The sequence below is a fragment of the Akebia trifoliata genome, chromosome 9 (genome assembly GCF_017979445.1).
Source record: "Akebia trifoliata isolate Shusen 1 chromosome 9, ASM1797944v1, whole genome shotgun sequence".
In the NCBI taxonomy this organism is placed as follows: Eukaryota; Viridiplantae; Streptophyta; class Magnoliopsida; order Ranunculales; family Lardizabalaceae; genus Akebia; species Akebia trifoliata.
The window spans coordinates 26,816,689-26,934,430 of NC_141383.1; the positions used below are offsets into that span (position 1 = coordinate 26,816,689).

Genomic DNA, 117,742 nt, shown 5'->3' on the forward strand with positions numbered 1-117,742 from the left:
ACCCATATTTAAATGTCTCCGAGATGTGTTTAGTTGAAATTAATATGCATAAATCTCCGCTGCACGAGTCATTGGAGCTCGACCCATATTTAAAAAGTGCGCCCTTACATCAAACCAATGGCAGGTTTACCCAATCACTATATGCATGGTTGAATATGTACCATCAATAGATGTTCACCTTATAAATGGGTAGCAGCCCAAAGAATGGATTTAGACAATCTCAATTGTCCAGAGCCCATACTAAAATTTTAAAATAAATTATGTTCTATCATTCAAGTATGTATGAAGTTATATCTTACATTAATATAAAGAGATATTTTGACAAATTTATGATTCTGGCTCACTGTTCATTTTAATGACCAAAATATGAACGATAATGAATTTGGAGATTTTTAAAGTAACTATTTTGCAGGTTTAAAGTGACGATTTCATTTTAAACTTGTGAAATGGTCACTTTGTTCTGAATTATTTATTTATTTATTTAAAGAAAACGTGATTGTTCTCGTTTTGGTAATTAAAATGAACAGTAAACTGGAATCGTAAAAAACACATTTTCAACTCACGAAATGGTAATTCGCCCTAATTTAAATGTGTTTATATCTTCTCTGATCAATACCACAATTCTTGGTCTTATCTTTTTCCTAATCTTTCTCTTGTATCTTCAAAATCTTTAACTTGGTCATTTCTTCAAGCTAAATCTGTTCTTGATAGTAAATCTTACATATCAACAATAATTATATAAGAGAGTTGCTATTGGCACTCAACTTTTACTAATTACTATCAATTTCTTAAATTATTTATTAAACCCCAATTAAATATTAAACCACACTCTTCAAACATTACCAAGGATTGGCTCAAATTATAATCTTCAACATTACAAAACATTATACCACTTATTCAAACAATTCCGCTACCTTGCAATTATGATTATGCTTATATAAAATCTTAAACCACCAAATATAAAAATCTTAAAAAAAATCAAAACAAAACAAGAGAATTTTTATTGGCACCTCAACTTTTACTTATTCTCAACCATTTACTTATTTTCTTTATTTTTAATTGAAGTGTAGTAAGAAAAAGTTGGAGTGCAAATAGCTGCTCTCTTATATAAGCACTCATATCATAACAATGGTCGTGGTCACGTGTAAACCCAAAAATCTGAAAGATTATAGAAGTCCTTGTTACATAGTTATTAAGCAACCAATCCCTTAAGAGAATTAAACTCTCTATATTTTCCAAGAAAGCGTTTAAAGAGTGCTGTTGGGTTTGGAACCTGTCAACACATTCCCTCTCACTTAGGTTTCCTTTCATTTACAGCAAAAGTAGTGCCCATCACATTCAAAGTTCAAACTCATAAAAATGCTTTAAAACTTTGGGCCTTTTTCTTTTTGTGATTCACCTGGTAAGCTCAAGTTACAAAAGTCCAATTAAAGTATAATGGTCTACCAAGACGGCCAGCCCACGTGACTGACATAAAGTCAGCGTTCTCTCTCTATCTGTCTCTGTTTTGATCCTTTTTGTCTCTTTCAAAATGAAATTAATAAAGGGAAAAAATATAGATGACGTGAAGAACTCCAACAACCTTGGATGGTTCTAATCCACTGTTGCAAGAAACTTTGGTCGGCAGTATTTATCTCTCTTGTAACCATTTTTTATTTTCAGCTTTGCTACCAAGCACTTAATTATTAGACATTTACATATAGAATAATGCTTCTGCGACCTCAAGATTGTACCTCACATCCCACGTCCTGAGATTAAAAAAACATCTATGATTCCTACAAACTTTCATGCTGGATGTATTATATGAGGTGCAATCTTAATGTCACTTCTACACGACTCTTTTATATATATATATATATATATATATAGAGAGAGAGAGAGAGGGTAGCGTTCAATGGCAAACTTTTTGGCAAAACATTTTTTAAAACATGAGTTAGAGGTTTTGGAATGAGTTGATTTTTGGTGAGGATGATCTCTACGGTGAGGAGATCATCCTCACCAAAAATCGGCCCATTCCAAAACTTCTAACCCATGTTTACAAGCTGAAAAATCGTGGACTGTCCATTTTTTGTAAACTGTTTTTGATGGGGTTAGAAGTTTTGGAATGGGCTGATTTTTGGTGATGATGATCTCCTCACCATAGAGATCATCCTCACCAAAAATCAGTCCATTCCAAAACCTCTAACTCATGTCTTGAAAAATGTTTTGCCAAAAAGTTGGCCATTGAACGCCCCCCATATATATATATATATATATTCCTACAAACTTTCATGCCGGATGTGTTATATGAGGTGCAATCTTAATGTCACTTCTACACGACTCTTTTATATTTCTAGCGTTCAAGGGCAAACTTTTTAGCAAAACATTTTTCAAAACATGGGTTAGAGGTTTTGGAATGGGCTGATTTTTGGTGAGGATGATCTCTACGGTGAGTAGATCATCCTCACCAAAAATCAGCCCATTCCAAAACTTCTAACCCATGTTTACCAGCTGAAAAATCGTGGACCGTCCATGTTTTGTAAATTGTTTTTGATGGGGTTAGAAGTTTTGGAATGAGCTGATTTTTGGTGATGATGATCTCCTCACTGTAGAGATCATCCTCACCAAAAATCAGCCCATTCCAAAACCTCTAACTCATGTTTTGCCAAAAAGTTTGCTAAAAAGTTGGCCATTGAACGCCCCCCTATATATATATATATATATATATATATATATATATATATATATATATGGGTCACGTTCCTAAGACTCATATTGAGACTCACATTGCGACACACCGTTTTGTCTTATATGGGAAAAAATGTTTGGAATGAGCTGATTTTTTGTGAGGATGATCTCTGTGATGAGGGGATCATTCTGGCAAAAAATCATCCCATTCCAAAACTTCTAACCCCATCAAAATTGATTTACAAAAATTGGACGGTCTATAATTTTTCAACAAAAATTGGACGGTCTAGAAGTTTCATAATGAGCTGATTTTTGGCAAGGATGATCTCCTCACCATAGAGATCATCCTCACAAAAAATCAGCCCATTCCAAATATTTTTGCCCATATAAGACAAAACGGTGTGTCGCAATGTGAGTCCCAATATGAGTCTTAGGAACGCTGTTCTATATAATATATGTATGGGACAGATCATAAGATATATGTAATAATAATAAAAAATTCAAAATATAGGTTAGAGGTTTTGGATTGAGCTGATTTTTTGTGAGGATGATATCTATGATGAGAAAATCATCTTAAAAATAAAATAAAATAAAATCAGTCCAATCTAAAATTTCTAACCCCATCAAAAGTGATTAAGAATGTGGATCGTTGATTTTTTACCAATAATTTGTAAACAATTTTTTATGGACTTACAACTTTCAGTTTGAGCTGATTTTTTGTAAGGAGGAGCTTCTCATCATAGAGAACATCCTTACAAAAAATCAGCTCAATCCAAAACCTCTAACCCATATTTTGAACAATCATTTTTTTTACATATGTCCCATGATCCGCCCCAAAAAATATATATATATATATAGAGGGTCCAGTTCAGCAACAAACATTTTGGCAAAACATTTTTCAAAACATGGGTTAGAGGTTTTGGAATAGGCTGATTTTTCGTGAGGATGATCTCTACGGTGAGGAGATCATCCTCACCAAAAATCAGCCCATTCCAAAACTTCTAACCCCAGTTTACAAGTTGAAAAATCGTGGACCGTCCATTTTTTGTAAACCACCGTAGAGATCATCATCACCAAAAATCAGCCCATTCCAAAACTTCTAACCCCATCAAAAATGGTTTACAAAAAATGGACGGTCCACGATTTTTCAACTTGTAAACTGGGGTTAGAAGTTTTGGAATGGGCTGATTTTTGGTGAGGATGATCTCTACGGTGAGTAGATCATCCTCACCAAAAATCAGCCCATTCCAAAACTTCTAACCCATGTTTACCAGCTGAAAAATCGTGGACCGTCCATGTTTTGTAAATTGTTTTTGATGGGGTTAGAAGTTTTGGAATGAGCTGATTTTTGGTGATGATGATCTCCTCACTGTAGAGATCATCCTCACCAAAAATCAGCCCATTCCAAAACCTCTAACTCATGTTTTGCCAAAAAGTTTGCTAAAAAGTTGGCCATTGAACGCCCCCCTATATATATATATATATATATATATATATATATATATATATATATATGGGTCACGTTCCTAAGACTCATATTGAGACTCACATTGCGACACACCGTTTTGTCTTATATGGGAAAAAATGTTTGGAATGAGCTGATTTTTTGTGAGGATGATCTCTGTGATGAGGGGATCATTCTGGCAAAAAATCATCCCATTCCAAAACTTCTAACCCCATCAAAATTGATTTACAAAAATTGGACGGTCTATAATTTTTCAACAAAAATGGACGGTCTAGAAGTTTCATAATGAGCTGATTTTTGGCAAGGATGATCTCCTCACCATAGAGATCATCCTCACAAAAAATCAGCCCATTCCAAATATTTTTGCCCATATAAGACAAAACGGTGTGTCGCAATGTGAGTCCCAATATGAGTCTTAGGAACGCTGTTCTATATATATATATGTATGGGACAGATCATAAGATATATGTAATAATAATAAAAAATTCAAAATATAGGTTAGAGGTTTTGGATTGAGCTGATTTTTTGTGAGGATGATATCTATGATGAGAAAATCATCTTAAAAATAAAATAAAATAAAATCAGTCCAATCTAAAATTTCTAACCCCATCAAAAGTGATTAAGAATGTGGATCGTTGATTTTTAACCAATAATTTGTAAACAATTTTTTATGGACTTACAACTTTCAGTTTGAGCTGATTTTTTGTAAGGAGGAGCTTCTCATCATAGAGAACATCCTTACAAAAAATCAGCTCAATCCAAAACCTCTAACCCATATTTTGAACAATCATTTTTTTTACATATGTCCCATGATCCGCCCCAAAAAATATATATATATATATATAGAGGGTCCAGTTCAGCAACAAACATTTTGGCAAAACATTTTTCAAAACATGGGTTAGAGGTTTTGGAATAGGCTGATTTTTCGTGAGGATGATCTCTACGGTGAGGAGATCATCCTCACCAAAAATCAGCCCATTCCAAAACTTCTAACCCCAGTTTACAAGTTGAAAAATCGTGGACCGTCCATTTTTTGTAAACCACCGTAGAGATCATCATCACCAAAAATCAGCCCATTCCAAAACTTCTAACCCCATCAAAAATGGTTTACAAAAAATGGACGGTCCACGATTTTTCAACTTGTAAACTGGGGTTAGAAGTTTTGGAATGGGCTGATTTTTGGTGAGGATGATCTCCTCACCGTAGAGATCATCCTCACCAAAAATCAGCCCATTCCAAACCTCTAACCTATGTTTTGAAAAATGTTTTGCCAAAATGTTTGTTGCTGAGCGGGACCCATATATATATATATATTTACAATGTGTTTTGTCTTACGTGGGTTAAAACTTTCGGATTGAACTGATTTTTGGTGAGGATGATCTCTATGACGAGGAGATCTTCCTCACCAAAAATCAATTCAATTCAAAATTTTTAACGTCATCAAACGTGATTTACAAAAAAACATAGATGGTCCACAATTCTTCAATTTATAAATACAGGGTTAAAAGTTTTAGAATTAGCTGATTTTTTGTGAGGATGATCTCCTCATCATGTACATTATTCTCACAAAAAATCAACTTAGGTGCTGTTTGTTAAACTGAAAAAAATAAGTGTTGAATAACATTAAGTACTGAAACTTATAAGCGTTGAATTTGAGTGCTGAAAAAGTTGTTTATTTAGATGCTAAATCATGTTTGTTACATATTGCTGAAGCTGGTAAATTGTCTTTGTTACCCTTACAATCATATTATACATTGTTTGCATGTGTCAAATACCTATTTCTTGTCAAACACAATAAAATATATTATTTCTTATAAACTTAAAATACAATTCATTTTTAAATAATAAATAATACTCAAATCTTAATTATAAATAATAATTTTTATTTATAAAAACCCACAAATTTCAAATTAAAAATAATAATATTATATAAGTCACCAAAATTTGAAATCAACATTAAAATAACTTAATTTTGGATGAATAATTTTGGATGGAAATGAAAGATGTGTAATTATAAAAGCACCCTATGAATTAATAAGGGCAGTTCAAACCATAGTCAAATTTTTTTGTTTTATATGGGTTAAAGTTTTTGGAATGAGCAAATTTTTAGTGAGGGTGGTCTATATGGTCTAGAGATCATCATCACAAAAAATCAGTCTATTTTGAAATTTCTAACTCGTCAAAAATAATTTTCAAAAAAAAAAAGAACGATTTACGGTTCTTAAACTTGTTTTGATAGGATTAGAAGTTTCAGGATGTGCTGATTTTTGGTAAAGATGATCTCTTCACTGTAGAGATCATCCTCATCAAAAACCAACTTATTCTAAAACTTTTAACCCATATAAGACAAAATAATTTAGTCAGGGTGTGGATTTATTAATTTGTGGGGTGTTTATATACTAATGAGGAGATCATCCTCACCAAAAATCAACTCATTACAAAACTTTTAACCCATATAAGACAAAACAATTTAATCATAGTGTGGGTTTATTAATTTGCGAGGTGTTTATATACTTATCCATGGGATATAAGATGTAATATCCTTTTAAGAATAAGGGTATACTTATCCATGCTCAAAAAAACGAAGGACATACTTGTCCGTGTCGAAAAAAGTAAAGTGCTTATCTGTTCAGCACTTTTTTTCAATATCAAAATAGTGTTGAATTTTTTTCACTTATTTTCAGCAATAAGCACTGAAAATATAAAGTAAACAAACGCGCTATTTTGATAAAAAGTACTGAATTTAAATTTTTTCAGCAATAAACACTGAAAAATAGTGCAAACAGACACTGTCTTAATTCAAAAATTTTAATTCACATAAGACAAAACATGTTGTAGATATATGAGTATATATATATATATATATATATATATATATATATATATAGGGGGGCGTTCAATGGCCAACTTTTTGGCAAACTTTTTGGCAAAACATTTTTCAAAACATGAGTTAGAGGTTTTGGAATGGGCTGATTTTTGGTGAGGATGATCTCTACGGTGAGGAGATCATCCTCACCAAAAATCAGCCCATTCCAAAACTTCTAACCCATGTTTACAAGCTGAAAAATCATGGACCGTCCCTTTTTTGTAAACTGTTTTTGATGGGGTTAGAGGTTTGGGAATGGGCTGATTTTTGGTGAGGATGATCTCCTCGCCGTAGAGATCATCCTCACCAAAAATCAGCCCATTCCAAAACCTCTAACCCATGTTTTGAAAAATGTTTTGCCAAAAAGTTTGCTAAAAAGTTTGCCCTTGAACGCTACCCATATATAATATATATATATATATAGGATGATAGATATGTGGGAATAAGTTATCCTCGACATTTTCTCTCTCCAGGGTGAGGGATTATGACCCACTACCGTAGCACCCTTTTTTTTTTTTACCCCTCATATGTTTTTAGAAGAATGGGAGAAATTTGATCGTTATGATCACTTTATTAGGTTGAATTTTTGGCCTAACAGATCTTTTAGGTGGATCTAATTCCTATGTGGATGCAATTTCAAAGACCAACCTTGAAATGAGAGCTTTCTTTATTGATGATGATCTTCAAACCTCGTTGGATGTTCTTGGGTGTACTTGCACCAAACCTAAAGCCTCCAACGCCCACCTCAGACTCACCCTACAATGTCTAAAATTTTTAAGGATGAGGGCTGCATACTTTTTCCTTGAAAATTAATCATATATAAGACAATCTTTCCTAATTAAATCCCCTAGTTGAGATCATGTATGAATCCCAATGTGACACATGTCATCATCTATGGACCCTTTAGTTCTTACCCCCCATGATGACGTCTTCAAATTAGTATTTTACTCATTTAGTAAATATTCCTAGAATTGTAACAAAGACCAATCTTGTAATATAGATGTAGCATAGGCCTTTTATCAAAATGGAAAGTAATTTGCCAAGCTGATGAACCAATGGCATGAAACCACATGTATTAAAAAAAAAGCACTTAAAATCTAAACTCCTAACTTCTTAGAAATTTTCTCTCCAAAAACCAATCACGCTTACTTTTTCGATATACATGACATCATGCCATTGATTCATCAGCTTAGCACATAAATTTCTTAACAATAAGTTTGTAGTCATTTTAAAAATATTTATCAAAAAGGGTATACCCCCATTTTGGTATTTTCCCCTATGAGCATTTGTGTGCATGTCTCCCCTCAGGTCATAATTGCACAAAGTGGTATTCTGTTAATTAGAATTATAATTAACTTTGTTTGCCATACAAATACCTACTTTTCCCATAAGCTATCAAATAGATATCATAAAGCAAGATGTTTCTGATGTAAGTTACTTCGATTGAACCTGATTCAGCCATTTCTTTTCGACATAATGAATCAGAATAAAATGAGAAGAAATGTTTACTTATGGAATCCATTGGCATTGTCATTGTTGTAAGATCAAACATAGAACAATTCTATCCTGAAATGGGCTTAAAAGCCTTTGAGTTCATTTCCTAAAAGGGATCTCTTTTAAAAAGTTTAGATAAATATAGACCTTCTTTTTCTCCCACTCTCCAATTCTTTCTTTGCTTCCCACACACACACTCCTTTTCTTTTTGTTCTATTATTTTTTTTTTTACCTTTGACTGCATCTTCCTTTAAGAGATATTTTCGAAAACGTGATCAGCTTTTGACGAATTTATGATTCCAGTTCACTGTTCATTTTAATTATTAAAATGTGAATGGGCAACGAATTTGGAGCTTTTAAAGTGACTATTTCACAGGTTCACTTTAAACATGTGAACTAATCACTTTAAAAGCTCCAAATTCGTTGCCCATTCACATTTTGATTATTAAAATGAACAGTGAGCCAGAATCATAAATTTTGTCAAAAACACTCATCTGTTTCATGTGATTGGTGGATTCGAGATTTCTACGAGCTCTCTGTGAGTAAATTATTTTTCACAATAATAAGAAATCCAATAGAAAATAAGTGGGAAAAATTAGAATTAATTTGAAATTTTGGATTTTGATTACAAAAAACCCATTTCACACATCCAATAATCTCCCAATTTCTCTAGACGAATTCCTCTTTATTTGGGTAGAAAATATGAGCTACAAGAAGCACAAGAGTACTGAGAGTTAATACTTACATGGTAATTCTCTTATAGGATTTCCAAAATTTAAATATGTTCAAGTAAAAAGGTCTCAAGGCTCTATTCCACAAGAAGATGAAACACTATTACATCCACTATTCTCTTCATGATCAGATCCAGTAGAAGAGACTTCAGTGATCCCACTTGAAGCCGAAGAAGATGAAGAATGACACGGATCGGTCTCGTTTAGTCTCATAAAATCAATAAAACTTGGCCTAGACACCTTGAGATTCTTGACTATTTTATTGTTACATGGTTGTTTCATATTGTCATCATTTCTAGTATTTCTTTTCTTCTGAAAAATACGACAGACGACCCAATCTTCCATTTGCATCATCGAATTCTGCAGAAATTTTTAAAAAAAAAATGACAATAAAATAAGATATAATTAAAAGTACAAAAATATACAAAACCAAATACAATTATTAAAAAACTCACTTGGGTTGAGTTATTTCTCTGTGGGGAAATACAGGAGCCAACAAGGCGGTATTCATGCATGATCCAGTCAGTTTTAGATCCATTTGGAGGCTTCCCTCTATAGAAAACTAGAGTTTTCTTCATTCCAACTACTTGGTTGCTTCTAAAAGCTAGAATTTGTTTATCTCTACCAGTAGTCTTCCAGTAACCAGAATGGGTCGCTCTGTTTGTTCTGTTTCCGTTTCGGTACTTTACCTCTCTAGTGCTAAAAAAGTATCGGTCTTCCTCCGAATCACCTAAATATAAAATGCCCACATTTATGACGATCGTTTTGAAAATTAGCATAAAAAAAAATGCAAATTACAAGAAATTATATTACACGAATGACAATCAACTTCAATATGCTTGTACATAATCAATAAAAATTATTCGAAATTTCAACTAACCTGGCAAGTCCCAAGGATTGTACTTGCAAACATTAACCTCAGAAATAATTGAAGAGGGTAATGGGTAAGATAAAACTTTGGGTTTCAAGTAATAAATCAAAAGCTCTTCGTCCGTGGGACGAAATCGATACCCAGGAGGCAATCTTATAATTCGATTTGTAGCTAAATTGGTCTTCTCCATATTGAAACAACAACTATCGAAAATTCGCCTCTCTCAAGTCAACAAATGTTCAATTCTTATAAACCATGTGAAGAGAGAGACATACATGAACTAGAAGAACAAGAGAGAAATGAAATGAAGATGATATGGAGAGGAGAGGGAAAGGTCGTGGTTCTTTATAGTAAGGGTGTTGGGCTAATGGGACAATTTATGTGGCGTGAACGAAACTCAATCCTGCTTTGACACATTTCCATTTAACAATTAGTTTAATTAAGATATCAAAATGGGCGTCTGCAATGGAAAAAAAAAAAAAAACAATGATAATCTTTGGCAATAAAGTATTGGATAGAGTATGGGCATTTTGGTCTTTTCAACAAATACGGCTAGTACAACTTGTATGACAGTAAAAGTATTCCAACCTTCAAGTGACCTCTCCACTCCAAAATTTTGGAAAAGGTCGTCCCTATGTTTTTAGTGTTGATTTATCTCCTTTGATTTCAGTCTTCTGTTATAGACTAATAAAAAATTATTGCAATGCCCTCATCATCAACATCAATAACTTTTATCCTCACATCATCATCATCTTTATACAAGAGAGCTTTTAAGTCATTTTCCATTAATCTATACAACAGAAGGTCAAGGGCTTGTCATCAGTCCCATTGGTTTTTCGAAAGAGAAATATTTTGGGTACAATAAGATCAATTTTGAATTTCACATAATCCAATTTGAACGATCGTAATATACCTAATACGTTGAGGGCATCCCCAATTTACAAAAATACACACATTTCGAATTCCCTCAATACACGTTACACCATACAATTGGTCAACCCATGATTTTGGAAATTCCCAAATTAATTTTTGGGTCGGCTAAAAAATATCTTTTTGAAGGGGTTGCATGTTAGATTTGGAGCTCACCTTCATTTTCAATGATTTGCCCAAACTACATAATTATCCTTGACATTTACCATACCCTTCCATGTTTTCTAATAGATGATAGGTCCCTTGTCCTCAGGTTTTTTTTTTTTTTTTTTTGAGAGATTATGAAAATGACTTAAATATACACCTTCATCCACAATCTCTTGTCAAAATACTAAACCTGGGCCTTTTCTTCCCAATAAATCATGTTCAACCTCATGGAATTTTTTTACCTCGGTTTTCGGACCTCAAATTCTTTCTTTTAACCTTCAAATTTCAAGAATAAGATAAGATTTTTTTGGAGATGTAAAAGACAATGGAATTTCAAGTAGAAAAATAAACGACTTTTTATGAGAGACCAAAATGAGGTTGAAAAATGATTGCTCGAATAACTTACTGTGAAGGGAGAAGAGCTTGATTATGATAGACTTTGGGGAGTAGAAAGGCTTTTAAGTTACTTTTTGAAAGTCTCCTACAATAGAGGGAGGCTGAGGCGTATTTCATCGGTTTGAAAGTACAAGGATATCTCAAATCACTAAAAATGGAGGGATTTGTATTTGGGGGAGCTGTTTCTTGGGCTTAAAGAAAATGAAAAGATACATCAAAGTATTTCAATTAGAAGTGGTCGTGTTGTGTTGAGGTAAGGATATTATGAAAAGAGTGATGATAAACTGACTCCACCATATGTCATACTCAAAATACTCACTTGATGTGGGGTGTGTTAAAACCATATATTTTTCTTTCATTGGGATACACAATTGCACATATTTATGGGGATGTAGGGTCATGTATCTTGTGGCATAAAGTCTATGGTTCTGGCACACCCCACGTCAGGTGAGTATTTTGAATAAGTCACTTGAGGAGTCAGATTAGCACAACTCTTATGAAAATTTACCAAACTCAAACCCAACCCATTTATAAATAAATATACCTGAGCCGACCTATATATAATTTGTTTAATAAAATTTTAATCACTATTACTAAAAATAAAGTCACGCAACTATAAACTAATATCTACCAAACATAAACTAAGTTCTAGCATCAAGAATGAGTAATTTAAATAATTATTGGAGTTGGTCCTTGGTCAGCCCATTCCAGATGAGGTTGATGTTGATTTAGATTTGACTCTGGCGCCATTGAATGTGGATGATCGGTCGGTCCCACCATTACACATTAATGACAAATGATTAAATTTGTCAAAATGGGTTAAGTGGGTTGACATCCCTGACCCAGATCCAATCCATTTAATAATCGTATTAGACGAATTGACACTATTATGACCGAGATCCAATTAGGCTTGACCTACACCCACTAATTAGGTATCATTTTCGAGTCATGTTAAGATTGCCTTAATTTCAATTGATTATTGGTAATATCAATAGTAGGGTGTAGACCCATAGCTTAGTTTGGTTGACGCATTACAAAGCAACTCTGAGGTCATGATTCAAGTCGAGCTTACCCGTAAAAATAAAAATAAAAAACAAATGAATAGTAACCAAATAAAATGAGCCAATTCTTTTGATAAGTTGCTAATGACTAGTAGCCAATGTGAAAAAAAAAATAATAATAATAATAATACCATGTTGGACCCACAACTGAGTTGGTTTACGTATTGTAACGAAATTTTGAGGTGGTGATTTCAAGTCCAAGTTTTCAAAAATTGAAAAATGAAAAGAAATAGAACACTTTAAAAATTGCAATAGATGGGTCTTATGTAGTTTGTCTAATTAGGAAATAATGAAAGTGTTTGGGTTGTTGAGAATAATAAGCTTATTTTTTTCCTATTGGGTATTATAGATTATTTGAATGTAGAATACATGCAGGGGTCCTTGAAACCGACAATGCGCTGGAGATTCCTTTAGAAGCATCTCCTCATTAATTAACTAATCTTTTTGGTGAAGAATAATAGTTGTGTCATTTATCACTGCTTTGGGTCGGTTAAGGAGAATCATCATTATTGATTTTATTATCTCAATAGAGCATTCTTTTATTTTTGAAACGAGATATCCAAACTTCTTAAAGCACTTGATTAATTCTTAGGGTACGTGTATTCCCTCACTCCCCCCTCACATTAAGTAATTTTTAAAATAAATCCTTTAAGGTTAGACCTGAAAGGAGTATTCGAACTCAAGACCTTCACTTCCTGAGACGTGGAGTCTTTATCTTGATTTGTTTCTCAAAAACATAATATTCCATCAATGGTATATACATGATAATATTTTAGTGGAAAAAAAAAAAAATCCACATACGATCAACTCGAGATTTATCTTATGAATTGTAAAAAAGACCTTGCAATTTCTCATTGCATCTTGGATTGTTGTAGAATTTGCTAATTGCACTCTAATGTTTAAGTCAATACTAACATAATAAAAAAAGAGGATGAAGAAGAAGATCTATCAAAAGTACTCTAATAGGTGAATCAAATATTGTAAATTCCTTATTTTTTTAATGATAGGGGCGAGGCAACTGGTTTCTTGTAATTACACTTGTTAGCTATGGGTTTTTTTTTTTTTTTTTAACTTTCTGGGAGGGGTCCATCAATCCCAGCTTATCAATAATAAAAAAATATTGTAAATTCTTGAAATTTATTCTTTGGTATCATAAGATCACCCCTTTGTTTATTTTATTTTATTTTATTTTTTATATAAAAAAAATCACTGCCGTTGATGTTTAGTAATAATTGTTGGCTCCCTATGTTATGAATTTCAACATATTTCTATAATATAAAATATTTTAAATCTGATTGGGGGTATTACAGTCAAAATAGAAAAGAGCCTCAAACATTGACAATTGGAAGGGAATTCTTTTTCGACAATAAAATAAATAAAATGTTGATAAAATAAAAAGTAAAAAGTATTAAAAAAAGAAATAAAAAAATAAAAAATAAAAAAGTTGATGAGATTTTTGAGCAAATGGTCTAACCACTTGCAGTATGAAAAGAAAAAGTGGATTCCGTAAGCCAAATTGCGGCTGAGATCCTCTCCCACTTCACTTTTTCTTTTAAGGTCAAATAAGTTTGCGTGTTGGTGTTGAAGATAGCGTTCTAAGGAACAAAAGAGAGACGTTAAAGCCTATAATTATTTTGATTTGAGTAAAAGATGGTTCTCAGTTGAAAAGCCCTTATCTTTCCACTACAATCTAAAGGTTTATGTGATGTGTTTCTTCAGTTTTTGTCTTTCTTTGCCTCATTTTCTACAAATGGGTTAGTGGTTGTCACTCTCACTCCTCTCAAAGTCTAATCTATTGGGATTGCCCTTCTAAGAAGCATTTGAATACCATGAATCATAAACATGTGTCAACGTCTCACTTTAAATGTATGAGGGTATAAGAAATCCATGTGACCCTCTTAAGGGACATGGGTCTTCAATATCAATTCTAGTAACAATGAGCCGTACACATTAAAATAGACTCTTGAGATGGTCCACATTAAATTTAATAAGGAAGAAATATTGATTTAGTGGATGTAATTTTAAGATTCCAACCGTATATGCACGATCCTTGACTGTGGTAGGAAAGAAATGACAATCGTCGACCATGTCATTTTCCATTCAAATGTTAATAAAAAAATAATTGATTAAGATTAAGGTATGCAATTCTCTTCGTCTTAAACTTATACTCTACAGAAATAAAAGATCAAGAGGACCCGTATCTCATTCAAAGTATCTTGATGTGCTAAAATGATATTTTGAATGAGATACGCACAGCAGAGTGTCTTTAATTCTTGTAAGTGATTTTCAATAATGGAATCAATTTTTTAAGGTTGACGGGAGAGTTGAGGAAACTCATAAAATTATTGTTCGGAGGACAATAAAACCTTAACGTTTAAGGGAGGATGGTGAGAATTTTTCTAGTCCTGGTTAGGGCCGAGTCTCAAGATCACTCTCAATTTGGTTCTATGCATATCCATAACCGAAACCTAAATAAAAAATTAGTTCTAGTTCTAGTGAAAGTTACCTTGGACCTGGAATCAACTCTAAAAATGCCCAATACCCATCCCATATAATGCATACAATTATTTCTTGTTGACAAAAAGATGGGGTACTGATAAGATGGGCAATTATTGTTCAATGAAAAAAAAAAAAAATCCAACTCTTAATCTCTCACTTGATAATTGGAATCGATAATGAATTATTCAAGCAAATCAAACTTTTAAGAAGAAAATTTTAGAAATTTAATATGGAGTATATATTTTGTAGTTGAAATTGAGACGGAATGGAGAAACATAAATGGACATACATGTAAAGGGGAAAAAAATAAAAAAAAAAGACTTCACGTTCTCTTTACATTCTGATTTTAGTTAAAGTACATTTACAGCAAGATACCTCTCCATTAATATTTAATTAGACCACTAATATTCTTATAAGTAAGTTACAAAGAAAACGACTAGTTCAATGAGCCCCATTTCTTATAGGTCCCTAAGATGGCTACCCAAAACCAAACTAAAAAAAATGATCAGGTCCTTGATGGTAGATCAAAAACCAATTAGTCACTTTGGGTGCATATGTCGGGTAGGTGCCCATTGAAACACATTTAGTTCCATATTAGATCAAGTGCTTTCTTTCACTAGAAATTGTTACGTTTAGTTTCATATTAGATTGAGTGCTTTCTTTCACTAGAAGTTGTCATCAATGCTCTTCGAACTTTTAGTAACCAAAGCTAATACTTGTAAGACATGTTTAATTAAGTTAAGCATTAGATAATTAAATTTAATTATCTTGGTAAGTTTAATTAAGTAAGAAATGTTTCTCTAAATAAAGAGGGCTTGATATCTGATGAGGGAAATGGATGGATGATCTTATGTTAATCATTTATTTGAACAAATGTCCTTTTTTTTTTTTTTTTATCATAGAGTTTCCCCACTTTTTGGGATGGGACTAGCCCCTAAGAAGGCACACCCGGACGCCACGGAAGTTCTCACAACGTGCAACAGGACAAGTCAAGAGGGCCAACCCCTGGGGATTTAATGTTTATTAATCTTTACTGGCAATAAAAATGCCTTTGTTTATGCTGGATTTAGTGATGCTTGGGTCAGCAAAATTTTTGTGCACAAAGCCTTTGTTATATTACTAGTAACTAATGATATTATATTACTTTACTAGGTTTGGTTGGGTTGGGTTGTGTTCTAAATGAAGAATGCCTCACGAGAAAACACATGATCCCAACTGTTTAGATACAAAATCCAACAATTGAGATTTATATGTATCTTGAAAATACTTATCCCGATAAAAAATCTCAATCATTGGGTTTTGTGCTAAACAATTGGGTCATGTGCTTTTTCCATGAGTCAAGGAAACCCGGCCTTATATTATTTAGGGAAAATTTATAAATTTAATTAGAAGTTAATTTGGTGATTATTGAATCTTTATTAAGGATGTGAATTGATCATTGGCTATCCAAATCCAAAAAAAATTGAAATCATCATACAATGAGCAATTATTTGTACAATTAAATTGTAAAATAGAAAGGTAAATGTATAGTATGACAAAACAAGCAAACCACAATAAATAATGACATAAATAACAATAGGGAGAATTTCCAAGACTGGAAGAGAAGTCACAATGGATTTCAAAGTTGATACAACGGTTCTTCAGGAGCCAAACTTCTCTTGGGGATTATTGCTTGTTTTGTAGGTTATAAGAGAGGTGGTAGTTTTCTTCATGTTAAAGGTAATGTTGTTGTGCGGCCCCTGAAGCCTATACATGAGATAGCGAGGACAAAATATGTATGTATCCATCAATATAAAAAGAATACAATAGGTAACCTTTCCTATCACTGACAAGCCAGGTTTTTAAAAGACATTATCCTAAAAATAGACAAGCTTGCTTAGAGGGTGATTAGGACCTATTGTCACCAAGCTAACTCCTCATCAAAATTACGTGGCACTCGTGGTGTAACGTTACAAGTAAGCACATCGTAACTTCATTTATTTATTTTCTTTTTTCATTTCTTCTTTTTCGGGGGTGGGGGGCTTCTTTGCGGCTTCAGAAGATAGAGTCACTATCTTTTATGCTAGAATAGTGCTGGTGTGACCTCAATTCACACTTCGCGGACATAGAGGTGTGTATGGAATCATAGATGCTTTTAAGGAGATAAGAGTGAAAAGTGCGCACCTCCACATAGCAAAGTGTGTATTGAGGTCAATCTTGATGTCACACCAGCACGACTCTTTATGCTATATTGCTCATCGAGAATTGGGCTCTTGTATCTCAAGTGGTTGAAAATGCACCCAAGTAAGTTTTGGGACATCAGGCACAAAGTTATGCCTTGGACTGACAACTTATCAATAAGTTCTTTATTTATTATTTACAGATTCATTTCATACTAGTCTTGCTATACTTAAAGGTTCATTGGTAGAGGATTTGAGATGGCTATGAATCCATTTCCTTCTCTTCCTGTAATGGTTTTCTGATAAGGAACTGCCATCCTTAAATTCGGACGAATTTATCATCTCAAATATAACTTCTTGTGCCCTTCTTTTTTATTTTCCTTTGGCCGCTAATTACGATGTTTCAGTTCGTCATGTTGTCTGTCACTCTTGTTTTCTGATGGATTCACCAGTCATGGAAGCAACATAACTCTTCATAAGCATAGATTTGCAATGAATTAACCTTGCAGTGGCATTTGTGATGCACCATCTTTTTCAATTGAGTAGAATCATTGCTTGTCTTTATGTTTGTTATTTCTGAGCTAATTATTTTATACTACCTAGAACCCGTTAAAAATCAACCGGATCTGAAGACATTGGCGTTGATGTCAACCCAAACTAGAACGATAGTATGTAAAGCACAAGAAGCCTAGTTCAAAAGTTTAATGGGGATCATTTTAATGATGAAAAGGTTGCCCCATCCACTGTAGTTTATGGATTCAATGTCTATCAACAAAAGGAATATCAATGAGATGATGACTATATACTGGACAAAGCTACCTTACAAACTGAAAATTTTGAGAAAAATTATGAAACCGTGTCGTGTCAAATGAATTGTGTGTTTTGGAGTCTATCTTCTGGGCCTTATGGCATTAATGCTGCATCAATTCAGTTACGAACTTCAGTAAAAATGACAGCTCACGTCGCGAGAAGTTGGGCCAGTTCGTCACCTCCTTTACACCCATGGTTTCTTCTTCACAATCCTTCATTGGCTTAGTGAAGTCAGAAACTGCCTCTGTGATTTCTCGAACAAGATCGACAATCACCCCATCAACACCCATGAGACGTTGAATGTAAACTACTTCTCGCACATTACTGAAACACAATGAACAATCATCATCAGTACTCCTTAAATGCAATCTGATATATAACAAATGAATTCGAGACTTCAGTAGAGAAAGGAAGCTTTAATTAATTACTTCAATTGACCATAGGTCAAGAAGGAAAGATTTGACTCTTTGATCTTGGTTATTGCTCCTGGATTTGTGAAGATGGCTTTGACTTCTGATACAATTCCTTGCAAGGAGTGTGCCAAGCACAATTTTATGGCCTCGTCGAAGGAATTCCTTCTCATGTCCGGGTAAATTTCAATTCCTCCATCTGTGAGGAAGAATACCTGGTTTTAATCAACAACAGAACAATTGTCAAACAACCACATTAAACGAAAATCAAAGTAAATATTTTAAAATTACAATGTAATAAAGTAGAAGAATATGTCAACAAATTACAAAATGCAAAAAAGAGATCTTACTTACAGGGTAGGTGTTCTGTGATTTCCTGACTAGCCGTGCTGCATCGGGTTGAAATGTTGAGAAGATGATGGGTCTGTCTTTGGCATAATCAAACACCACCTGTCACCAAAATTGAACAAAATTAAGAATGACGCAGAACTAATTACAGATGAATTTCTAGGGTGCCTGGATTTGAAAAAATAAGGTCGACAGAGAAAATAACAGATACGAATGCACCCTAGTTTTGTACAAGAATACATATGCAAACAATTATCAAAATCACTGTTATAATATATCGTTGGAAAGCCATCAATGGGTTCTATTACGAACGCACCTCAAGAAGAGGTCATTTGTGAAGCCAAATCCAAATTTGAACATTACCATTTTTAGAATTTTTATCATACTATTTTAGTTGTTTTGAGATTTTAACAGTTGAATTAAACCTAGTCTATTAGTTTTCAGTTGGCCAAGTGTTTGTTGTGATGGGTACTTTGTACTCTGAAGATAAACATGGGAACTATTTTGGCCATGCCTCCTAATGGGGGGTGGGTTAGCCAACTGTTTATTGTGATAGGTATCTCGTATTATGTTGATTAATGTGGGAAACCCCAAGGGGTTGGCCTAGTGGCAAACCAAGCCTTGATAAGCTCCCCAGGAAGAGTAGGTCAAGTATTTGAAACCCCACGAAGTAATGAATTCCTAGGGGCCACCCTCTAGGGTCCATTTGACCCTTGACTCAACCAGTTGCACGTAGGACTTTCTGAGGAGGTGGTGTGTGTGACCGTGGGATTAGTCTCACCCGAAGGGTGGGGATACCCACGATAAGCCAAAAATATATATATTAATGTGGGAACTACTACTTTAGTCGTGCCTCCTATTGGGGGTGTAAACCCCCCTTCCCCCAACTAGTGCCCTCAATCCGAACTATATGCAATCCAATCTATGACCTAGTCCGATCGAATAAGCATATTTTAGATATTTCTTTTAAATTGTATACTGATCTAACAACTTAACAGATCTGAAAGTGAAAAACATTGACTTATAAACAAAAAAAGACTAGATAGAAAAAAAAAACAAACATACTCTCAAGATATTTCCAAGAACATGGGTGATTTCTTCTTCTTTATAGACAATGTAGTCGTCAAACTTCAATTCAATGTTGAAACCCAAGGACGAGTCGACCTTCTTGAATGCATCTTCCAATGTGCATAGAGATTCATCATCTTCAACCTTCCAGTTATATATCTTCCCATCCTCACCTTTTCTCAACAAAGATTTTCCCACCTAAATTCAATTTACATCCAAGATGGAAACATCTATTTTAATTCATCTGAACTATATCAAGTATACCAATAAAAAAGGTTAGAAGAATTACATTGCTGGGCTCCCTTTGGGGTCCATAGCAGAGGAAATCAGCTAACTTGAGCTCCGTAATTTTTTTCTCACTTATGGTTCCCTGTAAAATATTTACCAACAAAAAGGGTGCTTAATTATTAGAAAAAAAAGATTGGGTTTTTAATTATTAAAAAAGAAAAAAAAAAAAAACCCTTACGTTCTCTTCAGTCAGAATGAAATTGTCGTGGAAAATGACTGGATGGTCATCTTTCGTCACCTACAAAAATTACATTTTTCGGAGAAACAAAACAAAACAGACTAAAAAAAAAAAATTTTTTTTTTTTTTATATATAAAAGAATAAAGAAAGAAAGAGAAAAAACAGAGTAAGAACAGAGGAGAACAAATAGAGGGGAGAGTTAGGCGTAAATCTCACCTGAACATCAAACTCAACAAAATCTACGTCAAACTTTCCAGCAGTATTGAAGGAGAGAATCGAATTCTCCTTAATAGCTTTCATTCTTTGATCAGAAGAGTACAATACATTCATACCATTACCTCTGTGTCCAATTACAAGAAATTTGGACGATTTGAACGAACTTGTTCCAACATTAATAACATCCATACCTTCAACAGCATTTGAAACCCCAAATCTCATAAAGAATCTCAAGAACTCTGATGGTCGAGAACCGCCTCTTACCTTTATAGAATCTCCTGGAATAGAGAACCTCATTGAGATTAAGAAAATTGGAGAAATGTACAGCTTTTACAGTCATTGATGTACAAAGAATAGGGACATAACAGGAATTGTCAGATTTGTTGGAGGAAAGAAGGTCTTAACTAACGAAATGGTAACAGAATCTTGACAGAAGAAGTTCTTGTTGTTGGGATAATGCTTTTTAATATTCTTGGGATCCTTGACCTTGAAGAAGAGAGAGAATATTTATTTATTAGTTATTAACTTAACGCTGAGAAACGCCGTCTTCTACCGTTATAGGGGTTTGGTAGGACGTAGGAGACGAAGTTAGTCTCCTCGTGTTCTTCATCTTCTCTTGCAGTTAAGAAGAGTCCCTGATTCTGTACTGCCCCTAGTTTGGTAGTTAGCCAGCTCCTTGTCTTATTGTTGCGCTATTCTGCACCGTATTATGGCCCAATGGTTCCATCTATGCTAGAACTTAGGGGTGCCACTTGGTCCGGTTCAAACCGAGAACCGAACCAAACCGATTACTTTAAGGTGATTTGATTCGATTTGGAACAAGTTACGATTCGGTTCTGGGCTACGAAAAATGGAGATCCGATCAATTTGATTCAATTCTCAAATCAAACTTGTATAGAACCAAACCAAACCGAGAGTTAATCCCATATGCAATAAATATATATATATATATTATATATATATATATATATATTATATATATATATTATATATATATATATATATATATATATATGTATATAATAATTTTTATGAATTATTTTAGTAGTTAGGACATATGTTAGTCATCTTTTATGGATAAATTAATGGTCTTTTATAGATAGATTAGTGATTTATTATATAAAATTTTATGTTTATTATATATTTATTTTTACATTAAAAAATATTACTTATAATTTATTGAATATTGACAAACGTAGAATCAAACTGAACCAAACCGACTTTAATTTGGTTTGGATTGATTTTGTTCCAATGGAATTTGGTTCGGATCTGATTCTTATTACATGGAACCGACCTATGTTGGTTCGATTCCAATTTGATCTCAAACTAAACCAAGTTGCACTCCTACTAGAACTACATTCTAAAGTTAGCTGATTGGTGTTTTTGTGATAGATTCTCTCTCTCTCTCTCTCTCTCTCTCTCTCTCTCTCTCGCTTTCTCTCTCTCTCACTCACTCACATAATTTGATGTTTTTGTAAATGATAAGAAATGATTAATATTCTCTTCATGAAAATGCCTTGTTGTAGACGTAATTGGTCTCACTAACCCCATACCACTAAACATCTCTTGTTCAATTTATGAACCCAAAAAAAAAAAAAAATGAAAATTCTAAACATGCACTAACCTAGTATAACACAAAACATCAACTCAACCCCCATGTGGTTTGATCAATATTAAACTAGCAACAAGGATTTGTACCCTTTAATTGTGTGTTCGAAATTGAATGGTCTCCAAACTTACTCTATTGCACTTGTCGAAGACCACTATAGAATTAGGATGTGTGGCTATATACACTATCTTCATTTGTTAATACCAAATGTCACCATTATTATCAAATTTTATTAATGATGAATAATTTATCATTATTTGTCCAAAGAGCCAGCTCAAATTTTAGTCTACAGAGGTATATAAATATATATTGATTGACCAACTCATGGGGATTGGCAGTTTCCCAGAATTGGGATCTCCTTCAAATTATTTGATTAGTTAGAGAAAATGTATATAGTTGGTGACACTCCAAAACTAGTCCGTCTCCAGCTAGGTTGTGACTAATCATGCACGTGACCACTTCCCGCCATGTATAATAATTATATAGTTTGGCTAATTCTTGTCCCAAAGAAACCAATCAACGATTCCGTGTCCTTACCACGTTAGACCGAGTGAAAATACTCAAGTCAGAAAATCACGACTCACATAATTTACATTATTGTACAATGATAATTTGACTTTATTTTTCAAACCCCCCCTTACGTATCTTAAAACAAAGGAACTACGATTCTGTTATGGGGGCATCTGAAAAAAAGAGCGTCAGATTATCACGACTCTAGATTATTTACTTTTAAGAGTCGTGATAATCTAACGCTCTTTTTGTGTATGCTCCCTTCATAGAATCATCCAAAACCATAAATAATTGTCCTTGTGCATCTCGAAGCAATGGATCTACATTTCTATGAAGAGAGCATACAAAAAGGAGTGTTAGATTATCACGATTCTACTTTTAAACAATAGAATTTTATTCATCAACCAAAATATCATCTCATAATGAGAATCTTTTAAGATCATATATGGAACACTTAGGTATGTTTGGAGTCGCATTCTTTCATGGATTTATCTCATTAAATTCGAGAGTCAAGGTCCCATCGAGTCCTTACTTTTTTTCATATCTACAACCCACTTCATATAAATGTAGGATTAAAGTACAAACACAATCTTGAATATGAACCACAAAACAAAATACAATAGAATCAAGAATCAATTTTATGGGTGGCCATGGAATCTTTGGATCGGTTGGCCAATGTATCCCTATAGAAAGTGAACTGGGCTTTGCCCAGTCTATAGACCATGGGCTCGTCTAAGGACCAGTCCCGGGGAACCCACCAGGTAAGTGAGGGTGCGCCCTTGCGGGTGGCCACCCGAGGAATTTATGCTCATATTGGGTATCGAGCTCACGACCTACACGCATCAACGACTTATCGGTCCGAAATTGCCATTGAGCCAACCCCTTGGGGTTGCTGTTAGTAATTTTGTGAATACCATGCTTTTGAAAAGAGTCGTGCTACACTGACATCCTACAAGACTTTCTACAGTATTGTTTGTGCAGAGAACCATCAACTTTCCTCAAGTGTAAAACAGTGATATCTCGAGAAAAATATATATGTTCCATGTGCACACCAACATATGAGCGCAACGCTAGGGGCAGTGTTGTCCGAAGGCAGTTCAGCATTTTCTTATGAAAACGTTGATTTGTTAGTTTATGGGCTCTTCATCCCAGCTCAAAATTGAGTGGATTAAATCAATTATATAAAAGGTTCATCTTGATCGTGTTAAGCTATTTCTCCGGGTCAATGGACCAAGAGTTGGGCTATGTCATCATATTGGTCTACCAAGTCTGATCCCAACCCAGTAGAAAGCCCTGGTCAGTTGTCCAGGATCGGTCAATAAACCTACACCTAGCCCAATCCAAAGTCCAAAGGCATAAGACCCGAACTGGACCACATCAGTGAATCTAACCTGACATTATTTGACTGGGTCTGTTTGAACTTGTTTGACTGGGTTAAATTGACCCATTTTGACCAGATTAACTTGGCCCATTTTGAATGGGTCAACCTGACCCATTTGACTGACCGGTCTCCATGCTCGGATTCCCAGTTGGTCCAACTCATTCCTACCCATGATGAATTGTTTCGATTTGTTGATAGGTTTGTCTAGACTCGGTGGTAGAAAGAATTGAACCAGGCTTATGGTATCTGTTAGATTCCAACCTAAAACCATTCGTATCAAGTGAAGTGGCCCAACATATATTTAATCAATAAAAACCTTAAGCTCCTAACGGATGTGGGACTTAACACCCACCCACATGTCCAGGCCGAACTAAAACATATAAAGGCCTGACATGTGGACAGACGGACCAACAGACAACAAAGGCCTGATACCATGTTAAATTTCAACTTAAAATCAATTGATATCAAGTAGAGTGGCCCAACAGGTATTTAACCCATAGAACCCTGAGTTCTTAACCGATATGGGACCTAACAATATCACACCCATAAACTTTACCAGCTAAACTAAGCTAACACAAGTATTTAATGAGCCTTAACCATGTTGTTTTACTAAAATTAAGCCTTTGTAATTTTTTCTTGGTAAGACAATGACACTAGACCCTATTGAATTTGGATTAAGTGTTTTTCTAATTATTTTATCATAATCATCATAAAATATCCTAAAACACACAGACAAAAAATGTTTATTTAGATGAAGTAAGGCACTTACAAGCTGCCTTATGGTCTACCAATCAAGTGGTCCAGATTAATTAGGAAATTGAGCACTCGCACCATATATGATATGGCTGATGATAGGATAGTCAAGCGTCATTGCACTTTATATCGGATCCAAAGGATATATTTATTAAATCTTTTATCCAGACATTCTAAAATGGCAGTGTCATGATCATTCAGGCCTATTCACCTATTTAAAATTCCTTAGCCAATCCCAGACCCACACATTAGTGATTTTTTGTTTTTTTGAAGGCATGCCAATTAAATATCTCTGATTCTTTGAGATAAGAGTTGCCACTCCACCAATTTGGGAATTAGGTATTCTTGGAGTTTCAATTCCTGAAGTGCAATAATGAATAAAGTCATGGGTGTTGCAATTCCAATACGATCTTCCAAACAGACCTTAGTTGTTAAGGATTCTTAGTCGGCTTGGGCATCCAGATGCAAATCAAAAGTAAAAAAGGTCCTTTTCCAAGGTAGGCCAAAATTTTTGGATATTTATGTATTTTAATTGCTCTATAATGAGGTTCCTTCTGGCTACTAATCCTTATATATATGTATTGTTGATAACGAATTGATCCCCACTTCTCTATGGATGTAGACAATTTGTCGAATCATGATTGTAAATCCTATGTTCTTTGTGTATTTGTTTTCGCTTTATATATTTTACTTTTATTACGCTTCAGCACGAGGCTTCTTCGACCTTTTCTTTTTTATTTCTTTAAATATAAAATGGAATGACCATTGAAGGGTTGATATAGACTTGATGTTAGCTAGCTGTCTAACAGTATTATTTGGTTGTCAAGGAGATGACCTAATTTAAAAAAGTACATAAACATCTTACTAATTAAAACCATTTTCGATGGAAAATGCTAAAAATTCCCATTTAATATGAAATTTAGGGAGAGGTAAAAGAGGCACCATGGGATCACCACCTTTTGCATGTAGGGTCCAAGGTGGCACACTCCTTGAACTATCAATTATTCCATTATCCTCAATGGATCGAACTCCCTTATGTTTTTAGGTGAACCTTCAACTCAATATCTTCATTACTGTTCAACCTAGTGCATACCAGTGGTACTTCTTGAGTCTATCCAAAATTTATAAAGGGTGGTTGTTAAGAGGAATGAAATTCTATTAATGCTTTGTTGAAGATGCATGAACCCTAATAAGGTTTATCTCAAAAACAATAAAGAGGATCTATGATTGTGTGGGGAAGTAAGTAGGGAAATGGTTTTCTTAGATAAATGCATTTGCAGATTGCACATTTTCATAAGAAAATGTTTTCTCCTCTTGGTAGAAAATTATTTTCTAATCCAACCCCAAGGAATATAATCTATAATCCCTCGTTGTTGTATTTTCTCACAATTACCCCATCTTGAAATTATAAACTAACTTTTTTTCCAAAAAAATAATAATAATAATAATAAGAAAAAGAAAAACCTATGTCAAAGCAAATGCAACGACATATTTTTCCTATATCATTTTCTCAAAAATATATTCTTTCTAATTTAGTTTAATTATTTATCTTAATCTTCTTGAGAATATGTCCAGACATCAATTGTAGGACCTAATAATTTTCAGCACAAGTAATATCTACTCACAAAGAGAAGAAAGAGAAAAAAAGGAAAAAAAAAACAAATAATCTCAGATTTTAATTTATAAAAAAGTTGTCTAACATTATTTTTCTAACAAGACTTCTAAAAAAACAAAACCTTCTATTATAATTAAAATAATAAATAAATTAAAGAAGAACTCTACTTCTAATAAGAAATAAAAAACAGTTATTAATAAAAGACAAATTCCTAGTAAAATAAGTAATCAAATTCCTAATAGAATTTGGACTCTCGGTTTAAGATTTCTAACAATGTACACACCACTAAATCGTTCCTAAATATGATATAGATGCCTACTCACCACCTCTAATACCGCATTAGGTTGTGAACTAAAAGTGTAAAGAAAAAAAAAAAACGAATGAGTACACGAAATGCAGTACTTTTGGCATTGGTTCGTGCTAGAAATTTATACAAAAGCAATCCACATTGCCTGATGTTTAATTGCAACCTAGAACCATAAACATAGAGAAGTTTGTTTTTGAAACCCTATCATGTTTCCCTTTTTGGACATATTAGTGTATAAAGTCCCAAATCAAGCTTAAGCTTAATCAAGGTATGTTGTTTGCCCACCTTCTACTCTTCTTCTTCTTCTTCTTCGCCTTGATGAGAATGTGAAAATAAAAGTTCATTAAGAAGGAATACCTTAACAACGACTCATTCACTTGTCTTTTATTAGACGGTGAGAGAGTTTCCTTCAATTTTCATCAAAAGAAACTTTCAATTCTGGAATGTACATATTTGGGAGGATATGCAATTACTTGATAGGTACCCGAAAGAGAAATTAAAACTACTAGAGAAAAAAGAAAAAAAAGTCAAAGGTCCAGATCGTGCACCCAGGGTGGAGGATTGAAACCCTCGTCCCACACCACAATACATGTCACATAAGCCATAATGCATGGGTTGACTCTATTCACCTTTAGATGGAGAAAATGCTAAGGACTTCAATTATTTCCCCCAAACACGAACATATATTTTTTAAGTAAATTCATTTTCCCAAATTCCTTTTGATCTGAAAATTGATTTTCCCAAGGTAAACTTATTTTTCTACAACTATGCACAACCAATGGTTACAGAAGACAACAAATATGATATCGTATAAGTTAGCATTAAAGTCCTTAAAATTGTTTTTACTTTTCCACCAGTATAATATGTGTAAGAGAAAAAAAAAAAAAAGTAAATATGATATGAACTATTATTCTTGATGTACGAGAGATTCTTTGTTCATAAAAAAGTCAATCCTAAATTTTACAGAATCCTAGATGATCTATCGTGGAAACTTAATAAGAGTAGTTTTGTAAATACATGCAGGATGCCTTCAATACACGAGTTCATGTAATTGGTCGATATGAGATCTTGTGAAACCTGAATTAATTATTTTTCTGTGAAATTTTGTTCACTTTATAAAATTATATACTCATATATATTATTGTTTTCATAGTGGGTAGAAAAGCAAAAAATAAATTAATAAAACAAAAAAAATACTACCCTGAATGGTAAGGTGGGGAATCAAACCCTCTAAACCAAATAATTGAGATGTAACCTTTGCAACGTGTGGTGTGTAATACATCATAAGGCATGGTAATAAGAAGACCCACTAATAGAAACCCTGCCTTTCACACATCGATCAAATTAATGAAAGAGGAAATACCGTTTACAAGAGTTCATCTAAGGAAATTTCATTCCTCTTGTAAGCTATTCCATGTTCTTCACACCCACACCCACACCCACACTCACTCTCTCTCTCTCCAACTTGACCATCCAAGCCAATCCACATCCAATAATACCAACAAATACGATAAGAACATCATTATTTTATTATTTCCAGTCTTTTGTAGCACTAAAGCTTCAAAGGAAAGAATGTCGTCCGTGCAAATGAGATTTTACCTTAACCACTCTACGATAAAGTGCATGAACACTATCAAACGAAAAAACCAATAACAACCCAAAAAAAAAAAACAAAAAGAAGAGAGAAAGAGAGCATACAATAGCAGTTACAGCTCGAACTTGTTGGGTAGATTCGATTTCTTGTGCTGTTCATTTCTTTTTATTAGTAGAGTTTTAACTTACGTAACGGGCATAATCTTTGAGATTAAAAGGGTAAAAGACAGAAAATAATAAAATTAGGAAGATATTATTTAAAAAAAAAGAAGGAATAGGTTCCGAGAGAAGAGTACAGGCAATAAAAATAAAAAACATTTTTGGACTTCATCCAAGTTATTGAAAATGGATGGTCATGGTACGGCTCCCTTGAGATACACCTTTTTATGGGGAAGGGCATTAGTGTATATGAAGACATATACAATTGAGTATGCCATCTGGTGACTCATTTTATCACTGACTGTAGATTTTTTTTTCCTAGGATACACCAGTGCGTGTATTTATGGGGATGTACATTGTGTATCCCGAGAAAAATCTATGTTTCTATCAACATGCCACGTCTGGGGGGGGGGGGTATATCAGAGGGATTATTCTTAAGTTTAAGTTGGGAGGAAGGATATTACCGTACGCCACCTACTAATATCCTGCCACGACAAGAATGAATTAAATAGTATACTCAAACCCACGTCTATTTAATGTCTCTAAACCATCTCTAGTCCACACCACATGAGAGTTTCGAGTATTAGTTTGAAGAAGAGAGAGTAACGTGCTTTAGCTGGTACTTGAAGAGATGACCACCTTCCCATGTTTTATCTTTGGAGTCTTAGGTAGAGAGATTGAAAGAAATATATATAGCTTCATTTATTAACTTTTATCTTCTTCTCTCAATGATCATATTAATGCTTCTTTGGGTTTTTCTTCTTATAAGGATTAGATTTATGCTTTTCTTCCATTAGGGGTCTTCTTCCTGGTTTCTTTGATTTTTTTTTTTTTTTTTCATTTTTTGAGGATTTAAGACTTCCTATTCACCCCCCCCCCCCCCATCAATACAGCTTATTGCACTTACCTCCCTGGTTTAAAACAACTTCAGTTGCCTTCTTGACCTTACCTCACCTCATAGTTTTTCTATTTTACGTCAGGGATGGGTTTGAAACGAATAATTTAATTAAAAAAGTGGACAATTTCATCATGTCATGTAAAAGTGTGAAATAGATATATATATATATCAAAGGTAAATTGGGTAATTGTTCTTTTGGTGACAAGTTGGGAGATGACCCACAACCTCATGCTTTTCTTCTCTAATTTTACTTCATCTTCTCTATTGATTGGTAATTCTCAGAGAAAATTATCATTTTCATTTTTTGTCGTGTATGTGAAATTATATGTTTGGAAAAGTTGTATTTTCCCATTTTATATCAATTTGCCCACATAGTCGTACAAATCCCAGTGAGCACTAAGTTCAGGTCAACCAAGCTTTACCCACTTAACACAGCATGCATTTGTTAACCTTTCTTTTGTACAAAGAAAATGACTTTTTTTTTTTTTTTTATTGCAATAAATATCAGGGAATGTGGTCTCCTTCATGGTGTACCTTGCACCACTGTGAGTTTTTACATTCTTTTTTAATGATCAACGTTGTTAGTTATTTATTAATCGGGAAGTTAGAGGATTAATTACTATTAAATGTTAATTTCATTGCAGGCCGACATTTTATCGGATTTACAATAAGAAATCAACCGAAGGATTCCAATCGGTACCTTACATGGTTTCATTATTTAGTTCCATGCTTTGGATGTACTATGCTCTCATCAAGACTCATACTCCATTGCTCATCTCGATTAACGCGTTCGGATGCTTCATACAAACCATTTACATCGCCATATACCTGAGATATGCACCAAGAAAGGCTAGGGTATTACAAGAGATCACTCTCCCTCACTTTTTAGGATTTTTTCATTCTATTTTTTTACAAGTTCGGTAAGATTTTCTAATGGAGAAGGTTTGAATTTGGAGTTGCAGATCCTTACTGTCAAGATGCTTCTGTTGTTTAATCTGGGGGTATTCAGTTTACTCCTTCTCCTTACTCTTCTGTTATGGAAAGGTTCAAATCGTGTCCATATTCTTGGATGGGTTTGTGTTGCCTTCTCTGTTGCTGTCTTTGCAGCTCCTTTAAGCATTATGGTGAGGAAATGCATTTTTTTTTTTTTTTTTTGTGTGTGTGTGTGTGTGGCTTTTCTCCTAAAAATGAGAAAGAAATGCTGAGGTCTAAATCTAACACGTCGTTAGTAATCTTCAAAACCATGTATATACTTTTAATAATGTTGGATTTTTTTAACTCAGATTTTAAAATTCCAATAATTTAATTGTTCCATTTGGTAGTTATTGTTCATCTAATTAATATTTTTGGATTGTTGTCTATTCTGTTTTGCAGAAGCTGGTCATAACCACAAAGAGTGTGGAGTTCATGCCATTATCTTTATCCTTCTTCCTCACATTAAGCGCGATTATGTGGTTCCTTCACGGTTTACTACAAAATGACAAATACATTGCAGTCAGTAACCTACAAGTCTTCATTTCGTTTATTATTTCAAATCAATTATGTTACTCTAAACCTAATTTCCTCCATGCATGTTTTTTTGTTTATTTGATAGATTCCAAATGTACTAGGTTTCTTTCTCGGGTTACTTCAGATATTACTCTATGGAATCTACCGGGACACCAACCAAGTTAAAGAGACGGAGAAACAGCTACCTGAACCTATAGGTTTCGCTCTCGGGTTAATTCAGATGTTACTCAATGGAATCTACCGGGACACCAAGGAAGTTAAAGAGATGGAGAAGCTACCTGAGAGAATTGTCGACGTGATTAGGGTACGTGCAATGGGGAGCGCTGATGTCCACCTGGTCGATATTCAACCAAATCATGATCAAAAGAAGATCGGTGTAGATCAAAAGGTAGATGAACAAACAAGTAAAAGTGAGAAAAGCATGGGGGCCAAAACCGAGATTCAACAGAATGAACTTGAAGTTTGATTCACGCATGGTTATAATAAAAATATTATCCACTAATTTATTTTCCCTTTCTTTGTTTTTTTTTTTTTTTTCCTTCTTTTTTCGCTTTCTGTTGTGAGCTTCAAAAATGTACTGGAATCGAAGTGTGTAAGAGAGGATGAAAGACATCAATGCCCAACCTCCTTACTCATCAGTGCATCATCTTGTATTGGGTAATTCGATCACTCCAAGATATATATATAAATATATAAATAAAAAGTGGCAGTTACTCTGCTATTTGTGAGTTTTAATGGAGACCCTATTCTCTACTCTAGAGATTCAAGTTACTTCATATCTAACAGATGCAATGCTTTTGCTTGAGCTATCGGTTTGATCATTTCTCGTCACACTGAGCAAGAAATCAACCATTACATATCACCAATCAAGGTATTTTTGGGCATGCAGTAGATCAATCATCAAAGTAACAAATTATATGATAGATCGTACATGGGTGAAAATAAGACCCTCTAAAAAAATTCAAAAAAAAAAATTCAAAATTGGGACTTCTGAGGTTACTAGGAGCATGGTTTTAAAACTCGATTTCGTGTCTCATCTCATCCATGATAGATACCGAGTCGTCTCAAACAAGTTTTCTGATACGTTTGAAACGTCTCATTCAAAAAAATGAAAAATGAATGTGGTTATATCTCGTCCGAAAATTTGATTTGTCCGTCCGTCTCATCTAGGCCTGATACCGAGACGACTCGGGCGATACTTCTCAGTTCGGACAAGTTTTGAAACCATGGCTAGGAGTTAAATTATGATTAAATTAGGCCCAAAACACACAACTAAAGGAAAATGATTCATATAAATGGACGCCCAACAGAGATACACCCTCAGACCAAGCCTAACCCTTTTAATAAATGGGCCTGGGCTGGTTGGTGTCAATGTGGACGGGCTGTATGAGACTAAAATAATGGAACTGCTACTGGCACCCCAACTTTTACTTTTCACACACCTATTTCTTAAATTATTTATCACCCCGTTCAAGATTTAAACATGCTCTACAAACACTACAAAGGTTTGGCTCAAATTATTTCAATTGTTGTAACAACAATTATGATTAGGGTCATTTAAAATCGTACCTAAAAAATAGAAATCTTGCAAAAAGAAATGATATAACTTCTATTGGCACCTCAACTTTTATTGTCAACAATTCATTTACTTTCTTCATTTTTAATTGATATGTAAAAGTAAAAGTTGGGGTGCCAATAGCAGCTCTCTAATTAATATAATAATGTTGAAGAATCCGACTAGCCCTTATTAGGATAGTGAGATAAAAAAAAAAAAAAAAGCTTTACTAAGCCTCATCCACCATCAAAATACCTGGAGAGTCGTATAGCAAGTCTTCAAGATTCATAACAAATCTCGAGGTATTGTTTTACCAATCTCGAGATCTTTACCAGGCCTAGTAAGGCCTTTTTCCTCAGCATCTTTACTAAGGAAAGGGTTTCCTCAGCTTGGTGTGGGAGCTGAGATCTGATTTGCCTTCATTTCCCTAATTTTTCTTGTTTTACTGATTGATATTTGGTCTTTTACATTTAACTTTGCCATTGTTGTATTCATGGCTGAGTTTTAAAACCTGGTAGAACTTGGGCACTCTCATCTCATCTCGAACGAATTAAACTGTTTGAAATTGATTTAAATAAATCTCTTACTACTTTATTTAATGAGAGAAGACCACATAGATGTTTGTTTCCACCAAAATTTGGAGGATAAAAAATGACCCCACTTTTACATTTAACCCAACTATTATCAAATCATTTTTATCAAAAGGAATATAAATTTAAATTGCCAATTATGGGAGAATAAAAGATAAATTACGAAACATATATATATATATATATATATAAATGTGCATCTAAAAAGACAAGAACACAAACTATTATTAATGTTACATAGCAACTTAAGTATTTAAAGCCCACTCGTATATGTTTTAAGTGTAAACTGTAAACCAGACACTAGTGGGTGTGGTGGTGTGTTGCCCTACGGAATTCTTCCAAGTTCTCTGAGAGATGTAGAGATGCTTTCTCGTAATTAACAAAACCCATGAACCAAAACTCGTGATCATCAATGGTGACAATCTGGATATATCTCTCTGATGGATTCTCCTTCATGCTTATAGGGTATACTGCCTTGATCTTGGCCAATGGTATCATGACCTGCACAAATAAACTACTTTATAAGAGTTCCACATATCAATGGATATGGGTTTAACTTGGCTATTATAGGCCCAGTTTGTCTGGCCCATCTTCGACCTTAAACAGCTTGGCCCAAACTTGTAAAGTGTTATGGGCCTATATTTAGTTACTAAAACCCTAAAAGAACTTTTTTTTTTTTTTCAAGGACCGTGCCTAAAAATACAGATTTCGTACAGAATGTTTGGGAATGTCTTAGGAATATCTGGAATCTTGGCCATATTTCTAAGAGAGATTCTATTGCCACACTCACTTTTGGTAAGAGCAACCCCATTCATAAGAACACTGAAGAATTTGCACACATATTTGGGTGCTCTTAGTAAAGTTGGTGTGGCAATAGTATCTCTCTATTTGTTTTTTCTTATTAAATTATAATTTTACCTTGTAGTACGCCCAAGCTTCTTGACCTGAGGGGGCAGTGAAACAAAGGGGACGATCGCTACAGAACGCAACGTGAATATTCGAGAGATAGAGTGTTCCAGCAACTGGTCCAGTGGACGTGGATAAATAACAAGCGAACGTCTTCTTTAGTTTCTCGTTTGGTTCAGTTGGGAAAGTTTGCTTGTAAAGAGATTCGAACCCACCTTCTGTTATTGCCTTCGCTGTCAGGCTCACCTTCCCCCATGCAACCTCTGTTACAGATGACCCCGTTTTCACTACAAAACAAATAAAACTGATTTAGAATTGTGAACCGTCCATTTTTTTTATCTTCTCACCGTATATATCGAGAGAGAAAGAGAAAGAGGGAGACTTACGGTTTTGCCAGATATTACGAGCGAGGGTTTCAGCCTGGTTAGTCCAAGTGTTGAATTTTTGGATAACTGGTTCTATAGGATTGTTGCTTGGCTTATCAACTGGGGTGTACTGAAGGTAAGGGTGCTCCTCGGCGCACCATAAGGCAGCCTTCTTGTTGCTTGGGTGAGAGGAAGGAGAAGCAGGTGGGCCCATGATGTGCGTTCCCCATTTCTCCACATTAGGATTAGACGGTTGAGATGAAGGTGATAGGGAGGGTTGAGGTGCTTCAGTTGTGCTGCTCATGGTTTGGTCGGAGGAATCAACGAACGAGAATACAGGATCGTCGTCTGCTGTGGACTTTGATTTTTCTTCGGGGGACGGTGTGAGGGAACGCTTATTTATGTCAGTAATAAGGTGAAGTTACGAGAATGTCCTTGTTTGAAGGAGTTTATTGCCGTTTATGATCCGGTTATTCAGGCGCTGTTAAAAGGGTATTCATGTCAGGGAATTTTGTGCTTCTATATCCCTCAACCTACAAAAAAAAAAAAAAAAAGGTTCCACGTGTGGGAAGAAGATACAAGAAGAATATGGTATTACGTGTTAAGTTTCTGGAACCTACTGTCCGACATATATCTTGTTCACGGCACACCCACGTGTAAAAAGAATGCCAATGGAGTCCCAAATTAACATTTGCTTACAATGTTAAAAATCAAATTGCCCAACATCATTATTTTATTTTAAGCAACTAGCATACTCAATCGACATGTCTGACGTGATAGGCTTGAAAATCATACATCTGTTTTTCTTGAGATACATGATTATCATTTTTCATTAAAAAATGTAAGTTTGCATCCCGAGAAAATCAGAGCCACAAACCCTAAGCCTATCACGTCAGGGGGGTTGACTGATTATGCCACGTGCCTAAATCCGATAGTCACGACTCTTATTTTAAGAGTCTGCTGGGGTGACATTGGATTTATTGCGATTTTTGGCATTTCTAAGGTGGAGGTTCGCATATAACTATAGATGTCATTTCCTCGTGATACAAGTAAACACATTTACGATTATGTACGTACCTCCACGTTAAAAATGTAAAAAATCACAGTTAACTAACATTATTGTTATTTGAATTTCTTACTTTAATCCTTACCATTGGTGTTTCAGTTGTGACAAAACACACTTCAATCCACAACTAATGCTCTCCATATAGGAAAAATGGTTGAGAAAAAATTGTACTAATTCTTACATGACAGATAATGATCTCTAAGAAATTTGTGCGTGCTTCTCTTATCTAATATATCAGTAGAAAACTCGTGTTTTTTTCACTTATTTTAACCATTCCTTTTAAGGAAAGTCTCAATCGTGGGTTGAAACAAAAAAATTATCCTTAATCATGTGTCGGGATAATTTTTTGTAACTATATGTATCTCAAGATTTACCTAGGTGCACATATTATTTTATTTTATTTTTTTGCTTTGGCAGGCCGTATGTATTAACCACCCTAGCATATGTTATACAATTACATATAATCACTTTTATGTGAAGGAATATATAAAGATTCAAAGGTGTAACCTGGTGAGCAATTCCAGTCGACCTTACCATCTCAACTATATATATATATATATCAGAGATTATATAGGTGCACATATATAGCACCTCTCAACGTTGATCAATCAAATGATACTAATGTTCAAGTTTAACATACCATAAGATAAAAGAGACAAAAGCGATGGTTCCTCGATGTTTGAGAATGAGCAATTGTATCAAGTATCAAACTACCAACTCTTCTATTAAAAATAACCTATAAAGAACCCATTGGCAAGTTCTAGAACCATGAGGTGCTAAGAAAAAAATAAAGCAAGATATTTAATAATTATATTAATAAATTAGTTAGAATGTTTTGTCAATAGAAAACTTATAGATAACAAATTCACAAGAAAAAATTAGGAAAAACACAAACTTTTCTAAGATCATATCCATCATATACAAACCAAATTTCCTCATCCAAGTCACTTGAATATATGAACAACTTTCACTATTATTCTTTTGTTTTGCTTTATGATACAAAAATAGCCTGGCCGTTATAATTATTGTTTCTTGTTTCTCAATATGAGTATTCCTTCTCACTGATCCAAAATCCATGAAACTAGTAGAATCTGTTGCTCTACTGACACTTGTAGAATATTCCACTGAAACACATTGCTTAAACTTGAGAAGAGAAGAGCAAAAAATAGTGGTTTACTTGCCGTAGGAATTATTTTGCTTCATGGGCATATGGATCCGAGAAACAGATTTTTCACGTCAGCGAGGATTCCCCTTCTTGGTTCTGCTAATGGACTACCATAAGGGAAAGCATCATCAGCAACAATGATGCAATCTCCACTTACAATCTCTATCACCTAAGAAGAAAATCCAAACAAAGATGGAGAGGAACATAATGCATATATGTATTTTTAATAGAGAACCATTGCTTGAAAGCTTCACTTAGTTACTTTTCCTATGAAACTTTCAACAATAAATTCCACAAAATTTTACAGTATTAAGTTGTGAAGAAGATTCCATCAGGAATAAACATAAGTACTCATCACTTCCTATAAGAAATTTCAATTCATAGCCAAATATTATCATAGAAATTCATCGTTGAGAACCATATATTGACTTAAAACTCTTAATTTTGAACAGTTTTTTATTTTGTTGTTCGATAGGTGCCTAACTGCAAAAGACATCAGAACATAATTATAGTTTAGAACAATAAATTAAAGGAATTGAGATTAAACTCAAAGAAGACATAAATTAATCCAAGAATACAACAATATTAAGGTGTGAAAACTATCTTCAAAATAATCCTTTTATTTTGAAATCTTAATCAAATTAAGTTAATCATGCTTCACAAGCAAGAATCCAACAACATACATTTGGTAATTCCACAATGAATTAAAGGTTGAATGAAGCCGCGAACAACGTGCAATGGTAAACAAATTGAGTAAACATACACATAAATGCTTAATAATAAATAAGTGATGGGCATTTAGAATGGGGGAAATTAAAATGCCATAACTTGTGCCTCATGGAACCAAAATCCAAAATAGACAAAGTAGAATATGTCAAATATCAAAAAAATAATGGTATTCCTGTACAATGAATACATGTTTGATACCGTAAGAACTCCGAAAGGGAATAAAAAAAATTCAAATGATCCTTCCTACCTCTGCAAAGTGCTAATCAGTTTTTTTTTCTTCTCAAATTAAATAAACATTTTCATCAAAAATAATATTTATCAAGCTTACAATAAATTAAAGCTTTATCAAACTCATAGTTGAAATGAGTTTTGCGGAGTTAGAACATACAAGTATGGAGCAATAAAAGACTATTTCATGTGGGATACCACAACAAAAATGATCTTTCATATCATTTTTATGACGTTTTATAAAACACAACGCTATGAATTCTTCGTGAACTATATAGAGTTTTAATTTGAAAACATTATAGAGTTTTAATATTATTATTCATATTATTTTTTGTTTTACATATGTATTTATCATTTTAACCTTAGAAATAAATTAAAATCCAATTAAATCTTTCTCTTCTTTTTAATCTCCCCAACACTAAATAGAAATATGAAAGAGGAGAGAATTTTTTCGTAATTTTAGTCAAAAAATAAAAAAGAGTATTTTCAGTAAAAAAAATTTACATTTTACTGTTTTTATCATTTTGGTAAAAAATATTAATTCCGAAAACAGTAAATTACCGATTTTGGAATTAATTGCTACAATTTACCATTTTGGTAAATAGTCAAAATGTGTTGGTAAATTTTCCAATAAAGTATAAGGTGAGTTACCAAAACATTCAATTAAGATTAAAAAATTATTAAAATGACATAATGTTCATTTTAATTTGACATTGGCAATTTAACATTTTCGAAATTTAAATATTCAAACACGTATAGGGGTTCGCTATGAATTTTCCAATTTTCCATCCACGGTTTTTGAAATTAAAATATTTTCGATAAAGTGAAAGTTTTATTTACTATTTTGTAAAGCAGAACTTTATTTTAAACTGTTTTACCATGGAATTAAAACGGGGAAAGTTTTCACTTTTTTATGGAATAGGGAAAAAAAATTCCACTTTAACAAAAATTATTTTAATTTCGAAAATAGTACTTTATCATTTTTCGAATAAAAATAAATAGTTATTGTTTGTTGGAATTTTCCAATTTTTGTCTACGTTTTTAGAATTTTATCAAAAAAAAGTTATTATTAGAATATATATATCTCTCTCAGTGTAGCATTTTTTTTTTTTTGAGTAAATAAAAAAAACACGTCACAAAGCCAGTTTTAATTAAAAATCAAATCTTTCATACTATAATTAATGAGAGAACGGTAGAAGAAGAGTTAAAAATTTTGTTAGAACCCTCTTTATAGCATGACACGTGGTTTTTTGTATTATTTCACATCCTTACTTTTTATCAATATTAAGAATACCTCTTTGGATATGTCATGTGTAATTCAAGGAAGAGGGTTCTATCGAATTAGAAGAGATTTGACACAAAATGCCCCAACCTTTACATTTAACCCACTATCAAAGTCATTTTTGGCAAAAATAGTAACATTTGGGAACGACCCTATAGTCATGTTTAAGGTTGTTTATGGATCAGATTGATACTGGATTAAAAATACAATACTTTATTAAATTTTTCAATGAAATAATAATAAAATACTTGTATTCTATTTATAATATTATTACTGGTAACCAATCATCTAAGTTCTACATTAAAATATTTTAAAAAATAATTAAATATTAAAATAATAATATGAGCATTTGAATACAAACATTTTGTTATTATTTAATAATAAAAAACTAACCTACGAAACGTTGGGCACAATGGCCAAGGCATCCCTCTCAAAAGAGAGAGGTCAATAGTTCAAGCCTCATCATTGGCCATCCAGAGTGACTTATCTTTGCTTACCTAGTATGTGTGGTTGTATGTATATGTAATTAGGGGATTTGGGCAAGAGATATGATGCCTCTCCAAGTCGGGCCCACACGTCCAGAACCTCTTCATAATTAAATTTTCAATAATTATTTTATTCATAATAAATTATAAATAGTTATCATTATATTTCTAAATATTATTATTAAAAATTAAACTAATTAAAATCAATATAATTAAAACTAGATGTAGGCTATCACAATATATTAGATATTCTAATTCTTTTCGACTAAATGTTTGCATACATATCCTTTCTTATTTTTTTCACTCTCCCCCACTCCTCACTACTAAAAATTCATTTCAAAGTGATTCACTCTTGGGACAATTATAAAAGTGTACCACAATTTTGTAATTTCATATTTTTAGAAAGAGTCGTGATTTTCCGATTCCCCCTCTAACATACGCCCCTTTCAGCTCATTAACGTGGCATGGGCTAGAATAATCTATTTTTCATCAAGATACACAATTGTACATTCCAATAAATATCTGCAGTTGTGTACCTAAGGAAAAAATCTACGGTTCTAACACATGCCACGCTCGAGAGCTTATGAGAGAGTATGTCAGAGGAGGATTTTAGAAAGTCATCAATTACTTTTTTAGAAAGTTAATTTTTTTAAGATAGAGTTTATCTCTGAAAAGGATTCTGAATCTAGAAAATCCAATTTGGATTGTTATAAGAGATTCAATCAAATCCTTGCTTGATCTAATCTAACCAATTTTCATGAAAAATATGTTTTATGTGTCACAATGCATTTTAATATAATACATCTAGTTATACTCCAATAGGATGTATTATACTTTGATTTTATAGATAAACAATCATACATCCTTATTCAAAAAAGAAAAAAAACCGATTGGGCTGAGAGTATTAGAGTTAATAGGATGCATTATAATAAGGGGAAATGTTCAGCAACAAACATTTTGGCAAAACATTTTTCAAAACATGGGTTAGAGATTTTGGAATGGGCTGATTTTTGGTGAGGATGATCTCTACGATGAGGAAATCATCATCACCAAAAATCAGCCCATTCCAAAACTTCTAACCCATCAAAAATGGTTTACAAATAATGGACGGTCCACGATTTTTCAACTTGTAAACATGGGGCTAGAAGTTTTGGAATGAGCTGATTTTTGGTGAGGATGGTCTCCTCACCGTAGAGATCATCCTCACCAAAAATTAGCCCAATACCTCTAACCCATGTTTTGAAAAATATTTTGTCAAAATGTTTGTTGCTGAATGGGACCCTATGATAAGATACATTGTGATACATAAAAATATCTTCTACAAGATGATCACAATAAGATTGGATTGGATTAAATTAAGGTTAGATCGAATTTATTAAGAAAGATATGATACAGTGTATCATAGAACACCATATCCAATACCCATTCCTCTTGACAAATAGATCTCTAGGAAATTAATAGTCTTTTATCCCATCTCGACCATTCGATTATTCTACAAGAGAGATAAGTAGTTGTATATCATATTAGTAAGAAGTCGCTTAGAAATGTTCGGAAATTGAACTCTGTAAACTTGGACCCTAAGCATTCTCCTCGCCATAAATACATAGAGAAACCAGAGACCACTCATCAAATTTAAAAACTAGTCAAAATGGCCCCTTGTTCACTCCTTGGTCCACCTGAAATTCATCTTCAACCCCCTGAAAGTCCTGCAGATTCTCCTGAAATTCATCTTCAACCACCTGAAAGTCCTGCAGATTCTTCTGGAGATCCTTTCATGGTCAATAATTTTAACACCACGGAAGTGTTGAAGGAACCACCTATGGGGTTCACAGAGAACCGTTCACCAACTTTCTTATCCACAGGTAACCCGTGCCTTGATTTCTTCTTCCACGTGGTACCTGACACACCACCGGAAAATCTGACCCACCGGCTTGAATTGGCGTGGAAACACGACGCTCTTACCACTCTCAAGCTTATCTGTAACTTGAGAGGTGTCAGAGGGACCGGAAAATCTGACAAAGAGGGGTTCTATACGGCGGCTCTCTGGCTCCACAAAAATCACCCTAAAACCCTAGCTTGCAATGTAAGGTGGTTTGCAGACTTTGGTTACTTCAAAGATTTGCCAGAAATTCTTTTTCGATTACTCGAAGGTTTAGATGTTAGGAAGATCTCAAAGGATGAGAGAATGAGATCTTCCAAGGGAGGAAAATCGAAAAGCAGAACAAAATTGTTCCACAATAACAATCGAAGAACATCCGAACAGAGAGTTAAATCTACTATACCTCAAGAAGAGAGAATTGCGACAGAAATGAAGAACGTCAAGATCGAGATGGAAAAGGCGAGAGAATCGAGAAAGAAAAAGATCGCCTCCATGGCGAGACAAGCCGTTGAAAGGTATAGCCAAGATCCAGACTATAGGTTCTTGCATGATCGAATCTCTAAACTCTTCGCAGAGTTCTTGATTTCTGATCTCCAGTTTTTGAATTTGGGAGAGATCGGTAAGATCAGTCTAGCTTCCAAGTGGTGTCCATCTGTGGATTCTTCTTTCGATAGATCTACGCTATTATGTGAGAGCATCGCTAGGAGAGTTTTCCCACGCGAATCGTATCCAGAGTATGAAGGGATCGAAGAAGCTCACTACGCTTACAGAGTTCGCGATCGTCTTAGAAAGGAATTCCTTGTTCCGCTACGTCAAGCCTTAGAACTACCAGAGGTCTACATGACCTCGAATCGGTGGGACTCACTTCCGTACAACCGAGTCGCCTCAGTCGCCATGAAAACATACAAGAAGCTCTTCAAGAAACACGACGAATCACGATTCCAAGAGTTTTTGGAGAACGTGAAGCGTGGAGAGGCAAAGATCGCTGCTGGAGCATTGCTTCCACACGAGATATTAAATTCCTTACATGATGAAGATGGAGGTGAAGTTGCAGAGCTTCAATGGCGGAGAATGGTGGAAGATCTCTCCAAAAAGGGAAAATTAAGAAATTGCCTTGCAATCTGTGATGTTTCGGGGAGCATGGAAGGGACACCAATGGAAGTTTGTGTAGCTCTTGGACTGTTAATTTCAGATCTGAGCGAAGATCCATGGAAGGGAAAGGTAATAACTTTCAGCCACGATCCTCAAGTCCACAATATTGAAGGAGACAATCTTCTCTTAAAGACTGAATTCGTGAGAAAAATGGATTGGGGAATGAACACAGATTTCCAGAAGGTTTTCGATCTGATTCTGCAAGTCGCCATTAATGGAAACTTGGAAAAAGACAAGATGATAAAGAGGGTTTTTGTGTTCAGCGATATGGAGTTTGACGAGGCTTCTCTAAACGATTGGGAGACAGATTACAGAGTGATACAGAGGAAGTTTCAGGAAAGTGGGTACGAATCATCGATTCCAGAGATAGTGTTCTGGAACCTTCGAGATTCGAAGGCAACTCCTGTGCCCAGTCTACAGAAGCGGGTGGCATTGGTTAGTGGGTTTTCTAAGAATTTGCTGACTCTGTTTCTTGATGGTGGTGGGATTGTGAATCCAGAGACTGTGATGGAAATGGCGATATCAGGTCCACAATACAAGAAACTTACTTTGCTGGATTGAGTTCAGTTGTATAACTTTGAAAATTTTCTAAAGAAATAAAATTAAAAAAAGATGGTTTGAAACTTTGAATTATACTAATCTTATATCTCTGTTGCATTGCATTTCTCCATTTAGTCAACAAATCAAAATCTTGGTCTCCATCATGGTTTTTAAACTCGTCCAAGACCGAGATGTATCGACCGAGTTTACTCGGTATCAGAGCTGAACAAGACCAACTCACAAAGTCATTTTTTTTATCGAGTTTTATGTCTTTCGTTATATTTTTTGAGTTATCTCACTAGAGATCTCAAACATATTGGAAAACTCATCCAAGATGACTTGGTATCAGAGTTGAACGAGACGTGATACTAGTTTAAAAACTATGATTTCCATTCAAAGTTTCCATTTTTTGAATCAAAATCTTGAATTGTACTAATCTTGGTCTTCATTAGGATTGCGTCAGTCTAAATGATTGGGTCGCTTTGATTACGTAGTCTCATTTTTTTCTCCCCTTGATTCTTCGGAGTTTGATTGACCTTCACCTCCACATTTTGGTGAATGTTGTCTCCTTACTTCTCTTTTAAAATTTAAAATCACTTAAATATGCTTTTAACTTTTCACCCAAAAATGAGAACGATGACATCTTGAAAGTAACAACTGGTAAATCTTTGAAAAAATTACTTAAAAGGATCCTCACAGAAGGGATTTTTTCCAAATAATACCTAAGTTTTGCAAATTAATTATTATTATTATTATTTTTTAATCAGTTCAAATTAACTTGATAGGACATTTCATAAAAAATTTCTTTTTTAATGGTCTTTCATATTATCGAGCTCATAATTTTTACCAGACTTTTTTATTGAGTTCACATATTTTAACTATTGAATTCACCACTAGTTATTGTTGAGTTCATCATTTTTTACTTACTATTGTCGACACTTTCTTAATTATTGTCGAGTTCACACTTTTCTTAAATAAAAATTGATGAACTCGACACTATTAAAACTCACCCATTTGAAATTTTCAACTTTTTCTAACTAAAATTTTGAGATAACAACTTGTTTAAATGATTTCGACTCAAAATAATCATTATTGATTGATTTTCATATATAAAAAAAAACTAAGAAAATAAAAGTGAAAAAATCCTAATTTTTTCTACATACATCTTCATAATGTTTGAAAAAAAATCTTTGAAAATGACTTCTTCTTTCTTAAATTTTTTCTGGCGGAATGAAGTCTTTGAAACTCGATTAAGATGTCAAAAATCCAATTTTTGAATGAAAACGATGAGTTCGCACGATTAGGACATTCAATCATGAGAAATGTGAGAGATGAGGTCCAAAGACCACTTAGAAAGAAAGGTATACTACATGTCCTACCAAGTAGCCGTTGAAAACTTTGGTACTATTTAGAAAGAAGTCCCTTAACAAAGGTCTGTGAGGGTCTTTTAAGTAATTTTCCCTAAATCTTTATCCAATAGTCAACGTCATTGTCCCTCCACCATTCCCAACATTCCATCTATCTATTCCAAAACTCTACATTTTTTTAGGGATCAACTAGTTGCACACCAATAGTTGTTGGTTGCACTCTAGCATAAAAAAAATATTTTTTTTAACCTCAATTTTAACCTACTAAGTGCACTTCATTATGGCAACCTTACGATTTATTATGGGCTTATTCATCTTCTCATAATTTCTTATATGTTTGTCATCTATTTTCCGTGATATTGATTTTGCTCATGTTCTCTTTGGCACTAATTAAAAGTATTGATTTTCCAATCCGTCGACATGGACTCCAACAAGTTTCTTAAGCCTCACAATGACTTTAAAATTGTCAAATTGATTTGTCAAACCAAATATTTGGGTGGTGTTTGTTACCGCTTCAAAACGCGGAGTTCACTGCGTTCGCGGTGAAAAATTGCGATTTGCAGTGTAATTACCGTTTGGTAAAAACGGCGTTACGAAATTGCGTTTTAAAACGCAAATTTGAGAAGTTCAATAGAGGCGCTTTTTTTTTTTTTGCGTTTGCGGGGAATTCATCACCGAATAAACGGTTCGTGTGTAAAGTCTATTTTACCCCTGCCCCTTCTCTCTATTCTCTTCGACATAACCCTTCTTCGACCGAAGCTCTCGATCTCACCTCTCTCTCTCGCACACCTCTCGGTCTCTTTCTTTCTCTCTCTCTCTCTCTCTCTCTCTCTCTCTCTCTTCTCTCTCTCTCTACTTATTTTCTTCTCTTCTCTGTCGAGGAACATCTCACACAAATTTGCCTGAACCACAGATGTCTCACAGATCTCTCTGTCGCTAAGTTCTCTCTCTCTCTCTCGAGTTTCGCACAGATCTGCATGAACGAAAGAGTTCGACTTCGTCTCTTCTTTCTCATCGATTCCCAATCTTTGAATTTTTTTTTTAAATTTCTTGATTAATCCATGGAAATGGAGTCTCTTTCGAATGGCGATTTAGTCTTTACAGTCGCATCAGTTCCACCATTGAGACTGAACAACCTAGCCTAATCGCTGAAGCTCGAACACCATTTATTGAGGGTTCCATTTGAACAGTTGAAGAAATCGATGTGAACGAATCATCGGATCGTGGAGAAAGAGATTTTCTACTGTGATCTGAAGTGTCTCCGAAGCTGCAAATCGCGAAATCTCCAAAGAAGAAGTTGTTCATCATCTCACTTCACTCGTTTCAAGATTACAAGGCCTCCAAAGAAAGGTAAGTGATCTTAATTATTTTGTTTGATTTAATGAGAATTACTAGAGATTTGATACCTAAATCGATATTTGATGGAATGAAGAACAATCAGTTGGAAGAGATTAATTTGTCTGATTTAGAAAGAATTAGGAGATATTTATACCTAAATTGGTATCTGATTCCATGAACAATCAATTAGAAGAGCTTAATTTGTATGATTTAGTGAGAATTAGGAGAGATTTAATACCGAAATTGATAACTGATGGCATGAACAATCAGTTGGAAGAACTTAATTTGTCTGATTTAGTGAGAATTATGAGATATTTAATACCGAAATTGATATCTTATGGCATGAAGAACAATCAGTTGGAAGTGCTTAATTTCTCTGATTTGTTTGTTAGGTAATTTTTTATATCTTTGTTGGACTGTATCACTAGTGGTATTCTTAGGAAGCATCTAGTGCAGATGCCTTTCAGTTTAAGCGACTCTATATGAGAATTAGGCTTGTTTTACTAGCTCCATGATTAGATAGCCGGTGATTCATTAGGTTGATGTCTGCTGTAAAATAGTATCAAATCCCTTAAGATGGATCTAAAATGTCACCCAAAGGGACCGTAAGACATTTGAACTTTTGTAGGATTTGGATTATACTAATGTCTACTGAAAAAGGTTGGCTATGATTAAGATAAGGTCTTTATGCCCAAATAATATTCCAATAAAAGTTTAGAAGTTTTGTTATCAAAGGTGGAGCTTAGGCCTAGATGGAAAAAATGGGTGCCTAGACATCCGGGTGCCTAGGTGACACCCACTTTATATAGAAAATGAAAAAGCAGGGTTTTTCGTAAATAAAACGATTACTTTTCAAAATTAAGTGATGAAGTTGACACTATTTTAAAAGGCCCTCACTTCATATGAAAATAAGCTTTAAACACTATACTTTGCTTATATGTTTTTTTGATAAGTATAATTTAGATTTAAGAAAGAAAGAATTGAAAAAAAATAGAAAAGAGAAGGCCAAGATAGTCCCTCGGATGTTTATTTGATGGATGTTAATGTCACTTTAATTAAATATTTATAGGGGTATGCTGGTAAATTTTTATGCAATGTGGGTGCATTATGTTAGATTGCGTATTATCCAAGTATTTTGTTTATCAGGAAAATTTCATATGTCTATTTTTAAGAGGAGATGCTGCCGAAATTTTTATAACATTATAAATTTTTCTATAATTTTTTTTTTAATTATAAATATTTTAAAATTAATACAATAAATTTTTTTTTAATTTTTTATATAATTTTATTATATTTAATGTAATTATATATTTATAAGGGTATTCTGATAATTTTTTATGCATTTTAGGCGCACTATCAACCTTAAGGGTATTCTAGTCATTTTACCCTAATACAGCAGATTATAAAAGTTGTATCAAACAATAATTACCAGATTCTGGTAAACAACACAGCACTTTTACAAAATTCTATCAAACAAACTTTCAGTGTTTCAGATTCTGACAGCAGATTCTGGCCGCAGAAGCTGACAGCAGATTCAGGTAGTTGAATCAAACGGGGCCTTGGTGATTACAAGAGATCTATAATGTTTGCAAATAGATTAGATTATACAAACATGATTGAACCAACAATAATTTATACAGACATTATTGGGAAAAAGAAGAAAAGGAGTGCAATATATATTTTTATTTTTGAAGTGTAATCATCCAAATTGAGTGGAGAGGAAATTTTTTTTTTGATAGGGTGCAATCGGTAATGAGTGGTGTGCAATTAGTCAGATTATTTTTTTATTTTTTATATCTTAAATAATTTATAATTTTTTATCTTTAATATTCAAATTTACATCCTGACTTGCAAGTTATGAATTGAGCCGTGAATCTGAATTTTGAATTTAAGACGTCACATAACCAAACCTGGAGGTCATTAAGTCAAAAGTCCTATTTATGGTTTGATTTTGGCATGTGAAAATATTTTGAATTCCATCTGGTCCAATAGAAATTTTAATTAGAATTTAAAGTGTACGACAATTTTGTACTTTGGCATATTGAGATGGATCTTTTATCTCTCTGGATATGATTTGATTTCTAGAAAATCCAATTTATATTGTTATAAGAGATTCTATCTAATCCTGATTTAATCAAATCAACCAATTTTCATGAAAATTATGTTTTATGTGTCACAATACAGCACAATATATATAATACAATACATCTTGTTTATATTATAATAGGATGTATTATACTTTGATTTCAAATGTAAACTATTATATGTCCTTATCCAAAGAAATGTGATTGGGTGATAGAGTACTAGAGTATATAATAAGATGCATTATGATAAGTGTAGAAGTAAAAGTTCAGATGTTGTCGATTTCTCAAGATTTATTCCTAATGATCAATCTTTATTATTTTTTATGCACATGAATGATCAAAACCACACAGAAAAACAATCAAAAAAAAAAAAAAAGGAAAAAAAGAGAAAATGAAAGACAAGATAAAAAAACAATATTTATTCACGGGATTTGTCCCAAATTCGGACCATGTCCCCAAACTACTAATAGTCGTTCAACTACTCTTGAAGTCATTACAATATCTACAAAACCTCTATCAATTGATGCCTCGAGATATGCATTAAAAAATTTCATGTGATTGATCACAAGTATTCACCTTATTTATGGCAGGTGTCTTGTACCACTTTTTACCTACACAATAAGATACGTTGTGATTCGTATAAACATCTTCTCATGAAGATATTGATTACATTAAGTTAGGATTAGAATGAATATCTTAAATCACAAACAAACTATCTGTAGAAGAATATGATACAGTGTATCACACTAGATCATATCCAATACTAATCACTTCAAGGAAAATGTTTCTCTGGTGTAATATATTTTTCTACCATCTCAACTATATGAATATTATACAGAGAGAAAAAAGTCGTTGGAAATGAGAAAAGTCATCTTTGAAATATTTCGCATATTGAACCATACTTGGAGCCCAAGGATTCTCCCTTCTTTAAATACTAATACATAGAGAACCCACTCATCAAATCATTCAAACTCTAAACTCAAAATGGCCCCATCTCTTCTCCTCGGTCCACCTGAAATTCACCTTCAAACACCTAAAAGTCCTGAAAAATCTTCTGGAGATACTTTCATGGATCTCATGATGAACCATTTCAACACCACAAAAGTGTTGAAAGAACCGCCAATGGGGTTCACAGAGAATCGCTCACCCACTTACTTGTCCACGGGTAACCCATGTCTTGATTTCTTCTTCCACGTGGTACCAAACACACCACCGGAAAATCTGATCCATTGGCTTCAAGCAGCGTGGAAACACGATGCTCTTACCACTCTAAAGCTTATTTGTAACTTGAGAGGTGTTAGAGGGACCGGAAAATCTGACAAAGAGGGGTTCTATACGGCGGCTCTTTGGCTCCACAAAAAGCACCCTAAAACTCTAGCTTGCAACATAAGGTGGTTTGCAGACTTCGGTTACTTCAAAGATTTGCCAGAAATTCTTTTTCGATTTACTCGAAGGTTTAGATGTAAGGAAAATTGCAAAGGAAGGGAGATTTTCAAGAAGAGGAAAATTGTTCCTCGTTAAGCATAAGCAGAAGAGGTTCAACCAAAGAAAATCTAAACAGAGAGTTAAATTTACGATACCTCGAGAGGAGAGAATTGCAGCAGAAATGAAGAAAGTCAATATTGAGGTGGAGAAGGCAAGAGAATTGAGAAAGAAAAAAATTGCATCCATGGCGAGAAAAGCTGTTGACAGGTATAGCCAGGATCCGGACTATAGGTTCTTGCATGATCGAATCTCTGAACTCTTCGCAGAGCTCCTGATTTCTGATCTCCAGTTTTTGAATTTAGGAGAGATCAGTAAGATCAGTTTAGCTTCCAAGTGGTGTACCTCTTTGGATTCTTCTTTCGATAGATCTACGCTACTATGTGAGAACATTGCTAGGAGAGTTTTCCCACGCGAATCGTATCCAGAGTACGAAGGGGTCGAAGAAGCTCACTACGCTTACAGAGTTCGTGATCGTCTTAGAAAGGAATTCCTTGTTCCGCTACGTCAAGCCTTAGAACTACCAGAGGTCTACATGTCCTCGAATCGGTGGGACTCGCTTCCGTACAACCAAGTCGCCTCAGTCGCCATGAAAACATACAAGAAGCTCTTCAAGAAACACGACGAATCACGATTCCAAGAGTTTTTGGAGAACGTGAAGCGTGGAGAGGCAAAGATCGCTGCTGGAGCATTGCTTCCACACGAGATATTAAATTCCTTACATGATGAAGATGGATGTGAAGTTGCAGAGCTTCAATGGCGGAGAATGGTGGAAGATCTCTCCAAAAAGGGGAAATTAAGAAATTGCCTTGCAATCTGTGATGTTTCGGGGAGCATGGAAGGGACACCAATGGAAGTTTGTGTAGCTCTTGGACTGTTAATTTCAGATCTGAGCGAAGATCCATGGAAGGGAAAGGTAATAACTTTCAGCCACGATCCTCAACTCCACAAGATTGAAGGAGACAATCTTCTCTTAAAGACTGAATTCGTGAGAAAAATGGATTGGGGAATGAACACAGATTTCCAGAAGGTTTTCGATCTGATTCTGCAAGTTGCCATTAATGGAAACTTGGAAGAAGACAAGATGATAAAGAGGGTTTTTGTGTTCAGCGATATGGAGTTCGATCAGGCTTCTAGCAACAATTGGGAGACCGATTACAGAGTGATACAGAGGAAGTTTCAGGAAAGTGGGTACGGATCATCGATTCCAGAGATAGTGTTCTGGAACCTTCGAGATTCGAAGGCAACTCCTGTGCCCAGTCTACAAAAGGGGGTGGCATTGGTTAGTGGGTTTTCTAAGAATTTGTTGACTCTGTTTCTTGATGGTGGTGGGATTGTGAATCCAGAGGCTGTGATGGAAATGGCAATATCAGGTCCAGAATACAAGAAACTTACTTTACTGGATTGAGTTCAGTTGTATAACTTTGAAAGTTCTCACATATATAAAAATTGAGTTCAGTTGTTGTACCTTAGAAAGGTCTCACAACTTCTACTTATTTCTTCATATAAATAAACACTAAACATAAAATAAAGACATACAAGGGAACAGATTGGGGGGAATATGTACACAATGCAGTTAAACAAGAAAGGAATTCCAAACAAAATGCAGTTAGAGATTTTGGGCTTCTTATACCTTTGGTCCAAACAAAATATAGAATTCGTGGGAACTTCGTTTGATGATTTTGTTTTTAGATGGAACTCTTTATGTAATCATTGATGTTGTTTGCTCTTCTTCTTTGTTACTTTCTATGAGGCTTTCTCGGCCTCTTTGTATGCTGTTTTTTCTTTCTCCTTGAAATATATTATACTTTTCAAAAAAAAAAAATTCCAAGTTTTTTCAAATATAAAATACAGATAAAGCCATTTCACTTAATAACAGAACAGTTGAAGAAAATTAATGACATAAAGCTGGGGAGAGAATGAAATATATTTTGTTGATGATAAGATGGCAAAAATTAGTGAACCAAAAAAAAAAAAATTTTGATGGATCTACCATAATAGCTCGAACTACTAATAGGCAAATATCTCAAAACTAAATAAAAATAACAGATCCTTAAATGGCCATCACAACCTCTAATTTGATCCATATATTTAGGATATATCTACTCCAAGACAAGAAGAGTATAGTGGAAGCATTAAGGACCTACCTCCCCAAGTAAATTCAAATCCAGCATATTTACAAGGTCCAAACAAAATCTGGTGCATCTTTCCTCGGTCCAATTAGAGTTCGGTACAAATACATCTTCTTCACATTCTGACTATCATCAAGATTCTCGTCCATCTGACCCTTTTCGTTTATAATTTCCACATTGAGCATCTCCATCTCCTTTGCAAGGGTCTTGCAACCACCGAGAGTAACATCACAGGATGACAACCAAAGTGATCGCATTGTTTCATACTTGTTTACGTCCCTTAGAAGTGCCACATCCCCAAAAGGGCAATCCATGATCTCCAGCTTTCGGAGGATTTTACAACCATTTAATACATAGAGCATGCCATCGTTACTATCCCCAGCAAATGCAACTGAAAGCATCTCAAGCTGTTCTGCATACATTCCAATGTAAAGGAATACCTGATCGGTTAGAAACCCAGAGAGTGACAACCTCTTGAGACCCTTACATGACTGAACAATTGCCCCAAAGCCTTCATCAAAAGGCTCCAAAGTCAAATGGTCGGGTTTCTTTGCATCAAGTATGCACAATCTGAACCGGGTGAAATTGGGATGGTACTTGGAGACAGTTATGAGGGCAGCATTTGTCATCTGGTGGCAGAAGTATAATAATGAATGAAGCTTTGGGCAACCCATAGAAATAGCTACCAGCCCTTCTTCTGTTACAGCTACATTCCCCCCACCATAGAGGGATGGAAACACCCTTAATTCCTGCAATTCTTTACAAGTGGAAGCTACAACTCCTAGACCTTTGTCTCCAATAGAATCCAATACCTGCATAGGTTAGGGGAACTTTAGCCATTATGCCAAAAAAAAAAGTGGGCAACTATTAGAAGCATAGTGACAAAGTAGGGGTTCGGGAATAATTCAGCAAGAGAAAGATTTGGAAAAGGTCCGCAAAAGTCAATAAAATCTGGAAAACATTGGATAAATTAAAAGATAATTTTTTTAAGTATAAAAAATGTATAAAAAAAAAATTATGTCTTTCATATTAGGGGTGTCAATGGGTCGGTTCCACATGTACCCAGAACCGGAACCTAAATAAAATCTCGGTTCCGGTTCTTATTGATTTCAATTCTGAGTATGAGATACTTGGACCCAGAACCGACCCTACAAATATCTGATACCCATCAGGTATCCACTAAGATATATATTGTTCTTTTTAAGAGAAAAAAAACTTAGTATCAACAAAATAGACAATTATTTATAGATATAACTATGTAACTTGTAATTCCTCAATTAAAAGTTAAGATCAACAATAGATTGTTCAAGTAAATCAAACTTTTGAGATTAGAATCATAGAAAATTATCTTATAAACCTTTTATTTGTCATTGAAATTATATAAAAATATGGGAAAAAAAAATGGAAGTTCACGTAGAAAAAAGTTAAAAACAATTAAAGACATCACATTTTCTTTATATTTTAATTTTATGTCAACTACATTTACTTCAAGATATCTCTTTGTAAGCATTTAATTAAACTTCTAATTTTATTATAATGTTATAAATTTTCTAGTCGGGTACCCGAAGGAGATCCAATTCTTATCAGGTCTATATTGGTAGACCCAAAACTGACTAATTGGTTTCAGGTACATCAGGTAATTGGGTACCCATCGATACCCTTATTTCATATATTAAATAATATTAAAAATGTTAAAATAAAAATAATCTGTGTTTAAAAAAAAAAAACCATTGATTAAATCATGATTATTTAAAAAATCAAAGATTTCTTCAAAACTTCATGATTTTTTGAAAAAATTCGTTATTAGATTTTTGTCACTATTATCTGAAGTGAGGGTTAAAAGACAGACCCATAGGCATTGAAGTTTTCGGCAATGACCAATTAACTTGATGACCTCAGTAACCTTAATCTCCAGTGCATAGCTCAAGTTTAATGAAGTAAGGTTAGAGCAAATGGAGTAAACAGCAGGAAGACAGAGACCAGAAAGTTGCAGAAACCCTGAAAAGCTCCTAACCGATTTACACTTGAGAACGGCTTTGTTTAATTTGATGCAGTGCTCAGAATTAGGCTCATGGACATAGGAACCTACGCCTAAGTCCACCAGTTGAGGTGCTCGCACAAGTAGTCTGTAGAGGGTTTCAAGAGGAACTGCTTGGTTTAACCTCAGACTTGTGAGGTTTGGATTTCTAGCCACGAGTCTCTCCAGAGCCACCGAATTAACTTTTCCTTTGAGGCATGCAAAATTCAGGGAAACAAGTGATGTGCAGGTATTAGGAAAACAGCTAAGCCACTGGCCCCGGCTATCTTCAACTTCATTTTCTTGTAGGTCCAGCTCCCTAAGAACCCTATATATTGAAACAAGAACCAAAAATGAATGAGCCAAAAAGTAGATGAGGCATGGACCTAAAATCACAGTAATGATCCTATTTGTTCAATTAATAAATTTTCCGAGGATCATTTCCGTTAACTTCCATCACTATCAAACATGAAGCTTACAAACTAGATGGTTAGGACCATTAAATGATTTGTCAATTGAAATGTGGAGATCGATGGTGATGTATTGTTTGAAAATTTAGCAGATCCATACATAATTTCCCAAATAATTAACATAAACAACCATCTAATAAAACAGATTTTTTTTTTTTTTTTTTTGATAAGTGTTAAGATATATTGAGGGAAAAGAAAAAGAATTTACAAAACAGTCGGTTGACATAACCCCCAAAGAGAACAAAGAAAAAAAATACAACACCAACAAAAAGAAGAAAAACAAACAAACAAAATGCTAAGAGTTACACAAAAGTCGTCAAAAGAGACCCCCAAAAAGTCCTTACTCAATTTCGATCAAAAGTACAACAAACCCAAAATCTCCAGATAGACAGCATGAGGCAAACTTTCCTTACCTTGAAACACCCTGTTGTTCCTCTCACTCCCTTAATCACGCACATAAAGAGGGGTTGGTATTTAATCTCTTTACAAATCTCGAGAACAACTTTTAACTTTATAATATTTTCCCTTCTATCTCATTTTCTAATAATACCCTCCCAATTTTATTGCATTTCCTCTTCTGCCCCTTAATAATATGGGCAAACTCTATCACAATTTATTTGTTTTTCCTATCGTGGGTGTCCCCACCCTTCAGGTAAGACTAATCCCACAAGCACATGCACCACCTCCTCCATAAGTCCTACATGCAACTGGTTGAGTCGAGGGTAAACTGGAGGAGTTCATTGCTTCGTGGAGTTTCAAACACTTGACCTACCCTTCCTGAGGGCAAACTCTATTATTTATGCAAATTTAAATGAAATGAAAAAAAAGACTGACCAAAGAAATAAAAAAATCATTGGTATCTCAAACAAGAAGAAACTTGAACACATATACTAAAATCTCTAATAAGGAAAATAAATCACAAAGGCATAATCCCTCTTACCTGCAATTCGCAGCTATGGCCGCAATGCCTTCCGTGGTGAACCCTTCACAGCAAATTAGAACAAGAGACTTAAAATTCGAAAACGAGCGAGAAAGCAATTTGAGGCTCTCATCGGAAACCACCATTCTCTTCAACCGAAGCGCTTCCAGCCCTGGATAACTCTTTGCCATAGCCTTGATCCAAGGATAGACAAACCCACCCCAGTCATTAGGAACCAAACTGAAATCGGCAAAATGTGGTTTTCCTTTCAAGGTCAGAGCCCTAACTGTAGGAAACCTTGCAATTAATATCTCTGGACTAATTGCATAACAATTTCCTATAAAAACTGTTTTTCTACTCAATCTCTCAACCCTAAACCATAACTTGCAGACCAGAGAAACAGCATTTCGGTCTCGGTTCGACGAGAGGTAATCAAATATGTGCTCTACAACCTCTTCAGGAAAATAAGGCATCCTTCAATTTTCAATCTATAAAGCGAAAAAAACATAAAATTTCTTAAATTTCCTGCTCAAAGAACTTCAAAGATTACCCTCACAATTCAACAGAAAGAAAATCGAGAAAGCTAACCAGATCTTCGATCAGATCTGTTCTAATTAACCACTCAAAATCCCCACCAATAAAGCCAGATTAACAACTCGCAGAAAAAGGAACAAAATTTCTTAGAAAAGTTACCCAAAAAAAAGATTTTTTTTCAGTCATCGAAGAATAAAACAAGTGATTATATACAGCGATGAAAAACCTACATACAGAGATGAATTTCGTTGATTGAATCATCAAAGCTCCCAGATATAGTTTTTTTAAAAAAAAAAAAACAGCGAAATTGAAATATAATCCAAAATAGATCAAAGGAGTGGAAGTTCCTTGACCAGGAAAGACCCCCAACTCTCTTGTCTTTCCCACCAGAACATAACTACTAGCTTAACCACGGTTATAAATTTAATTACAATCTAACCAAGGTAATAGTTCCTGTAGAATGGACGGCTTGTAAGACGACGATGGACTGTTTAAATGTATCTTGACCGTCGAAAACTGAACATCTACAAATGTATGCGTCCTTATCTCTGGTTTCAAGAGAAGTAGAAGAGAAGACTCAGTCAGAAAACCATAAATCCAGAACAGTTTCCTTTCCTCTATTATGAGGATATAAATTATATTTCAGACAACTCTTCCATAATAAAGAATCATGAGTTTTAATTAATCGAGGACTTTTTATTACCGAAATAAGTAAGAAAATAATGATTTTATTATTGACAAAAATCTAAATATAGATTTTATTGACAAAATCTATAAATAGATTTAAGTAAATAAAATCCAAAATTCCCAGATATAGATCTCTGGTGTGGTGACATGGCATGAGGGTGGTTTTGTAATTTGGGGTGCTCTCAATACACGTGGTTGTGTAATGTAGGAAACTATTAGATCTTTATCTAGTGGTTTATGATGCACTATAATATTGTACATTATTAGATCTGATGCACTGATAATTTGACACCAACGATGCTGATCTCCTTTGGGACCTTTCCGGCTTTTTAATTTCGCATTTTATCAAACCTCCCTTGATTTGATATATATATATATAGGGTCCCGTTCAATGGCTAACTTTTTGGCAAAACATTTTTCAAAACATGAGTTAGAAGTTTTTGAATGGGCTGATTTTTTGTGAGGATGATCTCTACGGTGAGGAGATCATCATCACCAAAAATCGGCCCATTCCAAAGCTTCTAAACCCATCAAAAATAGTTTACAAAAAATGGACGGTCCATGATTTTTCAACTTGTAAACATGGGTTAGATACTTTGGAATGAGCTGATTTTTGGTGAGGATGATCTCCTCACCGTAGAGATCATCCTCACCAAAAATCAGCTCATTCAAAAACTTCTAACTCATGTTTTGAAAAATGTTTTACCAAAAAGTTAGCCATTGAACGCTACCCTATATATATATATATATATATATATATGGACAGCGTTATTACGACCCCTATTACGACTCACCATTTTGTCTTATATGGGCAAAAATGTTTGGAATGGGCTGATTTTTTTGTGAGGATGATCTCTGTGATGAGGGGATCATCCTGGCAAAAAATCATCCCATTCCAAAACTTCTAACCCCATCAAAATTGATTTACAAAAATTGGACGGTCTAAAATTTTTCAACTTGTAAACATGGGGTTAGAGGTTTCATAATGAGCTGATTTTTGGCAAGGATGATCTCCTCACCATAGAGATCATTCTCACAAAACATCAGCCCATTCCAAACATTTTTGCCCATATAAAACAAAACGATGTGTCGCAATGTGAGTCGTAATAGGGGTATACAGAACCCGACCCTATATATATATATAATATATATATATATATATATATATGGGGACGGTTCAGCAGCCCTAAAGTTTGCCAAGTTTGATGCCAAATATTTTTCAAAATATGGGTTAGAAGCTTTGGAATGAGCTGATTTTTTGTGAAGATGATCTCTATGATGAGGAGATCTTCCTCACCAAAAATCAGCCTATTCCAAAACTTCTAACCCCATCAAAAGTGATTTGCAAAAATTGGACAGTCCACAATTCTTCAACTTGTAAACTAGGGTTAGAAGTTTCAAAATGAGCTGATTTTTTGTGAGGATGATCTCTTCACCGTAGAAATCATCCTCACAAAAAATCAGCCTATTCCAAAACTTCTAACCCCATCAAAAGTGATTTACAAAAAATGTTTGACACCAAACTTGGCAAACTTTAGGACTGTCGAACCACTCTATATATATATATATATTGGTTTTTTATATAAGTAAAAGTTAGTGCCTATAATAAAGGAAAATGTTGAAGTAACATTGAAATTAACATCATTTCAAACATTGAAAATATTTTTCATCAAGATACGAGTGATAAGTATCTACGATTCTGTGCACACCAATATCCCAAACGAAGTCAATTTCAATGTTACTCCAACATGACTCTATAATAAAAGTTATCATGATCAAGATATTTTATTGAATAATGGTGACGTGACTTCATACTACAACCTCATATCGCATTTCTTCATGTGAAAGTGTATGGGGAAACTACATGCTTTTCATCGAGAAACAAGTGAAAAATCATATATGGTTCATATCCACTTTTACATCGAGAAACAAGTGAAAAATCATATATGGTTCATATCCAATTTTACATCAAGAAGTACGATATGAGATTCTCGCCTAAGATCACTCCTGCACGACTATAATTTATTTAATGACCAATGAGTTGCAAATCACATTGCATCACTTTTTTATTTCTTCTAATTATTGAATAGAGTCGTGGTAGGGTGACACAAAGGACATAAGGGGTGACACAATGATGTGGTGGTATGCACATTACATTATTGTTGATGTTTTTTTGTGAAATACAAGTAAAAAGCATCTACGGTTATGTGTGCACCACCACATCATATGTGTCTCCGTTTGTGTCATTCCATCATTGGAATGACACAACTAACCCTAGGGGTTGTACAACTACCATGTTGGAAAATTTCCATAGGATTGGGACATGTAGTCATAATGTTCATATCCACGCAGAGATATGTGAATACCAAATCTTATATTATAATAATAATAAGATCATACAATATCACAACACCAATGTTCTAAAAAAAATATAAATTCAACTTTAAAAGTTTCACAACCTACAATTAGGGTAAAAATACACAAGCTCTTGTTTGTAATGGATTTCACGGCTCTCAACAAATAAGGATAAAATAGAAATTTTATATCAAGAACAAAAAAATAAGCGTTTTTTTCAATTGGAGTGCAATCAAAATAGGAGATTATATTTTGTAACATAATAAGGACATCTCTCTTAGATTTGGTTGGAATTACAATAAATAACACTACGAGATTGTCTTTTTTCCACTTCTAGCAAATATAGAAAGGTTGAATAAAAATTGAAATGGGCCTATCATGAGATTTTCTATTTTTTCAAAAATTTCCATGAACATCTATTTTTCTCAAGAGAAAAAAAGAGAGATCCATGGATTTAAAACTCGGTTTCACATCTTGTCTCGTCCATGCTAGATACACTATGTGAAAAAGGCCCATATTTGACGGTCTTAGACCGTCAAATTTTGAGAAATTTGACGGACCCTCCCGTCAAATATGCCTGTCAAATATTCTCTTGTAGAATTTTTTTTTTTGACGGCCCTGGACTATCAAATTATTGGAGAATGGACTTAAAAAAAAACAAAAAAAAATTCCATAGTATGACCGTCAAATTTGGAGGTTTAACAAACAATAGCACGGTCCTCTAATTCACCAATCACAATGAACGAAATAATAATAAAAAAAATCAGAAAAAGAAAAAACAAAAGAAAAATCATAAAACAAGCTCCAAATTAAACTAAATAACCCAAAATTAATATACATGTAAACCTCTTTATTAAGATCGAAAATTCTATCGAAGCTACAAATAACTGACAATAAAGCAGTATATGATACATATATCTATGGTGGCATCGTTTCCTTTGATTTCTGTTACTTTTCCATCTATCCACGCAACCTCCGAATCCTCAGCCCACACATGTGAGCCGACGACGATGTTAACAGGAGTTCCCTGAATCAAACAAAGATCCATTTGGTTCAGTGAAATATGTTAAAAGAAAACACAATGGTGATATTGACATTTAGAGCTGCAAATATTTGAACTGTTTCACATAGACATTCAAACAAAGAAAGATTTGATAAAAAACAAAGAAATCCATACCATATGCAATTCATCTATCACAATAATTCCAACTTCAGAATGATGTCCTTCCAGCAATCTGTTGAGTAAAGAATTTGCCTTCTCTATAGTGCAGACAGCTACAGAAGTATCTTTAGGCAGTGTTCCACCTCCTTGGTCACATCTTCAGTACTAAATATAGAATACGGAACCTGCAAGTAACAAGAGAGACAATAAAAATACCTTTTCTGCACAAATTGACACATATGGCAGTACAAGAATTGCCATTTTTCCAGTTGACACGATTCGTCGCAACATCAAGATTTCAGCAACAAAACTTTTACCAGCACTGTGACGATTCAACAGCAAGATTAAGCATCGGCTAAATACCCAAAAATATATGAAATGCTTCCAAAATCAGGTGTAACTTTTTATTAATAGTAGCCATTCAAGTACCACTCAAACCTCTTTGATAACTCAAAGAATTTCCATCAAAGACTAACACAATGACAATGGTATACATTCATAAGAAATAAGAAAGCTATAGAAGCGAGTTTTCATGCAATGAATCACGAACTAATGTTACAACCTTCATTGATGCAGACAAAAATATACAAATAAAAACCTTACTAACCAACACAAAAATGGTTCCCAAAGTACTTCAATCATGGAAGGAGCTGAGTATTCTTACAGAAAAACAACGGTTTAGCTACATGTGTTTCTTCTAAAGCACCCCAAAATTCTCAGGGGAACTAAAAACCTAAAGGTTAATTTTACTAATACAAATATTTTTGCTTATAGTACTGTCTTTTCTCTTATGTGGGCAAGTGCACACCGTCCATAATATAGAAATCAATATCTCTTTCCTAGGCATCAGTCCACCACAATTTAGTTAGCAATTGAATTTTAACCTCTTGCTTATTTTGGCATGGAATGAAGTAAAGCCCAACCTACGAAGCTTTATAAGATGCCAAACTATAAACAAGTCAACGCATTTCATAAACAAAGCCTTATCTCAAGGATTTGGGGTCGTATAAACAAAGCTTGTTCCTCCATTCCACTCTACCTAAAACCACGTCTACCTAAACAAACACCATCTAACCCACCATCATCATTAAAACCATATCCTAAGAGTGGAAGAAAATATACACTCAACAAATATATAGTCTCACGCATGCACGTACACACACCTTTATTGTACCAACTAGACCATCCATAAATCCAAGAAGAAACCTTGTAATAAGAGCCATCCAAAAGCTTGTACTGAGGCCAAAGAGAGTGTTGAATATGACCCTGATATGTATTATTAAAACAGAGTAAATGACATAAATAGTTTTGAGACAACAATTCAAGTTTAATTATATAGGGAATAATGTCAAGCAATACTAACACTGAAATTGTGCCCAACACTATAACAGGTTTCGACCATATCGATCAGCTATAACGACCAAAGAACAGAAGTTAAAGCTCTTCCAAACATATAGGAAGCTCCTACAACACATTAAACGTTTGAAGTCCTATCCCCAGCCCCTAGGACTAGGCAAGGTTCAAAGACTGAATTTTAATTTTGTTGGAGACAGACAGATCTGTTTAGTGAAACAGTTCTCAAAAAAATAGAACATGCATGTGCTGGCAAAATACTTTCTAATTTAAAAGGGCGATGAGAATATATAAAAAAAATGATTGTAACACTTCAGCAAAAAAAAGATAGAGCCTGGACATATCAAGAATTAGGGTTAATTCAAAGTTAAACACAACATATATGCCTTTAAAGGTTTTAAATGAAACTGAGCCAGGTAGGAAACTTGAAATTTTCAAACTGACCCTAGAAAAAACAGGTCCACTGGGTTGGTCGTGATTGGCTGGTAGTTTAGGTCAGTGTTTTCAAATGTGAAACAGGTGATGAGATGCTTCAATGGTCTATAGCGTGAAGAGTAAGCCTCACAAACACATCTTTTATATTAATACTAAAAATAAAAATAAATAACAAATACATTAAATTCTTGAGGACTTCTTGTCCTCCTATCAATAAAATTTAACTCATCAAAAAAAAAAATTATCTGATTCATGTGGGATGAAAAAATAGGATTTTTTTTGTTATTAACCAAGAATAGCTTATTATTCTTGGTTCACAACGAAAAAGAAAATATTTACATGCACACGCACACACACACACACATAGAGGGAGAGAGAATAGCTTATTATGTTTAACTCTAGGGCAAAAAACAACACATAAGGGAAACAGATTGAAGTGTGAATCTAAAATGCCACAACCAACCTATGAATTTAAGGAAATGCCTTTGACACAGCATTTTAAGACCATAAGCAGTTTTATAGCCTCGGCGGATGTGGCATTATGTCTCACCAGCTTTTCCACCTTTAGTAAGCCTGAGGCGTTTCAGGTAGAAGTGCACCATGGGCAGATAGGGCCTGGTTACAAGTCAGTCCCAGCACAACCTAAGTTTGAAGACATTCAAACTGAGCCAAAAAAAAGGCACCAAGAGATTGGGTTCTGTTAAACGCATTATAACAGAACAGAAGTTAATGCTCTTCCAAACATATATGAAGCTTTTCCTTTTTTTTATGAATACATGAACACACTGGTGTTAACACTGACAAAAAATCAAAATATAACAGAATTATAAGAAAGATGGGTGACTTACCTCGGACCAATAAAAAACAAGGGTGATTAAGAAGTATAAGCAGTCAAGTCTATGATGTTTGGCAGAAAAATGACAGGAAGGAAGCACTTCAATCATCAGCTGAAGTAAGCCATCAAGCTTAGTTGAAAGAAACTCTTCATGGTCCTGGCCATATGAATTCAGCAAAGAGATTTGTGAGAAGAACATTCCAAAGTGCAAAACATAGAAATTTAAAGCCTGGGTATTAGAAACTTCACATATATTTAATAATGCTTAGTTGTAGAAGTGAAAACTACAAGGCCATTTGCCCATTTTTGTGGGTAAAATCCAGTTACTGATCTGATTCCATCAATCTGTCCTGCGCCCACTTGCCAATCTGCAAGGCCATTTGCCCATTTTTACCCATTAATTCAAAAGTGGTAGTATTTATAATGATGTTAAAATATAACATACAAAGTACCATAAATTATAAATGCAGCAGTGGTATAACTAAATCCAGGCACACAATTAGACTCGCACAACCTATGGTTTCATACACTTTATCCCTACATGCATACACCAAATAGTTAATATTTGGTCAACAAATAAAAGCAGGACAAACTCCATCAGAAGATAAACATCGCATGTCCATGACATATATGAAATTATGTAATGTGCCCCCTCCGCAAACTTAAAACATCACCAAATTCTATACTAGAAGATATTCAGGAACGAGGTTCGTTTTTTCGTACCTGTGGCCAGCATGTTGGAAGAGTAAGCCTGGAGTATATGGCATCATCCTTGTTCCAACACATTCTTTCTTTTTACCGACCACGAAGGAACACAAGAAGTAATTTTAATTTTGAAATATAAAGGGGGGACATTGTTTGTTTCATGATTGTGTTGATTTTCAAGATAAACTTGTACACTTGAACACAATCAGAGGATGGGGAAAGGTTGTTACATGTCTATAGATTGCTATACCTTATCATGATCCCAAATATTTAAGAGACCATCCTCTGCAGCACTGCCAAAAACAGACGATCTGTCCGGACACCACTGAATAATAATAAATGTTCAGTTACAAAAGAAAGGAGGTGAAAATCCAAGCATCAATACAGAATAACAATGCAATTGTAAGAAAGAGATAAGCCAAGAAAATTATCCCATACCCAGTTAGAATAAGGTTTACATCATGAGGGTTCCAATCAACACAGTGAAGATCAGCATTATGAGCTTTCTCGACCTGCCCACCCAAGATAAATAATACCCAAAGAACATCATAATCAAAAGGAGGCATTGTCTAATAAAGAATTGTGCATATCAGGATAGAGAAACTTTTATTGAACATTACCAAGGTTAACTACATGAAAAAATACAAGAGAAAAATGGGGGAAAAAAAAAAGAAAAAAGAAAAAAGAAAAAAAGGGGTAACGACTTAGATTTAAATAATGTCTGAGATACTAGTCTGATGTTATCATTGTCATAGTCAATCCTTGTCAGCGCTGCAGTAAAAGAACTTTCGTGGCACAACAGAAACATCGTTCAAATTAAGACAACATATACAATTCAAAATAAAGACCTTTACTATAAACACTTACTTCCTAAACAAGAGAATGATCACAACTCTGTAACTTAACATGGATATGGTGCCAGACACCAACCTAAGAAACTGATATTCCAATACACCAGCACGGTTTGTTCCAGGTCTATGAGAGATTTTTAATTAAGTAATTTCATATGGTATACAACTTAATGGAAAATTGTATATACATATGCTGAAAACAGAGAAAAAAAAGACCAAATATAGAGGATAAATTACAATGTGACTAAACTGTTTTTGAGACATGAACACACTTTTCTCTTTTTTTTTTATGAATACATGAACACACTGGTGTTAACACTGACAAGTGACAAATTTCAGAAAAAAGAGTATCCATCCACAGCAATGTGGATTAAAACACACTATTCAAACATACAAAGGATTGGCTCAAGTTATTATCTCAACATTATAACACTCATTCAAATAATTTCAGTAGTTGCTTACAACTAGGATTAGGCCTATATAAAATCCAAAACCTAAAAATACAAATCTAACAAAAAAAAAAAAAATGAGAGCTTCTAATGGCACCCCAACTTTTACTTATTCTCAACCATTCATTTTTTTTAATTGGGGTGCAATAAGTAAAAACTTGTATAATGTCATGGTTCAATTACAAATAGAATAGTGGCTTATTTTAGAAAAAGAGAAGATTATATGCAACCATCTTTCAATAACCTCTGTTTATTTACTTAGAAGCATATAGATCAGAATAGGCAAGGACTTGCAATAAAAGTCTTGATTTTTAGGTTATTTAGTGTTTTGGTCTGAGACCTCTCAAGTGTTTTGGAGGTCTTGAGATCAGTAACTGCAAAACATACCTAACTAAGACCAAACAAAATGGAAATGTTCACACCAGATGCGGTTTTCAAACAAAATAAATAATTACTCACCCATGAATATTTAGATCTATGAGCTTGGACAGAAATTTGAACAAACAAAACTCCATTAACAACCTCTACAAACAAGACAAGACCCAAAACTCCAATAACAAGGACGAAGAATAAATTGATCCGGAGGCCCAAAAACTCAATCCTAATCTAAGAAAATTCTATGAGAATTTATTTCGGGTCAAAGATGAAAGCTCAAAGAGGTTATGTTCATATATTTGCAGTGGTTAAGTAAAGATTGAATACTCGTTGTCCAACCAACACCCTACCAGGAACATAGTTTTGTGCATTGATCACATAAACCCCATGTAAATTAATACCATACATTAATTCGTTGAGTGAAGGAAAATTAGTTACGATCAGAATAGGTGATTGGTACTATGCTACATTTCCAAGAAAAACAAAAGAGAGAAAAAAATAAAAAACATTACCAATGTGTCTCTATGAATTTTTCGGCGAAGAAATTCCATTACTTTGGCAAACTTGTCCGATCCCGCTAACTACCAATCCAATAGTTATTAGCAGGCATAGGCACATTATTAATGAAATTTCTAATGATCCAGTCTGGAAGATTTTCAAGATCAATTTAAACTGATCAGCTAATTGCCATAATTGGATTATTAACTGTTTTTTTAATCTAATCAAGGTTAGCGTTCTAAAATTTTCTTCAGAATTAAAGTGAATAATGAAACTTTGTTGGAATCTATCCAGGGTTTTTTATTGTTACAACTTGCAACTATCAAATTGAGAAATAAATGATTCTAGGGATCCAAAAATTAAGTTCAAACATCCCCAATTCTCAGACAGTTTAAGAAAATTGGAAGCAGAAGTAAACCTCAATCAGGAATCATGATGATATATAGATAAATATGAACTTGGAAAGGAAGAATAAATACCTTGAACTTGGCTTGCTTAAGTATCGGAACATCTCCAGTTGCCCTCAGATGGACAACCACTGCAGGAGAAACCAGAAACAGGTTGATACCTCTATTAACGAACTTAAAAAAATATGAAACCCTAAACCTAATCTTGAGATCAAACAGAGAAGAGATTTGGAGGGATTTGTCAATGGAGGAGAGACAAACCTTGCGGACTGAAGTCGATAGGTCACTTCGAGCTATCAGAGATAGGTAGCGATGAGATACAGAGAGAACGAGGATCAGATCGAGATCGAGATCGATCGATCAAATAGAGTGGGAGATGAGATCTATGGAGGGAGACAGATCGAGAAATCGATCGATCGATCAGATAGAGGGGAATATAAGATCGAGCGAGAGAGAGATGGAGAAGACGATCGATCGATCGAGAGAGAGATGGAGAGATCGATCAATCGAGAGAGAGAGAGAGAGCTAGGTCGTTCGAGAGTACAGTGAGAGACAGAGAGAACGAGATACAGTGAGAGAGAGTGTGAGAAAGAGAGAGGAGATCGAGAGTACAGTGAGAGACAAGAGAGAATGAGATACAGTGAGTGAGAGGGTGAGAAAGAGAGGAGATCGAGAGAGAGAGACTGAGAGTGAGACTGGAAACGTGGTTCACAGGCCGTGGTTTTTGAGGTTTAAAATTCGTCGGGCCAGGCCCAACAAATTTTTTGATTAAAATTCGAAATTTTCACGTAGTGATATTGAGTCATCTTGAACGACTTTTTTGATACATTTGAGACGTCTCATTTAAAAAAATTAAAAATAAATGTAGAATTTTATATCTCGTCCAAAAAATTAACTTGTCTGTCCGTCTCGTCCATGCCTGATATCGAGATGATTCGAACGATACATCTCGATCTCAGACGGGTTTTGAAACCTTGGAGAGATCTGATATTTTCTCTCGACGAAAAGATATTGCAGAGACGAGATAAGATTCTTTTTTCTCTTAATGATCACAAATCCCAAAAGCTCATTCTAACTTAATCATTTCCTTTATGCAAGTCTCGATTTCAAATTTGTTCTTTTTCTTCTTTACTTGAATGATACCACAATCTTTTTTTTTTTCAGAATTTCCTATTCAAGAAACTTGTATCAAAATGATCATCATTTCGTACACAACTGCCTTAACAACGCCCTTCAACTACAGATTATTGTTCGGGTTCAATCAAATCAGAGACTTGTTTATTAAATTTTTCGTCCACAAAAATATCTTTCTAATGATGGATTGATTAGTTTTTGTGTCTAATCTTTATGATTTAAGACTTGTGTTCGATGCTGTTGTGCTTGATAATGACCTCTTTTATTTTTATAGGAGCATAGATACATCCCAATCTGCTTAGGTCTTGAGGATTTCTGTGTACGACGTTTGTATCTTCGTATTTAAGTGATTTAGTTTATTGTTTTTTTTTTAAGTCTGAATGTGAGGGCGTTTTAATCATTTTACATTAATTTCTAGCGAAAGACCAAAGTCAAAGGATATGTCCTCAGTTTGAGAGTTTCACCAAAACTTACAGGGTTCTTAAAAATCACAAAAATGGTGTGGTTGTAACCTTATAAAATGGTGTATAGTCATTAGTTATATCATAAATGGTGTGGTAATATCAATATATAAAGTCACACCCCAACAATCATTTGGTTTGCAATAATTTGCCAAACTTGTCCTGAAAATAATTTTCTAGCCATACAAACAAACAGACCCCTCACGAATTGCATATTTCTCTACCGCCAAAATTTGAATTAGCAAGGCAAGGCTTCTCTTTAGTCTTTCCATTTGATTCTCACTCCTTGTTCTATGCTTTATTTCCAAAACACTATTATACATATTTATAGGAATCTCTTTGTGAGATTTGATTTTTTTTTTTTTTTGTGGTTCCAGTGAAGTTGTAGAAACTCCAATAAAATCTAGAATCCAATGCAGGTGGCATATATTTCTTGAAATAGAAATCCACAGAAACCCAATTACCCATTTGTGGTCTGAAACTGTTTTGGCTTTTTTGGGTTCTGTAAATCGAGAACCCATGATTAGATTTCAGCGTTACAGGACAACCCCATGGTTTAGTTTCTCAATTTCTTTTAAGGCCAATTTGTCAATCTACTTATCCCAATGTTGGTTCTCAGCCCAATCTGCTCAATTAGCGGATGAATGTGAGAATTGCATACAAACATCTCCTCTGGAGTTCAATTGCCATGCTTACGCTCGGCTATTGAAGGATTGCACCAGCATTGGTAGTCCAATCAAAGGGAAGAGTGTTCATTGTGATATCTTGAAGAGAGGTGGTTGTCTTGACTTGTTTGCTTGGAACATTCTTCTAAATATGTATGTGAAATCAGAGCTTGTATCCGATGCACGTAGCTTGTTCAACGAAATGTCTGAAAGAAATACAATTTCATTTGTTACCTTAATCCAGGGACATGCCCAGTCCCTCCAATTCATTGATGCAATTGATCTATTCTTTAGGCTTTATAAAGAAGGACATGAGCTTAATCCGTTTGTGTTCACGACAGTTCTTAAGTTGTTTGTGGATATGGAGTTTGCTGAGCTTTGTTGGCGTATCCATGCCTCCATTTATAAGCTTGGTCATGACTCTAATGCATTTGTTGGGGCTGCTCTGATCGATGCATATTCCGTTTGTGGGCTTGTTGATTGTGCAAAAGAAGTGTTTAATGGGATTATTGGGAAAGATTTGGTTTCTTGGACTGGAATGGGAGCTTGCTATACCGAGAATGATTATTTTGAGGAGGCTTTGGAACTCTTCTCTCAAATGAGAATGGTTGGATTGAAGCCAAATAATTTTACTTTTGCTAGTTCACTTAAGGCTTGCATTGGCTTGGCTGATGTAGCCTTGGGCAAGAGCATTCATGGGTGCGCCTTAAAAACTCGGTATGAGTTGGATCCTTATGTAGGCAGTGCTCTGCTTGATTTGTACACAAAGTGTGGTGACATTGATGAAGCTATGGTGGTTTTTGAGAAGATGCCCCAAAAAGATGTGATTCTTTGGAGTTTCATGATCGCACGATATGCTCAAAGTGGTCGGAGCGAGGAGGCTGTGAAGATTTTTTTTCAGATGAAGCGAGCTTTTGTGGTTCCGAACCAGTTTACATTTGCTAGTGTTTTACAAGCATGTGCAACCATGGAACATCTAGAATTCGGTGAGCAAACCCATTGCCATGTTGTAAAGGTTGGGCTTCATTTGGATATTTTCGTTAAAAATGCTCTTATGGATGTCTATGCTAAATGTAGAAGGATAGAAGATTCAGTAAAATTGTTTCTTGAGTCATCAAATAAAAATGATGTTACTTGGAACACGATGATCGTCGGTTACGTGCAGTTAGGGCACGGTGAAGAGGCATTGGGACTCTTTTCTCAAATGTTTGCTGCCCAAGTACAGGGAACCCAAGTTACGTACTCTAGTGTTCTCCGTGCTTGTGCAAGCTTAGCAGCCTTGGAGACTGGGATTCAGATTCATGGTCTGATTCTTAAAACTATTTTTGACAAAGATACTGTAGTTGGCAATTCTTTGATAGATATGTACGCCAAATGTGGTAATATTAAAGATGCCCGTTTTGTTTTTGACACGATGAGTGCGCTGGATGAAGTTTCATGGAATACTATGATCTCGGGATATTCCCTACATGGTTTGGGTGGGGATGCTCTAAGATTTTTTGAGAAGATGAGGGAGACAAATGTAAAACCAAACAAGATAACCTTTGTTGGCATCCTATCAGCATGTACCAATTCTGGACTACTGGATCAGGGACAATCTTATTTTACTTCCATGCATCGTGACTATGGCATTGAACCATGTATAGAGCACTATACTTGCATGGTATGGCTCTTAGGACGTTCAGGTCATCTCGATGAAGCTGTAAAGCTTATTGAAGAAATCCCATTTGAACCTAGTATTATGGTGTGGAGAGCTTTACTTGGTGCCTGTGTGGTTCACAACAACATTGAGCTTGGGAGAGTTTCTGCAGAACGTGTGCTTCAGATGGATCCCCAAGATGAATCTGCTCATGTGTTATTGTCAAATATATATGCTGCTGCGAGAAGATGGGACAATGTAGCGTTCATCAGAAAATACATGAAAAGAAAAGGGGTGAAGAAGGAACCGGGCCTCAGTTGGTTTGAAAACCAGAGAAAGGTTCATTATTTCACTGTAGGAGATACGTCACACCCCGAAATGAGATTAATCAATGGGATGTTGGAGTGGTTGAACATAAAAATCACAAAGGCAGGGTATGTTGTCGATCGTAATGTTGTTTTATTAGACATCGAGGAGGAAGAAAAGGATCGCTTCTTATGGGTACATAGTGAGAGACTAGCTCTTGCTTTGGGGCTGATTAGCACACCACGTGGAAGTCCAGTTCGTATTATGAAGAACCTCCGTATATGTACAGACTGCCATGCTGCAATTAAGTTCATATCGAAGATCGTCCAGCGTGAAATTATTGTGAGAGATATGAATCGGTTTCATCATTTTGAGGATGGGATTTGCTCCTGTGGTGATTATTGGTGATATTTTTGCACTAAATACTAGTACCAGTCAGGTAATACTAATGTGGCTATGTATATGACCACATTATTTTTCGTATTGAAATGTGTCTGAGACTGGGGTTGTGTGCCTTCTTTAGTCAAAACCTCAGGTATGCGAACATTTATTGTGAGCACAATGGTAATGTTGGTCCCAATCAACAGATTTTTTGTCAATTTACGACTATAGTTGGTGACACACTGTTGGAAGCTAAGGTCTGTCTGGCATCCGTAACATCCGACTGACCACTGTAAGGATGGTTTACACGGATATTTTGCACAGGACTCTCAAGCATGAGGGCAGGGCCATGCTAACCATTACTCATTGTTGGCCCCACTTGGAGGATTTCCTATCCCAAGTATTGATTTGGTAAGATGATAGATGATCACAATACCACTTCTTTCTCTGTTTATTGGACCATTTCCCGTGCTTTCTGACCATCTCAAAGGATTACAGATCAGATATGTATGATGATTGGGTTGATTTTTGGCCAAGGATATCTCTTTGATTGGATCCATTCAACCATGTTTTGGGTTAAGGAGCTGATAATGATGTTATCTTTTTTTTTGAGAAGTCTGATAATGATGTTATCTTGAAGACTCAATATGCTGCATCATAGGTTTAAGTTGCATCTGTTGGCATCTTGCTGTATTTTCTTGGTAGTGTTATTGTTCACCTTTGAAAGGCCAGAAATAAAATGGATAGAGTTAGTAAGAAATGATACAACAACATATTTATAGACTGAGCATATGGTTCAAAATGGAGACAAGGAGTTGACTGGCAAATGAGATTCATGTTGCTGGCCCCAATATATGGCATAAGTTTTCATGATTTTATTATCATTGAAGAACAGAATTTATTCTCTCTAGTAACTCTGCTTTCACTTATGTGTTGGTTTTTTATGTCTGTTCAAATTGTGGCTGTGGGCTCTAGACTGAATTAACTGGAGGAACCGGATTCGTTCAGCTGACCCCAAATTTTCGGGATAAGGCTTCAATGAAGATTCTTAACTTGTGGCTGTGGCTCTGCTCCGGATCACTACTTTTAGGTATGCGGTCACTGTACTTGTGTGAAGTAGTAACTAACTTAATTGAATGGCCATTTATAATGTTTTATTTTGTGGAAGCATAGATTAGTGGTGTTTGATATGTATGCAAACTGAAGAAAGACTCAATATAGTCTATTATTCCTAGTCATTTTACAAACTTTTCTAGAGGAGGATTGTTTCATGTGAAGGACCATTCTTCTTTTTGTGAATTGCATGAATCTCACACAATTTTCTATATAAATGACACAAAATGACAACTAAGGACGCTTCTACATCTAACAGAATAAAGGATAGGGAGAGAATCACCTTCAAAATAAAAGTTTCTGTCATGTTGAAGTACTTCCCAGAATTGAGACCGATGAAACAATTAATTCCATAATATCCATCAACACTTGGAAAGTTGACGTCTATGTTGACCCATGGTCATTGGGCCTACATAGAGATGATTCAATGGATGATATTTGGTGAGAATGATCTCCTCACCATGGATATCACCCTCAGAAATGATCACCCCATTCTGAAACTTCTAACTCTTTCCGATATGGTATCCAAGTTAACGTTGAAAATGGATGGACCATAATTGTTCATCTTGTGGTCCACATTTTGTCAGCCTTACGTACCATTACAACCGCACCTGAGGCTTATACACCTACCAGAGCATATATCATATGTATATGCAATGTAACTGGTACTGAGGTCTGAGCTGTTTCAGTTATGCCAACTCTTTCAACAACTTTCGAAACAAGAGGAAGGAAATGATGTGTTTAGGACGTAAATTTATTTTTTGGGGATCATCATAAACGATCATGTAAAATTATGTTAACTTTGTGGGGGTTTGATGCTAAAGATTGGCAAATAGTACATGTAAGCCCTTTACTAGATGTTAGAACAATTTTGTAGAGCTTTGTTCACTCTTCAACGATGTCTCTTCTCCTTATTTGTAACTCACTTTGGTTTCTAAACCATTTTTCTTTGATACATTCATTCATATTTTACTTGTTCAATGTGTCTAGTAAAATATGATAACCACTCCATAAATATTTTTCTATTTACCCCGTTAACTGCTAATGTGCTATTCGGCTTGACTTTAATGGTATCCTGGAAGATCCAGGCATTCAACAAATCAGGGAATACCTGATAAACACAAGACCTATCAACCTAGCCCACAAAGCAAATACTTGTCACGTTCCCCCATCTAAAAAATGCGAGTATAACGCATTGAGAGATATTATAATCTCCCTTAGTGTACTAATTAAATAGAAATCATCTGATAAAATGATTCATATTCTCTACTATCTCTTAATAAATTTTAGCTTTAGAAAGCAACATTTCATCTTACATTCCAGGTTTGTTGCTACACTCATTTCCTCGAGGAAAAGTGACAAACCAACAACAAAGTTCCTTATTACTCCATCACTAATGCTATCACCTAGATTGGTCTTACCATGTTTTGTCCAGATTGATTATTAAATAATCAAGTTGAGGTTCAGTCCATGTCATGAATGCTTCTGGGATCAACCCTCTACTGATGGTAGCCCTTAGTGATGTCCAATAACAGCTTATTTGCAAAGCAATTCAATCCATTGACTTGAAAAAGATTTCGATGTAACTGCAATCCAAGAATAAATCGATCTTGTCTTAGAATTTACCGATGGTCAGCCAAACTTTTATACTGCCATCCACATCTCAAAGATAGTAGAAACTTATTCTTGTAAAAAACTCCACCTTGCTTTTAGCTTGCTTCCATACGGAGCAATTCAAAACCATATATATATATATATATATATATATATATATATATATATATATATATATATTTTTAAGTTTCACATTTTTTGGTTAGCTTGTCAACAATGAGAGATTTAGTAATGATTGCTTTACATCACAACTGTTCACCCCATTCATGATCGTGTAATGTATTTAATATTGTTCACTTCTTTTACACATAATTCTCACATCATCAACGATCTAAATTTTGATTAACAGTTTATAATGAACTCTTTTCACTTAGTGCACGCCCAAAGCAGTATTCGCTCTCTACTTTTTTATTTTTCTTTCTCTTCTTTCCATTTTCTTTTTTTTTCGAGGAAAAGACGTGCTAATACTTATCCCTCTTTTTAAATTTGGCTTAATGATATTGGTACCTAACTCATTACTACTAACATATATTTCATTACTCAACATGCACAACTGATGACATTTGGTTGTGTTCAGGTGCAACTTATGCCACAATAATTTCTCTGGTGTCTGGACAAGATGGAGCTTGAGGTATCCCAGAGTAGATCTTAACCATTTCTTTGACAATGTCATCACGAATCTTTTGTTGCAACATAGAGAGTCGTTATGATTTTATGTTTGTCGACCATTATAAACATAATATAGACCAATCTTGTAAATTACAAATGTTGTAACTTGTATTCTAAAAAATATTTGAAAATTGTATGTACCTATAGATCAAGAAGGTTAAGGATCAAGCAATCATAAGAAAGAAGTTTGAAAGAGGATTTGATTTCCTGGGAGAGTTACATCAATTTCTATTATTGGCATTATTTATAAATTTTAGTTTTGTGTCCTCGAAACTCATTAAGCTTCAGGTGATCTCCACACCATTGTTGCCAACTTTGCTATAACATTTACAAAATCTGAAAAATACTATTTCACAAATAAGACTACTTCCCACTTCTATTGAGGACCCAAATTGCCATATATGCATCTTAACTAAAATTGATTTTACGAGCAGATTGCAAATAAATAAAGGATCAGATTTTGTGTTCTCCATGCATGCGCTCCTCTAGTTCTTGCATCATTGTATAAAAAAAACCACGACAGCTAAAGAAATTTCGATTTTCAAGTTAATCTTCCACTCAAGGCCAAAAAACCTGACTTTTGGACAATCATCATGTAGATGGCCCATGAAAATGGACAGTTTGGATCGTTCAATGAGTAATACACACATTATTGTATGAAGGATAACTCTGTGGGCCATCTGATGCAATGCACGATCGATCATGGCAAGCAATGGTGGGATTTCACAACCACCCACCGATCATGGCAAGCATCTTAGACCTCTAGATTTCTTTAATAATCTATGGATCAATTAATAAACTATGCTAACCCATCTAAGCATTAATAATATAATTCATATAAATTACTCATTCAAACATCAAGATACTATGGGTATAAATTGTTAGAATCTTAATTTCTCATCATGAAAAGTCAATTGGGATTGGTCAAGAAATTCAGTGATACAGAGGTGACCAACCTTCAAGGTTAAGTAGTTGATATAAAAAAATTCAGGAAAAAAAAAAAAAACAATGAACACGAGTGGAGCACATATATGATGAACCCATTTAACAATAAATTTAAAAGACTAACTTACAAAAATCTTGAGAAAGAGCCCCAAGAGGTAGTAGAAATTTGTGGATTGCAGTACGAAAACCTCATAAATAAAATAAAATAATCTCATAGATGATTCAACAATTATTAATTAATTAATTAATTAAGAGAAAATAATAATGGGAAACATCAGTGTTTACGTGTGAAAAAGTTTTAGAGTGGGCCCAGGGAGAAAACATATGAACTCCAGCTTCGCACGCGCACTCAGGTATGGGGCCCACAAATAACGCACGTCCATGCAAGCGTGGAATTTTATGGCCAGGGTTGTCGGGAATATTTACGGGAGTGCACTATATACGCCGTTATGGTGAACTAACCTACATTCTGTCTGTCTTTCTATCCTGCAGAGAATCATGGTCGTCCACATGTTTTTAAGATTAAGAATCATTTTTCCTTGAAGTGGGATTTTCTTCATTTTCTGAAGGGCTCGAGAACTTGTAAGTAAATGTAAATTGTAATCTCATGGAGTATAATTGATATAAATCATGATTGTATCATAGGATGTTTAATTGTTTATTGATTTTGCTCATGATTTACCCAAGCATGTGTGTGTGTGCCGTGCGCTACCGTGTGAGGTGTACCACGTTTTACAGACACGGCCAAATATTTTTACATAGTTAGGGATGATAACGATGAACGTAGATACAAACTTCTTTTCTTTAAAAGTTTGGTCCCATTTGTTTATTCCTTTATGAAAATACTAAGAATGTATTTCTACAATCAAATAAATTATAATTTTGAAAAAAATGATGAGATGTTAGAAAGAAAATTGCATATATTTACATTTAAAGTCTCTTTATTTTTTGTTAGTGTTAGTTTGATTATTTGTATATTTTTTCAATGAATTTTTTTTTTTTTTTTTTTTGCATATCAATTTTTCTTAGCCTATTAGACTGGTATTCACATTTCACCAACACTTGGCACACCTTCGAACATGTGCATCGAGAAGTCTATTTTATAAGTAAGATGATGGGGGACTCTCGAGAAAAATGTAACTCTAAATTTTATTTAGAATAATGTTGGATTGACCTCAATTCATACTTTGTTGATATGGAGGTGTGTACGGAATTATAAATGCTTTTTCATCGAGATATGAGTGAAAATCATCTATGATTATGTGCGCATTTCCATGTCAGCAAAGTGTGAATTGAGGTCACTTCAACATTATTTTTTTATTTATTGATTTATGTAAAGTAAGAAATGATCATTAAGAAAAAGAAATTATCTTTTATCTCTGACGCAACGTGAAACAATGTAAAAGAATAATAAAATCTTGAAACTTTAAATTTTAGAATCCACCAGAAAAAAACTCTAAAAGGTAGAATTTTTATTAAATTGAAGGTAATTTTTTACAAGGGAGTTATAGTCTTTTAATATTAAAAGAGTTTTAAACTTAGTAAAACACAAAAATAGAAAAATTACTAAAAAAAATAGTACAAACTAAGCATGGAAATAAAAACTACTTAAATCCTAGAAGTAAGACTTCTATAACTAAAGTTATTAACAAAACAAAAATTATCACACAAAAGAAAAGTAAAATTATCTTAAAAAAACGAATGAATTCAACCTAAAAATGCTCCATTGCAAAGCAATGGATCTTGAAGATGTCGATGTTTCCATTCAAGAATGAGTCTTCTTAGATGATTCGACTTTGCCGTTTGTCCAAGTCCATGGGCCTAGATTTTACGATTAGACTTTTTGCAATGCAAATGTTTTATGAATTCTTTTGAAACTTGTCCTACCTTAATCTCAATCTTCTGTTTGATTGAGAGGTTAGAAAAATCTATTAAAAAAAAAAATTTACTACCCACAAATCACGTTTGAAGTTCTCCATCAAACCAATGGTTGAGATAGGTTTCTTTCTCTCAAACGCACACATGGAAAAAGTTGTCGAAAAGAAAAAAATAAAGTAAAAGGAACTTTTGTAAGTCAATTTGAGTGTAATTGCAAGTACCTTTTATGGTAATAAATAATTAAGAAGATATAATAAATTAATAATGATTTAAAAAAGAAAGTGGGTATTTGTGGAAAGAAGAAAGAAAAAAACTCGCTAATATGAAGATCGAAATGATGATGTTGCTGCAATCGTCAGTAGGAAGCAGTTTAAAATTTTAAAAAAAAAAAAAATAGATGGAAAAGAAAGGAATATTTAGGAGTTGGTGACATGCAATATGCAAGGGATGGAGCGTGCCTGTACTCTTCCATTAATAATAAAATAAAAGAACGACAGCAAGCAAGAAAACTACAGTAAAGATTTCACATTCATGGCCAGTTTCTCAAAATTTCAAGTCACTTGTATACACCATCCGGACCAAGATACCCCTGAATTAATCTTATAAACATTCCAAAATGTTTTTATTTTTTATTTTTTATTGTAAGGGTATTTTAGTCCATGTGCATTGAGTGGCCTGAAAAATTAAAAAAGAAATATATTAGTATAAAACAGGAGTATAATTTGTAATGTTCAACCATGGCTAAGATGTGAAGATATTTCCTAGAGATTCTGTTATTAACCCCATACATGACAAATAAATATTTAATTACCATTTTTTTTGGCGATGATATATTGTGTAAATTTCCTAGAGATTCGTTTTATGGGGAATACCTAAGAATGTCTGCTCTCTAGACTCAAGAATCTTCCGCTTTTTCATCGTCAATTAAAGAACATGCAATGCAGAACAGAAAGGAGGGTGTTGGAAAGTTGGGACACTTTGGAATGATCACACACACACTAGTGGGTGGTAGCCCATGCCATGCATGCCAAAACAAGCATCTGACTCTTCAAACATTTTACTATCCACTATGATCAAGTTGTGATAATCTAACTCCCCCATGTGGCATACTCAATCAACTCCCCTGATGTGGGGTGTGCCACAACCAAAGATTTCCTTTCATCAAGATACCCAACTACACAGATTTATGGGGATGTGCGGTTGTGTATCCCACAGCATAAAGTTTATGGTTCTGACACACCCCACCCACATTAGGGGAGTCGATTGAGTATGCCACGTGAGGGAGTCATATTATCACCACTCATCCACTATATATATATTCTTTGCATTAAAGTAGCTAGGAATATCTTGGACCTTCCTCTCTTAGGGACCTGTCTCTTTCAAAAGATCGCAATAGAAAGCAAGTTGATAAATAAGTGAGGATTTGAGCATTATTGATCTTGGAAATTAACACTACTCCACTCCAAAGTGCCAAACCTAACTCTATCCCTTTCCATATATATGTATAATGTCAATGTGTTTGAGCTAGAGAGATGATGATGGAGATGGATTGGTGGAAAGATTAGAGAGACAAAATTAGAATCCAACATGTCCCCCATCTCCTCCATGTCCTCTAAAAAATTGAAGAAGAAAAGAAACAGCTTTGATAGGTGATAAACTAAGTTGATTAAGATGATTTAGACATATTCCATGAAGATCAATTACGGCCTCGATCAATTAGAAGATATACTTAAGTTGAAGGTTCTAAAGGAAATATATAAGTGGAAGACCCAAAAAAAAAAAAAAAAAACGTTGATGGAGATAATGAAAGCATATATAACCCAGGAACAAGGTTCGTTTAGTCAAACCCAAGTCTCAGGATAAAGTTTTCAAGTCCATCAGAGATGAGCCAAAAATTCTCGGGATAAAGTTTTCAAGTCCATCAGAGATGAGCCAAAAGTTCATGTGTCTGCGAGCCCAAAAGTTGTGTCACTACAAGGCCATTTAGGGGTGGAAGTGACATTCAGTTGTGTCCATGAAGTCCATCAAATATTTTCTTGCAATTTGACACCCATATTTCCCAAGTATATGTACATGGATGAGAAGATGATTTATTTTTTTTTAAAGATCAATTTCCCAGAAAAATGATTTTTATTGGAAAATATATACCAATGTTTGAAATTGGATTTTCTCAGAAAATATGGGTCAAAAGGAGTAGGACTTTAATTTTAAGACAATGTAAACAAGAGTGAATGACATTTCTTCGTGGAGTTACGTCAAAGAATAGGTTTTTATTAAGGTGGAAAATCATTTTCTCAGAAAAATGATTTTCCTTTGAAAGTACTCAACCACACCAATTTTCATGGACAATCTTATAGATCGTAAGTGGATTAAAAATCACTCCACACAAGCACCATGCATGATGAAGTTAGAAGAAATTTTGATGTGGGCAAAAGACCAAGCAATAAACCACTACATGAAAAAAAGGGTAAATTTGATGTCAAGATCCGTCGAATTTAGCTCTTTCTAAGTAGTGTTTAAAAGATTCGCATGAAATTTACCATTTTTACACGTAGTGTAGTACTCTTTTAGATCCACTAACACATGATTTTTTGGGTGCATTCCTTAGAGTGTGCCGCGATCAACTTTAAGGAAGAGTAGAAGTTGGAGTGTTGTTAATTAAGAATTGGAGAAGTAGATGTGCGTTTGAAAAGTAACTTCGAGAAGTGCTCTTGAGTTAGATTGATGTTTAAGAATTGTGGATGATATTTTTTACTAGGTATCAAGAGGTGACATGTGGTACTTAGGGATGCGAGTAAGTTCAAGAGGTCCAAGCAAACTCATCTAAATTTGATCTATTAGGAAAACTCGGTGACTCGGTCGTAATCTTAACAATGGGTTCAAAGTCAAGACCGCAGGATAGAATGACTCAGTCAACCCAAATCCATATAAATCAGAGATTTAGTGTGATCAACAATAATCGGATTTACTGATTGGGAAGGATCCCAAAAAAAAGAAGGAAAGAATAATGACTGGATACATTAAAAATCCCAATCTACTTGCTAAAAGGGATGGGCATAGATGTAAAAAGGCAAGCTTTTTCACCACTACACTGTTACATTGCTATTTTTTTCTTGTTTTTGTTTACCTAACTTGGGTGTCGGAGAGATTGTGTCGCAGACACACCTAAAAGCATAATTTGATAAAGAATAGAGGAAGAAAAAAAAAAGTTTGGGAAAATCACTAAAATTACATTTTGGAGGCTGGGTTGGGAAATTATTTTCTCACCAAAGGTGGAAAATCACTTTGGGCAGTAAAATGAATTCCAAGGAAAATGCAGTATTACACTTCAAAATTACATTTTCCACTTAAACTAGTTTTCCTGCCAATTTCCCTACCGTAGTGAGTTAGTTTGGCTTTGGAGCTTAGACTTTACTATCTCTCTCACAAACATATATGTAGGCCGTTTCTTAAGCTCCAAGGAAGTCGTGCTTTGAGCTGATGATGATGCATTGGTGATGGCATGATGACGAGGAAATTAAAGCCAAAGCATCTCTTCTTTTTAATTTATTAGTGTTTCATGCTTTCAAGTGTATGGTGGGGAAGGGAAACCACTTACATTAATGGGGACATGCACTTTTGAAACTTTATTGTGAGATTCGAAGCTCTCTCATATATCCAATCTCTATCAATGTTCTCATTGTAATTAATGCCATGCATTACGTATACACTCAAACCTGCCTCGGTCGTTCATTCTCTAGGTTTTGTTTGCTTTCTATAAGTTGCTGTGCTGTTTTCCCACTAAAGGATTAATTTACCGAAAGATCATGCTCTACTACACATTATAAGAGACAACTAGAGCCGAAGTTATAATTGCAAACCCTAAATTTAGAGTTTTTTCTTTTTTCCTTTTTAATATCTAGCTTTTGTTTGGTACGGCATAACATGTAAAATTTTGCAAAGTAGAGGTTTTGTAATTAATATTTTACATTGCTTTGCTTTGTGAGTGATAGGTAGTAAATCTAGAAAATCTCCCCAAAATTTTGGGGATGCTTGGTTCATAAAAAAATACAAAAAATTATAAATAATTTTTTTATTGTATCATTTTTATGGAAAAAAAAACATACCAAACATGGGACCCACCAGCACTACAAATTGACCTATATAGTCCTTACATTATGTATTGCATGCAATTTCAACCACAAAATGGTGTACATAGTTGTTAAAATGGATAATGATGAATGCACGCGGTCTCGATACTCTTCACGTGAAATATGGATCATATGCACCCAGGGTGGTGGATTGAAATCATCCTCCCACACCTCAACACATGCCACAATTCAAGGAAATTTTAAAGGAAAAAAAGAGATTTTAGGCATTAAACCTTAGGTTGACTTACTTGGCATGTGTTGAGGTGTAGGGGGAAGATTCATCCTCCACCCTAGCTGCATAATCTGGACTGATCATTAAATTATGTAAATTATCATAATTGGTGGTAGGTCCCACATGGGATGAAAATTTATCCCAACTTCCCAAGTGTAGTTTAATGCCACCAATAGATTTCAAATTGAATATGCGACTACAAAATAAATAAGTGTAATGATTTAATTATAATATTAATTACTATACATCCCATTTCATTAAGTTACTTAGAATATTTTCATTTGGGCAAATTTTTTCCATGTACTCACCAACTTTTTCAAGATTTATGACTGTTTAAAAAAAATTAATTTTGATAATAAATTATTCTATTTTTGGTTGATGAATTCTACACAATTTATTGGTCACTCCCAAAATTTTCTTCTTAACTTATTGTTTACTACTTTTTTGCCTACAAAAATTGTATATATTTTCCTATATATTTAGAATTTTGATACAATAATGTCATTTTTGGCGCATGCCCTTGAAGCCCCTTGACGTGTTTGCTCACAACCCAACAAATGTTTGACATGTGGTGCGAATGACATCAACAATAGAGAGAAAGCTTCTCTCTCTTACCCACAAATTTATTTTTTAAGATTTTAAATCTTAAAAAGGGTCGTTGGGCCACATTGGAAATCCAACAACACAATCTTCTAGATTTCATGAAAATATTCATATTAAAAAAAAAAAAAAAAAATTCGAGCTGGATCCAAGGTGTTGAAAACAGACGGTTACTGAGCATCCAAATTTAAAAATAAATTTTAACGACGAAAATTACTTAATTAAATTTTTTTTTTTTTTTTAAGTTTATATAATTTTATCGTCTACAACCCCAGTTCATCGGATCATGTTTTTGAATGACACAAGGTGATCAGATTAGAAAAAAAAATTTCCACTATGGGCAGAAGAGAGAAAAAGGGAGTCAGGCATGTGCGCCAAAAAGGCGTTATATCATCAACACTCATATTTGTATGGGACATTACAATGATCTACACACAATCCCACTTTACGATATTACAACCTAGCACCCAACCACAAATAAAATATCCCCAAAACTTGTATAATGAGATCGTTTTACAACAATCTATAAGTGTACCAAGATGGGCTAGTTGTTTAGTGATCAAGCAAGAGCATTATAATAAGGAAAAATGAATGTATGTTCGAGTATTTTGAAGTTTTAGCCAGGGTTTTGGTGAAATTAGAAATATCTAATCCGATGAAGAATTCGAGTAAATTTTTCGTAATTATTTTATCTGAAACTTTTTTAGGGTCGGATATGGATATGCATCCTATCCACTCCGAATATCCATTTATCCAAGTTTAATATGGTAAATTCACAATAAGATAAATGTACAACCCAAAATTAAGGTTCTTCCGTCATCTTCATGATGAGGTATATATATTCGACTCGGACATTTGCTTGAAATTTTGGTACAAGTCGGATATAGTTATTCTTTTAAAAATTAGAGAAATAGTTGGATATGCAGGGGCAGATTTATAGTGGGGGCACTTGCCCCCATAAGAATTTTCAAAATCTATAAGGATATATGAGTTATTGCGACAAATAATAGTGGCAGATAAAAAAATTCACTGCTATTGCCCCAACAAAAAAAATTATGCTCAAATGTGTGCAAAATCTTGGCTTCTCCCAAGTGGATATGGATAGCCTTAGCAAAAGTTAGTAAAAAATTGGATACGGATAATCGGATATAGAGTTGGCTAAGGAATACAGATACATGCTTCATCCGACCCATTCTCGTCCCACTGCCATCCCTAACTATCTGGGCATTTTTGTCTCTCTCGAAAAATCGATGCTAATAGGCCTGCATTTGTTTAGAAATCAGGGGTATCTGCAATTTTCTAGCAAGACCCAGAGGTGCACCTCAAAATTACTTGCATAGATAGTTCATCATGGTAAGATGCTCATCAACCTATATAGCATGAAAAATTTATTTTTATACGAAAAATAAAATAATCTTAAGGCACCTTATGTTATCATTCCACTTATTATTGATTTCTTTCACTAATTGAGCTTTAATCAACTAAAAGGTTTATCATGAAAAGATCATTATAATTTTTATGGCAGAAGAAACTTGTGGGTAACTTTTGGTAGAAAGATATCCCCATCAAAGTCTATTTCCTTCATGCTTTGGCTCCAAGCTTAAGTCATTTCGTACCCATGCAAAGCCCACCCCTTCGATGAGCTGGAAAGAAAGTGATCAGCTTTCGAGGAAGGAATTAGCCCATTTAATATGACATTAAACATTCTTAAGACACTGAGATTTCTAAAATAACAACTAGAAAAATAATAAACTGACTAAAAAAAAAAAAATTAATAATAAAAATTCAGTGATCATAAGAGAGAGAGGAATTTGACATGTGGGAGACCGTACAGCATTGCAGGGAGGGTGGGGAGCACATGCTTTGCAACGTTTTTCATATACAGAGACTACAGAGAGCCACTTAGTTTTGTTTCGACTCCTCGGGTCTTGAGCAAAACGCCATCATTCCTCATGCATGCCAAACTGTAAACTAAAAAGTAAAAAAATATTTATTTATTTATTTATTTTGGATTTATAGATTAATGGGGGGCAGTGTACTCTGGGTTGACACAATAAACTTCAATCCCTGCAAAAGTACCTCAACTTTGTTGAAGCCAAGCTTCAAGTCCCTTCTCATGAATCCACAGTATTGATGTGGACAAGGTGACTCCTGCGACATATATAGTCTCAGATGACAAAAAAGTCCTGTCGGCAGCATTTGATTGTATTACATTTCGCTTTCCATAACAATGCACTCTTTTGTCACAATTCTAGGTGTAGTTGAAGGTTATGTGACATACTTGCTAACAAATTTTTATGTGAAAAACAAAGATAAGCAAAATTGAAGTTTGATCCAGAGCTGCAACTTGTGTTAATTGGATTGGGTTGGAGGTCTTAAGGGATGCCCTACCAAAATCTTGTACTTCTTTCAGTTTTCATTTCTGTTAGGCTGAGTTGAGTTGGATTGGATTGAAGGTCTGTCTTACCTTTAGAATTGTGTTTTGAAGTTGTTTAAATAGTTGTTTTGAGTATATAATTTAGATTTGAAGGGTAATTTCGTAATTCTTTCTTAGGGTATTTTCGTACTTTTTAGTTAGTATTTAAAGTCTGTTTCCAGATATTGTAATCAGCTTTGCATTTCTCCTAATTTTAAGCAAGAGCTTCTCTTCATCTTATATCCTTCTCATTACTTTTCTTGATCTTGAGCTTTCATAATAGTTCAACATCAGCCTAGCTAAACTTCAAAGAACTCCACAAGCCCAACCCAGCAAAATGTTGAGACTTGGATGCTCAGAAAAAGCCCAATTGGAGCCCAACTCATGTGCAAATCCAAAATATGTCCCCCCCCCCCCCCCCCACCACACACACACACACACACCACACACACACACACACACACAAATTGCACCCTTTTGCGATAGTCAAGTGTGTTTGTTACATATACTAGGGGAAGCACACGTGCAATATTTACATTAACATAAATAAAAATCTATATTTGAAAACTAATAATGAACATTGTTGATCTCAAAGAAAAATAATATTATTTAAAAAAAATTCTTAATTGTATAATAAAATAATTTTATGATTTTGTAAATTTATAAAACTTGAAAAATCGTACAAAAGTTCCCTATGATATTAATATTATCATATGTGATTGTTATAAGGCCAATTTTAGAAAATATACAATAAGAAAGATTATAGAGGGTTTGGCTCTTGGCCTCGACTAGTGGTTATTTTTCATAAGCAATAAGAAGTTAAGAACCCCCTTTGGCCCTAATTTTCACCTTTTGAAATGAAAGATGCCTTCCTACCTACTAAGCTTGAAGCCTTGAATCCGATGAATTTGTTTTATAAGTTCAACCCTTTTGAGGCTAAAAATAACTTTTGTTGGTATCCTTATGTAAATGGGAAAGCCTTTACTGTAAATTTGTCCTCGAAACTATGTCCTAAAGTGATTATCTTCTTTATTACATTAGAATTAATATAACCACTGACCACCATCTCTCTCTCTCTCTCTCTCTCTGCAACTATTTCATCTCCACAAACTTCCAAACAAAGAGAATTAATGGAAAGGGTGATTTGAAAGATTCTTTCTCGTTGTTGTCTTCAGTTATGTTTAACATGAAACAACAACCGACCCTTATCTCTCTAATGGGAACCTCTTCTTCGGTCGATCATGACAATAAAAGATCCCTCTTTTCCATTTGAGAAACCTTTTCAGAACGTTTCGATCTATGGCCTTTATTGAGATCAAAGAAGAAGAGAACAATAATCATAAAAGAGTTTTTCGATTCCCAGACTCCCCGATATGACCAAGCTTCGTGTCGAAAACAACAGGCAACAACAACAACAACGAGAATACTACGACGGTTATGGTGGTTGTAGAGACAGTTACACGCGAATCATTAGTATTAATGAGCAGGATTTGGGGGTATGATGAGTATGATTATCGCTTAGGATTGGATCTAGTGATTGGTCCAATGGCTGAAGATGAGTCAAGGACTAATAGCATAAATGAACCCGGTTCAGGCTCGAAGGATGTCGAAGAAGAGAGAGAAGGGAGTCCATGGCTTCAATTGGGTCTTGGAGGTTACATGGCTGGTTCAGAGCTCAAACTTGATCCAGTCCAACCAACTGCGGCGTCAAGTACCGGATTGGTAGAACTCGAACTCTTACCTAGTACTAATAGTAGTGCATATGTGACAGCGTTCCAACCTCCTCCACCTCCAATTGCAACTAATAGTGTTAGTGCACCTTTGTTCTTGCAAAATCCAAGAACAAGCTTTGATTTTCCTCGTTCTGAGATCACATGGGGATATAGGCCTAATCCATGGAATACCATAGCAGCTTCTCCTTCTTCTTCTTCGGTGCCGCAAGGACCGTATTACTGGCAACCATTTCAACACCAAAACATGGGTTTGGCCGGTCCTAGCTCCGATGTGAGAGTCATCGATGCTCCACGGAGACCACATACTGGTATTTGGTTTGTTCTTCAAGCATCACAAAATCAGTAAGTACAAATAAAAAATATTTGAACACGAAATAGAAAACGCAATTATATTTTTTAAGTGTTTTTTATAATTTGATTCAATTTTTAATGCAGAGAAAAAGAACCCTTTTTGCACCAGATACCAAAGAGCTACCTAAGAATCAAGTAATTCTCTCCCTTTAGAGTGTGCTTATGAGTTTTATGTTAAGTTCATCATGAGTTAGAGAGCAAGAAAATCTCTTATTTGTCTTATGTATTCAACTTCATTTTTCTTAATTCATTCTTTGAATCCTAACAGAGATGGGAGGATGACAGTTCGATTGTTGATGAAGTATCTGGTTAACAAACTAAGGCTGAATAGCGAATCCGAGGTATTATTAAAACCTTTAATGCCATTGTTCTTTTTTTCTTTTGAATGCTAGTAATATTTGTTGGTTAACACCATGAAGTGTTCCCCTTGGGTATTTGGAATTCAAAATCAAATCTAATCAATGTTAAAAAATAAATGAAAAAATATAGTTAGTTTCATTGGAGAACCCAAATAAAATAAAAAGCACAATGCCATCTCTTCAACAAGTACTTTAGTTACATTTATCTGTCATGTTTAGTGATAGAAACATGAAGGAAGCTAGCTGTTGAGCTAAAGTCTCTCCAGTAGTATTTATTCTTCTAGATATTATCATATTGGCAAAAAAAAAGAAAGTTAGGTGGCAAATATGTTTCTATGTGACATTTATGCTTTATTTTAATATCAGATAGTTACCTTGGCTTATTAGAGGATCGGTTTTCATAGTTATAGTGATAAGCTTAATGATTAATACATGTATTGAAAATAATTAGTGTTGGGGTTTAGGTGGAGGGTTCAGTGGAGGTAGTGAGCTTTAACTTACATCATTCCCTTCCTATACAAGAAGTAACCTTTTATTGTGTTGGAAGACAATGAATGAAATAGCAAAGCACCCAAAAAAAAGAGAAAAATCCAACAAAACGTAGAGAAATGGAAAAGACAACAAAATGGAAAATATGAGAACAGATAACCAGCTAATCTAAAACAAACATTAATTGGACAATATTCCCATCTTTTATAACTATTTTCAAATTTACTCGCATACAGCATTGAAATTATCTTAACCTGTTTGGGAAACTGTGGTTCAAAGGAATGAATTGTATTGAGAATTTGATGTTAGATACATCAAACCTGAGTAGGGTTTATCTATAAAATTGTACTTATCTCTAATTGAAAATCATAACTGACACCAAACATAACTAAACACCTAAATTTGATCTTTTTAATTTCCCGCTAGTAAATCTTTCTTTGATTCCCCATCCTTTAATAGTTATAATGATTAAAAAAATTCAAGCAAGATTTAAAATTGAGAAACAAAACATCATCATTTTCTAGGATTTTTCAAAAATTAATGGCATGAGTCCCATTAGCAAACTTCTCAGGATCGGGGAAAAAACCATCCTGTAAAGATCAACATTTCTTTTCACAATGGGGAAATTACTACATAATTTTTTTATTTTTATTTTTATGCGTAGCAAGCAAAATGCATATGTTAATGAGAATAGTCTGCAGCTCCCTAAAAATACAGTAGAACTGAGGAGAATAACTACAGCATAAATCTTCCACTAGGATTCTTTGTCTACTACTGAGGTATGGTCCTTGTATCCTCAGTTTTACATAGAAATTTTCCCATAAGACCCTAAACGTACTAAATAGTCTGCAGCTCTATTTGCCTCTCGCCAACAGAATTCAAAACCATGAGATAGGAAAGTTGAAGCTGCATCGTTGCTCTTGCACTAAAGATAAGGAAGTCCAAGAACACTAAGATTGCCCATCTGTATCATGTAGGAAACAGATGGTAGTTTATTACATGTTTATGGTCTCCAAATTTCTGAGTCATCTAAGATCATTTATTAGTGTTCATTCTAAATGGCAATAACATCAGTCGCAAGATTTGGAGTCGGAAGCTTAACAAATGCGTTACGAAGTATAATAGAGTTTAGCTATAGAAAAATGTAGAATAAGTTGATTATCTTCTCATGAAAGTTTTTAAAAAAAAAACAAAAAATAAATAAAAACTAGACTGGGATTATATGAGATTATCTTCTATAAGTTAAGAGTAATTTTTATTTAGGATTTCTCTCTATCCAGAATCAATAGATTTTAATTTCTTATTAAAGGGGGAAGTGGGCTAGTTTAGAAATTAAATTTAATCCTAACTATAAATGTACTTTAAGTAAAAGAGAGCATGGAATTTGAGAGATTTGCCATTTTCTACCCCATTTCAGTGACAAAACAAAGCTTTAAATGGAGTTTGAAATATATTCCATAGTTTTGTCCGTTTTAAGATAAACGACTTCTTTCTTGACCTCTTTTCGATGGTTTCATTTGATATTATCAAAATTCTAGGGAAAATTTAATCATCCAAATTTTGCAAGTTAACCATAGTGGCTTGCAACAATGCTATGAAAATGTGAACCGTGGATTCAAATCCATCACTAGGATCTCATGCAGGATATATAAGTTGGACTTAGTGAGAAATGATTTTTTTTTTTGCTTCAATCAATGTTTCAAAAGGTATTTGAGGCTTATGCCACAAGGCTCATCTTTGGGCAGACCCTTCCTAAAATGCTCCATGCCTTGGTGATAAAGCTGAAAGCTCATGAGGAATACAACTAATTCACTGAGGCTTTGAAAAAGGTGGATGCATCACGTTTTCTATACCTCGTTTACCATCTTGTGTCAACGGTGTCCACTCTACATGCATATGTTAATGGTTGCAAGTTTTAGTATTTTAAAACTGGTGGTTTAGATAGATGATGATTTGTTGCTTGAATTTATTTTTGTTGTTTTTAAGTTCATAATGTTGATGAGTTATACTATAATAAAATTTAGGGATCAGAAGGTTAGTAAGAATGGAAATAGGAAGCAATAATCTAATTGAACTCATGTCTCATGGATTTACATGGGTTACACATACCCTTGGTTAAATAATAATAAGTTGTTCTTGATTTAATAGATGAAAAACATCTTCTTGTCTCAAAGTAGAACAGATTAAATCTTCAAAAAATGTAGAATGGATTAATGTTTCTCCTCCCATAATTTATCCTAAATTACTCCATTTTATTGAATTACCCGACTATATATTTATACGTTTTTTCAGTTTCATTCTAAAAGTCGTGTTCATGAGGCTCACGTTCTATGCCTTGATGTTTATGCTTCATGCCGTGTTGAAGTTCCTACCCAACATCTCCCACTTTTAAAACACTAGCTCAAATTACACTAAAAAACTTTCAGGTTGCTTTACTCTATGATGGCTTAACTTTTCAAAAGAAAATTTTCATAAGCTTGCAGTTTCTGAAACAAAGTTCAGCATCTACTTCCTTCTATATAACTATACAAACACCTACACATATATGCAAGCATACGAGGTTTTCTAAGATATTTTCTCCAAATGGTATTGGTGAATCTATCTCTAAAATGGTTTAAACCATCGATAGGCCAAATTTTTTTTAGTAAAAGTACCTTTGGTTGACTCTTCTCATAGTGTTAAATTCACAAACAGTGCTAGTGAAGCATCACATATTTTCCATGTTTGGTCTGGGGATATAAAATTTATTTACACACTAACTAGGCTAATGAATATTTCGGAATTCCATTATTTATTAGGGAAGATCATATTGCTCTCCTTATTTTTTTGTTTATAGTTCCATATTTACTCATACATAATAGTGTTAAAGTTGTTGTGCATGCAACTCACAGTGACAAGATCTATAATGATGCACCAGACCATGTTTAAGATGTATTGTAGTAAATGTATGTATATAGTTTTACCATTTCTTCTCATGTGTATATGTAGATCAAATTAATAGGGTTATATTAGGTTGTCTTATATTAGTTAGAGTTTACTTCTAATTAGGATTTCTTTCAGTTTCTCTCAATATAAACCGTATTAGGGTTCATCTAACTTCATCAAGAATCAATAAAATTCAATTGGTACTACTTAAGAAAAGATATGTTCTAAAGGACAACTAATCTTGGAAATAAGCGATTTCTAACCTTCCCCTATGAAAGTTTAGTTATTTTACATGAATCAAAACATTTTTTCTGGACTTAACAACCATTTATACACATAAAATTCAATAACTGATTCCTATAGCTATATTAATTTCTCATTTGCAGCTAGACATGCTATACATGGTTGTTCAAAAAAATTCTTGGTCTATGAACATTAAAAGATCCACAAATGAGGATCACTAAAATTTAAGTCAAATTAACTCCATGAAGTTCATATATTCTACTTGCTTTCTAGGTGTAAACAAAGATAATTCTTGTTTCCTTATACTTCAGTCTATGAAGTAATTAGTTTAGATTAGTTGAGATGAAGAATGCACTTATTTCTAGAAACAATTCTCAAGCCTAAACAGCTAGAAACAACTCATGAAATAATTTTTAAATAGTACATTAGTAGGGTAGCTCTCCTCACCTAAAACATATATTATGTCTGATAGTACTTAAAATACATTCTAGTTGTTCAGCCTGCCTATATGACACCCTAAACATTCCTTTGGCTTTAAAATAATGACATATGTTCATATATTTTTGAGGTCAACCATTTATGCCAACCTTGAGTCTGTAGGATCCACCATCCAGCTGATATGAATAAGTGGGAATATGATTTCAACCTAGGAGATGATTTCCATGTCACTGAAACTGCTAAACCTGTCTTTGGCACATGGCATGCAACTAAGTACCCAATGATTAGATAAATAAGTGGGTGTGAAACATCAACTGCATCAATATCCATTAAAAAAAACTATATCATATATGATTGTCCCGTAAATTTAGGAGAATCCCTCTTTATCTTTTCTTTCCTTTCAAGGACAATCTTTGGGTGATTGATCTCAAATCAACCTAGTTGTTCAGATTCACTATGTGGTGTTCACAAAAGTACTTTTGTATATCTTGTGATGATTAGACATGACCCATAAGAAGCTTTAATTAAAAAGAATTTATCACAGTGTATGGAAATAATCAATAAAGAAAAAACCAAGAATGTCTTTAAAGGTTGGTAGTTCTTCCTCTTTTTCAGGATTTACATGGAGTGCTTCATTGACTTTAAGATGTAGAACATATTCACATTTGATTATTCAGGAAAAGTTGACATTAATTAACATATATATTAAAAAGATGACACTAATACATCATAAATTATATCCTAGGGACATCGAAACCACACGTGGACACTGTCTTCTTTACACCCATCTGCATGCCTTATTGCCTATTTGTTTCGTCATGCTTTCACCCATTTCAACTTAGCTTTTCAACTAACCAATGTAACCCTACACACCTAAGGTTTTTGCTTAAAAATTCCCATCAAAACCTTAAGTGGTGCACTTTGTAGGAATATAAAATAGTCCATCATCTCATCCACAAACTACAAAAAGAGAGAAGCAATAAAGTAAATATTTTACGTTGGAGGAAAGCAATGCATGAGGGATAAATCTACAACAGAATCATTCCAACTTGATGAAGAGGAGAAAGCATGGAACATAGACATAACAAGACAAATTAAATAAATGTTTATTATGTTATAAATGTTGGTGAGTGGAATGCATGGAGAATTAAATATAGATATATATAAATAAAAAATAAAATAAAATAACCCATAAATAAGGAGGAGCTTTAGAGGATTTTATCTAAAGTTGAAGAATTTGAAAATAAGAAAAAAAAAAAAAAAAAAAAAAATGGGGGAGAGAACTCATTCATGGTGGAATATTGACCAGTTTATTAGGGTTTTTGAAGAGAGAGAGGGACGTGAAGAAGACGTGCATGAGATTCGGATATTTTTTTATGTTAGGTTAGATGGAAGGAAAAGAGAAATCGTGCCGATTCCTCGCCGTATTTCTTGGGGCCGTTTCCATTTAAAAAGAAAAGAAAAGAAGAAAAATGAGCGAGGAAATAAGTCTTAAGGATTCATCATTCTGGCTTAGGAGCTAAGTCTGGGTGGGTCCCGTAATGATTAACACTCGGGCAGTTTTAGATGGTGGAATGGGCAGCCATAAATCACTTGGTTTGGAGTGCTGACCGCTGACCCAAGTATTACGTCTAAAGGAATCTCTTGGGAGTAAAGAAATGAAAAGTTGTGGAGAGAGAGAGAGAGTGCAATTTGAGGTAAAGTAGACGTTACAAAAGGGTAGATAAGAATGGGTTAATGGTATGTAGACACTGTAGAGGGCTCTCATATATCGCACACAAGACGTCAGCTTATCACAAAGCATGACTTCAATAATAATAATAACAAATAATATGCAATGAAAATAAGAATGATCTTGTGCATGATGTGCAGACTATGTTGTTGGTCCACATGCAATAATATTGTGCTAGACCATAACACCACATGATAAAAAGGGATTTTTATCGATAAGAATGTCACTATTATCATCATTGAAGTCTTATCTTGATGTACGAGAAATGAAATTCTATTTTTTTCACTCATTTTTTTTAGAATAATGATGAATGCATATGGTTTTAGTACACGGTCGGGGGTACGCAATTAACATGGCAAAGACACAAAACTGCACATATTTTCTTGTGTATCCCGATAAAAAAGATCTATGATTCTGTGCCCTTACCACCTCAAACACATACCCAACCACGCATTCATCACGACTCTTTTTTCTACAATATGTCTTTTTATTTTTCTTATTGTAAGGGTGTTCTTTTAGGTCTTTCTCCATATTTAAAAACCTTTAACTTGTATATTTTCATTTATTTAGAAATGTAATGCAATTTTGATGCACATCCTCTAATAATCTCAATTGACTTTATTTTAGTTTGTCACCAATCAAGACATCAATAAAAGTATAGGTTGTGATTCATTGGTTCATGGAAAATGACTCGTGAAATTTAGATTGTCAAAACACAAAATCCAACAGTTGGGAATCATGGTAGGAAATGTGATATGTCCTCAAGATATATATTTGTTATCCTAATAGTTCGATTTCTTCTTTTCAAAATTGGGATTTTGTAATTTTTTTTTTTTTTTAATGAGTCACGAGATCCCAATCCTAAACTATATAAACATATTTACAACAAGATCGTGTCATAAGTAGTACATTTGAATTGTGAAATTCATAGATGTACCTTTCAAAAAACAAGAAAGAAAGAAAAAACCCAATGGAAATTAGTTGAGATGGTAAGAAATGACTAAGTGTGTTCCTCAAGTGATGACTTTAAATCTCCCTATGTCTCTCCATAAAAATGTGACTACTTACTTGTCATAACATGTGATAGGTTGGGATGGTGTGTGAGGCCATTGGTAGATTAGTCCCACCAAAAGGTGTGGAAACTACCTGGGCTTGACTATAAAAAAAAAAATCCATAGATATCACTAGAGGTGATATGATTGCATTTATACGATAATAATTACTTGCATAGTGTTGTCATTTCATTAAGAATTTGGAAGTTAATCACCATAAAGATAGTCATCCAATCTATAATCAGTAAGACTTTTGAAATACTTATTCTTAATTTTGATTTTACTAATTAAATATTATTTCTTTTTATAGAACTGAGAAAAGATATCATGACTTGACAGGAGATTATCTTTGAATAGAGTTTAATGATGTATTAATCATTTATACTTTGATTGATTTATTGTTATTTTGTTGTATTATATAAGAAAAGGCTTGGTACAACTTTAGATAAAATTTGAATGACTAAAGAAAATTTCTCTTTATCTATTTTATTTTTTATTTTTTATTTTTTATTTTGTTCTGTTTTATGTTTATTTCATCCATGTCTCTAATATTTATTTATCATCTCTATGTGAATAATTAAATATTGAAACAGATAGAAATAAGATGTAGAGGACAACAACTTGTACCTTTCTTGACATTGCAACATGTTCGAGATAACATATGGAGAACAAGGGATGCTGTCACTTTGCTTCAGGACTCCTCCACCACTGATCATGTCATGATTCTACACTACGGTAGGATTGCTTAAGATGATATTTTTATTCACAATCACCCCTCCCCTCCCCCACATGTTGTATAATTATTAACTTACAATCTTCCTCATCTTTTTTATTTATTTCCTTTTCTTGACTTTCTTTCTTCCACTCCCCTTTTCTTTTTTTTTTTTCTTTTTTTTTCCTTCTCTATTTCAGTGAGAACTACTCAAAATCATGGTAGGTTTTGGGGTTATTAACATGATCCTAAATTTTATTTTCCAGGCCACCTTAGCTTGGTTTTCTTTTTCTTTTTTAATTTTTTATTTACTGATTCCAAATTGAGTTCTTGTTCTTAAACTATGAAGTACTCACTTTTTGATGTTTGATTATGAGTTTTTTTTTAAATGAGAATCTTCAGGTCTTTATATTTATGTTATTATTGATTATCAATTTTCTAGGATTATTTCACTCGGATTCTAATGATAGATGGGTATCATCAAAGCATAATTGAGTTGGGTTTTGGTTCCAACACTAATTATTATCCCACATGAGGGGTGATAAAGTCAGTTTATGACTTACATTAAGACACATGGAACATATACATGAGGGTGGGGTGGAGCTGCTAATGCTATCAATGGGTCAAGTCATCTCAACCCAGCCCAGCCCAGAGGCCTGGGGGAGGGAACAAGACCTGGCATACTTGTTCTTCCTCGCTATATTGTCTCTCTTCTATTACAGCAGTAACAAGCAAACCAAAACATGATAAATGAAAGAAAAAAAAATTGTGGGAATCATGCTTCTGCAAATCGGAGGTGGAGGTCATTTAAACATTTAAAATTATCTAGACGAAGCCTTCAGCCAAAGACATGGCTCTACGTGGATAGAGAACTAAATGGTGGTACGGGATTTGTGTAGCCAACCCACAGTTGCCATGAACGTAGAACACGGATCATCCCGACATGAAACATTCCCTGATTCAAAACTAAGTTCATGGATTCGCTGTTTTTGTTTCTTTAAGAAGATTAGTGCAAGTCACTTCACACATTTATCAGTGATGGGTGTCATGCAGCAAATTCTTCCTACGCAATTTCCTATAATACAAGTAAAAGAATTGATCCATCAACAAACTGTTGGAAAAAAAAAAAAAAATGGTCTCACCCAAGTGTATGTGACCTTCCAACCGAATGAGAGAACACAAGTCAATCAAAGCATAACATTTCACTCGATTCATTAATCTTACATAGCTAAGACCAGATTCAGCTCCTTGGTTTAAAACATATAAGCAAAATCATGTTTTTCTCCATGTTAATCATAGCTTACAAGCCAAAGAAATGATAAAATATAAACAAAATCACCATCGTTGTCGTTTCCTATGCCTAATCCCAATTACTGGGGCCGGCAATATGAATCCCTTTTCATCATTCAACTCTATCCTGAGCCATAGCTTTGAAAATAATTGGTACAGGGATACACAAGAAAATTTCAATTCAAGTCACTAATCATTTCAAATAAGAATTGCGTTAGCTTTACAACGGATGCACAAGACTGGGGAACTAATATGGTTTTGGAGAACAAATTCTTCTCAAAATGGTGAGCAAGGAAAGCATAGCCTCAAAAAAGAACACAATTTTTTTTATTTTTTTGATAAGTATAAAATATATTGAAGAAAGGAGGAGGAACAAAATAAAATAGAGAAAGCTGAGGAAGTCCCTCAAAGAAAAGCAAAACGAACGAAAAAAATCTAAAACATCAATGACTACAAAAAGAATTTCATCTAAAAATAAAGTCATCGAAAGTAGTCCCAACAAACTCTATGTTCAGTTTTGACCAAAGGTACAAAAAGCCCAAGATCTCCAAGAAAACACCATGAGAGATTCTCACCTTACTTTTGAATATCCGATTATTTCGCTCATTCCACAACCCCTAAGTAATAACCGAGTAAAGCATGGCCCAAAAGTACTTTTTTTTCTAGAGGAGAAAGTATTATTGACTCACTCTTCTAACAACAAGAACTTTTGAGGTAAGACCTAGTTAATACGGAATAGCCCAAGGAAAAGGAACCAAATATCATGAAAAAAAAAAAGCAATGAATTAAAATATGGTTAACAGATTCTCCATCCCTCAAACAAAGGGGACAATAGTTGGGAGTTATCCAACCCCAGGTAATCAAATTATCCATCATAAGAATCCTCTCTAAGGAAGTCAACCAAACAAAAAATGAGATTTTAGAAGGAATCAACTTGGACCAAATGATGGACTCCGAGAATGAGCACTCAACAAAAGGGATAAGCCACTTATAGAAAGAATGTACAGAGAATCTCAGATCCTTCGCCCTCATCCATTCCCACCTATCCTATTCACTTTCGTTGAGACGAAAAGAATGCAAGAGATCAAAAAAAGATGTCACCTCTGTTAACTCCCAATTATTAAAGTTTCTCCTAAACCCCAAATTCCAAGTAGAAGTGGAGTTATTGCAAATCAAACCCTGCTGAATCGAACAGTTCTTCTTCAGAGAACAGGCGTACAAGGACAGAAATTGAGTTGTCAGAGAAGTATGCCACACCAACTATCTTCCCAGAATCTGATTTTGTCCCTCATGCCCGCTTTGAATCTAATCCCTCTCTCAAAGTCCTTACTCAACTTAAAAACCCCCTTTCACACACTACACTCATGTGAGCCTTTAGCCTCGTCGCTATACCATCCTAACCTCATCTTCCCGTACTGTCATAATGACCTTCCTCCACAGACTACCCCTCTTCGCTGAACCTCCAAAGCCATTTCCCTATAACACAAACAAGGCACCAAAAAGGGGGGGAAATGACGAGAAGAGACAAAAATGCACTCAAAACGAATAACAAGCTAGGCTGACAGAAGTCAAATGCCATAAATTATGACATCTAAAAATTAAAGTGAGAAGAAAATGCGGCTAGTATTGTTTAGACAAACAAATTTGGTTATCGAATAGTGAGCAAGACTAGAATTGCCTAAAAAATATAATGATTTCAAGTGCAAAAACAGAATGTAGAAGCAACAAAAAACAAAATATCAAAACGAAACCGAAATAGGTAACATGCCATGCAAGGCAAAGCAAACGCAAGCTTATAATGATAGCTCTATCTACCCTTAGTTACACCTGTACCATATTTACAAACAGTATTAGAAGAGGCCCATTCTTTGTCATAGATTGGTTAATAGAGAACTATGAAAAGTCAAAATATCCACACTTTGGGTAGGAACAACAGATTGCTCACTCCAGGTAGTCAGAAAAGAGCTTTTATATCAGCTTCACAACCTTGTATAGCAGTTGAGATACAAACCGGAAATCTTCTATCCACTGTCTCACTATTCCCCCCACATCACAAATAGAAGAGAAAAAAAAGTAGTTCCCGGAGCCGCTATTCAAAGTGTAGACAGGTTTCATATTGTTGCTTTCTTACTGGCCCCACTATGTAGTCCCAACGTAGATGCATGCAGTAACTATCCCAGATTTTTCTCTCTTCCACTGTCCAAAAATCCAAATATTTCACTTAAAAGATTCATTTGGAAACTTATGTTTATCTGTAGAATCTTCCACAAGGGATAATAGCTGTCCTAACCCCAATAACAAATCACTACTAATCCAATAAAGAAGAAGTAATTGTTCAATATTATACTACTTGGGACTTTACTAGGATTAAGGAAACCCCACTGAGAGACAAACTTTCGATCCCTAAGGAGAATAAGTTGATCTAAGGGTCCTGCAGAAAATTTATGCACAAAACAGATGTTTGAAGGTCTAAGATTTTAAGTACAAAATGCTATGCTGCGAGGTATTTGTTCCTTGAGTACATGTTCTGTACAAGAGTGAGATTTTTTCTTTGATGGGAAAACAGAAATTATCAAGAAGAAAAAGAGATGAGAAGAAGCTAAAGAAATCGATACAAAGTGACAGATCTCATATAAATAAAAGAAATAGAAAAAAGCCAACAAGCTACATTTGAAAAATGATATCCCTCCACCTGATTACCAGGTCATCATAAATAGCCTTTACCTTATACGTCTCAAGCCTTCTAAATACCACTCACTTACTTCAAAAATTATGTTATTGCATTTTCTACATAAGCACCAACTAACCAAAGAAGCCTATTTCCATAGATAATGGCTGCAAGGGGAGAATATCTTAAAGTATCATCCATCAATCAAGTCAAACACGAAGTAGGGTATCACACACTTAGTCAAGGATTGAAAGAAAAAAATCCCGAACATCTTTAGAGAATCTTCAGGTTAAAAGGAGGTCCAGAAGAGAATAAGGGTAAGCACTCATTCCATTGGGCCATCCTCTACTTCTACTAATGATCAATAATCAAGATTTTGTTAAGCATAACAATCCAAATAAAGAAATCAATCTTGGATAGAATGGGTCTATAAAAGAGGGGATTGGGCAAGCACTTGAGCCTTGGAAATCCTACCTGCTAACAAGGTCACATGGGGAATGGAACAGGCAGTGAAAATATTTTAGAAAGCTATTTCGTAATGTTGGCTTTTTCGTGTCAGTATTTTGGTTGATTGAAACATCAAAATGGAATGAGATTTTGAACTTTGGTCATAAACTCACAACAACCAGATCTGGATTGGATCAAGGTAACTTCTGATGGTCATTTAATGAGGAATATGGGGCAGCCAGAACTGTGTGAACCTTTTAAAGATGATATGTTTGAAGGTATTCTTCAAATGTATTGCCTTCAGGAACTCTAACCAAGCTTATACTAACATTCTTCTCAAAGGAAATCAGTTAAGTCGCGTTCATCGAGTATCATGTGAAAACTCATTTAACACCATTGTGTAGACCTCTAAGAAATCAGAAGGTCTTTGAGGAGTTGCTTACCTAATAGATTTAACTTATAGAGATGCTCTCATGCTCACAATAAAGGATAGTTTCCAAATTAGGTTTCAGAGCAAATTACAGTGGCAACAGAACTCATTTGTTTCTATTTTGGACTTGCAATGCATAAGGCAACTGTCTTACAGTTGGAGAAGTAAAATGCCTTAATATATTTGAAGAATGAATCATGAAATCATATAGTTCACTCTAGGGTTACAAATACTCCTCCTAAATGCAAACTCTGTAGTGGATAATTTTGTCCTTGTTAAGACCATGAATGATGCTAAACTAGTAAAGGAACTGCAAGAAAGATAGTGAAGTTACTGAAGTATAAGCAGCAAAAACAATATCAAGACCAAAATGCCATTAGGTCTACCAATCCCCTCAATGGATTATTGGAAAGGTTGTCATAATAGAACTACTTCAACAAGGTAGGAGTCCCTCAATCAGAATATATAAATGGTTTCGCTATTCACACCGCAGGGTGGTTTTAAATTTCCCGAATATTCCTGAAATTTCATTTCCTGGCCAGACTGAAACAAAAATATCCTATTAATATAGGTCATAATTGAAGTTTCTTCATTTTTGAAGACGAGAAAGAGAGGGAGGTTGTTAGAGAGAGAGCAAATATGAAAGGAATTTGGTTGCCATTAATAATAACAATTATTAACATTTTCTTACAACCCATGCTTTTACTAAAACCTAAAATTTGAAATTTCAGATTTTGTTGCCATACAAATAACAAAGGATTTTGGTTGCCATTAATAATAACAATTAATTAACATTTTCTTAGAACCCATGTTTTTACTAAAACATCAAATTTGTAATTTCAACCAATTTTCAGTTCTTAGTTCATTTTTTACTTAGAGCTGAAACCCAAGCAAAAAAATCAAATTCTAAATCCTTGAATAGCAGGTTAAAAAGCCACTAGCTATCAACCAATACAAGATAACATAACTGACAAAATCCAATTAAAGAAGATGATCATCAATGCAAAATCTCAAAATGCCTATGAGAGTACAAAAATAACGTTTATACAAAAAGACACATATCATCAAGAGATATGACTTAAACACCACTCCTGATTCATTTTCCCCAACTCCCAACCTGACTAAAAAGGTTGAGATAGATAACCCTCTTCTTCTGAGCCAACGCCAAGAACAAATCCCAAGACTATTCCCAATGAGTTAGGAATATCTTTCCATGACCAAAAGTCGGTCACTGACAAGTTCCAGACCCCACGATGTTGAAATGGCAGTTACAAACGCTCGAACCAAGAATGATCGTTGAAAAGGGAATTTCACACGGAAAGTGTAGGCGAAGAGCTTGACAAAGAGAATATAGCTCGAAACAGTTTCATGACCTTGTTAACCTCTAATAAATAAGATAAACAGAAATGACAGGACATAAACTTTCCTCATAGGTGTTATCATTGAAAGCAAAGTATGCAATCCTTTCGAATTCACCTCAAAACATAGACAAACTTGATCATCATAGTGAAATTACACATCCCTTGCCAGAGTTCTAAGAAGAAGACCGGACCTTGTTCAGCGGCACCTCAAATCTTGAGGTGTGAGAGACAGGTATTTCCTCACCCGAACATCTCATTTGAAAAACACAAAAGTACCATATGTGAATTATCCCTCTCAAGGTTATCATTAAGTTCACAATAGACCTTTACAACTATGTAAAAATGAAATAAGTAGAACACAATCGATCAAAAAAAAAAAAAAAGTAGAACACAAATCACAAAAACATAAAATGGAGAAAATCCACAACACCAGGTTGCAATCAAATCACTGAAAAAATTCACAATTTCGCATCTGTTCCGATATAAATTATTCAGAAGCGTGTGCATTGCAAGGGATAATATTAAGTAATTCAAAAAAATATAACATAACAACTAAAAGAGAAGAATACTTTGGGTATGCAAAAGGAGAAATTGTTTATTGACTTTATCTTTCATTATTCATCAACTTGTCTAATCTTCTATGCATTGTGATAACTCATCTACATTTCCTAGGAAAACTTTAGTAAAATTATAGAAACATATTTAAGAACTTTCACTAGACATATATAACTACACCATAGAGCAATGTGAACAGGAGAAAAGAATTATTTGATTTCAAAATTAGCAAATGAACTGAAAGGGGAAAAAAAATAGCTTGAACCATCTCAGCAAGTATTTCGATTTTGACTATGGCCCATGGTTTTCAGCAATTATGTTCACCGTAATTTATATCAAAACTCATGAAAAATCCTTCCGAAGCTTTTGGATCGCACAGTACATTTTCCGCCTGGAACCAACAGCATGTATCCCCATATCCTTAAGATCATCCAATGTCAACAATGGCAACACATCCTCGTCCACCTCATGTATCTCGAAAACTGGCACATATCGACCTAACCCTATTCCATTGAGCCACATTGGAATCCCATCTTCAAGAGACTGACATCTCCCCCCATCGATGACCCCGTTTCTATCTGCACTAGTCCGGGCATCGGCATCGGACGGCCCATCCAATTCAATCGTATCACCATCTCTACTCACTGAAACCCTAGCCCTAACCGGTCTCCTCTGCCCCGGAAAGTGCTCTTCTCTCTCATTCCCATGTCCCCTGTCAGAATTCGGGTTTTCGAGTAAGTGAATCGGACTGTGTTCCTTCAAAGGGCTTTCCGAACCCTCGGGATCAAAATTCCTGTACCCTTCTTCACCACTAAACTTCTCATTGCCTTCTGCTCCTTCATCCACCTTCGACACCCAATTCGATCTCACTCTCTTCGTTGCTCCTCCTTTCTTCGCCCTAAAATCCTTTACTGTTCGATTCCCAAACGCTAATAAATCCAAATTTCCATCCCCAGAAGTGTTCTTATCTTCAATTTCTAGGGTTTCATAACTATCTCCACCATTGCCCAAGTTCGTCAAAGGTCGGGTCTTGGAAGATTTAGATGCAGTGACAGTTTCTTTGTGAGTGGGGTGGCGATATCTGAAAGAATCTTTCCATGGTTTACTTCTCCTAATGAAAGAGTCGTAAGAGAGCGTCGCAGGTTGATCTCCAATGTCTCCTAATCGGACACTAGGCCTACGTTGTCGCTTTGAACCTAAATAGGGGCCTAGATTCTCAGATGAAGCTCCAACAACTCTTCCGCCATTAATGGGTCCTTCGAGAAGCTGTGGCTCTGTCATTTCGTCCTGTGTCCTGAGACTCCGAATGAGAGTGATAGTGAAGCGGGTGCCTAGGATAAGAAAATGGGACGATGCCTCTAATGACTTCAGTCTTGTTAATAGACTAATGGAAAGGGACTCAAATGCCCTTGTCTTCCCCGGGAAAAAAAAAAAAAAAAGAGAGAGAGAACTGCTATTGGCACTCCAACTTTTACTTAGGTGGATTAATTTACACACTACCGAAATGGCTCAATGTACCCATGTTAAAAGAAAAATACATTTTTACCCTTTTGAGTTGGCTCATCGTCCCCACCACAACCTATAGAACAAAAAACCCACTTCCCGGAGTTTTGTGAAAGATTGAATGAAGATTAAGTTTTATGACTATTTTATCAAGTTATCTTATTTCTTTGATTTTTTTTTTTTTTTGTCATTTAATCATCAAGGAATATGAAAAAAAACTAGGGTTGGCAACGGATCACTTCAATATCATATCACTACCACTCCAATACTGATCCAAAAAATTTTAAACATGCACTCGATCTGAACGGATTAATGAATATATGAATCGAATCGGATATATTTCAGTTCATCTTTAATTCAAAATCAATCCGATCCGATTTAAACACATGCCTTATTCTCAAACGATCAATACTCCTAAAATTTAAAAAAATATAAAATCATATAAAAAATTTTAAAACCTACTTTCCAACTACGAATGTAGAGGGAAACCAAAAAGACTAAAACATTCTATCTATATGTATTTATATGAAATTACAAATATTATATATATATTCATTTTTTCGAATTAAATAAGTTTCGAATATCAAGTATATTTCGGATCATTACTAGCCCTAAAAAAAACCTCTAAAACAACAATTTTGAATTGAAGAACTTCAGGATTTTTTTGACAAATTTTATTCAGTAAGTTCAAACCAAACTTGCTCTAGTAAATTTGGTATGTGCCTATCAAATATTTTCAGACAAATTCAATAGGTACCTATTAAACAAAATTTTCTATCGAACATTACAAAATCAATTCAGTATGTACTTACCAAACATAACTTTTTCACGTGAATGGCTCTAACTCAATTGGAGGTGTTAGGGTAAGAAAAATAAGATTAAATCTTAAAATTCTCATTGAAACCTTTCTAGATGCACAAAAAAAATAAAAAAGAAATGTGTGTGTGTGTGTGTGTGTGTGTGTGTGTGAGAGAGAGAGAGAGAGAGAGATAAAGGGTAGGAGGGAGAGGAAGAAGAAGAAAAAGAAATCGTTCGATACCTTTTGGTGGATACAATAAGTATTAGATGTTAAAATAGAATAACTAGGTGTGTGCAATTAAGTATTTTTACTTGTAGGTGGATATCATGAGTAAGTGGGAACAATGAGACATTTTTGTGTGTGCAAATAAAGCAACCCTTTTACTTATTATACTCCAATCAAAATTAGAGAAAATAAGGTGAATCTCCACTCCGCGCACAAAATATGACAAAATTCCGAGTATGGTGCATTATTCATTTTAATTCCCAAAGCATGCTTTTCTAATGAATTCATCACTTTTATAATTAACGAATTTTTATAAAATAGTAGCGATCTCGCCGGTAATGAGCCTAATCATAATTGTAAAAAGTATCCAAATTGTTTGAATGAATGTTATAATGTTGAGATTGTAATGTGAACCAAACCTTTGCAATGTTTGAAAAGTGTGTTTTAAACTTTAATTGGGGGGTGATAAATAATTTAAGAATTGGGATTTTATAAGTAAAAGTTGGGTTGCCAATAGCAAATCACCAAAAAAAATCTTGATTTTTCTCCTCAAAATCCATCATCTTCTCTCATTTTTAAGAGGCATGTCATCATCAATAGTGAATTGATCTCCCTTTCCTTCATAGGCATAGGCAATTTGTCAAAGCTCGTAATCATGTGTTATTTGTGTGATTGATATTTCATTTTTATTCTTTTACTCTAGGTATGCTTGTACTCAAAAAAACTATTCAGCTCCATCGATATGTTCGTCGAAAATCTTTTATTTTAATACCCAAAAGTCCATGTTCCTATTATTTCAAAAACCACATTTAATTCCTTAGATTTGAAGGTTGAAGAATATGGAATCTTAAGGTTGAAGGTTAAGGTAAAAACTTAATCATAAAAATCTATCATCTTCAAGCAATTAAGTTCAAGGTGAATTTTTTTAACCTATTCAATCTCTAGTAGTTTTCTAATGTTAAATCCATTATTTTACTTCTCCAAAAATCTTTTTTTTTTATCCTAAGTTTTGAAGGTTCGAGAGAGATTTAATCTTACGGTTGAATTAAGAGGGAAAAAAACCTTACTCCGAGGTTGAAGTTGACACATCTAGGGAATGGAATCAAAAGATGATTTGGACGAGATTTAAGATGAGGATATCAAGGGGCATATGTTATCAATTTGAAAACAAAGTGTACTCTTAATATTGACTAAAATATGGAGGGTTACATCAAAATCACCCCTTAATTCAATTAAAGTAGGAGTCATGATAAAATGACACCCCCCAACTCACGTGCATACTCAATCAACTCCTCTGTCGTGACATGTGCTAGAACCAAGGACGAAGCCAGGATTTTATCCATGTGGGGGCAACAAGAGTAGAAATTTTTTTGTGGGGGCAATTACAAGTAAAAAAATAACATTTGTTTTGAGAAAAGATTTTTTTGTGGGGGCAATAATGACTGAATTTTTTATCCACCCTTAAAATCTGTCACAATAACTCACTAGCCCATGGACTTTGAAAATTCTTGTGGGCATCTGCCCCTACTATAAATCCACTCTTAGCTAGAACCCCATATATATATAGGGAGGCGTTCGGAGCCATCTGTTTTAACAGTTGTTTTAACAAAAGAAGCTCCATCGTTGGATTTGGAGGAATTGGACGGTCGAGATTGAATGTTGCAGCGATCCGCGTTTAAATTATAAATTATTCATTATTTACAGCGCCGTCCTTCGACAAAATGATTTTTAATGCTACCTCCCTAATAAATTTAAATCCCAAACTAAACAGAGACGTGTTTCTCTCTGTCTCCTTCACCTTCGAACAAAATCAACTCTCAACCCTCTCTCTCTCGTCTCCTTCTCCCTGATCTCCCTATAGGCAATTCGACCATAACGCTCTCTCTCTCTCTCCTCTCTCTCTCTCTCTCTCTCTCTCTCTCTTGTCTCCTTCTCCCTAATCAATCTTCATTTTTAATGCAAAGGTACATCAAGAGGTGGGGTGATTGATTACAGGGAAAGAGAACAAGAAATGAAAGCTTTGGAATTGCATCTCTCTTATTTTTATTAATATTGTTTGCTAGGTTCCAATAAACAAATGGGTTGATACATAGATTTATAGACAAAAGAGAAGTACATCAATCAAGACAGAAAGGAAATCTAATCTAAAAATTCTGACTAACCCAAGTCATTTTATTATTTGAAGTTAAATTTACATTTCTCAATCAAAACCTGCAATTTTATATTTTCTGGGATGTGGGCATAGCTAGTGATACTCCTTGACTCGGTAAATTCTTCCATTGTTGAGTCAATGTTTTGATTTGGGTGTAAAACTGCACACCAGCCTTGCTTGCAAATGGCAAGGACTCTCTGTATGATGCAATTGCAGAATACACCGATCCTGATATTTAACCAACTAGAAAAGCTGAATATATTTGTCTTACCATAGAAATTGAGATCGCCTGCAAAAGATACATTTGATTAAGTGAATGAGAAAAAGGGCAATGGAACTGAAATGATAACATTAATGCCCACCTGAATTGATATTAAACCAAATATGAAAAACGATAGAGAGAGTTGCAGAGAGAGAGAGTTGTAACAATAGAGAGAGAGGGAGTTGTAGAGAGAGAGAGAGGGTCGAGTTGCTGTGAGAGAGAGAGCGAGTTGCAATGAGAGAGAGGGATGGTCGGGTTGAGCACGGAGAAGGAAAAGAGAGAACAGAACTCTGTTCTTTTGGGTTATATTCAGTGAGGGAGATAAAACTAAATATGAAAAACGTAAATGATGGCGTTGTAACTAATGTGATAATTTTTAACTTAACAAAAATAGATCTCAACCGTTGGATTGTGTCCGATCGAACGGTCCCAGAGAGTTTGTTAAAACGTTTGTTATTTTGCTTGACGCCGAACGGGACCCATATATATATATATGCACCCTAAGCTTTACCACACACTTTAACAAACGTGTTTTGTCCTACATGGGTTAGAAGTTTTGGAATTGGCTGATTTTTGGTGAGGATGATCTCCTAAACTTCTAACCCATGTAGGACAAAACACGTTTGTTAAAGTGTGTGGTAAAGCTTAGGGTGCTGAACGGGACCCTATATATATATATATATATATATATATATATATATATATATATATATATATATGTGCTCAAGATACATAACTCCACATATATACGGGGATGTGGAATTGGTATCCAGAGGAGTATAGAAGTATGATTCTACCACATGTCATGTCAAGAGAGTTGATTAAATATGCCACGTGGGAGTCATTTAATTATTACTCTTAATGTAATCTTCTTTAATGAGCAATGCTGGTTTGCACCACTCGTGAGGGGTTCGGCCCCAGCAGCCGCCACCTTAGCCTGCCTGCACCACCGGCCAACCGCCATATCTAACCCGGCCCCACACTATCTTTACCCATTCATATGAAACGATAGATACCTCTCCTCCTCCTATATCCTTTCACCTAAATTGAAGAGATTGACTTGTTTTTGTATCTATGGGATGCAATATAAGGTGGTCAATTTTTTTCATCTTAAGCCTATCAAGGGATTGGATTGGAAATTAGATCAGATCCAATCATAGATTGAGAATTTGGATTTCAGTAATGACTCTATCCAATAGTTTTAGTTTATGAGATTCATTATGGACATCTATGTTTTAAAGATTGAACATGGATGACCAGACCGAGAATTATGTCAAATTGGTTGGATCGATATATGTTTGTTAAAAAACTTTAAAATATGTATAAGTTTGCCCTAAATTAGGGAGATATAATGTGTGAAAAGATACCTGAAATGGTTAATGTTTGAATATGTATATATTTCCTTACCATGGGTATCACTACCCTTTAGGTGAGACTAATCTTAGTCACACGCACCGCCCCCTCAAAAAGTCTTATATGAAATTGGTTGAGTCGAGAGTCAATCGGCCCTAGAGGGTGATATCAAGGAATTCATTATTTCGTGAAGTTTCGAACACTTGACGTACCCTTCCTAAGGAGCTTATGAGATTGGACTTAATCTAAGAAGGACCATATCCAATAATTCTGTATTTTTTTAAATAAATATTAATTTTTTTAGATATTTACGAAAAAGTGATTAACTTTTGACGAATTAACGATTCCGACTCACTGTTCATTTTAATTATCAAAACGTGAACGATAATGAATTCAGAGGCTTTTAAAGTGACTATTTCACAGGTTTAAAGTGACAATTTCACTTTAAACCTGCGAAATAGCCACTTTCTTCTCTCTTTTTTTTAACGAAAATGTGATTGTTCATGTTTTGGTAATTAAAATGAACCGTTAGCCGGAATCGTATGTAACTCATTTTCAGCTCATGAAATAGTAATTCATCCTTCTTTTTGTTCTTTTTTTTTTTAACATTTTGAATCATCTACCCAAAAGGAGACTAGATGCTTAGTTCGTATGGAAATCTCTACTTAGGGTGAGAAAAAAATCTATCCCCCCAACCAAAATGTTTTGTTTTCCAACTCTTTATTTAATGGTATTTATAATTTATTACAAGAGTCCACCAACCTTGACCCTAAAAGAATTTAGAATAAATAATGGAGAGTTTAAAAGAATTTTCGGAAATTTTGACAAACAAGTCGAGAGTATCTTGTGAGTGGAGGCAACCTCTTTTGCATTGGTCTCAATATCTGGCAAGGCTAAATTGTCTCGTAAGTTAAATTTTTTTACTTTATCAATTGATATTAGAGAGATATAACAACTCAAGGACGAGTTTTGCAAAAATTATTAGGAAATCACATATTTACCTAGTTAACTTTGTTGATTTGGTAAATGTTTATTTTTTGAGTGATTTAGTTAAAAGTCTCCAAATTATATAGATGCACATTGGCATTGTTGTGCAATTGTCTTGTATTCTTTTTTCTTTTTAGGGTTACTAAAAAGGGATTATAAATATTTCTTTTGGATTTTTTTTTTCTATTTTTAAGGAGATAAACATGTTTTAATAGCTCCCGATTTTATAAAAAGAGATATCTAGGATTGTAATAACATGAGATTTTCTTCTTTCAGGACTTGAGAGAGAAAGTGAGAGAGGTGTACAAAGATTTCAGGACTTGGGTTTGAAATTAAAATCTTAGGCGTTTTTATTAGACAGTTCTCATTTGATTTTTTAGTGAAGAAGATTAATTTTAATCCGTGGACGTAAGTACACTATCGAACCACGTAAATCATTGTGATTTTTTCGTCTATGATTTTTTTTTTTTTTTCTCTTTATTATTTCGTATTTTCATATGCAAGTGCTCGTGCATATTTGAGATGCATGCCTATGTTTCCAAGTTCTGTGAATCTGAATTGTTTAAACTTGCTTGAATCAGACCTGACGTTGGATGTACTTTGGTTTGACCTTGACTCAGCCCGAGTTGGATTTTTCTTTCTAACCAACTCATCTTTGTTTTGGTCTTAGCCTTGGACTATCCCTTTGGGCATAGAAAAGCTAAGAGAGCATAAAGATCACAGATACTTCAAGTTAAGAACCTAGGGAACACACCTAATATTAACAAGACACTTGATTCCATTTCAGGTTCTATTAAGGAAAACTTCCCTAGATTTTGCACAGATGCTCTGTCCACAACAGTTGTAAAGGTGTGTAGGGACTTAATTCAGCAATATCAACCACAATACATGCATACAAAAGATTCCATCACCAATCAAATCAGTACTCTCTAAAAGAACACTAGAGGTTACAAGGAAAGAAAAGGTTTATGAGGATAAATAACAATAAAAATCATTTTATATGGTATTATAGTTATTGTTTATTACATATTTTAGTGTAAGTTTAACTACTAATATTACTACTACAAGCTCTTGGAAGCAGTCAATTGTACAACAACAAGGATCTACAAAAGATCTGGTTTTATTTGGTCGGTTATATGTGTTCTCTTGTTTCTTCCTCCCTTGCTTTTCCTTTCATTTTATTCTCATCTTCAAAGACTAGACCCACCTTAATTTATTATACTTCAAATCAAAGCTTTGAGGAGAAGAAACCTACTCCATTAGACCTGATACCAAAAGACATGTAGACACTTTAATGCTTCAAGTGGACTTCTTGGGATTCATTCTCTGATTGTTATTGTAGATGTTGCTTCTGAATCTCCTTATAAACTGTCGAGATAAATATTAAAATAAAAAATCATGATAAAAAACAAAAATATATGAATTTAATACATGAAAAAAGATAGGGAAGTCAAGGGCTTACCAAATGTTTTTAGTGTAATTTTTTTATTTTATTTATTATTTATTATTTTAATAATAAAGAAATACAAGTGGTTAAACTCACCTTGACTAATAAAAGTTTGTCTCTGATCATCCACATCCCATAAGAGATTTTCATTATCCTGAAAAGGATGTATAGCTCATGTTAGAACATAGAAGAGATGGGTTTTTTTATATTTTATTTTAGAATAGGGATCGAGAACGGTGTCCCGTTCCTAACCAAGGTCAGGTGGCACCCCATTTTATGTCTCGTGGCATTTTTGGGGACACCCACTGACCGTATGGATATGTGGTCCATCCCTTGGTGAATTTACACACAAAAGATCAGTATGATTGGTGATGTTCATCCCTTGATAACTGCATTGTATTAAGAATGATTTCTAATCATTGGATTTAAACTCTTTTTCAAGAGCTTAGATCTAGTGGATATAAGTTATCAAACACTATGGTTTTTGGTACGTAGGTTCACCAAAGGATGGACCACATATCTATACGGTCAGTGGGTCCTCAAAAATGCCGGCATGAAGTGGGGTGCCACCCTACCTTGGTTAGGAACGGGACACTGTTCTGGTTCCCTACTCGTTATTTTATGAGTCGTGATTTTCTAACTCCCTCTCTGAAAAACTCCCCCACCCCCACCCAAAAGGATGGACCACATATTCATATGGTCGGTAGTCCCCCCAAATTCAGTCCCCACCACCTCCAAATTCTCTCCATGCATAGAACCATAGATTTATTTCCTCAAGAAACACAACTGCACATCCCCATAAATATGTGCAATTGTGTATCTTGAGGAAATAAATCGATGGTTCTATGCACAGCCATGTGGGGATAGTTTGCCAGAGGGAGAGTCAATTTATCTTTATTTTCCTTTTTGGAACTTTTTGTGCAAGTAGAGTTGTAGGAGTTGAATGGGTATTTTATTAATACCTGAGAGAAGGTATTGGTCCTCTGCCCCTGTTGATATAAAAAGGAAATTGAATTGTCCATAAGTGAGTAGTTATTTCTTGTAGTGAGAGTGGTTGTAGTGTCAGTAAAATCTATGGGATTGGGGGGGCTCAATTGGTGCATAGATGGCAATGGTGAGGCCAAGCTACTCAGTTTCTGAGATTTCATTTTACGAGCAAAAAAATCCATCAATTTCAAAGAATAAAAATGAAAAATATAATTAAACAAAAGGCATTATGGATGTACAGAAAGATAGATAAATGCAGTTTAGTTCCCAATTTATACCTCTGATTTAACCATGAATGGGTCCAAGTCTGCTGCAAATTCATAGGACATTGAGTTCAAAGAGGCAAGCTTCATGGAGAGGAACTGAAAATGCATAAAGAAATAAATTGTTTCAGTAATGTTTTGTTTGTTAAAGCTAAACAACATAAAATAAAGATTTTAATCAAAATGTCTAATTGGAATTGCTGTTACCTCTACTTGATACTGCAGGGTCTGTACATAGTTGATTATGTTATCCAAAATATGGGCCTTACCAACCACCTAATTACAAATCAAAGAACATGAAACCAAAATAAGAAAAAAAAAACATTTCTCAAGGAGAAAAGTGAAACTCAGTGAGTACAATATAAATTTAACCTTGTCACAACCAGGAACAAGATCTTCCAACAACTTCATCCTCACACTGATTTTCTCTCTTCTTACCTGAAAACCCAATTAGGAAAACATGCTTGGTGTGAATAGTAATTAATTGGGTTGTTTTCTTGTGGGGTAGAAATTTATATATAAAAGTTGTTGTTTTATAGTACCCTTTCTGCAAGGCTGTGGTTATCTGTTGCTTCACCCCTCCTTGCTCTTACATGAATGTAGCTATTTGATGCCTCTTGAGGGACATTGCTCTGCTGCTTCTCATTTGCTCTTCTCTTCATCTCCTCTGTTTCCTTTCTACTACTGGTTTTCTTTTGCCTTTTGGCTTTAGCTTCCTTTGCAACCTAACAAAATAAAAGACAAACTCTAAACATTCTATAGCAAAAAAGACAGAAATCTGAAAAATTAAGAGCCACCCACAATTATTAAAACCCAAACTCACAAGAATTCAAAGCCAAATTTTTGGTAGTTTTACCTGGGAGTTAACAGAACTCAAGCAAGACCCATATTTGTTTTTTCTCTTCTTCTGTATTGGAATTTCCTTTTGACTGGCTTGATCATCATTTTCAAGTTCAAGAACCATGGAGGAAGAATCTGCTTTGTTTGTCTTAGTCACAGGTGACTCATCATCACTAGAAAGGGATTTTGTGTTGTTGTCTAGACAGTTGTTTTCTTGAATCCTAACCTCAAATGGAATCTCTTGAAGAGGTTGAGTTGGATAATAAGAAACAGAGGATGTGTTCAAGTCTTCTCCCTCCAATAAAGAAGACAGTGCAGTGGGAGTATTTGGAAGGAAAGTTGAGTCAAGAAGAAATGTGGAGTGGTGGTTTGAGAAGGGTTCCATTTGAGAGATCTTGAAATTATATTTAAGGTGAGCAAGGAAAATGAGAGAAATCAATGTGGTTCTGAAACAAGTAAGAGACCAAGTTTAAATAAAGATGGTGAGAGAGAGAGAGAGAGAAGACCAGTCAAATATTCATAAATTTGGCTGGACAAGTATAAGATTGTTGCAAGAGGGGAAGGTGGGGAGTATTAAAGAAGCCAGCTTTTATGTATAGAAGAGAATTGAGCATTTTTATTTGCATTCCATTAGAGAATTAATTCTTCACATTTGGAGAGGACTGTTTTTAGTTTTTACTACCATCACACAAAATTCTATCTGTTAACTTAAATAACAACGGCTATCTTTTTAATATTTTTGTTAAGGTTCACAAAACTCGAAACCGGGTTACTTATACATGTTTTAATTTGTATATTTCCTGAGGATAATGCTGCTGAAGTAACATTAAAATGTACATCGAATGTACATTCTGATGTGGTGGTGCACACATAACCACAGATTCTTTTCTCGAAATACGAATGAAAGCATCTATGATTATTATATATATGTGCACCACCACATCAGATGTCAGAATCGATGTACATTTCAATGTTACTCCTCCTAATAAATGCACATGGTATTGGTACGCGGCAGATGTGGCAATGGCACTGAACCATAGATCTTTTTCATCGGGATACACAAGAAAAAGATGTGTGGTTTTGTTACCTTTTCAATTCATTACATCCCCATCACAGAACCGTAAATCATTTGCATCGGGATACGCATGATCATAAATTTATTTTTTGTGTATCCCGAGGCAAATGATCTAGGATTCTATGATGGGGGTGTGTGTTGGGGGGGGGGGGGGCATCATATTATCACGACTCTTTATTTGTTTATTAAAAAAAACCAATGATTTTATGACGCCCCCTAACGTGGCATGTGCTAGAACCATTGATATTTTTCCTCGGGATATACAATTGCACATATTTATGGGGATGTGTAGTTGTGTATCCTAAGGAAAAAGATTTGTCGTTCAAGCTCATGCCATGTCACGGAGCGTATGGGGGGCATCATATTATCACGACTCTTTATTTGTTTATTAAAAAAAGCAATGATTTTATGACGCCCCCTAACATGGCATGTGCTAGAACCATTGATATTTTTCCTCGGGATATACAATTGCACATATTTATGGGGATGTGTAGTTGTGTATCCTAAGGAAAAAGATTTGTGGTTCAAGCTCATGCCATGTCACGGAGCGTATGGGGGGCGTCAGAAGATCACGACTCAAAAACAAAAGCAAAATGCTAGGAGATCAACAATGTGTTGCCATAATAAAATAAAATAAAAACATTGGAGTTTATAGAAGAATTCTGAAAAAACCTTGGGAAAGTAAATGATTAATCACTGGTCAAAAGCATAGAAGCAGACCTTTAAAAATAAAAGGTGTGAACTTGTGCAAAAATGGTTATCCAATAAAACCATAACCAATTATTTAAGTTCAGGGACTGTATTTTTGTATGCTAGATCCCCATGTCTTGTAGTATTCTACCAAAAAAAAAACTTTTGTGGCGGGTAGCCCATTTCCAAATCCTCACACTATGACATGTGGCCTCTTCAAGGAGGTATCCCAAATATTAATGAAGAAGTAGGGATGTAAATTAAATACGAAAAGCCGACGTGTCATAGTTTGACGATGGTTCCTCCAAAATTTTGAAGTGGGCCGCCCTCTTCAAGTCAGACTCTACCCTACCATTGAGCAATCTTGCCCTAACTTTGGGTCATGTAAACGTACTTCATTGATCAAGTCAGTATTAATTTTTGTAGAATAATATAGTACTTGTGAGTTGAATACTTGCCTATAATATCCCACTTTTTATAGAGTTTAGGATCCCAAGCCAAATCATTTTTTTTCTTGTCAAAATCTCTCCTTCGTGTCGAGCCAAACTATCTCACATCATTTTCTCAAAGCTTGTGTGGACCAATGCATGCCTTGGAATGTGATGGATAGATGAAGTCTCGTTTGTGTCAGAGAACCTTGGCACGCGTTATTCTTTGCATTAGGTGGTGGGTTCGCCTAGCCGTGCACATTACCATGACTTTTCCTTTTGATTTTGGTGCTCGAGTGCAGGTTGTTCGATAGTTTCAGATTGGATATATTATGTGGAATGTCATGGAGTCGAACCGTCCTTGAATGAGCTCATCTTAGCACCAAGTGTGTAGAAACCAATTTGTTTTGGAAAATACTACCCATAAATGACATTTGAGGCTTTCATCAAACAAACAAGTAAATATGAAAAGAAATTTCTAAGTTTACCCAAGAGAAAAGAAAGATCCCTAAAAAATTACTATTTTCCCCTAGATAATCTATGCTAATCCCTAGGAAACTTATGTTTTACCTCCCATCTCAATCGTACATCTAAATGAGAACCTCAAGCATTTACCTAGACTAGAAAAATCTGATTGTTATATATAGGTCTTTTCTTGTCTCAAATAACTTATTTTTGTACATATGATAGATTCTAATTCTAAGTACATGTGTACCCAAATGATATTGGTTATGCTTCTCGACTCAAATGATTAGTTGATAATGATTTTCTGACGCCCCCCTCTGATACATATCCCCTTACGCCCCCATCACAGAATCATAGATCATGTGCATCGGAATACGTCGAACCATAAATCTTTTTTCTTGTGCATCCCAAGGCAAATGATATTCTGTGATGGGAGTGTATGTCAGAAGGGGGCGTCGGATTATCACAACTCTATACAAAAATATCATTCATGTTGAAGCATACGAAACAATAGAAACGGGGATGTCCAAAGTGAGAGTAGCCATTCTAGTTGGGAATAGAACATTTATATGTTTAAAAAACGTTCATTTATGGTCTAATTGAATATGGAGTAAAGAGGAGAAAATAAATGAAATAGAAATATATTTTTTTTAAACAAAATACTACTTATTAATCAAATGAATAGTTAAGATGGGATGATGTTCCTAAAGATTCCCAAGAAAGTAGATTGCTAGGAACCCTGTACCACTCCCTAATTGGGAAATTAACCTGTCTTTTTCCACCACTTTGTACATAATAAAAAAAAAAAATCGAGTTTCCTTTTTATTATCTTTTTTTAATTTCTGTTCAAACGGTTTGATTCGATTTTTTATTATTGATGACATATTATGTGCCAAAGATTCCTACACAATCTATCGATCATCATTGATAAAAATAACAGATTGCTTCAAATATTCGTGTTTTGAACTGTTCATTCAGTGGGACTGAGATAATGATCAATGATGATCAAAAAGCTGTAGACACACAGATAGCCGTATTTTTTATGCAGTAGGTTGATCAGAAAAACCGTCAGTTAAAGTAGGCTCATTTAGGCTTATTTTCTAATAAAGTTAACTCATCTGTATCTAGCCTTACCAAGTTAGCAAGTATTTCACTCTTACTAAGTGTCTTTGGGCTCACTTTTTTGCATCAAAAAACATGATACACTGCTAAAGGGTGGTAGAGGACAAAATTCTATGATCTTTGAAAAAATAAATTTCAAAAAAATAAAACTTAACGTTAAATTTCAATTTTAAGTTAGAGAGTTATGTAAAAGTTCAGCTGATGTCATTCGCGCCACAAGTCAAAATGTGCATGAACACAATTTGCAAACGTCTAATCATCTAATGGCACGTACATCATGGTAAAATATAAATAGTAATATAATGAGGTAGTTTTAGTTAAGTATTATTATCATTTTTTCTCCAAAACAAGTCACATCTCAACTAAGAGAAGTTTTGTTGGCATGCCAATTTTTACTTACAACACAACATCCTTTTTTAAAACAAGGATTTTTCTCAAAACATGCATAATTTATGTCCAAATTTTAGTTTCGGTACCCTATTAATTTTAATTCCCAAAACATGCATTTTGAGTGAATTTGTTGGTATATCTACAAATTTGTAGATATTAAAAGTGATTGAACTCACAAGTTCATAGGTTATAGAAATGATGAATACATGTTTTGAGAATTAAAATGAATAGTGTATCGAATTCAAACTTCTGTCATACTCAATGCACCAAATGGAGATTCACCCTTAAAAATAAATATAATGAATCTAGTTTGGTATGTTACAAGTAAAAGTTGGTGTGTTAATAACAGCTCTTCAAATTAAACATGAAACTATTGGTGTTCAGGATTTATATTTGTGAATTTCACTATGCCTTCTCAATTGCAATATTAGGATTTTGTATTTTTTTAAATTAAAAATCAGTATTGTTGATTTGTGGAGAATTGAAAATTTTAGTTATGACTAAAAAATTTCTCCCCCTCACTCTTACCATCCTTATTCCTTATAAAATGCAAGATTAGGTCTTCATATTTGATCAAAAGTTTGTGTTATCGGCTATCGGGGAATTAATTGTGAATTTAATTCTTAAAATGATCAAAATCTCTTTCCATATAATAAATTACTAGTTTTTTTCAAGATTATAGAGAAAGAGTATAAATAATGACATTCTTCTAAATAATGATTAGCAAGAGACGATAGAATAAACAAAAAAAAAAAAGGCAATACACATGAGTTAGTATCTTAATTTTTCATTAATTTTCTATCTTTTCTCTTTTAAGCTGAAAAATGTGATTAAACTTAAAGTTATGTATCATATGAAAGAAATAAGTTATAGGCATTATGACAATTAATCCACGTGAGATATGTTATATCTCATCATATTTCTGAAAGATTTTATTTAGCATCAGTTTACTCTACTAAATTTGATTAAATGATTAGGATGCCAATTAGAACGTTCATGAAAACATAAAATCTAGCCAATTAAAACACGAAACCCAATGATTGGAATTAAACACTTATTGAAAAGATATAATGTTGATCATCTTCCATGATGCTAGAGTTTTTGAATCAATGTAAACTTTTTTAAGATCAAAACAGAAACTCGTAAAGTGATGATCGCACGCTGATGTGATTTCATTGCCCATCGATAGAAACAAAACACATTCCTCCTCTTCTACTCTGTCTCAAGGGAAACGAAAATCAAGATTTACTTTATCAAGTATCAAACGGGATGAACCTATTTTTAACAAGATCAATAATTCGGTTACGACAAGATCTCATCATAACTCTACAGTTAAGTGTACTTGAACAAGAATAGTGCTAGAATCGAAGGGTAAATTTATGATGGGGACAACGAGAGAGTTATTGTTACCACAAGAATTTTTAAAATTTATAAAGATTAGTTAAGGGTCTTAGTTACTTCCGTGTAGATAAAATCTTGGTTCGGCCCTATTGTAATCAATGACCTTACTACTTGAGAAGTATCTTCCGAAACTTTGAATGAAAGTTTACTTTCACTTATGCGTGGATGGTGATGGTGATGATGGACGCGACGAGGCAGCCACGCGTGATGTGTCTTCTAAATTGTTTTCATACGAGTCTACATTGTCCCACAAAACTTACTTTAGCTTTCGAAACAGGACCTAAAAGCGTCGTTTATTAGAGAGGAATGGAAAAAGAGTGTAAGACTCAGAAACCTAGATGCAATAGTACACAGCCAGGCTTATGAGGACATATGTACCCCTATTCCTTGCCAGGCTAAATGACAAACCCAAATTAGGTCAAGTCGTTATCTTTCTCAGATTTGATGTTTGATCTTACAGGCTCGTATCTGCTTTTTGGTGTTACCACTTAAATGGCACAAGAAGAGAGATGCGGAAGATCTGTATTGCGCATCCATGGTGGGCCTTTCTCATATGTCACATCTCAAATATAATAGTGTTTTTTGGGTTTTGGGGGTCCAATGTACCACAGCGCTAGTTTCAAGGCGTAACTAGTAGTACTCTTTGTGAATCTCTCTCTAACTAACTGTTGATTTTAGTTAACAATCATGCTTGTACAAATCCCGATGACTATCGAATTATTTCTCAGCCATGGCAACAAGACAGCTAAAGCCTCAACCCTCCTCAAAGGGAAAAACCTCAAGAGACGGCAACACATAAACAATGTGATGAAATAGTTGGAGCATTTTTTTTATATAAAAAAAATATATATTTTATAAATGATATAAATTTGAGTCGTGGTGTTGGGGTGACATAAAAGATGACAAAATGATGTGGTGTCATGCTCATTATTGTAGATTCTTTTTCATGAGATACGAGTAAAAAGTATCTATGATTATGTACGTGACACCACATCATTTTTGTCACCTTTGTATTTTCGTTTGTGTCATTCCAACATTTTCCAATAAAT

General features: G+C 34.4%; 11 protein-coding genes, 1 long non-coding RNA gene and 1 pseudogene across 40 annotated transcripts; 5 read left to right on the top strand and 8 right to left on the bottom strand.

The window, feature by feature from the left end:
* Positions 1-9,069: 9,069 nt before the first annotated feature.
* On the bottom strand, positions 9,070-10,419 carry LOC147395145 (NAC domain-containing protein 83-like). The gene is made up of 3 exons (XM_086453036.1): positions 10,104-10,419; positions 9,679-9,953; positions 9,070-9,583 (listed from the first exon to the last, which is right to left on the bottom strand). Exons 1-3 carry the CDS (start codon positions 10,282-10,284, stop codon positions 9,293-9,295), a joined length of 747 nt encoding a protein of 248 aa, XP_086309162.1. The 5' UTR covers positions 10,285-10,419; the 3' UTR covers positions 9,070-9,292.
* A 7,578-nt stretch (positions 10,420-17,997) lies between these two features.
* On the bottom strand, positions 17,998-21,302 carry LOC147395146 (glycerophosphodiester phosphodiesterase GDPD2-like). Its single transcript, XM_086453954.1, has 7 exons — positions 20,606-21,302; positions 20,389-20,448; positions 20,212-20,292; positions 19,920-20,120; positions 18,861-18,956; positions 18,525-18,721; positions 17,998-18,420 (listed from the first exon to the last, which is right to left on the bottom strand). Exons 1-7 carry the CDS (start codon positions 20,900-20,902, stop codon positions 18,198-18,200), a joined length of 1,155 nt encoding a protein of 384 aa, XP_086310080.1. The 5' UTR covers positions 20,903-21,302; the 3' UTR covers positions 17,998-18,197.
* A 7,770-nt stretch (positions 21,303-29,072) lies between these two features.
* On the top strand, positions 29,073-31,660 carry LOC147395147 (bidirectional sugar transporter SWEET15-like). Its single transcript, XM_086453792.1, has 6 exons — positions 29,073-29,200; positions 29,939-29,975; positions 30,075-30,285; positions 30,393-30,554; positions 30,805-30,924; positions 31,025-31,660. The coding sequence occupies exons 1-6, from the start codon at positions 29,164-29,166 to the stop codon at positions 31,403-31,405; spliced, it is 948 nt and encodes a 315-aa protein (XP_086309918.1). The 5' UTR covers positions 29,073-29,163; the 3' UTR covers positions 31,406-31,660.
* A 1,588-nt stretch (positions 31,661-33,248) lies between these two features.
* On the bottom strand, positions 33,249-34,733 carry LOC147395148 (GEM-like protein 5). Its single transcript, XM_086453054.1, has 3 exons — positions 34,377-34,733; positions 34,003-34,277; positions 33,249-33,585 (listed from the first exon to the last, which is right to left on the bottom strand). Exons 1-3 carry the CDS (start codon positions 34,657-34,659, stop codon positions 33,385-33,387), a joined length of 759 nt encoding a protein of 252 aa, XP_086309180.1. The 5' UTR covers positions 34,660-34,733; the 3' UTR covers positions 33,249-33,384.
* Positions 34,734-40,781: 6,048 nt separating this feature from the next.
* LOC147395149 (uncharacterized) lies at positions 40,782-42,974 on the top strand. Its single transcript, XM_086454463.1, has one exon. The coding sequence runs from the start codon at positions 40,959-40,961 to the stop codon at positions 42,900-42,902; it is 1,944 nt and encodes a 647-aa protein (XP_086310589.1). The 5' UTR covers positions 40,782-40,958; the 3' UTR covers positions 42,903-42,974.
* A 5,644-nt stretch (positions 42,975-48,618) lies between these two features.
* LOC147395150 (uncharacterized) lies at positions 48,619-50,560 on the top strand (annotated as a pseudogene).
* Positions 50,561-51,150: 590 nt separating this feature from the next.
* LOC147395151 (protein AUXIN SIGNALING F-BOX 2-like) lies at positions 51,151-55,831 on the bottom strand. Of its 5 annotated transcripts, none has more exons than XM_086453580.1 (4): positions 55,664-55,831; positions 54,712-55,178; positions 53,134-53,629; positions 51,151-52,096 (listed from the first exon to the last, which is right to left on the bottom strand). In XM_086453580.1, exons 2-4 carry the CDS (start codon positions 55,161-55,163, stop codon positions 51,329-51,331), a joined length of 1,716 nt encoding a protein of 571 aa, XP_086309706.1. In that variant the 5' UTR covers positions 55,164-55,178; positions 55,664-55,831; the 3' UTR covers positions 51,151-51,328. The 5 variants fall into 5 exon arrangements, with proteins under 5 accessions (XP_086309706.1, XP_086309707.1, XP_086309709.1 ...); XM_086453581.1 differs by lacking the exon at positions 55,664-55,831 and adding an exon at positions 55,459-55,656; XM_086453583.1 differs by lacking the exon at positions 55,664-55,831 and adding an exon at positions 55,455-55,656.
* A 3,228-nt stretch (positions 55,832-59,059) lies between these two features.
* On the bottom strand, positions 59,060-62,860 carry LOC147395152 (uncharacterized). 19 transcript variants are annotated; one of them, XR_015181418.1, is made up of 8 exons: positions 62,775-62,834; positions 62,504-62,588; positions 62,301-62,419; positions 62,065-62,208; positions 61,680-61,913; positions 60,592-60,839; positions 59,444-59,750; positions 59,060-59,293 (listed from the first exon to the last, which is right to left on the bottom strand). XR_015181418.1 is itself a non-coding variant. In XM_086453812.1 (8 exons), the coding sequence occupies exons 1-4, from the start codon at positions 62,785-62,787 to the stop codon at positions 61,875-61,877; spliced, it is 276 nt and encodes a 91-aa protein (XP_086309938.1). In that variant the 5' UTR covers positions 62,788-62,860; the 3' UTR covers positions 59,060-59,293; positions 59,444-59,613; positions 60,592-60,694; positions 60,792-60,839; positions 61,680-61,874. The 19 variants fall into 19 exon arrangements, 15 of the variants coding, with proteins under 15 accessions (XP_086309938.1, XP_086309932.1, XP_086309940.1 ...); XM_086453812.1 differs by lacking the exon at positions 62,504-62,588 and having other exon boundaries at positions 59,444-59,613; positions 60,592-60,694; positions 60,792-60,839; positions 62,340-62,419; positions 62,775-62,860; XM_086453806.1 differs by lacking the exon at positions 62,504-62,588 and having other exon boundaries at positions 60,592-60,694; positions 60,792-60,839; positions 62,340-62,419; positions 62,775-62,860.
* Positions 62,861-62,868: 8 nt separating this feature from the next.
* LOC147395153 (uncharacterized) lies at positions 62,869-66,032 on the bottom strand. Of its 2 annotated transcripts, XR_015181421.1 has the most exons (4): positions 65,598-66,032; positions 65,409-65,467; positions 63,195-63,268; positions 62,869-63,081 (listed from the first exon to the last, which is right to left on the bottom strand). It is a non-coding gene; the product is annotated as an uncharacterized LOC147395153 (long non-coding RNA). The 2 variants fall into 2 exon arrangements; XR_015181420.1 differs by lacking the exon at positions 65,598-66,032 and having other exon boundaries at positions 65,409-65,591.
* A 1,090-nt stretch (positions 66,033-67,122) lies between these two features.
* LOC147395154 (Tetratricopeptide repeat (TPR)-like superfamily protein) lies at positions 67,123-73,658 on the top strand. 2 transcript variants are annotated; one of them, XM_086454651.1, is made up of 3 exons: positions 67,123-70,333; positions 70,898-71,012; positions 73,227-73,658. In XM_086454651.1, the coding sequence occupies exon 1, from the start codon at positions 67,451-67,453 to the stop codon at positions 69,947-69,949; it is 2,499 nt and encodes an 832-aa protein (XP_086310777.1). In that variant the 5' UTR covers positions 67,123-67,450; the 3' UTR covers positions 69,950-70,333; positions 70,898-71,012; positions 73,227-73,658. The 2 variants fall into 2 exon arrangements, with proteins under 2 accessions (XP_086310777.1, XP_086310775.1); XM_086454649.1 differs by having other exon boundaries at positions 67,123-71,012.
* Positions 73,659-84,325: 10,667 nt separating this feature from the next.
* On the top strand, positions 84,326-94,006 carry LOC147395155 (uncharacterized). The gene is made up of 4 exons (XM_086454442.1): positions 84,326-85,594; positions 85,688-85,738; positions 85,872-85,944; positions 93,435-94,006. The coding sequence occupies exons 1-4, from the start codon at positions 84,957-84,959 to the stop codon at positions 93,588-93,590; spliced, it is 918 nt and encodes a 305-aa protein (XP_086310568.1). The 5' UTR covers positions 84,326-84,956; the 3' UTR covers positions 93,591-94,006.
* Positions 94,007-100,326: 6,320 nt separating this feature from the next.
* Positions 100,327-101,648, bottom strand: LOC147395156 (uncharacterized). The gene has a single exon (XM_086454443.1). The coding sequence runs from the start codon at positions 101,583-101,585 to the stop codon at positions 100,647-100,649; it is 939 nt and encodes a 312-aa protein (XP_086310569.1). The 5' UTR covers positions 101,586-101,648; the 3' UTR covers positions 100,327-100,646.
* A 6,889-nt stretch (positions 101,649-108,537) lies between these two features.
* Positions 108,538-111,797, bottom strand: LOC147395157 (transcription factor BC1-like). Of its 5 annotated transcripts, none has more exons than XM_086453067.1 (8): positions 111,139-111,795; positions 110,825-111,007; positions 110,655-110,720; positions 110,490-110,558; positions 110,298-110,381; positions 109,995-110,168; positions 109,129-109,186; positions 108,541-108,953 (listed from the first exon to the last, which is right to left on the bottom strand). In XM_086453067.1, exons 1-8 carry the CDS (start codon positions 111,505-111,507, stop codon positions 108,919-108,921), a joined length of 1,038 nt encoding a protein of 345 aa, XP_086309193.1. In that variant the 5' UTR covers positions 111,508-111,795; the 3' UTR covers positions 108,541-108,918. The 5 variants fall into 5 exon arrangements, 3 of the variants coding, with proteins under 3 accessions (XP_086309193.1, XP_086309195.1, XP_086309196.1); XM_086453069.1 differs by having other exon boundaries at positions 108,542-108,953; positions 109,995-110,021; positions 111,139-111,794; XR_015181276.1 differs by having other exon boundaries at positions 108,538-108,953; positions 109,129-110,021; positions 111,139-111,797.
* Positions 111,798-117,742: the final 5,945 nt, after the last annotated feature.

Coding starts and splice junctions, on each gene's coding strand:
- LOC147395145 (XM_086453036.1), bottom strand. CDS start 10,284: ATGGAGAAGACCAATTTAGCTACAAATCGAATTATAAGATTGCCTCCT. Junction 9,954..10,103: donor CAATCCTTGGGACTTGCCAG/GTTAGTTGAAAT, acceptor TTTTATATTTAG/GTGATTCGGAGGAAGACCGA. Junction 9,584..9,678: donor AGAGAAATAACTCAACCCAA/GTGAGTTTTTTA, acceptor AAATTTCTGCAG/AATTCGATGATGCAAATGGA.
- LOC147395146 (XM_086453954.1), bottom strand. CDS start 20,902: ATGAGGTTCTCTATTCCAGGAGATTCTATAAAGGTAAGAGGCGGTTCT. Junction 20,293..20,388: donor TCATTCTGACTGAAGAGAAC/GTAAGGGTTTTT, acceptor AATATTTTACAG/GGAACCATAAGTGAGAAAAA. Junction 20,121..20,211: donor CCCAAAGGGAGCCCAGCAAT/GTAATTCTTCTA, acceptor AATTGAATTTAG/GTGGGAAAATCTTTGTTGAG.
- LOC147395147 (XM_086453792.1), top strand. CDS start 29,164: ATGACCACCTTCCCATGTTTTATCTTTGGAGTCTTAG. Junction 30,286..30,392: donor ATGCACCAAGAAAGGCTAGG/GTATTACAAGAG, acceptor TTGGAGTTGCAG/ATCCTTACTGTCAAGATGCT. Junction 30,925..31,024: donor AAAATGACAAATACATTGCA/GTCAGTAACCTA, acceptor TTTATTTGATAG/ATTCCAAATGTACTAGGTTT.
- LOC147395148 (XM_086453054.1), bottom strand. CDS start 34,659: ATGAGCAGCACAACTGAAGCACCTCAACCCTCCCTATCACCTTCATCT. Junction 34,278..34,376: donor TCGTAATATCTGGCAAAACC/GTAAGTCTCCCT, acceptor TTTGTTTTGTAG/TGAAAACGGGGTCATCTGTA. Junction 33,586..34,002: donor AAGCTTGGGCGTACTACAAG/GTAAAATTATAA, acceptor TTATTTGTGCAG/GTCATGATACCATTGGCCAA.
- LOC147395149 (XM_086454463.1), top strand. CDS start 40,959: ATGGCCCCTTGTTCACTCCTTGGTCCACCTGAAATTCATCTTCAACCC.
- LOC147395151 (XM_086453580.1), bottom strand. CDS start 55,163: ATGCCTTATTTTCCTGAAGAGGTTGTAGAGCACATATTTGATTACCTC. Junction 53,630..54,711: donor GCCATAGCTGCGAATTGCAG/GTAAGAGGGATT, acceptor TTCAATATATAG/GGTTCTTAGGGAGCTGGACC. Junction 52,097..53,133: donor GAAAACTTCAATGCCTATGG/GTCTGTCTTTTA, acceptor TAACCTATGCAG/GTATTGGATTCTATTGGAGA.
- LOC147395152 (XM_086453803.1), bottom strand. Junction 62,209..62,339: donor AAAAATGGGCAAATGGCCTT/GTAGTTTTCACT, acceptor TCATATGGCCAG/GACCATGAAGAGTTTCTTTC. Junction 59,614..62,064: donor TTGTTTTTTATTGGTCCGAG/GTAAGTCACCCA, acceptor TGTTACTTGCAG/GTTCCGTATTCTATATTTAG.
- LOC147395154 (XM_086454649.1), top strand. CDS start 67,451: ATGATTAGATTTCAGCGTTACAGGACAACCCCATGGTTTAGTTTCTCA.
- LOC147395155 (XM_086454442.1), top strand. CDS start 84,957: ATGGTGGTTGTAGAGACAGTTACACGCGAATCATTAGTATTAATGAGC. Junction 85,595..85,687: donor CTTCAAGCATCACAAAATCA/GTAAGTACAAAT, acceptor TTTTTAATGCAG/AGAAAAAGAACCCTTTTTGC. Junction 85,739..85,871: donor AAGAGCTACCTAAGAATCAA/GTAATTCTCTCC, acceptor GAATCCTAACAG/AGATGGGAGGATGACAGTTC.
- LOC147395156 (XM_086454443.1), bottom strand. CDS start 101,585: ATGACAGAGCCACAGCTTCTCGAAGGACCCATTAATGGCGGAAGAGTT.
- LOC147395157 (XM_086453067.1), bottom strand. CDS start 111,507: ATGGAACCCTTCTCAAACCACCACTCCACATTTCTTCTTGACTCAACT. Junction 110,721..110,824: donor ACCACAGCCTTGCAGAAAGG/GTACTATAAAAC, acceptor TTGGGTTTTCAG/GTAAGAAGAGAGAAAATCAG. Junction 109,187..109,994: donor GGACCAATACCTTCTCTCAG/GTATTAATAAAA, acceptor CATCCTTTTCAG/GATAATGAAAATCTCTTATG.